At 36.1% G+C, this 144,179-nt stretch overlaps 4 protein-coding genes and 1 non-coding gene across 6 annotated transcripts; 2 read left to right on the top strand and 3 right to left on the bottom strand.

Moving 5' to 3' along the window:
- Positions 1-2,938: 2,938 nt before the first annotated feature.
- LOC108347689 (pentatricopeptide repeat-containing protein At1g12620) lies at positions 2,939-8,851 on the top strand. Of its 2 annotated transcripts, XM_052868320.1 has the most exons (3): positions 2,939-6,952; positions 8,381-8,453; positions 8,548-8,851. In XM_052868320.1, the coding sequence occupies exon 1, from the start codon at positions 2,975-2,977 to the stop codon at positions 4,604-4,606; it is 1,632 nt and encodes a 543-aa protein (XP_052724280.1). In that variant the 5' UTR covers positions 2,939-2,974; the 3' UTR covers positions 4,607-6,952; positions 8,381-8,453; positions 8,548-8,851. The 2 variants fall into 2 exon arrangements, with proteins under 2 accessions (XP_052724280.1, XP_052724279.1); XM_052868319.1 differs by having other exon boundaries at positions 7,930-8,849.
- A 24,349-nt stretch (positions 8,852-33,200) lies between these two features.
- On the bottom strand, positions 33,201-33,307 carry LOC128194165 (small nucleolar RNA R71). The gene has a single exon (XR_008245480.1). It is a non-coding gene; the product is annotated as a small nucleolar RNA R71 (small nucleolar RNA).
- A 12,050-nt stretch (positions 33,308-45,357) lies between these two features.
- LOC108346550 (uncharacterized) lies at positions 45,358-45,846 on the top strand. Its single transcript, XM_017585620.1, has 2 exons — positions 45,358-45,643; positions 45,707-45,846. Exons 1-2 carry the CDS (start codon positions 45,358-45,360, stop codon positions 45,844-45,846), a joined length of 426 nt encoding a protein of 141 aa, XP_017441109.1.
- An 8,067-nt stretch (positions 45,847-53,913) lies between these two features.
- LOC108346863 (exocyst complex component SEC6) lies at positions 53,914-92,424 on the bottom strand. Its single transcript, XM_017585916.2, has 26 exons — positions 92,238-92,424; positions 91,994-92,127; positions 90,029-90,067; positions 82,911-82,999; positions 82,687-82,777; positions 82,197-82,286; positions 81,989-82,068; positions 80,270-80,362; positions 78,815-78,841; positions 78,543-78,650; positions 69,478-69,616; positions 69,306-69,350; positions 68,206-68,261; positions 64,895-65,003; positions 61,803-61,943; positions 61,516-61,695; positions 61,195-61,278; positions 61,016-61,102; positions 58,167-58,211; positions 56,720-56,798; positions 56,234-56,303; positions 55,333-55,420; positions 55,127-55,216; positions 54,886-55,002; positions 54,594-54,656; positions 53,914-54,350 (listed from the first exon to the last, which is right to left on the bottom strand). Exons 2-26 carry the CDS (start codon positions 92,120-92,122, stop codon positions 54,219-54,221), a joined length of 2,271 nt encoding a protein of 756 aa, XP_017441405.2. The 5' UTR covers positions 92,123-92,127; positions 92,238-92,424; the 3' UTR covers positions 53,914-54,218.
- A 38,032-nt stretch (positions 92,425-130,456) lies between these two features.
- LOC108346549 (MDIS1-interacting receptor like kinase 2) lies at positions 130,457-133,575 on the bottom strand. The gene is made up of 3 exons (XM_052868069.1): positions 133,161-133,575; positions 131,856-132,506; positions 130,457-130,914 (listed from the first exon to the last, which is right to left on the bottom strand). Exons 1-3 carry the CDS (start codon positions 133,573-133,575, stop codon positions 130,538-130,540), a joined length of 1,443 nt encoding a protein of 480 aa, XP_052724029.1. The 3' UTR covers positions 130,457-130,537.
- Positions 133,576-144,179: the final 10,604 nt, after the last annotated feature.

The raw sequence follows: 144,179 nt of genomic DNA, 5'->3' as shown, positions 1-144,179 counted from the left end.
GTAAGTATAAAAGTTGCTGAATGTAGGATCTGCATAGATGAGCTGACTGACAAAAACAGTAGATGCTTGATCCTCTCTCAGTGCTACTTACTAGGATGGCAAAGAAGTTTATTCAAATAATCTTGCAAACTTTCAATGACGTTTAACTCAAATTTAAAATAAAATTTCTACTCACGGTCAACAATAACTGGACAAGCAGTGTTCACAACATACATTTTATAGATACTTCAGAATTATAGATAGTAATCATTCAATCCAACTCACTATCAAAATCAGAAATCACATTCCGTTCGAACATATTCTACATCTTCATACTAACATATTACAACTTCAACATTTAAAAGCTAAGCTAAAAAAATATATATATACTTACCTTCAATGGAGGGTCTAATTCAAAAGGGGTTTTGATTGGTGGAGATTGTTCCGAGAAGTTGGGGTTTTTTACAGTGATTGCTTGATTGTAGAAAGCAACGATTGGTCATGCTTGTTCAAGATGTTGGGATCATGGGGGAGTGTTCTCTGCATTTGAGCTTGGGATTTTAGAGATTGAAGTAGGTTTGTGCTTGTAAGAGAATGATCAGGGAAGAAAGTTCGTGAGAGATGTGAAGGAAATGATGCCAGAAGAAGGAGTTGTGAGAGTGCGCGAAAACTATTGTTTGGGGTGAAGGGGCTGACCCGGCCCTAACCCAATATCAATCTCTTTCATAGGGCTTTTGGGGCCGGGGGCTGTGAAAAAGCCCCCTGAAATGTGGGCCAAGAAAATGGGGCTTATTTTAAAGAAGGGTCAGGGTTGGCCTTGGGGTTTCAAATTAAAATGACAGCTCTACCTGCCGTGGCGAATCGAGTTAGTTCACGAATTACAACCTATTTTGACAACACTAATATCTAACATATTACTTCCGACAACACTAATATCTAACATATTACTTCCGAAAATGAGACAAAGAAATTTGAAACATTAATGAATATACACCATCACTAGTGCAGTAAAAGGAAACAACACCGGTTATTTTAGTCTATACGCAGCGGTTCATGAACCAAGGTATATACAGGCGAGGAAAAAAGAGGTAGCCTTCTTGCCTCGGTTCTGAACCGAGGCAGTATGTGGGGCTCTTTTACCTCGATTAGATTCGAACTGAGGCGGTAGATGCTTTTTTTAAAAAAAAAATGGGGACTTTTGCCTATTCAGAAAAAGGGCGATTGACGGTGAAGTCGCCCTGGTAGGTGTCGGGGACGACGGTGGGGAGGGAGATCTGCTGGCTACGGTAGGAGGCGTGGAGGTGGAGTGCATGTTAGTAGACACCGATGCGAGAGTTAGGGTGTTGGGCGGATAGGGTGACCTGCATGGTGAGAGAGAGAGTGTTGGGGATGGGGGAAGAGAGGTTGAAGGTGAAGAGGGTGGCGTCTTGAAGGGTGAAACGGAGCTTGGTAGCGCAGAGGATGACCCATATGAGGAAGACAAGGAAGAGGACTAGGTGGATGAAGGCGACGACGCCGATGAGGATGAAGCGAAGGAGACGACGACCAATGGTGGAGGCAGCAGCGATGACTAGTGGTGGAGGTAGCGGTGGCGGAGCGACAAACTGTTCGGGCGAGATTGGAAGCAGCAGTTTGCGTTCTCTGGCGGAAGAAGAAGAAGAAAGACCGAAAATGTGCTTACTGTGTTTACGCTTCTGGAATTTAACTATCAAAGAGGTTATTTCCTCGGTTATAAAAATAACCGATGTGTAAACCTTCTAGAAAAAATTCAAAATAAAATTGAAAATGAAAAATTTGAAAATATCTACTAACTATAGGCCTCAGTTCGCGCCTAAACCGAGGCATAAAGGGCCTATGACATCGGTTAAAATGGAACCGAGGTAATAGAGGTTGACAAGATGCATTTGAAACGTTCAGAATCAGTTTCTAGCAAGACATACTGCCTCGGTTGGTCAGAGAACCGTGACATTAGGCCTATTTCGAAAAAGCTGTCAGAGTTTTTTGCCTCGGTTGGTCAGAGAACCGAGGCAATAGACCTATCTCAAAAAACTTGTCATATGAAAAGCAGAGTTTTTGGCCTCGATTATTGGTCAGAGAATCGAAACAGTATACCCCTTAAGCATTAGTTCAAATTGAACCGAGGCATATAGTGTCGCCAGAATTACAAAATTTCCACCGCTTTTTTATATGCTTTGGTTTTTTTAAAATCGATGCGTAACACGCGAGTTAAAAAGTCGTTTATTTAATAGTGTTCGAAATCTAATTCAAAAACTCATCAAACTTTAAAATTTGAAACATAATGAATATACACCATATTTACAAAGTTTAATGTAATTTGTGGTTCAATTCTTTAAATTTCTTTTAATTTTAAATATTAAAACACTAATAGATATATACTGGATTTTGAAATCTGGTTAATGATTTAATCTATTCTTACCTTCATCTAAATCATACTAAACGTTTACAAATAAATACAATCAAACAATGATGATTTATTAAAAAAAGTTGAAAAAGAGAGACACAAGATGAAATTAGATACAAGAGTGTGGTAGAAATAGACAAAGACGAAGGAGACAAGAAAAAAAAGATAGTGCTAGGCTTAGGTTAAGAAACGTGAGACTGAAAATGGGTGGTATATGGCTTGGATAATAATTGGAGAGAAATTTATTTTTTCAACACTTATCAGAAATATAATTTTGATATTAAGAGAAAATTGAGAGTCGCATGACTAAACTTTGGAAGTGCATAAACTTTGGAAGTACATGAAAAAGTCCACTCATTGAGAGGACATCACTTAAAATGAGTCTGTAAGTGTTAATAATTATTTCAAATTTAAATAACTTTTTTATCCAAATAAAAATGTAAAATAAAATTAAAATTCATTAAATTTAATTATCTTGTCCAAACAAAAGATTTAAAGCATACAAGTTAAGCTTTTTAAAATGGAAGAAAACTAAATTTGAAGAATTCGATACTATTGTTGTTTGGAGCAAAAATGTGGCTCTCAAGAAGTGTTAGGTTTTCTCTTCTTCCTTCCATTGCCAAGTTTCCTCCTTTTCTTCCAATCCACAATTCCCTCTTTTGCTCTCACTCTCACTCTCAAACTTCCTTACACGACGACGCCGTTTCACAATTCAATCGCTTGCTTCATCAGCGTCATGTTCCTCCCATCTTCGAATTTGGAAAGATTTTGGGATTTCTTGTGAGGATGAAGCGTTACCCTACTGCTATTTCTCTCATTAAGCAAATGGAGCTCAAGGGAATTCACAATGACCTTGCTAATCTCAACCTCCTCATCAATTGTTGCTGTCACTTACACAAATTGTCTTTCGCTTTCTCTGTATTTGCCAAGATTCTCAAACGGGGTTATCATTCAGATGCCATAACATTAACTACACTCGTCAGAGGTCTCTGTGATAAGGGTGAGGTCAAGGAAGCCCTCAACCTTCACGACAAAGTAATAACACTAGGATCTCGGCTCAACCAATTTACTTACGTGACTCTGATTAATGGATTGAGCAAAATAGGAGAAACTAAAGCCGCCATCGAATTGTTCAGAACGATTCAAGGTCAATCAACCGTAATGTACAACATTATTATTGACTCTTTATTAAAAGAGAATCATCCGAAAGAAGCTTATGGTTTGTATTCTGAGATGGTTATCAAGGGAATTTCTCCTGATCTTATTACTTATAATACTCTAATTTATGGCTTTTGCTTAGTAGGACAGGTAGATGTAGCATTTGGTTTCCTAAATAAAATGGTATCAAATAGCATCAGGCCAGATGTTTATACCTATAATATATTGATTGATGCATTTTGTAAGGAAAGAAAGCTAGGAGAAGCCAATAATGTGTTAGGTGTGATGGTGAAAGCTTATGTGAAACCTGATGTTGTTAGCTTTAATGCTCTAATGGATGGATACTATGTAGTTAATAAAGGGAAAAATGCGAAACAAGTATTCAGTGCAATGACTCACATGGGAGTGAGTCCTGATGTTAGGACCTACAATATCATGATAAATGGACTCATAAGGAACGAAATGGTGGATGAGGCCATAAATCTCTTTCACGAAATGCAAAACAGGAATATCTTTCCAAATACTGTGACTTATAATACTCTTATTGATGGTTTATGCAAAACTGGAAGAATCTCTCATGCTTGGGATCTTTTTCATGAGATGCGTGGTAGAAATCCACAAGCAGATGTAATCACTTATAGTTCCATGATTGATGTTTTATGTAAAAATCATCAATTAGACAAGGCAATTGAATTATTGAGGAAAATGAGAGAAAATGGAGTTCAGCCCGATATGTACACTGCAACAATACTTATTGATGGGATGTGTAGAGGGGGGAGACTTAAGAATGCACAAGAGATTTTTCAAGATCTATTTAATAAAGGTCACAATCCCAACATCCGTACTTATACTGTTATGATCAGTGGTCTTTGTAAGGAGGGTTTGCTTGATGAGGCATTGACCTTGTGGTCCAAAATGGAAGACAGTGGTTGTTTATCTAATATTATAACTTTTGAAATAATAATCTCTGCTCTCTTTAAGAATGACGAGACTGAAAAGGCAGAGAAATTTTTTCACGAAATGATCTCTAGAGACTTGTTGAAATGATGAAAGGTGACACTGTATTTGAATAACAATGTGTTTGTCATAGAATGTGCATGAATGGTTTGTAAATTTTGTATTAGATGAGTTGGTTTAGGTTGTAACCTCTGTTGCTGATGTTTTCCTGGTCTAGGGTTGATACATTTTTATTTTCTACTCTGCATTTTGGATTGCTATCAAACTTCTGTTTCCTTTGACATTACATTTCATTTGTAGAATTTGTTTAACTGATTAGTACAAAGGTTGAAATCAATGATTTTATTGTCTTTCAAGACCAAAACTGTGACCTCCCTCCCTATGTCTAAAATCTTGATGATTTTTTTATTTCCAACTGTTTGATATTTTCCATTGATGTTTGCCAGAAACTAAATATGTTTTTTCTTTAGGGCCTTCAGTGTTGCACTTTAGGGAACCATTCCCAAAGAATAAGCACACTTACGAAGCTTAGGGATCTTAACCTTGGCAATAATCATCTTCATGATATGCCTATGCCTAAAGAACTTTTAAGTCTTTCTGAATTCTTTCAATAGCAGAATCTCACGTGTCTATTTCTTACCCTCACTGGATTAATTGCAGGTTCAATATTTAGCACAATTGGATACATTGTCCCTCTATAATATTTGCCTAACTGGTTCAATCCATTCTACATTAGGTCTATTGAAGAATGAGGTCAAATTTCATTTTGATTCAAAACAATATGCAGATATATAACTGGGAATTTTGACACAATTAATGGAATTACATCTATCATATAATTTACTCACAAATTCAATCCCTTATGTATTTGGCCAATAAGAGAAGTAGACTATTTTGTACTTTCAAAACAGCAAAATTTCTGGTCATATACCAGTAGAATTTCGAAATCTGAAAAAGATATTTGCTGGATGAGTGTGCCACTTATTTTTTTTTGTTCATAGAATTTGAATTATTTCTCCATGTTGTTCCGACAAGAGTTATTTGGAAAATTTCCTGGTTTGTTTTTATTTCCCATATACTTTGATTTCTTCCTCCTTAAAACCTTCGCTGTATGAACATTATGCAGCCTATTTTCTCACATCATAACATGGAGATGATCAAGCTGAAGTCTAAAAGAACTAGAGATATACCACTTCTTGTGTGTATGAAGGATGATGGCACAACTTCCTTTCATTCAAGTATGGTTATACATAACCAGCTGATAAAGTTCTTACTTAGTTATACATGTAGAAATTACATAATTACAATGATAAAGTTCTTAGATTAATTACATAGCCATATATAGAACTCAAATATTGTATTCGCTGTTGAGTTAAGGTTGGTGAAGACTAATCTATAGTTTCAACCTCCTTGACAACGGTGGTGGCACCAAGTGCATGGCTGACAGATTTGGAAACCAAAGTAATCAAAAAGTCAAATAGATCAGTGGCAATAACTGTTGAGGTTAAGTCCTCTTTGTGCAAAGTCTTCAACGAAGAGCTAACAAGCCTTGGAGAAAATAATTGGAGCGTTCCCTGATATCATTTTAACATCCTCCCCTGATTTCTTCATGATCTTCTTTATCCTTGCCAAGGGCAGAGAGTGGATGTGGAGCCCTGTCCTTCTAGATATCCATCTACACAGTAACCCTGAATATGCACCAGCTTGTTTCATATCTGTTCTACTTCACTACTGTGTGTTTGAGTTAATTTCAGTTTTAATGGTCTCTGAGATACTCTTAGTTGTAGCATCAGTGTCAAGTTTCAGTGTTATGTATACCATTTTCATTGAATCTTTCAGTTTCATTCTAATAACATTGCTGGCCAAGACTACTTTGGCTGGCTAAGTGGATCTATAATAAATAATTATGAATCTTTAACTCCTAACATTATTATTCTATTTATATATTTGTTGCTTGTGTCTAGAAACATTAGGGATCCAGAAGTGTAAAATCGTTATTTAATGATTTGACTTATTTCTTGGTAAAGCATTAACTATATGACAAGGGTTCTTCTCTACAAGTATTTAGCTATTTGAAAGGATTGCTTAATCTAAGAAATATTTTAGGCACAGATATAGCTTTTGGAGTCATGATCTGCAACAATCAGTTCTGCAAAATTAGACCTATCATTTTATTTTTGGGTCCCAAGGCCAGCCCTGGCCTTTTCTAGACTTAGGCCCATTTTCTTGGCCCCACACACAATGAAATGGATTGCCATTCCACTAGGGCCGGGGCAACCCCCAAATGCACATTTTCTTCTACACAAACATTTCTTCGCTGCTGGAGCTCGACAGCAGTATCGGCGGCAGCACAGTGAAGTTTGACAGCAACACTGACGGCAGCAATGGTGGACCTCGACTGTAGCTCTTGATGGCAGCTCTCGACAGTAGGACACGGTGGGTCTCTTAAGGTCTCAAACATCTTGTGTGCTTTCTTAACCCTTTGATACTCCTCTTTAGCTTCTTTGGATGCTTGAACTTGTATGTCTTTCAACTTGTCTAGAGTCTCTTGGCATGATTTTAGAGCTATGACTGCCATCAAAGTTCTTGCATCGATGTCTTCTATCATTGTCCCAACACCTAAATCATCTTGCAACATTAAGTTAGTGTGGAAAAGGAAAACCAGATTGATGAAATGTGAAGTATATTAAAACTGAGATTACCCTTTTGTGCTCTGACCTTTATGAAACGTGAGATTATACCCAGTTCATACCTATTTCCCTCTTAAGCCAATATCTTTGTTTTAGTTGGTGTAGTTCTTTTAACAATTTTTGTTTTACAATTTCCAGCATATAGTTTTGTTTTTCCTTTAGAATGAGTTAGTATAGGTACCATATTTTGATTCTTCTTAGGACTTAGGTAGGTTAGTTTACATACAACTCTATATTGATGAAATGAATTTGCTTAGTCTAGTTTGATTGTAGTTTTTGTTTCTGTAATTGAATTCTGCTAAGTCCAGTGAATTTTCTTTTAGTTATAGTCTAGTATAGTAGCATAGTTAACTTCTGCAGTTTTAATTTTTAATAACTAGAAAGATATAGTTGTAGATTAGTTCAGTGAATTTGAGTTTCTTTAAATAAATATTAGAGCTAGTTAGAAGTAGGAAGTTAATTTTTAGATTGTTCTGTTTAACTGCAGTACTTTTAGGCTAGTGTAGGGGCATTTTCAGATTTTGGTTTTATAATTCTAGAGAGTAGATAATTTTGAGATGGTTTCTAATGGTAAATTTAGGTTTGTTAACATAGTTATGATGATATTTTGGTAGTTTTATCATTACCATATAGGTTTAGGACAGTTTTAAAATTTTCTGCATATTACAATATCATAACTGAGTCCCATTTGTTTCCTTGTTCTACCAACAAACAAATCTCCAGATTTAATGAATCCTGGAATTCTTCCAGTGATTGTCCAGAATGGTAAATGTGCCACTGCTTCTTTCCTCCCTATTGAAACTATTGCAATTGCTGAATGTGGTTTGAAGTTTCCATCCTACATTCTCTTGCTCCCTGTATTATCATCTTCAGGTTGTTCACAACAACTTCAGCCTGCTGCTGTGCCAATAACCATTGCTTCATTTCCTGTTGTGTGGAGTTCCATTAAAAAACCTCTTATTAGGTGGCTTGTAAGAAGATTAAAATGCCATTGATTTATGGCATTTTAACCAATTTATATGGGACAATCATCAGAAAGTTGTTCAATAGTTTTTGGCGTCTCGAAGGATAAGTGCACAAGTTTGAATGAATAAGCTACTCATGCTTAAGTGTTCAACTGTGCTAGTTTGGCTGATTTCATGGTGTCATCATTGAAAGCTTCTGATCACCGCAGGTATCTCAGATGTTTGCAACAAGTGAAGCAAGAGTACTGCCTTGTCAAGAATAAGCTTGAAACACTGTTCAGGGTATTAACCAGAGGAAAAACTTAAAAAATTGAGTATCCTTCTATTTACATTCTGGATTTGTAATTTATATTTCTTTTATGAATTATTGATGCAGCTTGAGCAACAGATTGTGAGAGTTGGTGGGTCAATCCCTACGAAACTGAGTTTCAGTGGGTGACTGGGTGGGTTTGTAGAGATGCTTGTGTTATGATTTTCATCTTTGTTAAAGATTATCTTTTATCTTATGGCCATGGTGAATGTGCGGTTTTTGTGAAGATATAAGATTCCATCCAATGTACCTTTTCCTTCACCAAAAAGCTCTTCATAATTTATAATCTATTGCATGCTTTAATGAAGGATGATAGCATCATCAAATGATCTTTGCCTCTTGTATTTCTCTTTCGAACAAGGGTTCGATATATTTTTTATTCTTTAGATATGATGTTTTTTGTTTTAGCATTTGATCACTGTGAGAAATGGAGAGGATTAGGAGAAAATATCCCCTTGTGTTTTGAATACACTAAGGGTAGTTTTATTTATAGTGAAACATAAGGGCCAATGCCCTTAATACAGAATGGGCTAAGCCCAACTAACAGAAAATAAATCCTTAACATCTAACACTCCCCCTCAAGCTGGAGTATATAAATCATATGTTCCAAGCTTGTTACAAAGATAATCAATTCTAGGTCCTCGTAAGGACTTAGTGAATATGTCTGCCAACTGGTTGCTTGAGTTAACAAACTCAGTCTTGATGTCTCCGGATATGATCTTTTCTCGAATAAAGTGACAATCAACTTCAATGTGCTTGGTTCTCTCATGAAAGACAGGGTTAGAGCTGATATGGAGAGCAGCTTGATTATCACATATAAGTGTCATTTGAGTGACATCTCCAAATTTCAATTCACTGAGTAATTGTTTAAGCCACACAAGCTCGCAAGTAGCTGATGCCATAGCTCTATATTCTGCTTCTGCGCTGGACCTTGCCACAACACTTTGCTTCTTACTTTTCCATGATATTAGGTTGCCACCAACAGAGACACAATATCCAGAAGTAGATCTCCTATCAGACGGGGAACCAGCCCAGTCAGCATCTGAATAACAAACGATTTTTGTATCGTTGTTAGGACCATATAGCAAACCTTTTCCAGGTGATCCTTTAATATACTTCAGTATGCGAACAACCGCATCCCAATGGTCTTCACATGGGGAGTTTAGGAATTGACTCACAACGCTAACTGCGAAGGAAATGTCAGGACGTGTAACAGTAAGATAGTTTAATTTGCCAACTAGTCTTCTGTACCGTTTAGGATCTGAGAAAGGCTCCCCCTGATTTGGTAGGAGTTTGATGTTAGGATCCATAGGTGTCTCAACAGATTTAGAGTTCATTAACCCTGTTTCCTCCAAGATGTCTAACGCATACTTCCTCTGAGATATGACAATACCGGTGTTGGATTGTGCTACTTCAATACCCAAAAAATACCGGAGTTTGCCAAGATCTTTGGTTTGAAAATGATGGCAAAGGTGTTGTTTCATCTTAGAGATGCCAAGATAGTCACTTCCTGTGAGAACAATATCATCGACATACACTATTAAGTAGATACATCCAGCATTTGAGTGGCGATAGAACACTGAATGATCCGCTTCACTGCGAGACATACCAAATTGTTGAACAACACAGCTAAATTTACCAAACCAGGCCCGAGGAGATTGTTTTAAGCCATATAAGGATTTGCGAAGACGACATACCAATCCAGATGACTCCCCCTGAGCAACAAAGCCAGGCGGTTGCTCCATATAAATTTCTTCATGCAAATCACCATTAAGGAAAGCATTTTTGACATCAAGTTGGTGAAGAGGCCATTGGCGAAGAGCGGCCATGGCAATGAATAGGCGAACAGAGGTCATTTTTGCCACTGGAGAAAAGGTATCACCATAATCCAAACCAAAAATCTGTGTGTAGCCTTTGGCAACCAATCGAGCTTTGAGACGATCAATAGTGCCATCAGGACCAACCTTGATAGCATACACCCACCTGCAACCAACAACAGACTTTCCAGATGGTAATTGGACAAGCTCCCAAGTTCCACTTTTCTGTAAAGCACTTAATTCATCCAGCATAGCTTGACGCCAGCCAGGATGAGTTAAGGCGTCACCCACAGAGTGGGGAATGGACACAGAAGAAATGGATGAGAGACATGTATAAAAAGATGGTGACAATCTGTGGTAACTAAGAACAGTATAATGGGGAGAAGTGTTACGGGTAGAGCGTATACCTTTACGAAGGGCAATGGGCAGGTCAGACTCATTTGCTGGAGCCGGAGGAGACACAGGAACCGGCACTGGAAGTGAGTCATGAGGGAGACGATTGCGACGACTATACACCTGAAGGGGTGGTGGTGAAGGACGATCCTGTGGTGAATGAGAGTCCAAAGAAGGAGGAGACAAAATGGGTGGAGCATCACTAGGAGAATCACAGAAAATAGGAATATCAACAGTAACAGGTGGAGGTTCAAAACTCGAAGATAGATGTGAAAAGTAGAAAGAAGATTCATCAAAAGTAACATCAGCAGAGATAAAATGACGATTGAGGGAAGGGGAAAAACACTTATAGCCCTTTTGTGACCGTGGAAATCCTAAGAAGACACATTTGTGAGACCTAGGAGATAACTTATCAAGACCAGGACTAAAATCATGAACAAAACAAGTAGACCCAAAAACTCTAAGAGGTAAAGGATGTAGAGGATCTTGAGGAAACAAGATAGAATGAGGGATTTTGTTATCTAAGACGGAAGATGGCATGCGGTTTATAAGATAACATGCCGTGAGAACGGCGTCACCCCAAAAACGTGAGGGTACTTGACCATGAATTAGAAGAGTACGAGTTGTCTCAATAAGGTGTCTATTCTTGCGCTCAGCCACCCCATTTTGTTGAGGGGTATAAGCACATGAGGTTTGGTGAAGAATACCATGAGAAGCCATAAAATGTGTAAACGATTGAGAAAGGTATTCACGACCATTATCACTACGTAGAGTTCGAATAGAAACCCCAAACTGTGTTTTTATTTCATTGAAAAATAATTGGAAAATAGGAAACAACTCAGAACGATTCTTCATTAAAAACAACCAAGTACATCTTGAGTAGTCATCAATAAAAGTAACAAAATACTGAAAACCTAAATTGGACTTAACACGACTAGGTCCCCAAATGTCAGAATGAACCAATGAAAAAGGGGACGATGCCCGTTGTGAGACACTACGAGGAAAGGAACTACGAGTATGCTTTCCTAACTGACAAGACTCGCACGACAAACTTGATAATTGTGACAATCTCGGGACAAGTTGTTGTAGTTTGGCAAGACTAGGATGACCTAACTGAGCATGAAGAAGGGATGGTGACTCCATGATTACGCCAACATGTGGAGAAGGGCGGAGATGGTATAGGCCATGAGACTCACATCCTGTGCCAATCATGTGTTTCGAACTCCGGTCCTGCAACCAAACAGAATCTTTAGTAAATGAGATAACACAATTAAGGGTACGAGTTAGACGACTTATGGACAATAAGTTGAAAGGAGACCCGGGAACATAAAGTACATGATCAATGGATATGGACGGAAAAATATCAACAGTACCAACACCATGAGATGAGACTCTAGACCCATCAGCCATTGTTACCGAGGGTAAGTTATCCGGACATGACAAAGAAGAAAATAAGGACTTGTTACCAGTGATATGATCGGTGGCGCCTGAGTCAAGGACCCAAGATCCGAGGGAGTGAAAGTGAGTCAGACCAACAAAAGGTGTACCTGTACGTGCAACAGATGCAGATGTAGTGGAACTAGAGTGCTGACGATCCTCATACCATCTGAGAAATTCGTTAAAGATTGCAGGTTTTTCTACGGTATTAGATGAAGTAGGAGGGTCTCCAGATGGTTCAGAATTGGCCATTGCTACAGGTCGAGGAGGTCGTCCATGAAGTGCATAACATTGATCAATTTTGTGGCCTAACTTGCCACAGTGGTCACATTTTGTAACACGTCCTTTATTTTGCCTGCGAGGCCGACTTCGATCATTACGTTGGATAGCCATAACTGAGGAGTCATCAATATGAGGAGATGTCTCAGTGACTGGTTTGCTCGGTATACGCAGAAGAGCTGAACAAGTAGAAGTAAAGTTGGGTATGACAGGAGAACCCAAAATCTGATCACGGACATGAGAGATATCATCAGAGAGTCCGTATAAAGCCAACAACATGAAGAACTTTGATCGTTGTTCCAGTTCTTCAGCAGGAGTGGGAGCAGGAGGTAATATATCATTAAAATCATGAAGAAGGGCATGAATTTTACCCAAATATTCGGCCATGGGACCATGATTGCGTGGACCAATAACAGTTAATAGGTCCTGACAAACACCATACAGGCGTTGAGTGTCATTTGTGTACAACAACTTCGCCTGTGCCCAAACTTCTGAACATGTTTCATATGATCGAAACATTTGTTTCAACGAGGAGTGAATGGTGGATTTTATGATAATGCATAGCTGAGCATCAATTTTCATCCAGCGGGAAGTGTCATCCGTTGTAGCAGTAGTCACATCTTGAGTAAGGTGATCTAAGTACCCTTGACTCTTCAACCAAAGTTTGATGTCAGACGCCCATGTTGCATGATTTGTGCCATCTAACTTGTCAATAGACAAGTGTACATTCACATAATTGGTGTATATTGAAGGATCAGAAGAAGAGCCACCAACATAAGTGTTCGTAGAAGAGGAAGATGCCATGGAGAAGGAGAAACCCTAAAAATCCAAAGTGCTCCGATTGACGCAACGATCACAGATCCAGAAAGAGGACGAGGAGGCGATCACGGCGGTCCAGATCGGCGACGGAACTCTCCGGCGACGCGCCGTCACGCGCGGTGGGAAGCGGCGGCTCCGGCGATTCTGGCGGCGGCGCGTGGAGGCGCGTGACTGGTCCGTTGGCTGTGATATTTGTACCACGGTGGTCGCCCGGGCGAGACGATGCCGATGATGTGGTCGTCGGTCAATTCTGGAACTCCGGCGGCGGCGGAGGCGGCGGCGGCGGCGGCGGCGGAGGCGGCGACAGCGGCAGCCACAGTGGCGCGGCGGCGACGATGAGTTGTGCCGGAAACTAGAGTTGGCTGGACCTAATCCTATGCTCTGATACCATGTGAGAAATGGAGAGGATTAGGAGAAAATATCCCCTTGTGTTTTGAATACACTAAGGGTAGTTTTATTTATAGTGAAACATAAGGGCCAATGCCCTTAATACAGAATGGGCTAAGCCCAACTAACAGAAAATAAATCCTTAACATCTAACAATCACAAACATAAGCCTTCAATTGCCATATGTTTCTTTGCAGAGGTGTTTTTATTATGCAGTTCAAGTTGGGTTGGGTTTGTTGTTGTAGAAGTGACTATTTGTTGTTTCTACTTTTATTATTATATTTTTTTCATGCTAAAAATGAAGGTTTGTGGGCTGTTCCTGACGCATAGGGCTGCTTCCATTGGTCACTATTATATATGTATTCCAACTAAGAAATCTCATTGCCAATTGCATTATAACAAAAATAACTGATGAGTTATCGAAGGCATTTGAATCTGAACGAATCAAGTATGGCTAACTGTGTTTGCAGTTTATGAGTTATGGTGTTAGGTTCCTGAGTTGGAAACTTAACTTAAGACAATCTAATCACACAAACAAGAATTAACACTATAAAAAGAATGGGTATTAGTATTGATATTCAAAGAAAGTATACAGGTAGCGCTAACGGAGGCCTAATCCCCCCTCTTAGCCCTAATGGAGGCCTAATCCCCCTCACAAGGTTCAAGACCTGTCTGTACTAAGAAAATAACTCTCACAAAATTATTAAAAGGATTATTTATACTCTCTCTCCCTCCTAACAGTCTAACAAACTCTTTTGCTCTTTACTTATATTCTAAACCCATTATCCATTATACCCTACCACCCCATATCCTAACATTACACCCCGTTGTAGAACAACCTTGTCCCCAAGGTTGGAAACGGGAGGCTAGATCTCATGGCTCCTCTTCATCATCGTGTTACCATATGGAGGAAACCTACTAGCTATGCCCTCCAATTTAAATCAGGAGGCTTGGGTGGTGGCAAATCCTCCTCCAATGATTTCCATTCTTCATCACGGGGAGGGTATTGTAATAGATGGAACAGTGAAAGAGACAGTTTCACCGAACGGTAAAGGAAGCTTGAACCGAACGACCGAGGTCCTCTGCACCGAACGATAGAGTAATGATGAACCGACAGGTAAAGGACGCTCACCATAGTTAATTTTCCTCGTCTAGAGTTACTTCGCCTCTTCGTTCTGCTACCGTTCCTCCTATAATGGTCAATACCATTCGGTCCCATATCAGACCGTGCAACTTCATCGTTTTTGGTTGAATAGGGCCTCCAACTATGTCTAATTCTGTCTCAGCTCCTTCACTCTCCTCCTCTTCATCCTCCGCCAACCTAACCATCCGCCGACTCCTTTCTAGGATATAAGGGCCTGGACCGAACGGTCCCCAACACCTGAAACACCTTCCCTCCTTTCTCCGTTTCAGGAATTCTGAGTAAGGCAGATTTCAGGTGTTCCATACTAACCCTACACTCTCGGTGGCTTCCGATCGGCCTGGTTGAAGTCGCACCGCTCGGCCACTCTCGATCGGCATGGGCTATAACAGTTGTCCTTGGACCGCTCGGCAACTCTCGATCTTCCTGGTTTATAGCGATTGGTCTCGGACCGTGTCACCTCATCGCTCGTGCGTCCCTCGGACAACTGGTCTTCTATGGCCTCAGACTGCTCGACCACTCCTGATCGGCATGGGCTATAGCACTTGTCCTCGGACCGCTTGACAACTCTCGATCTGCCTGGTTTATAGCGATTGGTCTCGAACCATGTCACCTCACCGCTCGTGCGTTCCCCGGACAACTGGTCTTCTGTGGCCTCGGACTGCTCGGCCACTCCCGATCGGCATGGGCTATAGCACTTGTCTTCGGACCGCTCGACAACTCTCGATCTGCTTGGTTTATAGCGATTGGTCTCGGATCGTGTCACCTCACCGCTCGTGCGTCCCCCCGGACAACTGGTCTTCTATGGCCTCGGACTGCTCGACCACTCTCGATCGGCATGGGCTATAGCACTTGTCCTCGGATCGTTCCATGACTCTCTAGAACTCCTTAACATCCCTTGTGATCCGCATCGCCACCATCCGTTCCTGCGGTTCTTGCTGCCAGACTTCATTCCGGATGTCCTCTTTCAATCTCGCAAGAAAATATCCTAACAGCTGCTCGTCTGACACCCTCTTCGTTCGACCTGCCAATATCTTGAAGTATTGTACATACTTGTCTAGCGTCCTCGTCTGTCTCAGTGTCGTCAACTGCTTAACAATGGTTCTAAACCTTATCACCAGGGCTTCCATCAAACTATCCCATGAACGATTTTTGCTTTCTCCTTCCAAGCTTTGAACCAGTAGCCAACGCTCCCCTCCATGCTCACATACGCCAATCGTACCTTCTCCTCTTTCGCTACTCCTTGTAATTCGAAGAATATCTCCGCTCGAGCAATCCATCCCATCGGGTCGAGCCCTTCGAAAGTGGGTAATTCTACCCGTTTCACTCGATTAGGTGGTGCGTCTCCCGGGTCGTCCTCCAGTTCTTCCTCCGAGCTCTCTCTTCTCCTCTCCGAACTCTTTCTTCTCCTCTGCCGATTGTTATTATTGGACCCCTGACTTCCTTCCGAATTTCGTGCACACAAGTTTGGAATGGTAAAACAAACTTGCTCAAATGTGAAGAAAGCACTGAAACAGCCAGATTCATCAAATGACAGTAGTAGTTGCCAAAAATGCAGAAATATTCCACCAAAATTGCACTAGAAAAGGCTTCAAAATTGGTGGTTTTAAACCAAAAATTGGTAGGAAGTGATGCAATAGCTATATTGAGTGATCAAACAACTTTGTGTGATGATTTTACAAATGTGCAAACTATTACAGAACTCAGAAACAAATCACAATGCAAAATGATTGGTACACTTCCATTTAATTCACAATTTTGATGGTTTAAAAGGTGATTCTGCATATAGGCATAAAAATGACCATTTGAACAGTGCACACAACTTTAAAATGGCAAACTAAACTTGCTCAAACGTTGTACATGCACAAACACAACAAGATTCAACAAATCATACTTGCTAGAGCCAAATATGCATGAAAATGTCACAAAAACTGCACCAGGATTTAGAATTCAGTGAAATGAAATTAAGACTACAGTTGCAATGACTCTAAGAAGGCCAAATTCACTAGATCTAGCTATAGAATATGAGCTAGCAGAGTTTGAGTGACCTAAAACACATGCAAAGATAGCAAGCACAGTGCAAAACTTGAGAGAAAGTAGCTATTATATTGTAAACCAGATTTTGATTAACTTAAATGCACTTTTTGAAATTCATTGGTTAATACAGATTGCTAGCACTTGAAACATATACAATATCATGAAATAAACTTGTCTCAAGCTTCAGGCACAACAAAACTGAACAAAAACAGTATTGACCATATCAAACCAAAAATAAATCTCTAATGTAGGATTTTAAGACAAAAACACTTTTTTTCTGGATGCTTTAGCTTATATAATCCAGTCTAGACATTGTCTTGTTGCCTTTTTAGATTGATACATTTGCTACACATGCATCTAAACTCAGGTTTATTGAAAAATGAAAGTTGGAACAGAATTAAACCAAATAAACAGTAAAACACTGCAACAATTGCACATGACCGTGATAGAACTGGAATTTGAAATTGAAAGTTGGAATGAACTCAAACAAATGAAATGCACCGATTAAAATGAAGAACAATTACTATGGAACAATGAATGAACACAAACATCCACAACAAACACGAAAAACAAATCAAATAGTGGCAGAACTGGAACAACACATGACAGAAGTGAAAAACGAAGGAAAATGTGACTTATCTCTTGATGCCAAATGATGGAAGCAGCTCCAAGCTCCAAGCTCAAGCGGCTCCACGACTCAAAGTGACGCAGCAGAATAAGTTGATGAATGAAAACGCAAGTGCACACCAGGTGTTCGATGGAAGGTTCAGTGTGTGTTTGGTGTGTGTTTGAAGCCTCACAAGCTCAGAAGGCCTTCCAAGAGGGAAGGAAGCTGGAGGAGAAGGTGTTGAATTAAGCACAATAAGGTTTGAACTCTGAGGATATGACTGGAGCAATCTTAACAACATTTCATAATCTCATCAAAGTTGGATTTTACATGGAGATGCACCTCTCTTTTATAGGTGAAGAGAGAGCTCTAAATCTAACTTTGCAAGCTTCTAAGATCACTAAAGAAGAGTATCTAAGACGCTACTAAGCTTGGGCTGCAAGTTCCATGCCAAAAACATTAAAAATGTGCGTCTTTTTAAAGCTGAAATCTGGTGCAAAATGTCTGAGCGCGGGCTGGCAGTGGCTGAGCATAGAGTTCAATCCAGAATCCATTTTTCAATGCATTTCTAATCTGGAAGCTATCTTCTCTAATCCAGAAAACACCTATTTTCTACTCTTCTTTGATTCCTTTGCTTCCTTTGGCTCACCAAGCTTCTTTAGGTGATTGTCCATGGTCTTCAACCTTTATTTAAGACCTACAAAACAATGCAAATGTTATTTAGCAAAGAGAATTCATCTAAGATTTAGATAAGGAAAGAGCTTTTTGAAAGTCTTTATTCACTTCCCTTTCTTAGTCTTAGTCTAAGTTGATACTTCTTTGGATGAGAAATCTCTAAAGGAGTTACCATCATATTGGTAATATAATACTGCATATCTTTTAAAATAACATATTTATTTAGTGTTTCAAAAATGATACTATGAAAAAAAAATGCGTATATCATATTTGTTATAGATTTTCTTTCATCAATAACGCATTATTGGACATAAGCATATTAAAGAACTTCATTATAAGTTGGTAGGATACTTTTTAAGTAATAAAAAGGCTTAATAGCCTCTTTTGTCCCCAATTGTACTTGGTTGTGTCAATTTGGTCCTTGGTTTTAAAAAAGTGTCTACTTGGTTCTGACTTAATAAAATTTGTGTCAACATTATCCCTTCCGTTAAAAAAAAACAAACGGAGTTAATAATTTGATGATATGGCAGTTTCTTTTCAATTTTTTTTAATCTTTGGGCCACCTATTCCCTCCTGCCACGTCACGTCAGCTTTGCCTTCCCCAAACAGAAGAAACCTTAATTCCTCCACCGTCAGCCAAACCCTATCTGCCACCACCACCTTGTCGCGCCGCAACAGTAAAGTCCAAAACCCTATCCAACTGTGCCGCCACCACCAACACCGTCAATGCCGCAAAGAACCTGCAACCACCACATCGTCTTTCACCATCAATGCCATAACCACCCACACCGTGAAACCCATCCACCACCATGAACCATGCCGCGTTGTCACCACCATGTCGCGTCGTCACCACTATGCCGGAAATCGCACAACCAGGTTCGAACCTACCATCCATCATCAATCTCGCGCAACCCAAATCACCAACAACAACATCATCTTCTTCCTCACGATTAAGACCCAGAAAAACCCAGAAAAATTCCCAAATTTCAAACTCCCAATTCGTGCAAAACAAAAATGAAGGCTTACCATGTGGCAGTCCTTCCCCACCCAAAAATTAGGGTTTCAGATTGGGGAAGAGTGCTTCTACGCCGTTAACTCGCGAGAATTGGGTTTCGGCCTTCCCATCTGCGGTGGCTATTGGTAACATGATGGTGTTTGGCGAATTGGAGGTCTTTTCCTTTTCGCAGGTGGTGAATTCAAGTGGATGGAGGTGCGAAGATGCGAACTCGGATCTCGTAGGATGAGGCTTTTTTTCTGATTTTGAGGTTTGCAGGTTTGCACTTGGAGAAGGTGATGGAGGTGTGGTTGTTGTAGGTTCTCGCGATCCTGCAGGGAGAGGTTCGCTCTACGGCAGCGGCGGCATGGCGATTTAGGGTTTTGCTTGGTGTGGTGATTTCTGGTATGCAGGTTTGGTGATGGTGAAAATTGGTGGCGGAGCTCGCGGGTTTGATGGAGGTGGGAGATGGTGGTCGTGGCAGCTTCCGTGAGATCGTGATGGATGGTGCCTTGTGGCGGCTTTATAGCGCGGGTGGTGGTCTAATGAAGATGTTTCATGGTGGCGGCAGTGCATGATGTTAGTAGCGTCGTAGCTGTTGACGACGACGATTGTGGATGGTTTGGCAGCTAAGGTTTGGTGCTTGATGGAAGTTAGGATTTCTGAAGATGGTGATGACGTGGCAGCCAAGTTTATACTGTAAAATCCAATCTGTAAAATCCACCTCATCTCTCATTGACACGTTACCAATTTATACTACCATATCATCAATTCATTAACACCGTTAGTGTTTTTTAACGGAAGGGACAAGCAGACACAAAATTTCCCAAGTTAGGACCAAGTAGACACTGTCTTAATTAAAACCAATGACCAAATTGACAAAACCGAGCACAACTAGGGACAAAAGAAGCTATTAAGCCTAATAAAAATCAATGGTGCTTATAGTTTAGTCTTCGGATAATCTTATATATATGATTTTTGATTTTGTGTAGCAATTATAATTAATTGAATTTTAATTTAGATATTATGTAGTTGTAGAAAAAGTTATTTGTTAAATGTCAGTAATTATTATTTTAAATAAATATTATAATTTATTGAGTTGTATTTATAATGTTTAGATTTTTTCACTTATAAACTTGAAAATGAAAAAAAGATAAAAGTAATATTAGAAAAAAGACTTAATTGTTTACTTATTCTTCAGAGCGGTTAGTGTTTCATTTGTACTCTTTTTTAAAAACGTCTCTAGTGTGTCTTTATGTGATATAATTTGACTAATCAAATTCCTTTCGTTAAGTAGTTAATTCTGTAGTGACGGCACAAAAACATGTCATTTTCTTTTTCTCTTTTCACATGATTATCTTTGCAACTCATCCATTTCTTTCTCTCTCTTTTGTTTCTCTGAAATTTCTACTCTCTTTCGTTCTTTTTCCTTAATTAGATAAATTTGTCACTAATATTGACTTCAATTATCCAACTTTATTTCTGAAATGATGTTTTCAAAATCCATTATATAATTAAAGTGCTATAGGATATGAAAATGAAATAACGTTACACAATTATAAAATTTATTAAGACTTGTTACATAACAAAAATAAATAAAAAACTAAAAAAACACCTGTTCCCATAAATTTGATTGATTAACAATACATAATAACATTTTAATTTAATAATTAAACCAATTGTATAACGCTAATAGACATGATAACCATGGTGTTAAGGAAGATTTCATATTTCAAACATTTGTTTTTATTTCTCTAAGCCAGTAATATTGAATATTTGAAAAAGTTATAGCATAATATATATATATATATATATATATATATATATATATATATATATAAATATATACTATTCATTTAACTATTATTTTTATTTTTATAATCGTTAAATCACCAAATTTCTTTCACTATTATTGTTCATTTCCTATTTCATTTATGTTTTTAGGTTTTAAACCCACGTATTGGTTCAGTGAAAATATACTTTAACTAGATATTTTTAATCATCGTTTATTTAAAACTTTCAATTTGATAGTTTTTAAAATTTAAACATTCTTTAATTTGATATTTTTATAAAAATTATTTATATTTAATTTGATATTAATAATAATAATAATTTTATTATTTTTAATTATCATAAAAAATTCGAACAGTAATAAATGTGTTTTCACAAATAAATAATAATAAAGATTCAAATTTAAAATATCTCAATGTTATATTATTTTAATTAGATATCTGTTATAAATCTAAACCTATATATATAAATATATAAAGTGCATTTATTTTATTGTCATTAATTTTTTCATTTTATGCTTTAAATACATATATTTTTAAAATAAGTATATACAGAAGAAAATGACTTCTAGGGGTGAACAAATAGAACTGAACTGTACTGCACTACTAAAATCTGTACTGAACTAAAAACTAATTTGTCTAAACTGAACTGTAAAACAGTTCAGACAAACTGAACTGAACTGAACTGTTTTTTGTTTTATCAAACTAGACTGAACTGAACTATACTAAGTTGTACTAAACTACAATATAAACTAAACTGAACTACTAACTATACTAATTTTAAACTGAATTGTACTAGTTTTTAAACTGAATAGTATAACAATACACGTTCTTTTTAATTGAAATTTATTTTAATATTTATTTTATTTTATTCATAAGTGTCTTACAAATTAACTTTTTAATTATTTGATATTATTATTTTCTATTTTATTTATATTTCTTTTATTATTATATGTGTATAGAAATTATTTTATTATTTTATTATTTATTTTATTTTATTTTATTTTTTATTTTTTTATTTATATTTATTTTGTCATGAATATTATTTTACTTTTATATTTATTTTTTTAATTTTTTATTTATATTTTTTTGTTTTATATGTGTATATAATTTATTTTATCTTTTTATCTACTTATTTTATTTTAAAATAATTTTTTATTCATATTTATTTTGTTCTCTCGTAAAATTGTTTTATTAATCAATTATTTATTATTTATATTTTATTATGTAAAAATTAAACTAATATTTATTAATTATTATAATATAATAAGAGATGATACTAGAAAAATTACTCTTAATAAACGTTTGTTAATTTTTTTGTCATTTGATATTTCTATAATATTAATTATTTTTACTACATTACTATTTTTTTATGATATTTCATTATATATTCATTTAATTAAATTTAACGTTAAAAAATATATTTTAGTTTTAGTATGTAAAATACTATCATTTAAAAATAATAATATTGATATTTATTTTAAAGTAAGTTGATTTTTAAAATAAATAGTTATTTTTGTGTGCACTTACACACATTTTAATATCATTAATTGTTTTTTTAACATATTTTTACATATTTAATAATATGTTAAAGAATATAATATATTTAAAGTATTATTTTTTTATAGAGTCTTTTTTTTATGATTTATATTACTTAATCATTTAATAAAATTAAATTTAAAAAATATATTTTACTTTTATTACTTAAAATAATATTATTTAAAAGGTAATATACGTTTATTCATAAAAAAATATAAAAATTTGTGATAAAAAATTTTGTCTTAAAAAATTCATTATTAATTTTTTATTTGAACGGTTTCTTTTATTAATATTAATGTTTTCTTAGCAAAACGGAACAATTGAACGGGAACTAGAGAAAAGAAATGAGTAGATACAGTTCTCACAGTTAACTGAACCGAAACTGTTATAAGTTCAGTTTTTAAAAACTAAACCATAAAATAGTATACTGAACTTTTAGTAAAAGTGGATCAGTTTTTTTAAGTATAATATAGTATAGTTAACTATAGTACAGTACATATCAGTTATTTTTGCCCGGCCCTAATGACTTCTATATCCAAAGTATATTTTCTTATACTAATTATGTCTCCTCTAATGGTATAATTTTACCATATGCCTTATATAAATTAAATTTCGTGTTTAATTTTTATTTTATATGTTATTGATGAGAATGTTAGAATTTTTTATTCTCTATGTTTTCTTTTTTTCCCTAAAAATCATACATGTTGATAAAATAAATTCAAATTGGTCACAAGTTAGACTTGAAATTGGAAATTTTATAAACACGTAGTTATTAGGTTGCTATAACAACTTGCAGGACAAAATTTGTGACTCTCAAAGATTTATCATTATAGTGTGAAACTATTTTATATGTTTTTTTCTCAAAAAATGTAAGTACATCACGTCAGAGGAGCAGAGGAACAGAGGAAAGAGAAAAAAGTGGTAGACTTTTTTACCACATCATCACGTAGATAATTCTGTTTTTGCCAACTTAACGAAAGAAATTTGATTGGTGCAATTATACCACATGGGACACAATAGAGGCGTTTTTAAAAGCGGGTATCAACGAGACACTAACTAGTGAATTTGGAGACCAAGTAAACAATTAAGCCTAGAAAAAAAGTCCACATATTACAGTGTTTATTGTGAAAACATTGATTTCGAACTGTTTTAATTACTACTTGAATCGACATAGATTGGAACATATAAAGTAAAATACTTATAGTTAATTAGCTCCCTTCATGGATGGAATTGAGCTTTCCACGGTTGTAGATACAAAACTGAATTGAAGAATGATTAAGGCAATGAAATGGATGGAAGGTGTTTGAAGGATTGATGAAGAAGAACTCTCGGTGAAATGGAGTGGTACAAATTATGGTGCGAGAATGAAGCCTAGTAGGATTCTTATCTACGAAAGGTGGCTAGAGGAGATAAAACACTCTCTCTAGTCGTGACTTTGAAAGAAATGAATATGGATGATCTCAACATAGGTTCATTGATGAGAGGGTCGCGCCTCTCGCAAAAGTTGTTTATAAAAGAATGCAGTATAGACTAGGAAGTGACTCCTAGGTCGTCTCTCAAGGACCAATATTTGTGGTTCGGTCTCAGATTTAACACGAAGTGGGGGGGGGGGGTTGTTTTTGTGATTTTGGTTGAATGCGGTAAATTTAAAATTGGAAAACACGACTAAAATTAAAAACGTTGAAATAAATTTTAACGACGGTAAAAACTGAACGGTAAAAGATGGTAAAAATAGACAATGAAAAATTACACAGTGTTGGAAATTAAAACACGGAACAGTAAATATGCGGAAGACAAAATAATAGTGTAATTAAAATTTACCAAAAGCTTCAGTAAAAATAAACCGTAAAAACGACTCTTGAAAATAACATGAACAGTAAAACGTAATGACAGAATTTAATGGTGCAGAAAACAGTAAACGATAAAATTCAATAGATAAAATAAAAACACTTAACTAAAATTGAAATTCATTAAAATAAAATTACTCAACAATACAGATAAAATGAAATAAGACAACTGCTCTGTGACACACTACAAGCTTTAGAAATAAAATTCTACATGTGCACTGTTTGAAATGAAAATAACTGAGAGATCTATTGGAAGGGAAGAGGCGAGAGCCTCTTCCAGGCCGTGCACTAAAACTACTCCTAATTCTAATCTAAAATCCACTGATTTTCTTCTCTGCTCTGCTGGCAGCCCGTGACCTTCCAGTTTTGTTTTTGTCCCCCGTAGCATTTGACTTCCTTAACTCCTAGATGTCCAAGGAAATAGGTGGGACCCTTCATTTTGTTGTGTCCGTTTCTGCTTCAATTCCATGCTAGTCGAGAACACCATTCTCCTTGTGCAAAGCTAGACCGTGCTTCCTTCCTTCTCCTTTGTGGCCGTAGCTACTCTTCTTTTCCAGCCAACCATGCTTTGCACTTCTTCTTCAACTCATGGTAGCACCATTCCAGCCTTTGAATCACTTCTTCTCCCTGCTGACCGTGAAGGTGGCTATGTGTGCTGTCATCAACGTGCCTTCTCCTTTCCATTCATCCATGGCTTCTCTTCTTTCTTCCAATGGCTGGACACTCTCTTTATGGATGCTTCACCTTCTTCCAGGGCTGTGACACCACTCCAGCTCCTTGGATGTTAGCTGCTGCCCAACCTTGGACGCTTGGTTGTCTTCTCTTCCGTGTGTGCATCTCCAGGCTTTTGCACCAAAGTAGGCAAATATGCCTTCTTTATTACCAAAATAGGCAAAATTTGATCGAAAGTGAAGTCGTGGGGGGCCAAAACGACTTCAAAAGAAGAAGTCGTGCCCCCCTGCACGACTTCACAATGTTCATAGGTACAGTGTTGAAGTCGTGCACCCCAAAAACGACTTCTGGGTCCTGTAATCGATTACATTGATTTGGTAATCGATTACAGAGTGTTGAAATGGTGACCAGGCAGAAAACGTACTGGTAATCGATTACGACATTTCGGTAATCGATTACCAGCTTGATTGTGTAGCAAGAAGCACTCTGCGCTCTGAGCGAGCAGTGGACGCTCGTCAAGCGAGCAGAAGAGGACGCTCGTCCAGCAAAGACGCGCGCAGTGGACGCTCGTCCTGCAAGCAGAAGTGGACGCTCGTCCAGCGAAGACGCACGAGAGCACGCTCGTCCAGCGAGAAGGGGACGCTCGCCCTGTGGACGCAAGAGAGGACGCTCGTCCAGCTAAAAGAGGGGCGCCCGGGCGCCAGTTTTTGCGAGAAGCTCGCGCCCGGGCGTCGTGTAGGGTGGTCACGATTTCAACACTCTATAATCGATTACCGTCGTCAGAAGTCGTTTTTAGGGTGCACGACTTCAATACTATTCATATCAACCGTTTGAAGTCGTGCAGGGGGGCATGACTTCTTCAATTGAAGTTGTTTGGGCCCCCCACGACTTCCCCATTTTCGTAATATGGTTTGAATTTGCCCATTTTGGTAATATTAGAGGCATATTTGCCTACTTTGGTGCAAAAGCCGCATCTCCAGCTCCAAGCTGCTGTATTTGAGAAGAACGGAGGGGCTGCTGGACTTGGAGATGGCTGGACGGGTTGCTGCATCCTTGCTGCTGGACCGTGAAGGTCTTGTGTTGGGTGTGCTGTTTCTCTTCACTTTGCAGCAATGAAAATCTTGCTGTAACATGCTTTTGTGCTTCATGCCGCAACACTTCCATTTATCAATTGAAAAATCCAACTCTCTTTTGCATGTGGGCCGTGAGCTTTGATTGGAAAAGCACTTCAAAAATTCTGCACCAAGCTAAAAACCGTGAGCTTTGGCAAGAGTGGTGGTCCCTTGTGTTTTTTCTCTTCAAAGGCCAAGAAGCCAATTGAAATATCATGCCAAAATGACTTGTCCACCATGGGGCCATGTGTTTGTTTTAAGAATCAAAAGCATAGAATTATTTTGGAGCTCCTTCATTTGGACGTAGGCTTTCAAAGTGGTGGCCCCTACTCTTTTATGCCAAATGCTAAGCCATTTAAAAAGTAAGAAAGAGGATTCCTTAGCTAGCTAAAAATCTGCCGTGAGTTTAATTCCATGTGTGGCCCCCTCCTCTAATTCCAATTTGCCTTTCCTTGTGTGTATATTGCCGTGGCCTTCCATTCAATATGTGATGCTGGCTGAATTTTCCAATGGGCCAAGGTGGTATGGCCGTGACATTTACTTAGTAAATGTGGCAGTACAATTCTCATCTTCCAAGAGCTATAAACCGTGACACCACCTTTCCAACTTTAAATAAAATTATTCCACCTCAAGTTTCCACGGATCAACACACAGATTAATTCAATGCAGCGCGGCTTCGACTAGATAACACAGTGTGTAAATAAATATTCTTCCAAATGTCCTAAAATATTTACAGAATTTTTCCTGCACTCAATAATGTAAATAATTATTCTCAGATAATTCAAATTAAGTAAAATAAGAATTTCTGATCAAATTAAGCACAACCAGTGAACACGAGAAAATACTGGACAATTATGTACAATTCCCTGATTAATTCTTGTACAGTAAACTAAGTGAAGTGAAGAAAATATTGATTCATCATTCATTACCATAAGCATCAAAGTAAGTACAAATGATGGAGGAGAGGTGAAGTTTTAGCATGATGCATGCCTCTCCACGATGCCTAACTAAGATCCCGATGATCATGCATGATAAATGGATCAAGTCCCAGGTATTAGGCACATTTACAATGCTTAAAACATGAACAAACATGTGCTACACATGCTAAAGAAGCAAGTTGACTCGCATGTGCTGAGCACTTGAGGTTAAGCACTAGGCGAGTCTTCTTTTTTCCAAGTGAACAAGTTCCTTACTTCTCCTTCCTTGGAACAATAAAGGAAAATTTAAGAGGCTGGAGACACTCATCATCTTTTTTGTTATCTATCCCTTTTTTAGTGCTCAAAATATCTAGAGTAACTAACTCCCTTATTCATTGGGGTTGAACGTAATATATCTTTATCCATCGTGATTTTTGCTATTTAATATATTTCCTTTCCATTACTTTTGTGTTATGTTCATATTATTAGTTGCGTTATTATTGATGGCTTATTATATGGTATTTGATTATTGGAAAATAATTTATAATCTTGATTTGGATATAATAACTAATAGATTTTGCTTATATATATATAAAGTTTAATCAAATAGTCATTATAAACATATGAACTTAATTCAAACTTCTAGTAAAAATATCTAAGAGATTAGGTTTTTATCAGTAAAGTTTAAACTTGTCTTCAAGGAATTAGGACTCATTAGATTAAGTGTAAATGCTAGAGTAAAAAAGTTGGAGGTATGTTGTTTAGTGTTTTCATTTTGAATTGGTACATGAACTCAAGCTCGGTGAAGTCTCTACCACATATTTTACATCATAAATTCTATATTACAAATAAATTCATTTCATTATCATAGTTCTTAGTCATAATCAGTAAATAATCATAGTTTCACTTAACAACACTAGTCTCTCGGGAAAACAATATCTAAAATTTTCACTTTATTACTTGTACAATTTGATACACTTTCTAATATCATAACATCTTCTTCCAATAAAATCTAGAAAGAATAACTTATAGTTTAAATCTTTTATTCTTTAGTAGATTATAAACTACTAGCAAATGACACAAATCCCTGTGTCCATAAAGATCTCTTTGCAATGCGTTTGACATTCACTTCTAAGCATTTAATATGTTCACTTTGAACTCAAGTTTCACAAATTAAAATTGAACTTATATTGCAAGCATTTAGTATGTTCACTTTGAACTCAAGTTTCACAAATTAAAATTGAACTTATATTGCAAGCACTCATTGTCCAATTAGAATTGGTAGAACTTGATGTCAAAGTGCACTTTAAATATGCATTAAAAATTTGTTATGAATATAATGTATATGAAGTAGAATTTTAGAAAAATAAACTTTATAAATATAGATTAGAAATTAAAGAAAGAACCTAGAAAAAACAAATATTTATTGAAGTTAAATTTTAGTTAACATATATTTAGCTATTTTCAAAAAGTATGTTACTTGATTGGTTTAGTTTTGTAATGTAAATTTTCGTACGTATTAGTATTAATATTTAGGATGTGGATCACTTATAATTTATATTATCTAATTTTTGAAAGTTTGTAACATCTTATTTTTAAGAAAATATAACTATTAAAATAAAACATAAAATGATTTATATTCAAAGTAGGTGATCCATAGCTTGGGGCTATTACAATTATCCGAAATAATCATAGTAACATGATATATACATACATATACAACTCAAGGAAGCTTATAATACTTATAATATGTTCTACAATGTTTCTTAAAAGATCTTACATACATATATAACTCTAGTCTAAGAACTCAACGACTACATCATTTCCCTCTTGAGACAGATGACCTCCTACTTGCTCATTTGTTTACACTAATCAATGATGATCATTACAAAACCCTAAAAACACAAACTTGACCTACCTCGGAGACCAAGGTGAAAATCTTCTCCATTAGGAGGTGGACATGTGGCCACTACCTTAGGAGAATCCTCTGAAATGAGAGCATGACACATGGCCACACTTATCAAAGGTGGGGTGTCCCACACCAACCTAGGTTAAAAACTTTGACCACATGAGTCAACATACTAAGGAACGTCCACTTAGGTCAACATTAAGTGTTAACTTTTGTTGACCCAAGTTGACAAAAAATTATATACTAAATAAAGGGTCCAAAAAGAAATCCTAGACTACTTGGCCCATAAAATTATACACTACTTTATCACCATGTAGTACACTTACAATAGTCATAAAGAGTTATATCATACAAATAAGGACTCGTCTAGACTCAGTTATCTGGAAAAAATGTATTGATGTCGAACTACATGAAAAGTTTGCAGTGGATAACCTCCACCTACGAGGGTTGTCCTTTTCCTGTCATCTAAGCTCCAAATTTGTTCTATAGACAAGGACCTCTCCTACTACTCTTACCACCTAACTCATCCTCCTCTATGTGAGTTTGAATGGTTAGTAAAGTGTCAAGATAATTTTCAATATGAATCCCTTCTTCAATGCATACCCTAAGAAACTTAAATCAAAAGGATTTCCTCTATAGAATCCCTTACATTCTCATTAGTTCATACCTTATCAACATACATACTTTACACTTCATATCACACTCTCAAGTATAGCACAACTTAATAACACATATACAAACTATTTTAGATTTTTAAAAAAAAATTGAAGCTTCCACAAAACACATAAGTGTTCTTTCATTCGAATTAAATACAATTGAATCAAGAATTCACTACAAAAAGAATCAACTTAATTGGTTAACTATGTAAAATGTTATGCACCAAACAAGCAACAGTCAAAGCTTTCAACAACCTATACTACGAGAATCATACGTGAAAAATTTCTCTAACTACAGATCTCTAATCAAATATCCCAATGATAAAAATTAAGAACCATATGTCTAGGACCTGCTGTCAAAATTTCTGCTCGATTCGACGGTTAACAAAATGGAAAATCCCATTTTTCTCGAGATGACTCGGACTAGGAAAACAAAGTGGCGCTCAGTGTGGCTGATGAGTCAATATTTTATTGACTTTACTTAGCTTATTGTACCAGATTTAATGAAGGAATTGTGCTTGAATATACAGTATTATCCTATTTTCCCTAATTGTGCTTAATTTGATTAGAAATTCTTATTTTAACTAATTTGAAATATCTGAGCTAATTACTTTGCAAGGAAAATTTTGGAAATAGAAATTGAGACATTTGAAAGGATATTCATTCACACACGGTATTATTTGACTGAAATAAGCTACACTGTATTGATTTATTTTGTGTTGAATAAAAGAAAGATGTAGAGATCCTGGAGACTTCAAGAAAAATTGCAGTTTGGTTTGGCTTAAACAAAGCACCTTCAATTCATTTTCTTTTGGAAGAAAACAACTTAATTCTTTGTTGATCTCTTAATTTCTGACGGCTGCAACATGATTTAAATTTTAGAACTCTTGATGGTTGCAAAGAGGTGCACCTTACGGTTGAAGTCAAATCAGCACATGCCTTCACGTGAAAGAGGAAAAGTCCTTCATTTCTTGATTTTTAGGAGGCATTAGATGGCTTAGAGATGCATCTCACGGTTGAAATAAATTGGAGACATAGGCACATGGCTTGACTTGAAATGTGCACTAACAATTGGAAGACCACACATTGTCCACATGTCTCGGCTGAATTGGTAAAATGGAAAGTGGAATTGATATCATAAATGTGTAAGGGTGCTGCACGTGAAAAGCTTCCAGCCACCATCCATTTGAGAGTGAGTACACGCACACTTGCTGTCCAGCAAAGAGTACATGCACATTCCAGAGCAAAGGTGTGTTCACGGTATTTTAGGGAATTGTAGAAATGGAGACAGCTGCATGGTATTTTATATTCTATTCAACCAAGATGCTTCCAACCATCCATTATACACGGACCCAAGTCAGCAGAAGTTGCCACATGAAGAATTAAAATAGCGTGGTGTTCAAAGTGAGAAAGAGGATCCAACCAATGTGAAAGACACTTAATACTAAAAAAATGATAATGCTCCATGTGCTATGTGCTGATATTTATTCATTTCTTCAACCACCACTAGTGCTTCCAACGTGGATAGAGCCAAAGTAGGACATAAGAGACAAAGGCATGGGAATTGAGAAGAAATGGTGTGCAGTCACGGCCCACAATGAATTTGCTGAATGGATGGAAGAGTCTCGGCAGACAGCAGACCACATATCACACAACTCACGCAGCTGCCACAAAAGAAGTCCAGCCATCACACAAGAAATTCTTCACGGCCTTGGTGCAGCAGCAAACCATCCAGCATTCACACTTCACACGGACATGGAAGCAAAGGCAGAAGCACACACAAGAAGCAGTCAAACGTTGAACAGCAAGTAAGTCAGTAGTGGAGGTGGGTCATATAAGTGAGTGCTCCATGCATTAATCCTTAGTGTTACAGCCATTAATCCGGAGGGCTCCATCCACTTAAGAAATAATCATCATCTTGCAAAATGAGTGGAGAGTCCAATTAGCACAGGAAAATGGTGCACGGTTTTATTCAGATTTTTCTCTAAGTGTCCGAGGAGGTTGGTAGGAGGGGGTCGTGAGGTTCAGAGGAGAGGCAGACAGAGATGGAAGGTGTGTGAACGTGAGTAGGTAGTAGACAGATTCCAGTAGCATAGGAGTAAAGTAGGAAGCACCGTTTCTGTTCTGGAGTTCATTTTTCCCCCTCCCCCTTTGGGGAGGTTTTGGGGTTTGTTTTTATTTTACAGTTCATGTATTGAATCTTAATTTTCTAGTCTGCGTTTTTCATGTTAATGTTGTTGTTGTTTGTTTCCAGTGTTGAATGTAATTTACAGTCTGTGATTTTCAGTTGTTGAATTTTATTTTCATCTGCATTATTTCTCATCTACAATCCAGTTTCATTTTACTGTCTGAAATCAAATTGTTGTCATTTTCCAGTTCACTGCAAGTATTGTTCTGTTCAATTTCTGCTAAAATTGTTTCCTCCAGTTTCCAAATGCGAACTTTGATTCTGTCAATTTTCACTTCCAATTTACATTTTCAACTGCAATTTATGATTCTCTGCTTATTTTTACTGCCTGGTGATTTTCGTTTTCCTGTCATGTTTACAAAAGTCAAAATTCGTTTTTACGATTTTCTGAATTTATTGCTTTTAGTTTTTACTGTATTCTATATTTTTCATGATTTACTGTATTTATGTTTTCTGCACACAGTTTTAAATTTCGTTTTTACTTTTACAGTATGTTAATTTTATTGCCTTCAGTTTTTAATTCTGTTTGCTGTTTTTAAATTTCGATTTTAATTTAAATTTAATTTTTCTGCAATAAAAACAAAACAATCAAAACCCTCCCCCACTGCGTGTTAAAGATCTAAAACTGAACCGCAAAATAATTGGTCCTTGAGAGACGACCTAGGAGTCACTTCCTAGTAAAATATACTGCATTATTTTTGTATCAAATTTGACGGGTCGCGATGCTTGTACCAAATTTTGGCGTCGTTGCCGGGGACCAATGGTTCGGTTTGAGGTCTTTTCTGTAAATATGTGTTTGTCGTCTATGTTTGATTTTGTGGATATTTTGTGTGTCGAAAAAAAAAAAATTTTTGCTATCATTTCATGGTTGTAGGGTGTTGTAACTTAGTACATGACTAGGAGTAATCCTAGATTCATTCCACCCTTTGATCCTGAGATTGATAGGACGTTTCATAGGTTAATTAGGCATTCTAGGAATTTGTCTTTAGAGTCTGTTTTTGAGCCTGTTCCTTTAGATATTGTGCATCCTACTGTTGAGTACTTGTTGCATACTGCATCTACTGCATCTGTTGCATCTACACTTGATTCCGATTCTGATTCTATTATTTTTCACACTGAGAGCAATATGGCACAACCTCCACCTCGTGAGAGGACTTTTAGGGAGATGGCTGCACCTGATTTCGATGTTGAAAGCTTGTGCATCCAATATCCTGATGAGGACGTCCCATTTATTCTCAAGACTGGACTGATCCATTTGTTGCACAAGTTTAGTGGTTTTGCAGGTGAGAGTCCACATAAGCATTTGAAGGAATTTCACATTGTCTGTTCCAGTATGAAACCGCATGATGTTCCTGAAGAGCACATCTTCTTGAAGGCATTCCCTCACTCATTGGAAAATGTTGCTAAGGATTGGTTGTATGCTTTGGCGCCTAGATAAGTCACTAGCTGGGATGATCTAAAGAGGCTGTTCTTGGATAAATTTTTCCCAGCAGCCCGGACCACAACTATCAGAAAAGACATAACTGGATTAGACAACTTGCTGGAGAGAACCTGTATGAGTATTGGGAGAGATTCAAGACACATTGTGCTAGCTGCCCCCACCATCAGATACCTGAACTACTCCTTATCCAGTATTTTTATTAGGGTTTGAACAACATGGACCGGGGTATGATCGATGCTGCCAGTGGTGGAGCTCTTGTAGACACCACACCTGCTGAGGCCAGGCAACTGATTGAGAAGATGGCTTCCAACTCCCAACAGTTTAGCGCCAGGAATGATGCCATGGTGGTGAAGGGCGTACATGATGTTGCCCAGTCTTTATCAGCTGTTGAAAGCAAGTTGGAAGGCCAGATTAACTCTCTTGCGAAGTTGGTGACACAATTGACTGCCAACCAGAGATCGACATCTCCATCTACATCTGTCGCACGACTATGTGCTATTTGTCCTTCCAGTGTCCACTATACAGATGCATGTCCTTCTTTGCAGCATCCCGCTGCCTCTAATGTACCTCAGGCTTATGCTACGAACATCTACAACAACAGGCAGCAACAACAGCAAAATCATGACTTGTCCAGTAACAGGTACAACCCAGGGTAGAGGAATCACCCAAATCTTAGATGGAACAATGCGCCACAGCAACAGCAGCAGGCACCACCTTTCCAGAATGCTGGAGCTCCTAACAGATATGTGCCTCCGCCTATGCAACAACACCAAAGGCAACAACAACAACAACAACAAGAGGCACCAGCCCAACCAGTTGCCCAACCTTCCACTTCGTCTGGACCTTCATTGGAAGAGTTAGTAAGACAGATGACTATGCAAAACCTGCAGTTTCAGAAAGATAATATGCAATTTCAGCAAGAGACTAGAGCTTCCATACAGAGTCTCAATAACCAGATGGGTCAGATGGCTACTCAGATAAACCAGGCACAGTCTCAAAATTCTGATAAGTTACCATCCCAGACTGTGTAGAATCCAAGGAACTGTGCAGAATCCAAGGAACGTGAGTGCCATAACCCTCAGATTAGGGAAGCAGGTTGTTGTGCCTTCAGAGCCCGCTTCTACATCGACACCCGTGCCTGCTACTTCGCACAAAAAGGAGGACCAAGCTGGTCCAAGCAGGACAATTGAGGCAGGTAAATCTTCTTCTCCAGCCGGTGGTTCTTCTTCAGGAGGATCTTCTTCTTTTTCCACCACCACCGCAGCCGTACCTTCTCCATTGGTTGACCGACCTATCCCTCTTCCATTCCCTTCACGGGCACTTCCGAGCAAAAAGATGGAAGAGGTGGATAAAGAAATTCTGGAGACCTTCAGGAAGGTGGAGGTGAACATACCTCTACTTGATGCCATCAAGCAGATACCAAAGTATGCAAAATTCTTGAAGGAGCTGTGCACACACAAGAGGAAGATGAAGGGCAATGAGAGGATTAGCATGGGAAGAAATGTATCTACGCTTATTGGTAAGTCGGTCCCGCACATTCCTGAAAAGTGCAAGGACCCAGGTATGTTTTGCATTCCTTGTGTGATTGGAAATAATAAATTTGAGAATGCCATGCTTGATTTGGGTGCTTCTGTTAATGTCATGCCTTTGTCTATATATGAATCTTTATCTCTTGGTCTTTTGCAAACCACAGGCGTGGTCATTCAGTTAGCTAATAGGAGTGTTAGCCACCCAACAGGTTTCATAGAGGATGTCTTGGTTAGGGTTGGTGAATTGATTTTTCCTGCTGATTTTTACGTTCTGGAAATGAAGGAGGGATTCTCTCATGGATCCGCTCCCATTATCTTAGGCAGGCCATTCTTGAAAACCGCCCCAACTAAGATTGATGTATATGCTGGAACTTTGTCTATGGAATTTGCTGATATTGTTGTTCATTTTAATATCTTTGATGCAATGAAATTTCCAGCTGAGGACCATTCTCTGTTTAGGATTGATACATTGGATGACATTATTGATGAATTTGTTGTTGACAACTTTCACTCTGTGCATGGGAAGAAGCATTCTTTTCTATCTTCTTTGCATTCATGCATTGAATCAGGATTTGAGAATGATGTTGATAATGTTGTGGATTTTGATGAGGATTGTGATGTCCAGAATATTGATGCTATGAATGATATTGATGATGTTGTTGACATATCTGAGATGGACATTGATTTGGATTGCGATGAGATGAGTGTTCTGCCTTTACTTGTACACTCTTTAGAGTCAGAATGCATTAACAATGTTGCAGGTAGTACACTTGAATCTGACTTGCAGGCACCCACTCTTGAGCTGAAACAGCTACCAGATAACCTTAAGTATGTGTACTTGGAGGATGATGAGAAGAAACCGGTGATCATTTCTACTTCCCTTGATTCTGTTCAAGAGGAGAAGTTGCTTGGTGTGCTGAGGAAACACAAGAAAGCCATTGGTTGGAGTTTGGCTGACATACCTGGTATTAGCCCATCCACATGCATGCATAGAATTCTTTTGGAAGATGGGGCAAAGCCAGTGAGACAGCCACAAAGAAGGCAAAACCCCGTGATTATGGACGTCATCAAGAAGGAGGTGACCAAGCTTTTGCAAGCTGGGATCATCTACCCTATTTCAGACAGTCAGTGGGTAAGCCCCATCCATGTCGTATCCAAGAAAACTGGCCTCACTGTGGTGAAGAATGAGAGGGATGAGCTTATCCCAACTAGAGTGCAGAACAGTTGGAGAGTCTGCATTGATTATAGGAGGCTTAACCAAGCAACCATAAAAGATCAATTTCCCCTACCATTCATTGATCAGATGTTGGAGCGTTTGGCAGGTAAATCTCATTATTGTTTTCTTGATGGTTTTTCTGGTTACTTTCAAATAAATATTACGCCTGAGGATCAAGAAAAAACCACATTCACCTGCCCCTTTGGCACTTTTGCCTATAGGAGGATGCCCTTTGGTCTATGCAACGCCCCTGGTACCTTCCAACGATGCATGCTTAGCATTTTTAGCGACTTTCTTGAGAGTTGCATATAGGTGTTTATGGATGATTTTACTGTGTATGGATCCTCATTTGATGCATGTTTAGACAGTTTGGAAAAAGTTTTGAAAAGATGCATAGAAACAAACCTTGTTCTCAATTTTGAGAAATGTCACTTCATGGTTGAACAAGGTTTGGTTTTAGGGCATATCATTTCTGAAAAGGGAATAGAGGTAGACCTTGCTAAGATATCTGTGATTTCGCAGTTGCCTTACCCCTCTTGCGTGCGAGAGGTGCGATCTTTCCTTGGACATGCAGGTTTCTACAGGCGCTTCATCAAAGATTTCAGCAAGAAGGCGCTTCCTTTGTCCATACTACTGCAGAAGGATGTTGACTTTGTTTGTGATGACAGATGCAAGCAGGCGTTTGATTGCTTGAAGGAAGCTTTGACCACTACCCCCATCATTCAGGCACCGAATTGGACAACCCCATTTGAGCTCATGTGTGATGCGTCTAATTATGCATTGGGGGCTGTCCTGACACAGAAAATTGACAAGCTGCCGAGAGTGATCTATTATGCTTCACGCACTTTGGATGCTGCCCAAGCAAATTATACCACCACTTGAAAAGAGTTGTTGGCAATTGTCTTTGCCCTTGATAAGTTTAGGTCATATTTGCTTGGATCACCTGTTGTTGTATATACTGACCATGCAGCTCTTAAGTTTCTGTTGAAAAAGGCTGAATCAAAGCCCAGATTGATCAGGTGGATGCTACTGCTCCAAGAGTTTGACTTGCAGATTAAAGACCGGAGTGGAGCACAGAATTTAGTTGCAGACCACCTAAGCCGGATTGAGAGAGTTGGGAATGAAGTTGATGTGTTGCCCATCCAAGATGACTTTCCTGATGAGAGTTTGTTGATGATTTCTTCCTCTCACCCCACCCCTTGGTTTGCACACATTGTAAATTATTTGGTTGCTTTTGTTTTTCCTCCCTTAGCATCACGTGCTCAGACTACTAAAATTAAGAGTGATGCTAAGTATTATGTTTGGGATGACTGATATCTGTGGAAGTTGTGTAGTGACCAGGTTACTAGGAGATGCATTCCAGACCATGAGATTGACTCGGTCCTGCAGTTTTGTCATGCCTCCTCACCTGGTGGTCATTTGGGGATACAGAGAACAGCTCACAAGGTGTTTGACTGTGGTTTCTATTGGGCTGGACAATCTTTTCCAAAATCCTCTTAATCTCCCTGTTTGAGATCTCTGCTTGTCCATTTGTTTGGGGATGGTAAGGTGTAGAAACTCTGTGCATCACCCCATATTTCTTGAGCAAAGCTTGCATGGATCTGTTGCAAAAATGGGTTCCCTGATCACTAACAATTGCTCTATGCACTCCAAACCTGCAAAATAGGTGAGATCTAACAAAGTCTACAACAACCTGAGCATCATTAGTCCTAGTGGCTCTAGCTTCCACCCATTTTGAAACATAATCCACAGCAAGGAGAATATAAGAGAAACCAAAAGAAACAGGAAAAGGACCCATGAAATCTATACCCCAGACATCAAACACCTCACAGAACAGCATAGATTGTTGAGGCATCTCTTGTCTTTGTGAAATTGATCCTCCTGCTTTCTGACAAGGCTCACAGGTGCTGCAAATCCTCTCCGCATCCTTGAAGATGGAAGGCCAATAGAAACCACAGTCAAACACCCTGCGAGCTTGTTCTCTGTATCCCCAGATGACCACCAGGTGAGGAGGCATGACAAAAATGCAGGACCGAGTCAATCTCATGGTCCGAAATGCATCTCCTAGTAACCTGGTCACTACACAACTTCTACAGATATGGGTCATCCCAAACATAATACTTAGCATCACTCTTAATTTTAGCAGTCTGAGCACGTGATGCTAAGGGAGGAAAAACAGAAGCAACCAAATAATTTACAATGTGTGCAAACCAAGGGGTAGGGTGAGAGGAAGAAATCATCAATAAACTCTCATCAGGAAAGTCATCTTGGATGGGCAACACATCAACTTCATTCCCAACTCTCTCAATCCGGCTTAGGTGGTCTGCAACTAAATTCTGTGCTCCACTCCGGTCATTAATCTGCAAGTCAAACTCTTGGAGCAGTAGCATCCACCTGATCAATCTGGGCTTTGATTCAGCCTTTTTCAACAGAAACTTAAGAGTTGCATGGTCAGTATATACAACAACAGGTGATCCAAGCAAATATGACCTAAACTTACCAAGGGCAAAGACAATTGCCAACAACTCTTTTTCAGTGGTGGTATAATTTGCTTGGGCAGCATCCAAAGTGCGTGAAGCATAATAGATCACTCTCGGCAGCTTGTCAATTTTTTGTGTCAGGACAGCCCCCAATGCATAATTAGACGCATCACACATGAGCTCAAATGGGGTTGTCCAATCCGATGCCTAAATGATGGGGGTAGTGGTCAAAGCTTCCTTCAGGCAATCAAATGCCTGCTTGCATCTGTCATCACAAACAAAGTCAACATCCTTCTGCAGTAGTATGGACAAGGGAAGCGCCTTCTTGCTGAAATCTTTGATGAAACGCCTGTAGAAACCTGCATGTCCAAGGAAAGATCGCACCTCTCGCACGCAAGAGGGGTAAGGCAACTGCGAAATCATAGATATCTTAGCAAGGTCTACCTCTATTCCCTTTTCTGAAATGATATGCCCTAAAACCAAACCTTGTTCAACCATGAAGTGACATTTCTCAAAATTGAGAACAAGGTTTGTTTCTATGCATCTTTTCAAAACTTTTTCCAAACTGTCTAAACATGCATCAAATGAGGATCCATACACAGTAAAATCATCCATAAACACCTATATGCAACTCTCAAGAAAGTCGCTAAAAATGCTAAGCATGCATCGTTGGAAGGTACCAGGGGCGTTGCATAGACCAAAGGGCATCATCCTATAGGCAAAAGTGCCAAAGGGGCAGGTGAATGTGGTTTTTTCTTGATCCTCAGGCGCAATATTTATTTGAAAGTAACCAGAAAAACCATCAAGAAAACAATAATGAGATTTACCTGCCAAACGCTCCAACATCTGATCAATGAATGGTAGGGGAAAATGATCTTTTCTGGTTGCTTGGTTAAGCCTCCTATAATCAATGCAGACTCTCCAACTGTTCTGCACTCTAGTTGGGATAAGCTCATCCCTCTCATTCTTCACCACAGTGAGGCCAGTTTTCTTGGGTACGACATGGATGGGGCTTACCCACTGACTGTCTGAAATAGGGTAGATGATCCCAGCTTGCAAAAGCTTGGTCACCTCCTTCTTGATGACGTCCATAATCACGGGGTTTTGCCTTCTTTGTGGCTGTCTCACTGGCTTTGCCCCATCTTCCAAAAGAATTCTATGCATGCATGTGGATGGGCTAATACCAAGTATGTAAGCCAAACTCTAACCAATGGCTTTCTTGTGTTTCCTCAGCACACCAAGCAACTTCTCCTCTTGAACAGAATCAAGGGAAGTAGAAATGATCACCGGTTTCTTCTCATCATCCTCCAAGTACACATACTTGAGGTTATCTGGTAGCTGTTTCAGCTCAAGAGTGGGTGCCTGCAAGTCAGATTCAAGTGTACTACCTGCAACATTGTTAATGCATTCTGACTCTAAAGAGTGTACAGGTAAAGGCAGAACACTCATCTCATCACAATCCAAATCAATGTCCATCTCAGATATGTCAACAACATCATCAATATCATTCATAGCATCAATATTCTGGACATCACAATCTCATCAAAATCCATAACATTATCAACATCATTCTCAAATCCTGATTCAATGCATGAATGTAAAAAGATAGAAAAGAATGCTTCTTCTCATGCACAGAATGAAAGTTGTCAACAACAAATTCATCAATAATGTCATCCAATGTATCAATCCTAAACAGAGAATGGTCCTCAGCTGGAAATTTCATTACATCAAAGATATTAAAATGAACAACAATATCAGCAAATTCCATAGACAAAGTTCCAGCATATACATCAATCTTAGTTCGGGCGGTTTTCAAGAATGGCCTGCCTAAGATAATGGGAGCGGATCCATGAGAGAATCCCTCCTCCATTTCCAGAACATAAAAATCAGCAGGAAAAATCAATTCACCAACCCTAACCAAGACATCCTCTATGAAACCTGTTGGGTGGCTAACACTCCTATTAGCTAACTGAATGACCACGCCTGTGGTTTGCAAAGGACCAAGAGATAAAGATTCATATATAGACAAAGGCATGACATTAACAGAAGCACCCAAATCAAGCATGGCATTCTCAAATTTATTATTTCCAATCACACAAGGAATGCAAAACATACCTGGGTCCTTGCACTTTTCAGGAATGTGCGGGATCGACTTACCAATAAGCGTAGATACATTTCTTCCCATGCTAATCCTCTCATTGCCCTTCATCTTCCTCTTGTGTGTGCACAGCTCCTTCAAGAATTTTGCATACTTTGGTATCTGCTTGATGGCATCAAGTAGAGGTATGTTCACCTCCACCTTCTTAAAGGTCTCCAGAATTTCTTTATCCACCTCTTCCATCTTTTTGCTCGGAAGTGCCCGTGAAGGGAATGGAAGAGGGATAGGTCGGTCAACCAATGGAGAAGGTACGACTGCGGTGGTGGTGGAAAAAGAAGAAGATCCTCCTGAAGAAGAACCACCGGCTGGAGAAGAAGATTTACCTGCCTCAATTGTCCTGCTTGGACCAGCTTGGTCCTCCTTTTTGTGCGAAGTAGCAGGCACGGGTGTCGATGTAGAAGCGGGCTCTGAAGGCACAACAACCTGCTTCCCTGATCTGAGGGTTATGGAACTCACGTTCCTTGGATTCTGCACAGTCTGGGATGGTAACTTATCAGAATTTTGAGACTATGCCTGGTTTATCTGAGTAGCCATCTGACCCATCTGGTTATTGAGACTCTGTATGGAAGCTCTAGTCTCCTGCTGAAATTGCATATTATCTTTCTGAAACTGCAGGTTTTGCATAGTCATCTGTCTTACTAACTCTTCCAATGAAGGTCCAGACGAAGTGGAAGGTTGGGCAACTGGTTGGGCTGGTGCCTCTTGCTGTTGCTGTTGTTGTTGCCTTTGGTGTTGTTGCATAGGCGGAGGCACATATCTATTAGGAGCTCCAGCATTCTGGAAAGGTGGTGCCTGCTGCTGTTGCTGTGGCGCATTGTTCCATCTAAGATTTGGGTGATTCCTCCACCCTGGGTTGTACCTGTTACTGGACAAGTCATGATTTTGCTGTTGTTGCTGCCTGTTGTTGTAGATGTTCGTAGCATAAGCCTGAGGTGCATCAGAGGCAGCAGGATGCTGCAAAGAAGGACATGCATGTGTATAGTGGTCACTGGAAGGACAAATAGGACATAGTCGTGTGACAGATGCAGATGGAGATGTTGATCTCTGGTTGGCAGTCAACTGTGTCACCAACTTCGCAAGAGAGTTAATCTAGCCTTCCAACTTGCTTTCAACAGCTGATAAAGACTGGGCAACATCATGTACACCCTTCACCACAATGGCATCATTCCTGGCGCTAAACTGTTGGGAGTTGGAAGCCATCTTCTCAATCAGTTGCCTGGCCTCAGCAGGTGTGGTGTCTCCAAGAGCTCCACCACTGGCAGCATCGATCATACCCCGGTCCATGTTGTTCAAACCCGCATAAAAATACTGGATAAGGAGTAGTTCAGGTATCTGATGGTGGGGGCAGCTAGCACAAAGTGTCTTGAATCTCTCCCAATACTCATACAGGTTCTCTTCAGCAAGTTGTCTAATCCCAGTTATGTCTTTTTTGATAGCTGTGGTCTGGGCTGCTGGGAAAAATTTATCCAAGAACAACCTCTTCAGATCATCCCAGCTAGTGACGGATCTAGGCGCCAAAGCATACAACCAATCCTTAGCAACATTTTCCAATGAGTGAGGGAATGTCTTCAAGAAGATGTGCTCTTCAGGAACATCATGCGGTTTCATACTGGAACAGACAATGTGAAATTCCTTCAAATGCTTATGTGGACTCTCACCTGCAAAACCACTAAACTTGGGCAACAAATGGATCAGTCCAGTCTTGAGAACAAATGGGACGTCCTCATCAGGATATTGTATGCACAAGCTTTCAACATCGAAATCAGGTGCAGCCATCTCCCTAAAAGTCCTCTCACGAGGTGGAGGTTGTGCCATATTGCTCTCAGTGTGAAAAACAATAGAATCAGAATTGGAATCAAGTGTAGATGCAACAGATGCAGTAGATGCAGTATGCAACAAGTACTCAACAGTAGGATGCACAATATCTAAAGGAATAGGCTCAAAAACAGACTCTAAAGACAAATTCATAGAATGCCTAATTAACCTATGAAACGTCCTATCAATCTCAGGATCAAAGGGTGGAATGAATCTAGGATTACTCCTAGTCATGTACTAAGTTACAACACCCTACAACCATGAAACGATAGCAAAAATATTTTTTTTTAGACACACAAAATATCCACAAAATCAAACATAGACGACAAACACATATTTACAGAAAAGACCTCAAACCGAACCATTGGTCCCCTGCAACAACGCCAAAATTTGGTATGAGCATCGCGACCCGTCAAATTTGATACAAAAATAATGCAGTATATTTTACTAGGAAGTGACTCCTAGGTCGTCTCTCAAGGACCAATTATTTTGCGGTTCAATTTTAGATCTTTAACACGCAGTGGGGGAGGGTTTTGATTGTTTTATTTTTATTGCAGAAAAATTAAATTTAAATTAAAATCGAAATTTAAAAACAGCAAACAGAATTAAAAACTGAAGGCAATAAAATTAACATACTGTAAAAGTAAAAACGAAATTTAAAACAGTGTGCAGAAAACATAAATACAGTAAATCATGAAAAATATAGAATACAGTAAAAACTAAAAGCAATAAATTCAGAAAATCGTAAAAACGAATTTTGACTTTTGTAAACATGACAGGAAAACGAAAATCACCAGGCAGTAAAAATAAGCAGAGAATCATAAATTGCAGTTGAAAATGTAAATTGGAAGTGAAAATTGACAGAATCAAAGTTCGCATTTGGAAACTGGAGGAAACAATTTTAGCAGAAATTGAACAGAACAATACTTGCAGTGAACTGGAAAATGACAACAATTTGATTTCAGACAGTAAAATGAAACTGGATTGTAGATGAGAAATAATGCAGATGAAAATAAAATTCAACAACTGAAAATCACAGACTGTAAATTACATTCAACACTGGAAACAAACAACAACAACATTAACATGAAAAACGCAGACTAGAAAATTAAGATTCAATACATGAACTGTAAAATAAAAACAAACCCCAAAACCTCCCCAAAGGGGGAGGGGGAAAAATGAACTCCAGAACAGAAACGGTGCTTCCTACTTTACTCCTATGCTACTGGAATCTGTCTACTACCTACTCACGTTCACACACCTTCCATCTCTGTCTGCCTCTCCTCTGAACCTCACGACCACCTCCTACCAACCTCCTCGGACACTTGACTCATCAGCCACACTGAGCGCCACTTTGTTTTCCTAGTCCGAGTCATCTCGAGAAAAATGGGATTTTTCATTTTGTTAACCGTCGAATCGAGCAGAAATTTTGAAAGCAGGTCCTAGACATATGGTTCTTAGTTTTTATCATTGGGATATTTGATTAGAGATCTGTAGTTAGAGAAATTTTTCACGTATGATTCTCGTAGTATAGGTTGTTGAAAGCTTTGACTATTGCTTGTTTGGTGCATAACATTTTACATAGTTAACCAATTAAGTTGATTCTTTTTGTAGTGAATTCTTGATTCAATTGTATTTAATTCGAATGAAAGAACACTTATGTGTTTTGTGGAAGCTTCAATTTTTTTTAAAAATCTAAAATAGTTTGTATATGTGTTATTAAGTTGTGCTATACTTGAGAGTGTGATATGAAGTGTAAAGTATGTATGTTGATAAGGTATGAACGAATGAGAATGTAAGGGATTCTATAGGGGAAATCCTTTTGATTTAAGTTTCTTAGGGTATGCATTGAAGAAGGGATTCATATTGAAAATTATCTTGACACTTTACTAACCATTCAAACTCACATAGAGGAGGATGAGTTAGGTGGTAAGAGTAGTAGGAGAGGTCCTTGTCTATAGAACAAATTTGGAGCTTAGATGACAGGAAAAGGACAACCCTCGTAGGTGGAGGTTATCCATCACAATTGCAAACTTTTCATGTAGTTCGACATCAATACATTTTTTCCAGATAACTGAGTCTAGACGAGTCCTTATTTGTATGATATAACTCTCTATGACTATTGTAAGTGTACTACATGGTGATATCCTTTCAAATGTCTCAATTTCTATTTCCAAAATTTTCCTTACAAAGTAATTAGCTTAGATAATTCAAATTAGTTAAAATAAGAATTTCTCATCAAATTAAGCATAATTAGGGAAAATAGGATAATACTGTATATTCAAGCACAATTCCTTCATTAAATCTGGTACAATAAGCTAAGTGAAGTCAATAAAATATTGACTCATCAAAATAGACCACACTTAGTCTTTTGCACTCTTGAGCAAAATCAAGATGCTAATCAAGAAATAGTTCAAAAAGACATCAAGGGAGTGACACAAACTCAACACACAGAAGATAAAAACTCACAAAGAAACAAACTGAATTACACAGTACACCAGAAATCTGGACAAATAAAAGTAGTAGACAATATCTAACACAGAATCAAAGAAAACAGATACTTACAGAATCAACCAAGTAATTCAAAACATGGTAAAATGATTTATCAGCTTAAAGAGGTGAATCAAAAATAACAGAACCTCACTAATGCACTTATAGTGTTTCTCTCAAGTGTCTAAGGTAAAGAATTTTCACTCAATGCACTCATGAAAACAAGCAACAAACAGATTTGGAAATCCTCTAATATCAACACTTAAAATATATATGCATGTTTAATTCATAAGGCCTTTTATGGTTGAAATGGTAACGGACCAGGGAGGATAAATATGGTTGAGAAACTACAAATCAAAAGAAATTAGAGGACCAATGGGGAACAAGTGTAAACACATTAAAATCGCACCCAAACCTCTAATTCAACCCTCTTCTCGTCTCTGTTTTTCAATTTTTGTTAGAAAAGATTGGAGCAAAAGGTTGGACGATGCTCTTTGGGCCCATAGGACTGCTTACAAAGCACCAATAGGGATGTCCCCCTACCGGGTTGTCTTTGGAAAGGCGTGTCATCTGCCAGTTGAGATTGAGCATCGGGCATATTGGGCTGTGAAGACTTGCAACTTGTCCATGGAACAAGCTGGAGAGGAAAGAAAGTTGCAACTGAATGAACTGGATGAGATCCGATTGGAGGCCTATGAGAACTCGAAGTTCTACAAAGAAAGGACAAAGAAGTTCCATGACAGTTCAATTGTTAGAAAGGACTTCAAGATTGGCCAACACGTTTTATTGTATAACTCTAGGCTCGGACTCATGGGAGGTAAGTTGAGATCAAAGTGGACTGGACCTTTCATTGTGACTAATGTTTATCCTTATGGTGCAGTTGAGATCCAAGGCCCATCCACAGCAGAAAGCTTCAAGGTTAATGGGCACAAACTCAAGCCCTTCCTCAACAATCCTTCTTTGGTGAACGCAGTGGTGGAGGAGACTTCTTTGGTCGACCCCACCTCTCTGTCTCTCTGACTTAGGGAGTTCTCTTTTCTCCTTCCCTCCTCACTTTAATTACACTCGTCATTATCATTTGAATGTTCTAATTGTTAATTTCATGATTGTAACACACTGAGGACATTGTGTAATTTAAGTGTGGTCTATTGGGGGGAGATTCTGATTTTTGTTTTGTTAGTTGTTCTCTGTTTTTATTTTCGGTGTGTTTTCTGTAAAAAAAAAAAAGGAAAAAAAAGAAGTTTTTGGTTTGTCTTGAACAGTTTTACATGTTTATTTTGATTTCTGGATTTTATTTAAGTTATAGACTCATCTTTCACTTCATTTAACTGATACTTATGGGATGAAACTCTTGTTTTTCTTTGCGTGGAAAAATGATTATGATGTGTGAGAGGGTGAATTAATTATGACACAAATACCCTGAGTACCCCGAGTGAGAATTTGAGCCACTTATTTTCTTTCTTGTGTGTGATATGTCTCATGATTGCTTGCACAAATGCTTTGGCTTTACTCTTTTTGATAATGCTTGATTTATATGCATGTTTAGAAATGATAAAGGCAATTTTGTTCTTGAGCCTCTCTAGCCAAATAAGCTTACCCTGTTTGAATCCTTTGTTAACCCCCATTGAGCTTATATTTTCCTCCATTTTCGTTTTCAAGCTCATTAATTACCCTTAAGTGAAAAACCATGATCACCTTAACCTTAGGGAATTTTAGAGCTTTGGAAGTGTTTTTGGGAACAAGTGTGGTCTCCCTAGGGATTATAATGAATTGGCTAATTGGTTCCTCTTCATGTTTTGTTTTGTAAATATGTTTTGTATCTGTCTCTTATAGTAAAAAAAAAAAAATATTTTTGCTATCGTTTCATGGTTGTAGGGTGTTGTAACTTAGTACATGACTAGGAGTAATCCTAGATTCATTCCACCCTTTGATCCTGAGATTGATAGGACGTTTCATAGGTTAATTAGGCATTCTAGAAATTTGTCTTTAGAGTCTGTTTTTGAGCCTGTTCCTTTAGATATTGTGCATCCTACTGTTGAGTACTTGTTGCATACTGCATCTACTGCATCTGTTGCATCTACACTTGATTCCGATTCTGATTCTATTGTTTTTCACACTGAGAGCAATATGGCACAACCTCCACCTCGTGAGAGGACTTTTAGGGAGATGGCTGCAGCTGATTTCGATGTTGAAAGCTTGTGCATCCAATATCCTGATGAGGACGTCCCATTTGTTCTCAAGACTGGACTGATCCATTTGTTGCCCAACTGGAATAGCCTTAAAAACACCAAAAATCCTCTAACTCCACAGGATTCTATATCTTTACATAGAAACATCATAAAAATGATCAAGACATACCCTTATGATCACTAATCAACAAAAACTCAAAAAATTAACTCCAAGAGTACATGTACGCAAGTAAAGACTTGCATGCAAAGAGAATGTAAAGAGTCAATTTTACTCCCATTGATGCTTCTGGTGCTTTTTTTCTCCTAAGATTTATTCTAACTGATTTGTTTTCACATTAAGGTTAGTTTTCATTCACCCTAAACCATAAATCCTAATTTTGTAAAATTTAGTAAAAATAATGAGAGAATGATTTTTGACTCAAATTTTATTGAGGAAACTTTTATCAAGTTATATTCAAATGTAGAGTATTCACATATGTTATAGTTGTCATAAATTCAAAGTTGTAAAGATTTGGTGGTCAAAGACTTAAAATAGCCACAACTTTTGTTATGGATCGTGAATGAAGACACTGCAAAAATGAAAGTTGTTGGAAATGGAACAACAAATTTGTTGGCCAATAACCAAAAGGGAGTGTGGGTCTAGAATTTAAAAAATTCCATCATTTCGATATGCTTTTTCTTTTTAGGTTTAATACATCATTTGGTCCCTACTTTTAAGGGTTTGGTTCAAAGTAATCCTACCTTTTAAAAAAGTTCAGTAAGACCCCATATTTCGTTAAAAAATGTTCAATCCGGTCCTTTCCACTCACGCCGTTAAAAATATAACGGTGCAAATGCCACCGTGGCATCTCATAAGCACGTGACACACGTTAATAGGTGGACTTAAATGATTTTTTAATTTAAAAAAAAAAGTCCTTGCCACGCCATCATCACCATCTCTAGACAAACCCTAATTTCTCTCCAAGAAACCCTAGCCGCCGCACCATTTGAATGGTAGGGATATTAGTAAACATGACAGTTTATACTATTTTTTAAAGTTTACTATTTATTTTAACTTCTTCTTTTTTATTTAGTTTATGGAAACTGGACAACTACCTAGTCGTGGAAAACTATACATTGAAACTCATAAAGGAAAGGATGGATCATTTGTAAATGACGCGACAAAAGATATAGCGGTTAGTTCTATTATAATATTATATTTTCAAATATGTTTTTTCTCAATATTTAGACTTTTAATTATAAATTGTTATATGCCTATAGGAACAAATTGAAGTGAGTTTGACTCAAAGTACTACCAATGAATCAGAGGTTTCTCTTAATGATGTTGTTGGTAAAGTGTTCCAGAGCATTCTGGGAGAGTACAATGTATGGGTTTGGGAGCAGCTCCTACTAATGCATTTAGGAATACAAGACTTCGACTTTCAGATTTAAGTCTTGCTTCATCTACCACTGTCCCATCATCATCATCTTCTAATCAGTGGCAACAAAAGTACAACAATTTAGAATAAGCATTTAAAGCATACATGATAATGAAGGAAGGAAATATTCTGATGAATTGATCTCATTCTTTGATCGTCAACCTCAAGTAAGTTACTAAATATAGTTGAAGCATTGTGCCTGATATACTTTAATTATAAGCATTCTTTACTATTAATATTTTTGTTTTAGGGAGTTTATGATGTCCTTTAGGATCAATAGGATCATCTGGTGCTAGCAACATTTAGGGAGTTTATGATGTCCTTTAGGATGAAACTATATTTAGCCTATGGATTTTGGGTAATTATGAATTTAGTTGTAATTACGATTCAATTTAACTTACTTTTATATACTATGGTGTTTTGGAGAATTGAATGTTTTAATGATATATAATTCAAGACTTTGGTAAAAGAAGTTTGTCATGCTTTTTTGTCTTCATTATAGTATTTGAATTTTGTTACAAATAAATATTGTTGACAAAAATATAAGCATCTTAATGGTGATATTTTCATGTAAGATAAGCAAAATAAAGTTGTAAACTCGCAACCTAAATAATACAAATGAGGCGACTTAAAACATTTAAATTATAATTGTCAAATTGAATATGGTATTAATCCAAAATTTTTTGAAAAAAACGGGGTTAATCTTTACAGTAAAATAGTTTAAAATAAAAGAGGTTTCAAACCTCTACAAAATAATAGTCACTAATAGAAGAGGTTAAAACCCTCAATGAAAAGACCTCTGCAATATAAATTGGATACCAGGGGTCATTGAAAACCCTTGCAAATTAATAGCGATGACTCTAATTGCGGGGATTTGAAAAACCCCTGGAAATTAATTTGCGGAGGGTAAAAACCTCCGCAAAATGGAAAATAAACCTCCACTAAATAACAGTTTTTTTGTAGTATAAATCGATTAAAACTCGTGTCTTTGCATAGATCTTTTTCAAATGTGCTGTGATGAGTTTTTGAAGAGAAAAATTTTTCAAAATCGATTTAAGCGCTTAGCTTAATCGATTACACAAGTTATGTAATCAATTAAGTCTGTTATCTTTTGAAAACTGTTTTCAGCTTATTCATAAGTGTTATAACGGTCATATTTTTAAATATGTTTGACTAGCATTAAATGCAAATCGATTACATTAATTGTTCATTCAATTAAGAGTTGTTTTAGTTGTAATTCTTTTACACCTGATTTTTATGTAACTGATTCCATTGCTAACGTAATCAATTACTTTGCATATGATATCATGAAAACTATAAATTGACGCATTAATTGTGGTTCTATGACTTTTTGATCAATTGTACACTTTCATATGTGACATCTTTGATCTGAGAAAGTTTTACAAATTACACATACGCTCCAAGAATCAAGAAGTGAAGATTGTGAAGAAACTTGAAGGATTCTTGAGAGGATTATTGAGAACGTGACTGGTTGATATGATTTGCACTACTGAGGTGTATTTGTTGTGATCATAAAATGTTTCTATAGTTTTTGATTGTGTTGTGTCCCTGTTCGTGTGCGTCAGGAAGAAGAGTGAGAAGCTCTTTGATTTTGAGAAGGGTTTATGCATCAAGAGCGTGTGCGTCAGGAAGAAGAGTGCAGGTGTTTTCTTTTCTATATTTGACTGTGAGTGGGCAAGGTGTTTACACTGTGAGTGTGTGTTCACTATAAAACTTTTGGTGTAATTCTCAAATCATTATAGTGAAATATCCTTCAATCTAAGGTTGATTGCAAGGGTGACTGGATGTAGGAATTGAGGCCAAACCAGGATAAAACATTGTGTTTGTTCTTCTTTCTCAATCTCTTTTACTTTGAATTGCATACGCACTTTACTTACAACGCAAGAAAGTTTTCAAGATCATTCTAATTTTGCAAAAATGATTAGAAAAATGTTAGTTTTTATAACTCACCAATTCAACACCCCCCCCCTCTCGGTGTTGAGAAACAAGGCTCTCTATTTCTAACACTCTTGTTACAATAAGATCTTCATGAATACTTGTTTTATGTGAAAGCTTTTTTAATTTAGTAGATTTATGTACTTTGATTCTATGTACTTTTTTTCTTAGGTTGCGTTAAAATTTGTTTTTAATCAGAAAACCTCATTTTATACTCAAGATAATCAGAAAACCTCATTTTTAAGCAAGTTTTTTTACCGTTGTGCATTCATTAAATGCATAATCAATTACCATAATTGGATAATTGATTATGAGACGTTAATTAGTTGACAATAGATTTTTGGAGGTATCCTTAAGTGAGATCTCTATAAATTAGATTGAGACTCTAATTCTAAAATACGAAATAAGTGTATTTCGAAAAATCTTATCTGTAGTGTGCGGTGATAAGTGTTCTAGGGTTTGCTGAACCCTTGTGTTGTGGCTTTGAGAACAGTGCGTGTTGGCATAGAGTGAGAACTTTCACAAGGAATGTGATTGAGTGCTGTTGTTGTTGACATAGAGCGAGAACTTTCACAGGGAGTGTGATTGAGTGTTGTGTTTGTTGGCATATAACGAGAACTTTCACAAGGAGTGTAATTGAGTGTTGTTGTTGTTGAGTTGAAAGTTTTTCATCCTTCATGAAGCATTCGAAGGAGGTATTCATCCTTTGTGAAGATTTAGAGGAGGTGTTCATCCCTTGTGGGTCACAAGGGAAGTGAGTTTCATCTCTTGGGGTAATAAGAGAGGTGTTATAACCTTAAACTATTTTATTTTCTTTGTGATTGTGACAGTTTGCTGGTTTGTGCTAGTTAAGCTTTAATTCTCAGTTGAGATTAACAACTGGATGTAGGATTTGTTTGATCCGATCCAGGATAAAAATTACCTGTGCAATTTTCTCTCTTCCTTACTCTTTGAATTTGTTTAAATTGTTTTAAGGAATTTATATTTACGTGAGAAAATTATTAAAAGAACGATTTGCGATAAGAAGACAATTCATCCCCTCTTGGTTTGTTGAATGTGTTAATCATTCCGCTGTGCCGCTCGGACAAAATCTCCTCAAGGTTCATGATGCTCATGAAGATTAGAATTCAAGGGACATGAGGATCATGGCTTGGAGAACAATTATATAATAATTTATGCAATTAAAAATATTTGTAATTTTCTTTTAATTACAAACAATTCGTTTTTGTTTTTAAATTTTCAAATTATGTTTGGACCCGATGTCTCTGGGCTTTCTTAGGTGGCTTAAATATTTGTGCCTATATACTGAGAGACCAAATACATATGTAGACACTTTTGAGTCATATTATATGCATTTGCATTCTTTGAGAGATGATTCACTTGGTTCTTGGATTAGAACTTTGATTCTTATCAAAGATTAACCTCTTTGTGGGGTGAATCTTCACTTGACTTATCAATCTGCTAGATTGTGACATCATCATCTGTCTTATTTCACATTCTTCTCTGATGTACTTTGGTTATATCTCTTGAGAATTCAAATTTTGAAAAGATCTTAATCTATCTTAGATAGGATTGTATCACCTCCTCCTTCCATGTATCCCATTTTAGCCATCATTTTTTAACGAAAACCATAGTATGTTCTTCAAATGAACCTATATTAGCATATCTAAAGATACCTCTTTTATAAGTCTCTTCAGCCTCAACAACTATAATCGGTACAGTTTTGGAATGGATCATGCCACTTGATACAAATGAGACAGACTAATTAGGATATGAACCCTTTTATCCACTTCCTCTCTTGTTCTTCACTTTAAGGCTGTCTGAGAACTTGTTATGGGGAGATTGAAGTTCTTACAATCTAATTCTATCTCCTCTCAGATTTCTTCTTTACATTGTGACAGAATAATCAGTATCTCATCATCAATTTCTAACTACGAAATGTTGTATAGCAATGAGTTTGAACTACAAAAAGTTGAAGTATAGATAAATCTGAATATGTAACATCATCATGTATGTAAGTAAAATAATCAGGTTTTAAAAGAAAAATCCAATGATTGAAAAATAAAAGACTTGAAATGTAAAAGTGGGAAAAAAGAGAGTCCAATCCATCCCAAAAACAACATTGTACAGCAGTAGAAATGGGTCACAACGCACACTATGCTACCTCATATTTTTGCATTACAAAAATAGCTGTAAATAGCTAACATTCTTCTAAAATATGATGAGTTGTATAGTGGTTATTTTCTTGTACTATTTTATGATTCCTTTATTCATTCTTATGTATATTTCTTTCATCAATTGATAAACAAATTCATTCCCATATCCTCTCTTTCTTTCCTTTCGGTCTTTCCCTTTTAATTACCTAATGCATAAATAATTTTCAAGATGTCAACCAAGTTACAAATATTTATTTCTATTAGACATTCATACTAATAGACAAATTAGTGTAAAACTATTAGGCACTCTACAATAGACATTTTACAAAACTATCAAACTATCCTTCTAATAGATGACATCTACAACCACCAAATACAATATCTTAGAAACAGTTTAATACATTAAAATCTACAAAATTTCCTTAGACGCAGTTGTTTTCTTTCAAAATTACTATTAACGATCCATGTTCAATCAGTCCAAGCAATGCATGATTGTTTCTGGACTTCCTGAACACATGCAGGATTCACCTTGTTATCAATCTTTTCACTTCAATCATCTATTAATTGGGAAGGAAGTGATATTTAACATCAATATGTTATGTCCTACCATATTGCACATGATTTTTTTTCTCAGGATATCGCATTCAAAGTACTGCACAAGGCAAGTAAAAAACATTCAGGTCAATCTAAATTTTTATTTTAGACATCCTATGTAAAACACAAATTTCCATTTTCAGATTCTCCAATTCACAAAGATACTACAAATCCTGAAAAGAATTTAGAAATTTTTCATAAATTTAAATTACGATTCCAGAAAACATAATCCGATATAACTCAATTGTATAATGAATTAAGTAGTTTTCTATTTGTTAAAAATATTATAAAAATATATGGAGACGCAGCAAGATAATGGGATACAAGATGCAGCGTAAATTGAACCCAAAGAAATAAATATAAATAATCCATACACATCTAGTGTAATAATTTTTTATGGAATCTTTTTAGAATTATACATTTGTTTTTATGTCACCCTGCAGTAAGTATACTTCGATATAATTTTATCCAATAATTTATTTTACTGTTTTTCATGTCTATGATTTTGCCAAGTTTTATTACTTTTTTGTTTTACTTAAGATTTTTTTAATAAAAGAATAAAATTTATTAATAAAACAAGTACTACATCCAAAGAAAATTCCTGTGTTTTCATGATTTGAAGGACAGGACATCCGTCTACGAAAAACATCCCACACGGGGTTGTCATTACATAACACCAATTGTGTAAAAGATGTTATTACGCAATAATCATAATTGAATTTTTTAATCTAATTTCTATAATTTCAGAAAGGAAAATAAAACCAAAACACAGAATTAACTAAAATATTACAGTTTATAAAAAGAAAGACTAAAATATTCCAGGAACACATTCAAACCCTAACGTAGCTTCCATGGGTAAACAAAATTAGCACTTTCGAATACACACGGAGCTGAGAGACATAGGGAATCTTGAAAATGTCATTGTGAATGGTAATAGCTGTAAGGGTATCATGAACTAACTATACTAATAATGAATTTTACAAAACTCGTCTATTGACAGCATAACATTCCGATTTATGAACAAGGAACAAATAATATAACAGCCAAAACAACTCTGAATAACTCAAAGGAATCGTACTTCAAGTGAGTTTACGCCATAGCCCTCCCTTGGATGCTGTTAAGCACTTCACTCGTCGGAAAACGAAACCAACCTTTGGAGGTCTTCCGTCAACAAGTGAATTCTCATATATCTCTTTGCACTCTTGGATGACCTTTTTCAACAAAAGAAACATTTTTTCAATTACAAAATCAATCATTTCACCAGCCTTCATGAAATAATTTTACGTGGATAAAACTTCGATTAATATGTTACGGCATCCTCTTAGAAGTTGGGAATAACTAATAAAATCAGAACACTAACGAACTCCAGCAGTGAACTTGATTACAAAAGAATAAACCAAACCTAATTGTGTGCTTATCTTGAAGATATTTCTTGAGTTTAAAGTAAAATGTACCTCTTTGGCATCTTTCCGAGGAATGCCTTCTCGTAGATTAACAAGTTTCTCAACAACTTCAGGCTGAAACAGTAAAAAAATATGCTTATCCACAGGATAACTCAAGGTAGAAATCTTAATTGGTTTGAAATTCGAAGCATTTAAAGCTTGTAGAAGTTAATTTTCTAAGCAAAAGATAAATTATGTAATAACTTGGAACCCGTCGCAAAGAATATTTCTGACTGCTTAAAGAACTCATACTTCCATTTGAAAAATGCAAATATTGAAATTAGATTAGGCAACATGACTTTACCGGGCAGTCAGGTTGATGTTCAAGTATATTGGTATAGATGAGTGTGAAGGTATCCAGGCTCTCTGCTGAAGCAAGTTCCCTCAAGTCACTAAGTACACTCACTCTATTTTCAACTTTCTAATCCAACATGAAGGAAATTAGAGTAAGAAACTTGGGCTGGAAGTCAAGATTAACAGATGTGGATCTTGCACAATCTCCACGTTAGAAAGCAACAGTAACAAAAGTTATACAAGGAACTTACAGAAACACTGATATGTTCCCTAAAGAAATCCATGATAACCTCCTCATCTAGCCTCATCCGTTCAATAGTTTCTTCCTTAATGTAATTTTTCTGCAATTAAAATATCAGTGAAAATCAAGTCAAATAAATACAAAGCTGTTAAAAAGAAAATCTGGACAACTTTGGTTCATAAAAAAAAACAGCAAGTGATTTATTGACAACAGAACCTGTGTTAAAAGATGATCAACATAAACAATCACTGTTTCTTCCAGACAGGCTTCAACAAATCTCCTAAAAGATCGCTCTTCAATATACCTTGAATATGAGTAGTTGAAAGTTAGTTTTCCTCACAAATAACATATTTAACAATCAAATTTCAAATAAATTCAATAGAAGCCATTCGCACTAGCAACTTATACAAAGAAAATTTTGTAGCTAATCTGCTATGAATAATTTAAGAATATTGGAATAAGATATGACAATAAATGACAATAAATAAAAGTAAACAATAAATACGAGAGAAGAATAAAAAGTATTGCCATTAAAAATAATCCCGAAGAAGGAAACTAAATTCCATCGCATGTATTATGTACTATAAAATATAATATATTTAAATGTGAAATTAATTTCATTTTTATTTTGTTAAAACACTAAAGTGCGTGCAGCACCGAAGTCTAAAGCAAGAAGGCCTTTTATTGTAAGTGAGAATGGAAAAGCTTGACCGCAACTGTATTTGGATAATCAAGATTAAACTTACTTAAAGATTACATGAGCACTTTAAAAATGCACATCACTTTGTTCTAGTCAATCATACATATAAATCAAATCGTCAACACTTTGTGCTTGCTTCTATTACACTGAAAATAAATACAATCTCATTTTTTGTTAGCACACGTGTGGTGGTGGGGATTTTCCATCTCATGCTATGAAATAATATTTTTACGTCTATCTCCAGGATCAACGAGTTTGACAACCCTGCTAAACCTTGGAAGTTTAGCAATCTATAAAAAGTGCCTGTGGAACCCTACCGAACACGTAACAGTTTCTACACAGATACCCGAGAAAGTGCCATAGCACGTATGAAAAATTAAACAAAGTAAAATTACATAGACAAGAAAATATACTCACATTTTAACATCGCCAAAATAATCACCAAATGTTGCGACCAAGTACTCAGTAACCTGCCCCTCACTCCATTCTGATAAATGCAAAGAAATGAAAACTCAAGTTTTGCACTAGACGAGGTGCTAAAGCATTCAACTAATGATGCAAAGGAAACGTAGTAAATTTTACAATGAGGATATTGTACAGGATAATGATTGATAATAGTATAACATTAATCAAAATATGCAACTACTTAGCAGCAAGTATCTAGTACAATACAAGAAGTGTAAACTAGTATTATCACAGGCTTTAAACACTTAACAATAATTTGCAACCTATTATATCTTGAAATTAAAGACAATGTGCATTTCCTGTTTAACTGTATGAATTTATTGCAGGAGTGTATACAGTTCCAAAAACAGGAATACTGCTAAAAGGAAAAAATCCCAGGTAAAAGTTACAAGCATAAACCAGAAAGACCCAGCTAGTTAATTGAAAAAAATATTTTACCTTTCTGGTATAGCTTCACCAGTAACTCCTGGACACCAGGATCTTCAAATATCACACTAACCGTTTGATGCACAGCTTCCTATCACCAAGAAGAAATTCAATGTATGAAAACTGATATGTAAAATTTAGAAATAAAACATCTAATTTTCCACTTTAAGTCATGGCTTCAAATCCTAAAAACAAGCTCTCGTCTTAGAGGGATAAGGTTTTATAGATTTACTCTCCTGAAACCCCACTAATTAGAGACTCGTGCACTGAGTTGCCACCTTTTATTACAAAGATTTGTCACATCCATTTTCCTTTATTTTAGTTGGTTTTTCCTGTTTGCTCTTATGTTTAGGAAAAACCATTATTGTTGCTCTTTTTGTAATCCTTTATCTTAATTAATTCTCCGTTTTATCAGATAATAATTATTATAATCATAGAAATAAGGAGTTGATCCTTTATAATCATGAATATCTATATACATATTATTAGGAACTTTCTATTAGTTAATATAACATATCTTTGTTATTAGAGGATAACTACTCTCCTCAATTTAGTGTATTAATTCCTTTTTCTTAATATAAATAAAACACTTGTGCTGTCTCCGAAACACAGTATCAGCTTACTGTTTCTCTCTTCCCTAAGTTTTCCAATAATAATCAAAATTATAACAAAAATTATCAACAAAATACTTGGTGAAAAGATTATGGCATATATATAGAATTAGCCATATCTGTCATACACAACTCTTGATCATTTCGAAACAACTACACAAATTTGTCATGCACTTGGATAAACAGAAACACCTGCAGCTAAGATTTGGCATTTGGCTTCTATTTTTGTTTTTGAAAGCATGGTCATTTTAAATTAGTGGAATTTTCCAAACATACACACAATACAAGGGAATAATTTTTTTCTCAATTGATTTTTTTTCCTAACGTTGTCCTTTGTTTTTGCTCCAATATCAACTGTCAAGGAAGATTATTTATCCTCCAAACTTCTAGTAATTTCATCTCTTCATCATAATGCAATGATTTATTAAATTATAATTTATGATATATGTGTAAATGGCTGTGATCTACTTTAGACCGATGATCAATTCTGTATGTGATTAAGGATCCTTAACTTCAAGGATTTTGACAAAACATCAATCAATTTAAAACCTTAGTTTATATCACTTTGAATTTCAAAGAATGAGGCATAACTGGTTTCCTATCCACAATCATGCCATCTCATGATTTGTATCACATTAAAACATCTGAGATTATTAAAATAATAAGTGTGAAGAAACAAATACATACAAATATTTTCTATAGAGATGATGTCAGAAAATTCCATGAAGAATAAATGCTTGTTGAAGATCAATGTCAATTAAATGCATCAATATTTCACTGAATAATTCCTTTACAAAAACAACACACCCGAGAAACATGCCAATAAAAAATTGTACTCTCTTCCATACCTTAGCTACCTCAAGGAAACCCTTACAGGTATCTTCAAAATTAACCTGTAGTGAAACAAAACAGAAACACATAAAGTCAAGAAAATGATTGGGTAATTAATCATAAGAATGACAATCAGGCGAGTTTTAGACAATTTCAAAAGAACCAAAATATTAGGAACAGAACAGGAAACAGATGGGTTTCATCATTGGTGATTAACACAATTCAACTTGGTGATACCCAAGTGGAAGAGAAGCAATCAACATCAATCTACAATTCTTTTTAACCAAACTAGGTATGCAAAAACATCTACACAGATTGCAACCCCAACTACGTCGAAACTCCAAACTATATCAATCATTTGCACCATACCTTAAATTTATTAAAAAAATAAAAGAAATACAATCCAAGAGGGGGCCTCCAGTCTCCGAAACAAGGTAGTTGATATTTGCATATCAATAGTAGGAAAGGAGGAGGAAGGAAGGTTATTGTTTTCTATGTGGGTGACAATGTTGGGCATTTCATGGGTGTCTTTAAAGAAAGTTAATAGTGCACTTTGGAGGAGGACGAAGCAGAAGGAGAAATATTAAAAAAGGTTAAATTATGGAACCAAATTCAAATGTTGATCAGGAAAGCACAGTTTCCTTTAAAAACAAAGATGCTCCTCTACTGGGAGTGATGAGTCACCATTCTTCATTATACACTTAGCTTTCCGCACCATACTTTGTTAGTGAAGTGTGTTTAATTCTCCATTTTTATCTCATTTTCACTATTTGGGCTTAATTTCAAGACTAATTCTTATTTTAATTAATTTGAATGATTTGGGATAAATTCTTTCAATTACTATTTTGCAGGACAACCACTCTTTGAGAGAATAAGTGCACATAATAGCTTGACCGAACGGTCTGCGAAAAACCAAGCCACACCAGATCCACTTGACCGAACGGCCTTATAAACTGCACTGAATGGCCGAACGGCCAGAAAGTCTTGACCGAACGACCTTAGAATGCCAATGCTGAACGGACTGGGGTGACTACACAACATGATCCGAGAAAGCCTTGACCGATCGGATATCAACCGAACAGTCTTCTAAAGGCTTGTCTGAATGGTTCATGAATGAGTACTGAACGGCCAGAAAGATTTGACCGAACGGCCTTGCATGCCTGCACTGAATTACTGAGCAGCAAAGCCTGAGGAGTCTTGACCAACGTCTGGGCCGAACAGCCTTGTGAAGAACACACGAACAGTGACCTTAATGGCCGAACAGCCAGAAGCAATGATCAGATGCACAAGCCTATTCTGGACTTCAAGAGTACAGCCTTCTTTGATAGAGCCCACTAGAAGGGCATTTTGGTCTTTTGGGGTCTATAAAAACCCCAAATCAGATTTCACACACACCTCCTCGGCCACTTTACGTTTTTTGCTAGGGTTTAGCTTTTTGGGGGAGTTTCTTCTTCTTCCTCCCCCTTGGGGGAGGTTTAGGTGTTGCTTTCTGTTGAATATAGTGAAGAAGATTAGGAGAAATCTCCCTTATGTGTTTAGCATACACATAGGGTAGTTTATTTATAATGTAAGATAAGGGTTAAACCCTAAATACAAAATGGGCTAAGCCCAATTAACAGAAACACACAACTTAACATCTAACACTTTCTTTACTTTTATGTATTGAACTCATTCTCTTTACAATTCCATGGTGGAATTTGTCGCTGCACTCAAGTTCTTCTTCATTTCTGCCATCATTTCTGCGTGCATTCTGCGTTTTTTTGGTTTCTGCACTGTTATGCGTTGATACCGATCGGTCACTGCATTAAGTTCGTTTACTAAAAATCGTTCGGTCTCTTCGTCAGGACCGTTCGGCCTTGTTGTTAGAACCGTTCGGTCTTGTGAACAATACCGTTCGGTCTTGTGAAGGACCATTCGGTTGTTAATGCTTTCCCCATTTAATTCAATGCTTTCAATTCTACTTACATCTTTATTTAATTTCCAATTTAATTGCATTCACAAACTCTTTCAAACCCCCCCGCCCCCACTGCGTGTTTGACCTAAGTCTTGAACCACATTTGGTCTTTGAGAGACAACCTAGGAATCACTTCCTAGTCTATACTGCATTCGTATTGCACACCAAATTTGTATGGGCCGCAACAGCCCCATCAAGCATTATAGAACTTTCTTATACGGCAATTATTAAAGTAATAATTCTAAATTAGTAACCAAGTAAATAATGTGAATGATGAAGGTGTGCAAGACATGGATCAGCAGGCAGGCTAGCTAAGGGGAGAACTAGTTATACAAGCATAGCTGGTAGTAGACACACACAAGAAACAGAAATAACTAAGGAGGTAGTTATACAAGCTTACCCAGAGGTATGCTAATAGGAGAAGGGGATATGATGGGAACAACTAGCCATTTTTGTGGTAGTTTTGGAAGAAAATTCGTTTTGTCTTAGGACCCTAGGATCTGGGTTTTCCATTTGTAAGAACTTAGACTCATCAAGCAAAACATCTTCCTTATACTATTTTGTTCTATATGAATTATTTAAACGGTTTCAAGAAAATGAAAACTATTGTGGATAACGATGGTTTGGCTAAGGGAGGCTGTGCACATTGCTGAGTCACTACCAATTATCCAAGTCATTCAGTGGAGCATGGACTAAAAACAGAATCCAAAACTTGAGAGCCCATTTGGTTACAATTTTCTTAATAATTTAGTGCAGTGTTGTTATGTTTCTTTTTGAGGATGACAGATTCTCCTCATTCACAACATTCATCAATGAAAGAATATACATAACTTTCCCAAAAAAAATTAAAGAACTTTAGTTCCCAAAGGCCATGTTAATAACCAACAGTTGTCAAGTTAATGAAATTCAAACCTGATCAGCATAGTTCTGTGGAAGGGCTTCTATGGTGCTGTTACTTAACTCCATTGCAAGGTCATAGCAACGCAAATTGTTGTTAATCTAAAAACAACGTTATATTGAATGTCATTTTAACAAAAAGCAATCCTATGATGAAGTAATAAGCAAATACTTGGCAAAAAAATTACACTAACCATAGCACATAAAGGTTCCAGACCAATTTCAGAAGCTGGCTCTTCAAGTCTCTTCTTTTCAGCTGCTTGAAAATCAATCATTACCTGTAAAAACACATAGTATAACCTAGGATACAAAGCTACCGATATAAGCAGTAAGCACTACATATTATGCTGTGAGGACCACTTCATAATTTCTGGTGATATCTTCCCAATAATGATGTTACACTCAAGTCTCAAAAACTAAGTTCTCTCCAGTTTACCTTTATTCGAGTTTAATTTTCGAACAGACAAATGTAAAATAAGCATGTTATGCTACATCTATATCTTATCTTATATTACCTGAATGGTTGCCAGGGCAATTCTGTATAACATGAGATCAGTGCTATTATCCCGAACAATTTGTACTTGTTCACCAAGTATTCTGAAGAGATCAACAGCAGCAGGGGTATATAATTTCCCATCTTCAGTTTTCTTTGGGGGCTGTGTTCTATCTGCCTCTAAAATGTTCAAGTACCATTTCTGAAAACATTAAGAATAAAGCTTAGTCCTTTTCTATGGTAAAGAAATTACCCAAGAAACATCACAGATTACTAAAGCTAAAAGATAAGTAAGATAGTTAGGATTACCCTAGTTGTAGCTTGCATTCTCTCAACATAGGAGTTCATTAGAGGATCCATTGAACCACTCTCAGAACACACTTGGGCTAGAGACTCATCAACTCCAAGCCCAATCAGATTATCTTGGTATTCAACCACCCAACCAGTTACCTGTTTTGTAAAAAAAAAAAAAGAAAGAAAAACATAAGCCTGGGTCTTTTTTTTTCCCACAAAACATTTAGAGCAATAGAGTATACTTATATTGATTTGTATACATATACACATGTATTGCTGAGTCAGCACATAGTCAATATTAGTTAGCCAACCAGCAGTCTGTTATGGTATTGGAATTAAATGGATTATCCAGTTGTCATTCTATTATGACAGCTAGAATTGATCGGGCTTGAGCTTTCAAAGCCCTATCATGGCTATTGATCCTTTTCTCAGTTGAGCTCTGCATCCAAATTCACTTGCGTTCATACCACCAGATCAGCTTTCTCAGGCAAATTCCGGACAGTACTCCACTCACCTATGCCTATCAAATTACATAGAAACTTGAGTAACAATTTTCTTGTATGGAGAAAATAGGTTGAACCTGTTCCCAATGCATGTTGACTTCACCAGTTTGTTGTTATTCCTCAAATCCCACCAGAATTCCTTTCTCAAACAGATTCTGGTGTGAATGTTGAAATTTCAGCACTCCTTTGGGAACATCAAGGACCAGCTGATTTTGTGTTGGCTTCAAACTCCACTCTTTGGAGCTGTTCTTCCAAGGTCATTGGTTGTGTCCACTCATGGCAACTATGTGAGGAGATACACAATCATTTTCAGGAAAGACTAAAGCCAAAACTCGTCATTTGCGAACTGAACATCACATTACAAAGAAAGGTGATAAGCCTATTGTTCAATTCTAAAGTGAATAAAAGCTTTTGTTGATTGGTCAACTTTCAAATGGTGAATGATTTTCTTCTCAAGAACAGCTTGACAAAATTCTTGAGGGCTCACCTATGAATATGAATCTTTGGTCACTCTGATCAATAGTAAATTTGCTGTATTCAACTTTTAAGAGATTGAATCTTTACCGTCATCTCAAGTGCCTTGAGAAAAACAAGGAAAGCAATAAATATCACATTGTCTCTGAATCTCACTCAGACACCTTCAACTCCATAAACGCCTTCAATTTACATAGAAAAACACCTCTAATCAATCTTTCCAACCATATGTTAACAACAGTGCAGGAGGATGATCCTCTAATTTTCACGAAGAGGTTGGCTTGGCAACAAATCAAAAAGTTTGTTATCAGGTTGGGGCCAAGTATGGTCATGAAGCTGCTGTGTTATCAACGTTTTAATCCTACATACATTCCACAACTCCAGAACTGTCAGAATGTGTTGCCTATGTAATGTTGCTCATCAAAGTGTTCAATACACCATACCAGTGACCAATACAGTTATCTTCAGGCTTATTTACCTAATTCAGTACCACCTAAACCGTCTAAGAACTGGTATGTGGACTTGGGTGCCACTCATCACATTACTATGAATCATCAAATCATGAATGAAGTTCCTAACACTAGCAATGAAGATGTATGCCTAGGGCATGGTCCAGGTTTTCCTACTCCCTATATTGCTTATTCAGTGCTTCCTTCCCCTCTTCCCCTTTCTCATCTCATCTCAAACTTCATCTTAATAATGTTTTAATTATTCCTAAGATCAATAAAAAGCTAGTTATTTTTATTCAATTTGCCAAGGATAAATCTGCTTACTTTGAATTTCATCCCACTCAATGGGTCATTAAATCTCAAGTTGATAATCCTGTTCACCTTCTAGGTGTTTTGGGTCAAGAGGGTCTCTATGCTTGTCCTCATATTTGTCAGCCTTTCTCGAGTCTTCAAGGTGTTCATAGCTCTTCTATGACTACTATAAATGCTACTATAGGATAGTGTTTTGCTTGGAGAAAATATTATCTTCAGGAAAAGCAGGAAGCAAAATGTTATTCGATCTTCTGTGAGGATAGAGCAATGGCATCCCTCACCTATGAGCTTATATGAGTAAAATAGTTTCTAAAAGAATTAGGTTTTCGTAACAGGCAGCTGATGAAGATGTATTATGATAATCAAGCCACTCACCACATTGTGTCCAATCCAGTGTTCCATGAGAGACCAAACACATTGAAAGTGATTGCCATTTTATTCGAGAAAAATTGTTGTCCAAGGAAATATGCATTGTGTTTGTTAGATAAAATTATCAACTTGCAAATGTTTTAACAAAATGCTTAAGAGCTCGTTGGATTGAATTTATTTGCTCCAAGTTTTGCACATACAATTTGTAGGCTCCACCTTAAGGCCGTTTTAGGATAAATACTGTTAAATAGGATTTATTGTAAGATATTGTGTGCTTTGTGTTGAACCTAGTACCTTGATGTATCTCTTAGAATTCTCTTCTCTTCCCTCTCATACATTGTATCAGATGTATCCAAAATGATTATAAATATGAAATCTTAAGAGAGAGACACATGCTCTCAAATTCATTCTAGTATTTCTGTGTATCTTTCTCAAGTATCTAAAACCTCCAAGCCTCTACCCTATTGGCATCATGTGTTTGACACAACAGCATACCTCAAAAATGGACTACCTTCTTTCTCATCTCTGATTTTTGCTGAAGCATATTAGCTAAGTTAAAGAGGCAACGCAAGCAAAAGAATAAGGAGAAGAAATTTTCCACTGCCACCGCTGACATGGGTGTTCAAAGCTGCCACTGTGACTCTCAAAAAGAAGCTCTCTAATTACTATGACATCTCACGAAGATGTGCAAGCAACAGCATTTTCACCATTACTATCATGCTCCACACTCCAAGATTCTCCTCTCAATTTGACAAGTACCACAAGTTTACCTCTTCAGAATCTTCTTCCTTTCTCTTCTCCCTCATGACAAAAAATCCATTGAATGTTAACATTACATAAAAAATAGAGTCTAATACAGATGAATTGGATGGATAATAACTTATTTTCTCATATGCCACAGATTTGGAAAGTTTGAGGCCAGCTCTCCTTTATCTAGGAAAAATGACATTCTAAGAAAGTAATAACATGTTATACATAAATAAAAACTCCAGAGAAATACCTTTAAAATCTCAATGTTCGTTAATTCATTTGCTCTGTCGCTGAGCAATCTTAGCATCTGAATAAACCTCTCAGTATAAAGATTTACCATCAGTTGGAATATTTCATATCTGCCAGAATTAAAAAATGAATTAGAACAAATGAAACATGTACATAAAGCATTTTATGTTGTAAATAGCAGGTTACTAAGATAAAAAGTATGCTCAATGTCTCTATATTAATTAGGAAAAATATAATTTAGAATATTCCTATTTATTTTAGCATATTGTTTATTTCCATTTTTTAGGCTTTTGGTTATTAGAATGTAATAGGTGATCAATAAATAATTCTTTATTTTTCAAGTTGGTACAAGAGAGCCCGGTTTCCATTGCCTTGTTAACTACAGTCATTATCATTGAGGTTAGTTGTGGAACAGAAAGGTGTGTCCCACTCACTGCTGCCACAGACAGGGTCGTCAGGACCTCATGCGCACCAAGGGGTGGCATCTTATTCAACTTGGATTTGGTTCCAATGCCAAACAGGTTTTCTTTTTTACGAATCAGAGCGATAACAGTTGAATTGTTATTATCTCTTTGTTAGGGTGTTTTTCAATATGAAAGCTTTTAAAGATGAACTAGATCATTTGAAAACAATGATTGAATCAATGACTAAGTCATCTAGGTTGTATACCATACCCATGAAAAGTAACACTAAATTCAATACATTTGACCCCATTGTCTTACGGTGTTCAGATTCTTCATTCATAAGCAACTGATCACATGACTCCTTTTCCTAAGCTCTTCAATTCGAATGTTAAAATGACCAATGAACAACTCATTATAATTGCAAAAGATGATAGTGTACCCATATTCAAATATGGGAATATCACTTTAGAATGATCTATTGTATTAAAGGATGGATGTCTTACATGTCCCACAACTAACCAATAACCTTATCTCTACACAAACGGTTTGAATTGTTCAGTAAATTTTTTCTCTTCTTGTGTATTTCAGGACCTTGGCACGAGAAAGACAATTTTAATTGGTAAGGAGTAGAGTCAGTTGTACCTATTGGAACTCAAGGACCAAATCAAAAATAAAGGTCATAAGACAACAAGCAACGTTAGAAACAACGGTAAATTCCCAAATATGGCTTCATCAGAAAAGACTTGGGCCCTCTTTCAACCTTATAAGATCTTTGTTCCCACATTTGTTCATTACCTAGTCTATTGAGTCTTTCAAATATGATATTTGTCAACTACCAAAGCATCATCGTGCATCTTATCCCTCATTTGGTAAAAGGAGTATTTTAACCATTTGACAATATTCATTATGATGATTGGGGACCAATTTTAGAATCTATTTCTGAAGCAAAATAGTTTGTTACTATTATTGATAATTAAACTAGTGTAATGTGGACATACCTTATGAAAAGTAAATCTAAGGCCTTCCAATTTTTTGTTAATTTTGTCTATCCTTTTGTTAGGGGTTGGAAGGTATATGAGAGAAAAAGGTATAGGAGAGAAGGAGAAGGCCGAATGGGGGAAGACGGAAGACCAAGCCGAACGGTGGAAAGCGGGGAGAGGCCAGACCGAACGGTGGAAGGCGAGGAGAGGCCAGACCGAACGGTGGAAGGCGGGGAGAGGTTAGGCCAAACGGTGGAAGACGGTGAGGAGTCGAGCCGAACAGGCCGAAGGCAGTGAGAGCTCGAGCAGAGCGATGGGAAGCAACAAAGACCTTGAGCCGATCGGTTGAAGAGTGACTATCCTAACTGGGACAACAGTTAGGATAGGCAGGAAATATTTATTAATAATTATAGTAAATAGAGCTATATCCTAGGAAAATATTCAGTACAAGTTAATTACAGTAATTAGAGTTATATCCTAGGGAAATATTCAGTACAAGTTAATTACAGTAATTAGAGCTATATCCTAGAGAAAAATTCACTATAAGCTGAAAACTATGCGTTGAGATATAGTATAATAATAAGGAATGTGGGGGCTCTGGGCTCAACCAATTAGTTGGTCATAGTGCGTGCAGCGAATATGAAAGGTACAAGAATTGAACCGTTCCAGTATTAAATATGGATAGATTATAATAGGCACATGTTAACATCCGTAAGATAGACATTACACAATATGTATCAATGATTGATTCCCTTTGTACTCTAACATGTAATAAAAATTGAAACAAGTGTTTCTAAGAGCATCCCCAATGGGATTTTCTCTACCCATTCATGCAGTAATAAAAAATCCATTCCATAACATTTTCCATTGGATAGTAACTCTGTAGGACCCATTTAAGTTTTGGGCTCCTCTGCACAAAAATTCTTTCTTTTCTGCATATTGTGGGCACTTAATATAATATTAATTTTAAATATTGAAATATTTAACTTTAGGACAAAAGCTTTCCATTTTAATATGTAGGGAAGTGTCTCAATGTTGGCCCAGTTTTGTTGGAGTGTCTTGGAATCTTTTGGCATGTGTTGGCTCACAGTTTTCTTTCATTTATTATAATTTATATTTTTACTTCTATGTATAAATTAGAAAGGGATGCTCAACTTTGCATGTACTTTAAAAGCTGTTATTAATTTTAATTTATCTTATGTGTACTAAATATTAAAATTAATTTACATTTAATTAAAATGTGCTATGTTTTTTTATTATTTAATAATAATAATTAATTGAATATTAAATTTACATGTGTATAAGTAATGATTTGATTGTATTAATGACTGATTCCCTTTACATTCCATTATGTTATTATGGATAATACACACGTGTACCTCTGAGACACAACATTCGCATATCTTTCGTCTCCATAACATGTATTAGTATAGAGGTAGGAGGTCAAGTTATGACTTTGTTCTCAATGTCTCACATTTTCTGTTATTCCTTTCTTTCTCTCACTTTTTACAATACTCATTTTAGAAAAAAAAAAACATACTCTCCAGAAAAACTAATTTGAATTTTTTTAAGAAACCTTTGATGATATACAAAGCACATGTCAGGGTAGTTTTGAGGGGTTAGCGAAGTAAATACTATTGTTTTGTCAGGAACGTGTTATCCTAATCGGGAGAGGTTAAGCTCTCTGCATTGTATCTCTGATTGTTTTGTGAATAAAGAATCTTTTCAGCATTCTTGTGTTGTGTTTGAGTGAAGAGAAGTGAGTTCCATTAGGTTCTTGATTAAAGAACCTAACATGTCATACCTAAACAGGGAGAAATTATAGTACAAAGCACATCAAAAATCTCAAAATGACATCTTTAATTAGCAGAAAGTTTGTTCAAAAGCTGTGAAGAGTGAAAAGGTAGTATATTCAATGTAGAGCAAACCTTGGAGGAAAGCAAGGGGCAACGTAGTCATAGACATCTCCAAGCTCTTCACCAATCTATATACCATTTAAGTAAAAAGGTCTATAAGTAATAGAGAATAATACTGGACTTCACCTACAGAAATCTGAAAATGATATGATATTTTGAATAATTACATTAACAATTGTACTGTAAATACGAGATCACGACAAATATGGAATTCCTTCATAGCATGAATCAGTTGATATAATTGACTTGGGTGTATCAAATAATTGACAAAAGGAGAGGGGGAAGAGGGTGAGTGAGAAAATTTATTATTAAAAGTGAGATTAAAATTATACAATATAATTTCCAACCAATAACACATCCACTTATGCAAAAATGAATATAATAAGTGAAACAAGATTCTCACATTGCACTTTCACTAATAACAGCTTTAAAATACTTAAGGAGTATACACGACAATTAAAATTTTAAGTGGGATATAGAGAAGATACATCATTGGGATGTGGAAGCCCTTCCTCATTCATTTCCAATTAAATTATAAGCAAGTTTACTCAAATGATAGTTTATATATAACACTTAACAATATGGTTTCATAAGGAATGGTTACATTTTCATAAACTGTTTTTAATGCTGTCCTCCAGCATTCTTTACAGGTGAAGCCGAGTGGCAATCCCAATGTCCAGTCTTTAACAAGCATGCATGAACTTTAAAATGCAATGACTAGCTAAATGTTAGTTATACAAGTCCATCATATAACCAACTCAATCTTACTGAAATATGAGCAGTTATTGATAGTTTTAAATTAGACTTAATTGATTACAGCTAATTGTTTCTACCATATAAACAGGATATCCTCTCATCATGAATATCTAAGATATTCCAACACTTTTCAAGTAAATGTGTATGGATCATTATGCCAAGATTATCAAACATATAGTTGAGCCAGGTATCCGTAAGCCTAATTGAAAATGTCTGGAGGTTGATCACTAGAGTATACAAATGATTTTGCAATCTGCCTAACAGAAAGTCATAAATGTTTATTAGAGTATATAATATGTTATAAATGCTTTTACAGAAAGTAAAAAGATCAGAAGCTAAAAATTAGTCAAACATACCGCTCGTGCTTCCTCTAAAGCTGCTTTCAAGTCCTCAAACACATACTGATTCATAAATGAAATTAACAGTGAGTTGCATAAAGAATAGCAAATTTACATTGGTGTACAAGCAAGTCAGTGTCTGCATATTTTTAGCAGGAAAGGGAACATGCAGAACAGTAATATGACTAACCTCAGTGAGAAGCTTGTTAAACCGTCCTTCTACAGTCTTCCTTATTTGTTCATAGCATTTATCCTTATAGCCTTTCCCCTGAACCTTTAGTTTTTGTTGTGTTAAATTTTTTGAAGAAGCCATTGTGTTTGTCGACTTTCTGTAATTTATCAGTGAACAGAATTTTGAGTGATGAGGGTAGGGGGTTGTGGGGCTTTCCTGACAGATCAGCTTGGTATACAGAGTAAGAAGAGATGAAGATGTTGGGAAAACAGTTAAAAATATGAGCACATGTCTCATGATAAAACAAGCAAGTATAACAGAGAAATAAGACAATTATTTTTATTTCATGGTAATGAATAAGAAAGTTCTAAAGCATGTCATACTAAATTTATATAAGTTTTCTGAATATGTTTCATATGTAACATTGCAATAGGTACTTCAATTGCTATTATTGTCAATGGCAAGTGGCGGCCCATGGCAGAGGCCAAACATCCCCCATCGTATCATAGTAGATTGCACCACAATCAATGCAGTAGAAAGCCGAGCAATGGTATAAAAACGTAAAATTTAATAAAAGTAATCATAAAAATGAAATAAAAATAATGAGTAGCTTAATTGTTGAAATGTAATGTATTTTCTGGTGGGCTTTTTAGGAGCCTTCTGTTTTTCCTTTTTATGTTGATCTACTATCCCTTAAATAGGGTAGTATGTGTATTAGGGTTTAGTGAACAACAATAATAAAAAATTTAGTTTCTCTCCCAACTCTTTAAGTGTGTCTTCATAGGTGACAAGTTGATTTCTAGGAAAAGCAAGAAGCATAATGTAGTAGCAAGGTATAGGGCATAAGTAGTGTATAGAACTATGGCTTTTGCCACTTGTGAGTGACTTTCTTTGACTCAATTGGAGAGATTACACAAAATGACTCAATTGTGATAACCAAACTACCCTTCATATTGCCTAAATTCCAACATTCCATAAGAGAACTAAACATATTGATATAGATTGTCCCTTCATTATGAAAAGATTTCATTTGGATACATTACTACTTAGTTTGTTAACTCCAATGATCATGGCATAAGTCTTCACCAAATCATTGTGGGGTGGTAGAACTAATTATATTTGTAGCAAGCTTAGTGCATATAATTTTTATACACCAACTTGAGGGAGAGTGTTAGGTTTCTTGGGAACAAGAAACCGGATTTTTCAGCTTCAGTAAAGAAATAAGCACTCAAACCTTACTGCACAATGTAAGATAATACTTTAATTAAAGAAAACATGATACAGAAAACATCCAATAGCTTCCAAGGGAAGAAATTCCCTTCAACACAAGTTAAGACCTGGTTTTGAATAAACTACTAAACCACCAGAACTAGAACCCTCCTTAAAAGACAAAAACTGTCTAACTACTAATTAAAACTTCTCCTAACTACGGTTTAAACTCTTCCTAACTACCCCTAACCACTTCATACTAACTTCTATGTTTTATTTTTGCCAAACTATCTAAAAATTGTCAACAAACTATCTAATACATTACATATCCTATCATTACTCACCACTGCAAAACAACCTTGTCCTTAAGGTTGTAATCTAAAAACCGGTCCTTAATCGTTGCGACAACTTCCCATGCAACTGCCTCAAGGATTCCTTTCGGCCGTTGGATTAATCCTTGAATCTGCAAAGATCTAACTTTGACGACATAATCTTTTGCAAATAGATGCTTAATAAGCAGTCTGACTCAGCTTCCAAAATCAACAAGTTTATTAATGGAGTTTACTAGCAATCGATTTTCATAACAAGTAAGTAACCCAAGACAAAAGGGAGATCGTCCAACTTTCTTGTCCTTCTTGGATAGGGCCTACCACTTTGTCAAGAAATACTCCCCCGAATGGTTTTCTAATGTTGGGTTTACTAGAGACACCAATATCTTGAATTCTTGAATGACTTTTTCCCCCCTCCCTATCCTTGTTACTACTGCCATCCTCTCACGTAAAATTTCCACACTCCCAATCTATGTTACTGCTGCCAAACTCTCAAATAACATGTTTCCCTTGTTCCCTTCAACTATCCTTAGTTGAGGTATTGCAAGATCTTCCCAAGAAAGGTTATGGGATTTCTGTTGCCAGGTCTTGAACCCCTTGACTGCATTTTTTCCCATGTTATTGATGGTTAGGTGTATTTCTATTGTTCCTGTGATGTTCTGGACTTCAAAAACGTTTTCTGTCCCACAACGAACTAACTTTGAACCATCTACACTCAAAACAGCCTCATCTTTAACTTTACTCGTAGAAGTAATGGTTACAATGTTCCCACCACATTCCGCCTTCTTTCCTCTATCTTCACCCTCCTTCACTGTTTTGACAAATTCACCAAGACCTACCACACTATCTCCACTAAAACCAACAACTTTTGCAACTTCATTATGAGAAGCAAGAGTCACAACATTCATATCACAGTCTTGGTCTCCACCTTCCTGTTCACTGATATCATTTTCTCTTTTCTTCTCCAATTGATGGAATTGTCTCCTGCATTTGAGGGTTTCTTGGCTTTCTTGATGTCATGAAGAAGTTCCTCTCTCCCTCCCTTTCTTGCTCTGTCAACAGATTTTTCCCTTCCTTTAGAGTCCCTTTTTTGAATCTGGACATCCAGAATCTTATTACATTCCCGTATCATTTCTTCCAAGTTTTGGAAACTTTTTCTCATCTCTTGATGCCCCTTTTCCAGTTTGCTGCTCCCCCTCTACAAAGTATTGAAGCTTCCTCCCATGCTTTCCCTCCTTCTTGATTTGGCAGGTTGAATCAATTTGTTAGGTTTCTTAGGAACAAGAAACCGGATTTTTCAGATTTAGTCAAGAAATAAGCACTCAAATCTTAGTGCACAACGTAAGATAATACTTTAATTAAAGAAAACATAATACAAAAAACATCCAACAACTTCCAAGGGAAGAAATTCCCTTCAACACAGGTTAAGACCTGGTTCTGAATAAACTACTCAACCACCAGAACTAGAACACCCCCTCCTTAAAAGACAAAAACTGCCTAACTACTAATAAAACTTCCCTTAACTGCTGTCTAAACTCCTCCTAACTACTTCATACTAACTTCTATATTTTATTTTTGCCAAATGTTCAACAAACTGTCTAATACATTACATATCCTATCAGAGAGTGTTAGGGAACTAATTGTATATAAGAGGAGGGGAAAAGCCACATAGCCTAACTGCCAAGAAGGCAGTTAGGTAGGAGGAGGTTGGGTTTCTGTTAGTCTATTAGTGGTTTGTATAAAGGGAGGTTAGGAGTTGTATAGGAGGGGGTTTTGGAGTCTTATTCGTGGACAGGAACACTTTGGTCCTGTAGGGGGAGGTTAAGCTCTCTGTTACTCAATTGTATCCAGCATTCTTGATTGGTTGATAATACAAAGAGGTTATACAGTCTATATTGTGAGTCTGTGTGTGTAAACTGGGTTTCCTATAGGTTCTTGAGTAAAGAACGTATCAGAGAGTGTCCAATGTATTTTAATATATAAGTCAAGGCCCATTTCTGTGTAATGCAATGTACATGAATCATGATATATAATATTTTATTTTATTATGTTGGAGATTGTTAGGTTCCTAATTCAAGAACCTAAGGTAAACGCACACTATTCACCAGAAACTTCTGTATAACTCTCGTTGAATTATCCACAAACACGAATACAAGGTCTGGATACAGCTAGAGAGCTTAACCTCCCCCTACAGGAATCACGCTTCCTGTACAACTCACACAACAACCCCATTCTCTATTCAATTATTCCCTCTTTTATACTACCCATCCCGCCTTTCCTAACTGTTATTGCAGTTAGGCTAACTAACTTCTAATTATTTCTCTTTCTCCTCTCATATACACGTAACTTCCTAACATTACCCTCCCCTTCTTCAGCAACCTTGTCCTCAAGGTTGAAATTAAAATCAGGATACTGATCTTGGATAGTCAACACGTCTTCCCACGTAGCTCCTTCGCTGCCACCCTCCTGCCACTGAACCAGGATCTGTTGTATTTTCTCATTCCCTTGTTGTCGTTGCCTCGTCCCCAACACTCTCACTGGCCAATATGTAGGCCCCTCTGCTTGTAGCTCAGTTGGTAGAACCTTCTCAACCTTCTTTGGTCCCACCGCTTTCTTGAGTTGTGACACATGAAAGACTGCATGTATACGTGCATTTTCTGGCAGTTGTAGTTGGAATGCCACTGGGCCCACCTGCTGTAGCACCTGGAAAGGGCCAAAGTATCGAGCTGCTAGTTTAGGATGTAAACGAACTGGTATAGATGCTTGCTTATGGGGTCTAATTTTAAGATAGACCCAATCCCCCACTTTAATGTCCACATCTCTTCTCTTCTTATTCGCTTGATTCACCATTAAATCCTGAGCACGACTTAGGTGAAATTTCAGTTGCCTCAAAGCCTCGTCCCTTGTCATGAGGTCTTGTGCGACTGCCTCTACCACTGACTCCCCCGGTACAAATCTGTTCAAGGATGGAGGAGCTCTTCCATAGACCGTTTCAAACGGTGTGCATCTCGCAGCTCTCTGGTAGCTGGTGTTGTACCAGTACTCAGCCCACGGTAACACTGCATGCCAGTTCTTGGGCTGCTCTGAGCAAAAACATCTCAGATATCCCTCCAAAATCCGATTAATTACCTCGGTCTGTCCATCCGTGGCCGGGTGGTAAGCAGTACTCATATTGAGCTGTGTCCCCTGCATTCTAAAAAGCTCCCTCCACAACGTACTCAAGAACAAAGGATCTCGATCACTCACAATTGAAATAGGGACCCCATGTAGCTTGACAATCTCTCGGATAAACACCTCCGCCACCGTTTTAGCGAATAAGGATGTCTAAGTGCCATAAAGTGTGCGTATTTGCTCAGCCTATCCACCATAACCAATATAGCATCATAACCTTGTGATTTAGGTAGCTTTACAATAAAATCCATGGTGATCTCCTCCCATACTGCTTGCGGTATCGGTAGAGGTTGCAACAACCCTTGGGGGGAAGCTGCCATATACTTGTGCTGCTGACAAATCACGCATCCAGCCACAAAATCGGTGACAGCTTTCTTCATACCCTTCCAATAAAGCGACTGGGCTATCTTCCTATATGTTCTAAATACCCCAGAATGTCCCCCGGTCTTCGTTACGTGAAACTCAGTCAATAGTTTGGGAATCCAGGTAGATGTTTCGGATATTACAAGTCTCCCCTTGTAGTGCAGGCGGTCATTCTCTAGAGTATACGCCGCATGGCATTCGGGATCCCTCTGAATGTCAGCTATTATCTTTTTCAACGTCTCATCTCTTTCCACCTCCTTTAATACCTCCTGAAAATCCTGCCAGTAGGACCTGGACATCACTCGTAACTCTGCCTCCTCCATTTCTCCTGCTTCCTTCCTTGATAAAGCATCAGCCACCGTATTGGAACTCCCCTTCTTATACATGATTTCGAAATCATAGCCCATCAACTTGGCTATCCAGTTTTGTTGGCTATATGTAGTAATCCTTTGCTCCAATAGATACTTTAAACTGCGTTGATCAGTATGCACCACAAACTTCCTCCCTAGTAGATAAGGTCTCCAGTGTTGGATTGCCAACACTAACGCCATTAACTCTTTTTCGTATACCGATTTGTTCATGGAAGTCTCGGACAGTGCTTTGCTAAAAAACGCAAGGGGTTTCTTGCTTTGGGTGAGTACAGCTCCTATTCCCCCTCCTGAGGCATCGCATTCAACGTGGAACTCCTGATTAAAATCAGGCAAAGTTAAAACTGGTGCTGTAGTGACCGCCTTCTTCAGTTCTGCCATGGCGTGACTGGCTTGCTCTGACCATAAAAATTTGCCTTTCTTCAACAACTCAGTCAAAGGCTTAGCTATTTTTCCATATCCCCTCACAAATCTCCTGTAATACCCCGTTAAACCTAGGAATCCCCTTAATGCTTTCAGAGTCTTCGGTTCTTTCCATTCTACCACGGCCTTGACTTTTTCCCCATCCATTTCAACTCCTGCTTCTGAAATTTGATGCCCCAAGTACGCTATTTTCTTTTTCCCAAACTCACATTTCCTTTTGTTAGCTATCCAGTCACTTCCTTCTAATACTTCCAACACCATATTTACATGTCCCAGGTGCTCCTCCCAGCTGGCACTGTAAACTAAAATATCATCGAAGAAGACCAATACAAATTTTCGTAAGTACCTTTGCAACAGTTCATTCATCGCATTCTGGAACGTTGACGGTGCATTCGTGAGACCGAAGGGCATCACGAGGAACTCGTAGTGGCCCTGGTGAGTCCTAAATGCCGTTTTGTGTATGTCCTCTTCCCCCATTCTGACCTGGTGATAGCCGCTTTTAAGGTCGATCTTCGAAAAATAAGCAGCCCCTCTCAACTCGTCCAGGAGCTCTTCGATGACAGGGATGGGAAATTTGTTTGGAATCGTCGCTCGGTTTAACGCTCGATAGTCCACGCAAAAACGCCAGCTTTTATCTTTCTTCTGTACCAGTATCACCGGACTGGAATATGGACTCGAACTGGGTCGTATTATTCCCGCTCGCAACATGTCAGCCACTTGCCTCTCGATCTCGCCTTTTAACAGATGTGGGTAACGATAGGGGCGGACGTTCACTGGGTTTTCTCCTTCTTTTAATGGTATCTGGTGCACCAAGTCTCGAGTCGGTGGTAACCCCTGCACTTCTCGAAAAACACGGTAGTGCTTCTGCAGAAGCGTCCCCATCTCTGCCCTCTGTGCTTCTGTCAAATCCACCTCTTCTTCCCGGTCCAGCTCATTCTCCACTCGGCCCAACTCCCAAATAATCAGCCATGACTCAGCATCTGTCATTTTCAACAAAGCTTGTGGCTCCACCAGCTGTCGGGTTAGAGCAGGATCTCCGTGTATCACCACCCTTTTACCCCCCGTGCAATACCCCATGGTCATTGCCCTCCAATTTAACACTACTTCACCCAATTTTTCTAACCACTCCACCCCCAATATAGCATCGACTCCGCCTAACTCAAAGAGATGAAACTTCTCTTCAATCTCCGCCTCCCCCAGAACAACGACGACTCTCTCACAGCAACCCCTTGTTATCTTTCTCTGTCCATCCCCTAGACTTACAGTATACGGGACCGTATCTGTAATAGTTAGTTCCAACTCCTCCGCCAACCTCCGATTAATAAAATTGTGACTGGCCCCGCTATCAATGAGGACCAACACCTCTCGGTCTTCGATCTTCCCCTTCACCTTCATTGTTCGAGGTTGAGTTAAACCCCCCGCTGAGCATGCGGATAATTCCATCGGTTTGACTTCTTGGTCGGTTTCATCATCGCCGCCGTCCTCCTCATCCTCCGCCAGCAACAAAACTCTCAAGCTCCCTTCGGCACAACGATGGCCCGGCGCAAAAGGACCCCCACACCGGAAACAGTGTCCTTCTTCCCTCCTCTTCAGATATTCGGGGTAAGGTAAGTTGCGCACCGCTCGCGCTCTGTTATCACCACCTCCGACGGTACTTCCCCTTACACTACCACTTGTCGTCCCTCCTTCTCGTCTGTTCGCGCCACTGTTCGCCGTCCCCCCCGGTCGATTCACCGATGACCGATCGGCATCTCCTCGAACGACCGCCGACAAAACCCGCGTACTCGTGGTGTTCGGCCTAAAGCCATTCCACACCCCTCCCCGCGCTTTGAACAGGGCATCCTCCACGTCCCGTGCAATTCTCACCGCCACCATGAATTCTTGGGGGTCTTGGATACGAACCTGTCCCTTAACGTCCTCTCGTAAACTCGCGAGAAAAAACCCCAATACTAACTCTTCCGCCAATCCATGGGTTTGGCCCAGCAAGATTTCGAAATTTCTGACGTATTCTTCTACCGTTCCCTCCTGTCGTAGCGTCGCCATCTGTTCGAATACGGTTCCTCTGAAACCTCCTCCAAACCGATTCAACAATGCCAACTTCAAACCAGTCCACGAACGATCGGTTGCCTTATCTTTCCAGACCTTAAATCAATAACTTGCACTACCTTCCATGCTAATGTAGGCAAGTTCCACCTTGTCCTCCTCCGCTACCTTCTGGAAGTCGAAGAAACGTTCTGCCCGACTAATCCAACTGTGCGGCTCCATTCCCTCAAACGCCGGTAGGTCCACCCGTTTCCGCCAATTCTGTTGGAAGCTACCTTGGTCACGTCTTTCTTGATTATCGTTCACTGAATTACTGCTTCCGTCAGACCTTCCATCTTGATTGTTCGCTCCTCCTCCCATGATCCGCATCATCTGCTGCATATCCCGTCGTATCGCAGCGGTTTCCGCCTTAATCCCTTCTACCGTAATTTCAAGGTTCTCCAACCTTCCCTCCGTTTTGCTCTTCATCTCTGTCAACCCCTCTCTCGATCCGGCAGGTCGGACCAAATGTTAGGTTCCTAATTCAAGAACCTAAGGTAAACGCACACTAATCACCAGAAACTTCTGTATAACTCTCGTTGAATTATCCACAAACACGAATACAAGGTCTGGATACAGCTAGAGAGCTTAACCTCCCCCTACAGGAATCACGCTTCCTGTACAACTCACACAACAACCCCATTCTCTATTCAATTATTCCCTCTTTTATACTACCCATCCCGCCTTTCCTAACTGTTATTGCAGTTAGGCTAACTAACTTCTAATTATTTCTCTTTCTCCTCTCATATACACGTAACTTCCTAACATTTCACAAGGATTCCATGATATGACTCTCGCTTGTCTATACAAAGATTAAATGATTTTTAATATCTTAATCAGAGTAATAGTCTCGAAGTGCTTTTATTGAATAAAAAAAGATACATAGACGGAGGATAACAATATTCTCCTGGAAAAGAAACAAGAAGATAAACCAAACACATCAGTCTTAGAAAATTGAATGCATTCCTATGTTTTCTAGATGATTTCCCAAAACGGTATGTAAAGTAAATGCTCTAAAACTATCAAGAAATCATATAACAAGGTCGTAGCAAGGATTGTTGCTTCCATTGCTATAGATTTTCAAGATCACACAACTGATGTGACATAATGGAAATTAATTAAAAGTATTATAACATACATGCCGCTCTTGCGAGGATTTGCAACTGGTGCAATGTCAACATCCCCTTCAGCCTCTGCTGCTTCTTCTGCAATCTGTTGATCAAGTATCTCTTGCATCTCAACAACCCTGGAATGTTGAAAACAAAGGGAAAATAAGATTACATTGTTTTTGAAAGAGTAAAATCATCCAGAAGCTGATTAGTATTTCCAATCATCCAACCTACCATCTAAAAATGAAGATAATGAACTGACTGGGGAAAAAATAAGTGCAATTGACAATCAACAACATACCGTAAAGCTCGAACTAAAGTCTGTGGGCTGCAAAGGAAAAGAAATAATAATTAAAATAGAGCGTTGCAGATCATACTACAATCAAAGCATAACCTTTATGCTTAAGAGCACAATATATCCAACTTTGCTAAGTAAATGGAATATAGACTGTAGCCACCAAATTTTCATTCCTATATTTTCAATTTCTTACCCAGCACAAACTACTGCTGTAACATCTATCTCTGCTAAAGAGTATACCAAACAACTACAGTGGGTTTAGACTAGCATTCCATTTACACCCAAAAAGTCCCTTTAACACAAGAAAGTTCATAATAGTCATTGCCAATGCTTGTACACCAGCAGTCCCACGCTGTAGCCATAAAAAGGAATTAGGGTTTCAGTACTTATAAGCCATGGCACTGCTTCTGACTTTTCGAATTTTCGCACTTTGGACTTTATTTTGTAATTATAAATATCATCTCTCCAGTCACAAACATATGATGATGTTAGTGTGATTTTCTAACTAAAAAAATATTAATAAGAATATTCTTGAAGCCATATACTAGAGAAATAAAAATTAAAATAATATTCATTTATTAACAAAATATACTTGGAATATTACATACATCTCTATAATATCTTTTAAAAATTGACTATAAATAGCTTCTTAACTGTCTGATAACTATTATATTAGTGTTTCAAAAGTTATGCCAGCACAATGATGGATAGAATAATACTTCAAGATATTAATGAACTAATTTGAAATAATTAAAATTTGAGAAACTATTTTGCTGATCAAACTTTTAAGAGACTGATATAAGGAAATTTTAAGCAAAAGTATTTTAGCAACAAGATTTTACAAGGAATAATGTAATGACTTGTAACTTCACTTGAAAGTTTGCTACAAAAAAAATGTTATATTTTTCTTAAAAATGTAATTAAAAGCTAATACATATTTTAAAGATTTTTTAATGGAATCTTGAAAATGCTTATTGACTTGTACGGCTTTAGGCACTTTATTTCTCTTACTTTTTTGTGAAATCTACTTTATGTTTTGCGTAATGATGGCAGTGAATAAAGTGGGTAAATTTACTCATGCTGAGCATTTACATGTATATACCCTTAATTATTTAAATTATAAAAAAAATAGTGGTCATCCCACTAACTGCTATTCCACTGCCCCACTTTTGAGATCGACCGCTCCATGTTTACAGAGACAACATTTTAATTTTAATATATTTTAAACCAAAATCTGACACTTCATGATTGCAGAAAAGAAGACTGATATCACCAAGCCTTAAAATTCTAATAAGCAATTAAACAAACAATTGACTCAAATCTGAAAACCAAACTCAATAGAAAATGCATTAGTTTCAAATATCACAGGTAGCACTCAATAGAAGTTAAGAGGGATAGCTTGATCCAAACAATAGACCATGTTATTCTAGATGTTAATATTAAAAACAGTGCACAAACCTTTCTTTAGAAAGTTTATAGAAATTGGAAATATGTCCCCATAGCGTTTTCTCAAAGGTCTCCCAGGTTCGATCTACATCTTCAAAATATTCTCTGAGACATACACAAGATGTGGAAAAACAGATACTCAGCCTTAAATTTATAAAATAAATTATCAAAACAATCATTAATACAACTCAAAATACATGTGATCATCTTTCATATACTTAACTAAAGTTCTAAAAGCATGTAAAACATGCCATCTTCACTAGGCAAGCGTTTAACCCTTGATTTTCATGAGTTTGTGTATAACAAAACTAGTTAAATCACCAAATTTGATGTTTAATGGCCATTAAAAGGCTCCATTCGACCAATAAAATAAATAATGACTTTAGCCACAAGTGGATTGGTATTTCAACCCAATGATCCAGTGACCCCTGTAAGCCCAGCATAAAACAAATTAACTAAAGAAACATGCAGAACAGGTAATCTAGTAGATACCTTTACGCAGGTAAGGAGGGGTGACTAGTGCAATAAAAAAAACAGAAATTTGACCTATTGATGATATACTAAATTTTATAGTCGCAAAAAAAGGAACTTTAAATACTGCACTTCCTTTGCAGTTCAATCAAATTGCATGTCCCCCTGATTTTCACAAGCATTTTTCAATAGCTATATTTGTATTTGACCAAGAGTTATCAACATTTGTTCTTGGTGCCAAACCAATGATAGTAATTTTTAGCAAATCTCACATTGTTAATTCATTCTTACCACATTATATTTCATCATGTGAAGGAACATGAGTTGGGTTGAAAATCTATTAAGTAGTTTTGATATAGACTTGACAATGCAAAGCATATATAAATATTGTTGAATATAGTAAAACTAGGTATAGCATTAATCTCTTATGTGTAGAAAATATACATAGGGTAATATATTTATAATAATGAGAATGTAGGCTAAGCCCAAATACAAATGAATATGTAAAAATAACATAATTAACATAGAGACTATGTTTCCCTAATTAACATAAAACAATATATCTAACAAATATGATGTACAATGTACAGAAGGATGTGCCAAGTTCCAGAGGATAAAAAAATTAAGAGATAATCTTCTCAGGTTACCTTCTTTAAAGAGAATATAAAAACTTCCAGGCTGTAGAATGCTCTTTTAAAAACTTCTTAATGCAACATAAAGCATAACTAACATCCCACCTACATATTTCTCAATCCCCTCCAACACCGTGAATTGAACATAGGAAAAACAAAGTCTGCATCAGAAGAGCCAGAAAGAACTTCTGATGATGGAGTTTTGGATCATGCATATATAATGGAGCACAAAATAATACACCTATTTTTTTATAAGAAAGTTGAATAGATACCGTTATGTGATGATTAACTTACTTCAATCAGTTTTCTCAAAACAAGAAATATTCCAAATTTGTCAAAAGAAAACTCAACACTCCAGTACTACAAAATAGAAGATTCATACCAGCCACTACCAAAGTCTCTAAAAATAACCACAAATTGGATGATAAAAGTATCAACTTCAAGATTTAAATGACCAATAAAATAATTTATATGTGAACCACTGACTATGCAAAAATAATTGGTTCATTACATATCGATGAGGGCTTATGCAGATTGAAATGCTCATTCCAAAATCTGTAGCAGCCCCCTCCTGGATTATTGCTTTCCCAAATCATGAATGTGACAGTTCACTAAAAAGGACACACACCTTAGCCTTCCAACCTCTTCCTTGTGAGATGCTGCAGCTGCCAATGCAAACCTTCGTTTTCCATCCAATGCAGTTAACCTCTGCAAAATCCATAAAAGTTATAGAGATAAAATGGAAAATAAAGTTTAAAACGAACCTTAGATTTGAAAAAACATTGTCATTTTATAATAGAGCCAATAGCGTACACTATAAGGAAGACCAGCATTACCTCATAAGTGTTGACAATTTCTTTGTCATCACTCAAAGAATCCCGAGCTTCTGCTGCCTCAACAGAGATAGACATCATACCTTCAACATCCTATCAGAAGACCAAGAAATCAGCCAAAATCATAATGACAGGATATGCACATACCAGTACATGTGTACAACTGAGTTCCAACCATTTAATTTAAATTGGGACAAATGAAATCATAAGTTTGTATCAACCATTCTAAAAATGATAAATTAACTAAGTTAAAAATGTTTGAAACAGTGAAGGCAGCATTTGAGGGAATAACCACAATACATAACTGCATCTGCTAATTTAACAGTGATTATACACGGTATAAAGGGAGAGAAACCCATTTTCTGATAGTTGTAGATAAAAAGCTCAATACTACTGCAGAAAACTTGGAAAGGGAAAGTTCTAAGTAACAACTCTTAACTATGAACCAGTAGAATGAGTATTGGACAATTAGCATTTTAATCTAGAAAACCACCTTCAAGGTTGTGTTTAAGTTATTTCTTGCATTGCTGAGTAACTTTATCTGATCATGGTTGTCAATTAATGTTTGGCATTCCTGACATAACCTGATACAACAAGAAATCAGAGAATCACAGTAAGTTCCAAGTGAAAAATATTGGTGGTAAGCTTACTCTCAAGACCGAGCAAACACCCTCTAATAGGTGAAAATAGTTTCAGTCTGTCACATTTCAAACATACTTCTCAATAGAGACAAAGTTTTCACGAAGCTGATTTATTGTGTTTTCGGATAAGGATAGTGATTTTAGTCCTGCCTGTGACTGCTCAACCTGCAGCAATATTTTGGGCAAAGCACATCAAGATATGAGATTTAGTACCTTGGTTAGGTCAATATCAAGAGCAATAGCAGTTTCAAGGAAACACATGTTTAATGTACTAGATAAACAACGACATGCCATCAACTGAGATCTCAATTAAATTTCAGTTTCCAAGTTCTGAAATAATAAAGTCATAGTGTAAGGAAGTAGAAAGCCTGAAAACATTTTATGTTTAGTGGGGTTTGCAAGGAGGAAGAGGATAAAAATAGAATTATAAAAACTATTTTTTTTTCTCTGAGCCTGTTAAAGTTCAGTCATGAGCTTCTAAAGTTAATTCTAGATGGTCTCTTGCTAACACATAGTGAAGCAAAAAATATGTCTTTTTCTTTTACCCGCACATATTTCGTATCTTCAATAGTTCTTTTAACACACTCATTAATTAACATACGAAAAGAAAAAACCCTGACCTATACTTATCTGGAAAACTGATTATGGCATCTAAACCTAGCCATCTTCACTGAGGCATTTGTATCTATCCCAACCTCCTTCATTGCAGACAACCTGTCCTCTGCCCCTCCATCCCCATTACCAACACAGCTTTCCAGCAACTTTACCTCCAATGCTGCCCAATTCAAAGCCAGAAACTAGTCCGATTGAACTGGTAATCTCATCAACAAAACCACACTCCCCACATTGGCTAGATCCCAAAGACCCATTGACAGAGGAGCCCCTGCTGAACCTCACACACCAGAACTTTGTTGCTATCACATGCACATGTGTAAGCCAGCTGCTACCCTGCTAGCATAAGAACTCAAAAGCACTAGTACTAGCAGACTCGTTCACCCCTACCCTCTTTGTTCACTATGCTGCAGCTTGCACACCCAACAACCACAGCCAATTGAGGACATACCTGTCCATTGCACAGTTGAACTGGAGTGTTTAAGAAGCTTATGGATTCTCTTAGTAAGTCATTTAATACTTTCTCTCTTAACTATTCTAAGCTCCTTAATGTTTCTAGAGATCGCTGGATAATTGGATTAGGTTTGGTGCTGCTGAGTGCTAGCTATATAACAATGCATCCTCATGTGTTCTGACTGTTGTGCCTTGTGTTGTCTAGCAAAAAATACATTACTATTGCCAATAGGTCTCATTGTTGGGTTTATCAAGGGAGGGGGTTTACTAAAGAGACACAACACCAATGAGATCTGAGTCCAACCACATAAGAGATTGACACCACTCTCAACCCAAAACCTTAAGGCAATGGGTTAATGGGTCTTTATCCTTATATGGTGCTTCCCTTTCTCATTTTTACCCAATGTGAGTCTTAGACTCACACTTGGATTCCCAACACTCATTCCCTTTCCTGAAGTGATAATATCTCCCTCCATCCTTCAATACACTAAATAATGTGTTGCATGCTCCACATCTCTTCAATAGTCTTATTTTTATACAAAAATCTCTCTATAGACTAGAAGTGTATGGTGACGTTTTGTCCTTTTCATCATGCCTTTCACGACCTTATCAAAAGAAAAACAATTGAAATTGCTAAGGTACAAAACAGGTTACACTATGAGCAAATGCAAGTCAGTGAATGAAGGGCAGTGCCGTATAAAATGTGACACAGTTTTGCCTCCAAACAAGTTAAAAGTCTACAGCATCTCAAACTAGGCTTCAACAAGAAACTTGTACATCCTTCATTTAGTGCTCCTAGGTCCACATGTCCTTTCTTATTTAATTAAGAGTTTGTTGAGTTGTTTCAAAGTGATATTTGTCAAATTGAAAATTGTTGTAATTAGAGAAAAAATTTCGTAATTAGAGAAAATATCTGTAGAATCTTCTAGTTTATTTTTCAATATATTGTTTTCTTATTTCCCTTTTTTGAAGATTGGATTGTTACAAATAGGTGTAAGGAGAATGTAATACATATGAATGACAATAATAAAATTCATTCGCCATTGTCTGGCCACTACGGCTGTTGTCGTAGCTGTTGGGGTCGTTGATAGGGCAGACAAGTGCGCCCAACTTTGGCAAACACAACGTTGGAAATTGCTCAAGGAAAGACACCACCACGCGCTGCCACACGCCACCACCGTCACTGGCGCGTGTAGCCCATGCGCCTAGTTCTGGCGAGACCCACTTTCCGTCGTCGTCACAGAAAGGATCGTTGGAGCCTCCTGAGTCCGTTCCACAGTTCCTATAGAACAGAATCACAGAATTGGAAGTGAAGAAAGTGCTCTAGTAGAGAAGGCCCAATATCAGAGATTGGTAGGAAAATTGATTTATTTATCACACACAAGACTAAACATTGTTTATGCAGTTAATGTAGTGAGCCAATTCATGCATGATCCAAGAGAGAGACACATGCAAGCAATTGACAAAAATTCTCCAGTGCTTGAAGTCAAGTCCAAGAAAGGGGCTATTATTCAAAAGGGAAGATACATTGACTACGAAAATATATATTGATGTTGACTATCCAGGTTCTATTACTGACAGAAAATCTACTTTTGAGTATTGTGTGTTTCTTGAAGATAGTATGGTAACGTGGAGGAGCAAAAAGCAAGATAGAGTATCTCGTTCTAGTGCAGAAGTTTAATTTCAAGCTCTTCCTCAATCAAGGAATGTGTGAAGAACTCTGGATGAAAATCAATTTGGATAACCTTAAAGTCAAGGTGGACAATCCTGGGCAACTATATTGTGACAATAAGTATGCCATGAGCATTACCCATAATCTAGTACAACATGATAAGACTAGACACATTGAGATTGACAGATATTTCATCAAAGATAATCTAGACAGAGGTTTTGCGATTACAACTCATGTTCCCTACAAAACTTCATATAGCAAATATTTTTACAAAAGGACTCCCTCCGAGTAGATTTTAAGATCTTGTAGGTAAGTTGGGAATGATTGATATTCATTTACCAACGTGAGGGGGAGTGTTGTAATTAAAAGAAAATCTTCTTAATTAGAGAAAATATCTATAGAGTCTTCCTAATTAGAGAAAATATTTGTAGAATCTTCTAGTTTATTTTTCAGTATATTGTTTCCTTATTTCCTTTTTTTGAAAGATTAGATTGTTAAAAATAGGTGTAAGCAAAATGTAATAGATATGAATAATAATAATAAAATTCATTTTCTTTTCAAGTCAAAGCATCATTGTGCAACTTTTCCTTGTAGTAGTAAAAAAACTAGTCAAGCCATTTGATCATGTCCGTTCATATACATAGCAACCTGTTTATGTTTCTAATAATTGTAGAATGAAATGGTTTGCTTCTTTCTGCGATGATTGTGATTGCGTGACATAGAAATTTCTAATTTATAACAAAGAATAAAATTGAGGTTGTGCAACTTTTTCAAAATTCATAAGATTCAAACTTAGTTTGGAAAATCAATAAAACAATTACTCTCCAAAATGGAAGAGAATAGTGGAACCAAAGTTTATTTGAATTGTAGGTATTAATTACAGAACTACCTACTTGAGTTAAACTAGTGACAACTGTTGAACTAACTCTTGATTGGAAATCCCACATCGACTAGAAATAAAGTCAATTTAAAGTATATAAGTTGGTGCAAACCTCACCTTACAAGCCGGTTTTGTGGGGTTGAATTAGGCTTAAAGTTCACTTCTTAACATGCTATCAGAGCCAGGTTAGAGTCTATTTTAGTGAGATTTGTGTGGACATATTTTTCCACCCGCTATCAGGCCACTATCAGACCACCCATTAATGTTTAGTCTCACGTTCGAGATGTATATACCTCGGCGTGAAGGGGGCGTGTTGGAAGTCCTACATCGACTAGAGATAAAGTCAATTTATAGTATATAAGTGGATGCAAACCTCACCTTACAAGTCGGTTTTGTGGGGTTGATTTAGGCTTAAAGTCCACTTCTTAACATGGTATCAGAGCCAGGTTAGAGCCTATCATAGCAATATTTGTTGTTTGTAAGGCAAATTGTTCCACCAGCTATTGGGTCGTTATCAGACCACCCATTAATGTCTAGTCTCACACTCAAGATGTATATATCTTGACGTGAGGGGGGGAGGGTGGGGGGGTTGGAAGTCCCACATCGACTAGAGATAAGGCCGATTTAAAGTGTATAAGCCAGTGCAAACCTCACCTTACAAGCTGGTTTTATGGGTTAAGTTAGGCTTAAAGTCCAGTTCTTAACATGGTAACAGAGCCAGGTTAGAGCATATCTTAGTGAGATTTGTGAGGACATATTGTTCCACCCGCTATCAAGCCACTATCGGACCGCCCATTAATATCTAGTCTCACGCTCGAGATGTATATACCTCGGCGTGAGGGGGGTTGTTGGAAGTCCCACATCGACTAGAGATAAGGCCAATTTATAGTATATAAGTGGGTGCAAACCTCACCTTACAAGCCGATTTTGTAGGGTTAAGTTAGGCTTAAAGTTCATTTCTTAAAAAAACTGACTTACATTACAAGTCTAATAACAAATAGATAGTTGAGATAGGTGATAAGTGTGTTTAATACTTCTCTGATCATACCTTTTTAAGATTTTATTTATACTTCAACAATGATTATTCCTCATTTTTGTGCATTATGATCAGAATATATCCATATCACTAAGGATTACAATTAGAGGGGATACCACTAATTTCTCCATATTTTTTGTAGAGAATTAGAAGCTTGGAGCCATAGTAAAATGAAGTCACTTCTGAAAATACTCACTAAATGAACATATAACTCACTCAGCAAGTGCACATGAAGAAGTAAGAGCAATTGCAACCACTTGAAGTCACTCAGTGACAAGATAGGTCGATGAGCAAGAAGCCTTGTAAAGTACAAAATTTGTCGTATCATTTTTGCTCAGCAAGACATCATGCCTTTGAATGAAAGTTTACTTTATGGACTAAAAACAAAAAGGATGATTGGGCTACAAGGGTGACACCTTTTAGCATTTAGAGAAACATTGGTTGCAGGCTTTAGACTTGGAGAACATGAGAGAGACTTCCACCTTCAATCTTCACAATTTATAGTTCGTTTGTTGTGCTCAAATGTTTTGGAATAGATAATATCCCATTCAGCATAGTTGAATGTAACAAATATTTATATTCACTTTATGCAATTTCCTTTATATTTCAATTATTTTTCTTAACTAATGCGATCTTCCTTTATGCTTCATGTGCATACTTTATTATCTATGCTTTGTTTAGTTTCATTGCATTGGAAAATGTTTTTGAATTTGTAGACCTACAGTTGAACAACAAAGGCATTTCATATTAGACATGGTATTTAATATCTTGGTCATTCTTATAGCCCTTGTTCGTGCAAATCATGTGTGGAAATAACTGAGGGAATAGAATTTCTACAATAAGATTTACGCTCTTTTCACTAAGGAATTAGGATTTGGTTAAAATAATAGTGTGAATGGAAGAGTTATGTTGGAAGTAATATTGAAAGTAGGGAAATTATTGCGTCAAGTTCATGAAATTCAACCCAGCAATATCTTCATATCTTTTTCATTTGGTTTTTATATGCTTTTTAGAAAAATTATAAAATCTTATTTAGTTACCTATTCTAATTGCAGGATAGTAGTTAATCTCATTGCTTCAATAATCAATATTGATTTAAAGTTCTAAAGTCTTATTAATATCCAAATTGCCCCACTAGTGCAAATCCATCTGGAGACGACTAGATTTATCAATATACTACTTCAATTGCTACCCCTCCCAAGAAGTTAACAATAAGTTGATCTAAATGCATCATTCCCAAGGAGTAATAGAAATTTATTCACCAGTTTAAAGGAAGTGCTCCATATGTTTCTTTCTTCTTTCCTTTCTTTGTATACAATTACTTTGACTTCTTCCTTATTAGGATAGATTAGTCAAGGATTTACTTATTTGGTGCAACAGGGTTTGATTTTATGCCCACAATTCTAGCATAGGACTTTATAGCAAGGTTGGATACAGATAGAGACTTCTTGTGAACTGAAAATAAAAAAATAATATTTCAATGCTTTTCCATACATTTTGAGTGTTTATATTTACATGCTAATATCTCCAAAAGAGCATTGTAATTAACAAATATATGTTATAATTGTAGCAAGTTCCAATCACATGTTTTGATTACATTCATGATTGTGCTTTCACTTCTAAACCTACCTCAAAACCAATTTCAGGTGGTGAGGGTTAACCACTACTTATACATTCCATTCAGGCTCTATCTCTAACTAATGTAGGAGATGGGTTTCCTAATACATTATGCCCAAAATTCCAGGATAAGATGACCTAGGCTATACAAATAGAGACTTATTGTACACTGAAAATTAAGAAATAATATTTCAGTGCTTTTTCATACATTTCAAGTGAATTTACATCGTAATAGCTCCCAAGAGCTTTTGTTAAAAAAAATATATTATAATTGTAGCAACTTCCTCATCACATGTTTCTATTACTATCATAGAACTACTTTTGTGTCAAAATCAACCTCACAAGACCAATTTGGTGAAGTGCGAGTTGCCTTCTATTTATATATTCTATTTAGGCAGTAAATGTGGGAGATGGATTTTTCATAGAACAGCACTCACTCAAGTAGATGGATAATATGATGGGTAACCCTTTTTAATGGATCTAGGATAAACTTTGATACCATCTTAGATAGTAGGTTTATGGCTAACTCAATGTTAAAGACCAGCTTGGAAGTTAAGAGCTGTCCCCACTTACATACTTTTTCGGGCTCTATCTCAAGCCAACATGGAACTTGGGTTTTTACCCAGTAAGCTGTAATAAAAAAAACATCACAATCAAAAGCTCCACAGAACAAGTTGGAAATAAAAGGCTTTTCCCACTTATTTGAGTTGGTCATAGGGATCAAACAACATTGTTCTGTCAAAAACTTATCAGAAAACAAAAGAAGCTAACTTAAACACATTTACCGAGCAGGCAGTGTATGACCTTGTATGGGATAAAAGAAACAGTAGTTCAAAGGTTTGGAGCTACTAAAAGGTTTCGTTTTTTTGCAACCTGCATCTAACCTGTTGACATCTAGTTAATTAAGAAAGAAGAAAAGAATACCTGCTCAGCAACCATTGTACTAAGTTGTGCATCATTGGCCTGAAAAATAATGCAAAATATTCACACTTAGAATTTTAGCTGCTTAGATTCTGAATAAAAGCTGCAATACTAATGAATGATGGAGACGCCATACATGATCTAATAATTGTGAATGTTAGTTCAAACAAGACATGATCAGAAATAGGCAATATGCTATACATAGGTCGTTGTTATATAACTCAAACTGGTAACTGACTCAGGAGAGATACAAAGTTTGAGACAATACACCAGTGAGTCATTAATCAAACAACATAGAATTTCAACCGTATTTAAACATTTAATGAAGACCGAGAATTTATAACACAATATTGTCATCATACTTGAAATATAAATCAATTTAGAACTAAACAAAAGTTGTCTCAATTATTTAAAAATAAATCTTAAAAGAGGAGACGAATACTCAAAGCTTCCACTTAGTGGGACTTGAAAGAGTATGCGAGAAAAGAACTTAAGAGATATTAACTTAGATCTCTTTACTAATTCAGATTTATACATGTAAATCAGTGGCTTACAACAAAAGTGTAAGGAAAGACAAAAAAACACAATAGAGTTTACCCCTAGGAGTCTAGGTTACAGATAGATACAACACAAATCAGCTTTTGATCAGAAAATCTATGAAGCTCAGACATGCCTCTATAATGGTGTGTCCCTATGTCAAACACATATCAGATGACAAACACATATCAGACACCAACACTCATACAACACATATCAGAACTCTATTCAAATTTCCAATTTAAAAAAGGTTTTTTTTGAGCCTATGATACACCACTGATACAATGTTAGTGAGGACACATGCGGTGATTTTTTTATTAGAAACTCAAAAACTTATTGTGTAAGCTTCTATTATAACTATAGAAATAAAGAGCAAATCTTATATAATCAGGAAAATTATATTATATATGTACTATTAGGAACATTTTTATTTATTCTCATATCAAATCTTCATATATTATGGAATTCTTTGAATTTTTTAATTTGTCTTAAGATGAATATCAGTTAGAGTGTCTTTTTTCAATGATGATGATCAAGAATGAGTGAAATGTCTTCAATGGGTTAGATCATCGTTTCACTTTTTGGACTTTGGATAGATGGATGGATTAAATTCATTTTTGTATTAGGTAACAATTTGTTCATATTGTTATATTTGACTAAATTTTTTAAAGATGATTTTGAATATATAAATATTGATTGCCAGATTAAATAATTCATAATGATGTTATGCATATTTATAGTAAAAAATTAGAGAAGAAATATTCTTTGGTATATCATTTTTGAAGTCTTTTGGTAACTTATCCAAATTAACTTTTCCTTATTCAAAATGGACAAAAGTTCATAACGATCTTTCGTGAATAAACTCAAACCATCCTACCCATCTTTTTTTCTCTCTCGCACCATAAACTCCATCGAAGGGCAGAAAAGTAGTATGTTGTGGTCAGTATGGGTGGTACTACCCCCAAATACATACCCATAGATTAAAAAAAATGATGTCCGCTCCCATAAATTTAATTGCATGGCATCCTCCTCTACTTGAAGTTTACCAGACTCAAATTCCTACCAAACAAGTGCAAAGTTATTCCTCTTCAAACAATCAACAACTACTGCAGCGTCTAATTATCTATTCCATAAAGTTACTCGGAATTCAACTTACAGGTAAACGTACAACCCATAAATTCCCTTCATAATAAACATCTCAACTGTCACATCTTAACAGTTAATACCGCCCCTATAGCAATCAAATCAAAATCCACTGAGAAAATTTTTTAAAAAATAAAAAAGTTGAAGTTCCAAGTAGCTTAAAACCGAGCTCGAGAATCACACTACCTTAATAAGAAATCCATACACAAACAGCAACAGCAATAATAGGCAAAAAATTTAAAACAAATATTATACAATATACTGAATCAAATCGAATAGAACTGAAACCTGTTGGCGCGAAATGTAATCAGCCTTGATGGATGAGATCGACTGAAGCAGGTCCGGCAGAGGCAACAGCTTCGCGACCTCGCGAACTGCTGCCTCCTTCGCCTCCACACCGAGATCCTCAGCCATCATCGTGCCTACAGAAAAAGGAAGAAGCAAAATGAGCTCAAACCTCCAATGACGCACATATTCCTGAGTTAAATGAACAAATTCACCAGTGATTTCCCGAATGTAGAGAGAATTTGACCTGATTTTGGGAAAATTGAACGCGGATCGCGTCAGAGTGCACGAAATTGCGATGCTGACGAGGTGCGAATTCAAGAAAGAGAAAGTTCTATAGGGAGAGCCGTGCTTGAACGAGCTTCCACGAAGAATAACAAAATGGGAATTGGAAATTGTTGTGACCACGGAGTAAAGGAGAACAAGTGAGAAAAAGGTTTATGAATTGGAAATGGAATGAAAATGACACCACTATTTTTGGTCGAATTATTTAAATTTTTTAAATTAAAAAATATGATGATGAAGAATACGAAAAAGTGTTTATTGAGAAAAAGGTTTATGAGGTGGGAATGGAATGAATATGAAACTACTAATTTCGGTTGAATTATTTAAATTTTTTAAATTAGAAAATGTGATGATGAAGATTACTAAGTGTTTATTGAGAAAAAGGTGTATGAATTGAAAGTCGGATGAAGATGAAACCATTAATTTTGGTCGAATTATTTAAAGTTTTAAAATTAAACCATATGTTCACGAAGATTACGAAAAAGTGTTTGTTATTTTTATTATTATTATTGACCAAAAGGATGTAATAAAGATAGTGACTTATATTTATAACATCACTTAAATTTATACAAAATTTTCTTTTATATTGAAGTTGTTAAAATAAGTGCTTATATTTGTCTTGTAAGATAGTCTTTTTATTATATATATAAGTTTTACGGTAATATAATATTAAAATATAAAAAAATAGTCTTTAAGATTAAAAAAATAAAAAAAAATTATCATGTTTTTATGCTTTCTTTCTATTGGTATAATTTTCATCTTACCAAAACCATAATATAAGGGAAGACAAATAAGTAAATTATATAAAAAAAGTAAATAACAAATACATGGATAAGGCACATGTCAATGTAGGGAGAGAACACATAGTTTCATTATTTTCTGTTCTGGGTCAAGTCCTCAAGAATTTACTTTTGATACCATTTAAAAATACCTATTATTAATGGAGGTATTTTATGTGTATATAAACTCATGTTAATCTCTTATTTTATCTGGAACTTTTTGTTTGTATCATAATAATTCTCCTCTTAAACAAAGGACTATGTTCTCTACCTCTCTTACAGCGAAAGTCTTTTTTTATCCACGAGTACACCATGGTCTCTGTAGTACCATAGTCACACCAATAGGGAAGGCAACGGGTCGGGTTGGACACAGATAGTGCCTACACGCAACTCAACCCGCAAAATAAAAATCTGACTCACAACTCATCCGCTACCTACGTGGGTATTCGCTTAGAAAATACACGCGGGTATTTTAAAACCCGTTCATACCTGCAAAAAATAAAAACAAAATATTTTATATGTTTTAAAATAAAATTTAAATAAAATTACAAAAAAATATATAATATAATATAACTTAAATTAAATATAAATTAAAATTTAATTTTAATTAAATTTAACCTAATAAAATATAATTTACTTTTATTTTTAATTAAATTTAATTAAAAAATATATAAATTAACTTTTTTTGTGGGTAACGGGTACCCACGGGTCGGGCAGTATACTACTTGCATCTGACCCATTTAGAAACGGGTATTAAAATACTCGCTACCCGTTACCCACAAGTAGTAAATATTCGCAAATAGTAACTACCCGCTGCGGATTTTCCCCTCGGATACCCATACCGCAGATTTTTTTGTCATCCCTACACACCACTAAGCATCTCTTGTTTTCCACCTCCCATGATGGTCAATATGACCATTGGAGTATGTTGATGGGTGGAGAATTTTTTGAGCTCCAAGGAATTTTGACAAGTAATTGAATTTGGTGTGCCTAAAGCTAGTGTAGGGCTCACTGATACACAACAAAAAGAGTTGGAGGCCATGAAGTTGAAAGATTTGAAAGCTAAGAACTATCTATTTCAAGTCATTCTCAACAAAGAGACTTTTAAGGATATTAGGAGTTAATAAATTTCCCCTCGGATACCCATACCGCTGATTTTTTTTTCATCCCTACACACCACTAAGCATCTATTGTTTTCCACCTCCCATGATGGTCAATATGACCATTGGAGTATGTTGATGGGTGGAGAATTTTTTGAGCTCCAAGGAATTTTGGCAAGTAATTGAATTTGGTGTGCCTAAAGCTAGTGTAGGGCTCACTGATACACAACAAAAAGAGTTGGAGGCCATGAAGTTGAAAGATTTGAAAGCTAAGAACTATCTATTTCAAGTCATTCTCAACAAAGAGACTTTTAAGGATATTAGGAGTCAATGAAGAAGAAATATCAAGGGTCCTCTAAAGTAAAGAGGCGGCAACTACAAGCTCTACGTGCAGAATTTGAAACAACTCGAATGAAATTAGGTGAATCAATCTCAGATTACTTCTCTCGTGTGATGAATATTGTGAACAAGATGTGCATCAATGGTGACAAAACTGAAGAAGTCATTGTTGTTGAAAAGATACTTCAGTCTTTTTCACCAAATTTTAACTTTGTTGTATGTGCTATTGAAGAGTCCAAAGACATTGATGAGCTCTCACTTAATGAACTACAAAGCTCATTACTAATCCATGAGCAAAAGCTCAAACAATCAGACACTGAGGAGCAACCTTTGAAGGTTTCTACCAATACTTATTCCAATAGCTTTAGAGGAAGAGGTACAGGTAGAAGCAAGGAACGAGGAGGAAACAAAAATTCCAACAGGAATTATAGAGGCCATAATGACCAGTTTCGAGATAAAGGCAGAAGAAAGGAACATGACAAGCCTAAGGTAGAATGCTTTAGATGTCATAACTTTAGGCATTATGTTTCTGAATGTTATACCAAGTTGCCCCGTGACACCAAGGAAAAGGGAGAAAGGTCAAATCTTGTAGAGATAAAAGAAGAAGAGACTTTGTTGATGGTTGTTCAAGAAGCAAAGAATATTGAGTCAAGTATTTGTTATGTGGATACATGCTACAATAATTGTTAGCAAAAATCAAAGATGAAGTTTTGATGATGAATAGATTTGCACAAGTCAAGATCCATAAAGGCAGATTGAAGATCTTTGTAGTTTATAAAGCTTTTATAATAATCAAAGTTGATGTAATAGTGCTCTTATATGTATTAGGGTTGATTCTTGTAATTTATATTTGATTTATTTACTGTTGAGAATCATCCACAAGTTGTTTTAATCGATTAAACCCAGTTTTAATCGATTAAAACGAGGCTGACACTGAAAACCCAATTGCCCCTGTAATAATCGATTAAAGCTAATAATAATCGATTAGTTAATCGATCATTCCTGAGAATAATCAATTAACACTAGCCGTTGGGGGTTTCAGATTTGAAAAACTAGCCGTTGGGGGTTTCAGATTTGAAAAACTAGTCGTTGTACTCATTATTAATCGATTAATATTTATGTTAATCGATTAAATGCGTTAGATGGCCCGTTTTCGAAGAATGGAAGGGTATTAGGCTGAGTCTATAAAATGGCTCACTCTTTATCTCAAAAATAACTCTTCCCTTGTGCTAAAGATCTCTGAACTCTTTGAGAACTCTGTGAGATTGTTGAAGCTAAGGAAACTCTTGTCTGCAAAGTTCTGAAGTGCTATTGCGGTGACAGAGGAATAGCTTATTCATCCTTGGTGTATCCAAGGAAGTGCCTGGAAGAGAATCATCCTTCGTGAAGCATTCGGAGGAGGTGGTCATCCTTTGTGAAGATTCAAAGGAAGTGTAAGTTCATCTCTTGTGGTTTCAAGAGAGGTGGTATTTCTAAACTCTTACAAATTGTTTTTCTTTGTGATTAATATTTGTAATTGTTTTGTGTTAGTGAAAAAGGTTTATCTTGTTTGAGATAAGCGACTGGACGTAGGATCCGAGTAATCTGAACCAGGATAAAATCACCTGTGCAATTTTTCTCTTTCCCTTACTCTGTCATTTATATTTAATTATCTGCTCAGTAAGAAAAATTAAGAGAAAAATAATAAAAGGCAAAATAAAAGTATATAACCAATTCACCCCCCCTCTTGGTTTGTTCCACGCTAATAATTCCGTTGCAGCGATTCTAACAATAACCACATGACGGGTAACAAGTCCTATTTTTCTTATTTAAATGAGAATTTTTGCTCTAGTGTAAGCTTTGGTGATTGCTCTAGTGTGCAAGTGATAAGAAAGGGAAATATTAATATAAGAACCAAAAATGGTTTTGTTGAAAAAGTCTCTCATGTGTTGTATGTTTCTAATTTGAAAAGTAACATATTAAGTGTTGAACAGTTACAAGAAAAGGGTTATGTTATCACCATTGGTAAAGGTTCTTATGAAATTTATGATCTTGTTAAAGGTGATATTTTTATTGTATAAGAAAAGGGTTATGTTATCACCATTGGTAAATGTTTGTTGCATGATGGACTGATTGATTTATATCAGATTTATGTGAGTTATCTGTTTACATAGTTAATTAAATTACACTAGCTTATCCTTATTTTCCTGTCTTGTCATGTGGTCCGTTCGGTCGTCCTTGTCTTTGCAATGATCACCCTATAGGTGTGAGCAGAAGGTGCTGGTGACTCTTTGGAGCAAGTGCCGGAAGAAGCTGAAGGTAGTTTAAGAGCAAGACCGTTCGGTCTTGTAGTCCTTTTGTATTAGTGTAAGACCGTTCGGTCGAAACCCTTCTGGTATGACCGATCGGTAGGTTCTTTTAATGTGTACTTGTATCGTTTTCTATAAAGTTTTAATTTATGGTTATTTTAGGATAACTGTAAGTTAACTTTATTCTCCTTGTAAACTGTTCTATTTTATTGTAAATGTAAGTACTCTTGAATATAGTTTGTAGCTATATTTTTGGGATGTTATAGTCACATAAATTCGGATTGCCCAGAAGTGAAAAACAGGCAGATGGCTAATACCAAGTATCCATAGGACAAGAAGAATAAGTAGAGAAAAACTTATATAGCCTTGGAGAACAATGATGATGATTCATCTAGTGATGATGATTGCAATGTTGGGGAGGAGTCAAATCTATGTTTCATGTAGGCTCTGCACATTCTAATGACAACGATAGTGATTTTGAAAGCGAACCAATTGAGGTTAAGTACAACTTGCTACTGGACGCCTTTCAAGAAATACATGCAGAAGCCATGCGACTTCAGTCCAAGGTAAATCGATTAAGCTCTGAAAGAAAAGACTATGAATATCAAATTGATAACCTTGTAGAGGAAAATGATAATCTGAAAAAGGAATTAGAAACAACTTCACAATCTGTAAAAACTGTTAAAACTGAAATTAAGATTGTAGAGAAAAATTGTGAAAATTGCCTTGTTCATCAAGAGAAAATCGATTAATTAACAAGCACTCTAGCAAAATTCACTAAAGGAAAAGATAATTTAGATGTTGTGTTAAGATCTCAAGGTAGAACAATAAATAGACGAGGCATAGGTTACAAAGCAAAGAGTAATAGGATTAACCATAAGAAGTTTATTGATCTGAGTAAACCTATTACAAATGCTTGTTTCTATTGCAATAATATTGGTCATAATGTCAAAAATTGCTACTACAGAAAGGTTGGAGTTCCTAAAGGGAAATATAAGTGGATTCTTAAGGGACAACCTCCTGCATCTAACCACAAAGGACCCAAGTTTGTATGGGTAGCTACTTCAAAACCATTAAACCATTTTGTAGGAAAGTAAGCTACTGATTGAAGCAGTACAGTGCTCAAGGATGAAGTATCGTGGAATAAATCACAAATTCTTGAAGTATCTTGATGTGGTAACTAAAACTATTATTTTCATGCACTCATACATCGTAAGTATTTGTATGAATGATTGTTATAAGCATGTTTGTTGAATGCCTATCTGGTTGATCTGTCTATATCAAATACTATTTGCACGATTTTTAATCGGTTAGGTTAATAATGGAATTGATTGTGATCTGTGTGTGGTTCTCTATTTTTGAATGAAACAGTGTTAGACAAAAAGTCGATTCTGATAATATTGAAATTGATTAAATTTTTCTGATTTGTCTTCCCTATTTTGAAAGTTCAAACTTGGTGAAATTAATCAATTTTTAAAATAGCGCGAACGTATAAGGTTTTGACTTCCCTCCAAAATATTTTGTGTTAAATAAACCTAATCAGAGAAGTTTGACACCCATACTTTCTCCGTAAACATTGTGATCTTTCCTCTTGGGTATTTTTAAATTTGTTTTCAACGTTCTACATTAATGGCATCCTCATCATCACAAAGGAAGAGAGTGAAAACACTTGGTCACAAAAATATGAGGCGAGCATCAAATCTGGATGGATGGATTAGTGATGATAGTGCTTAATCAAATTTTTTGGATAGTTGGAAGAAGAGAAAACTTATCTCGCACAAGTACTTGAAGCTAAGCTTCTTTCGAAATGAAGGATTTGTCTTTCAAAGTTGGCTAAGCAAACAGGGTCTGAAGATGTTTAATGAAATGACAAACCCATGGTATCTTGAGCTGGTAAGGGTTTTCTATTCGAATCTCAAGATAAGTGATGGAACACTTTGTTCCAGAGTGAAAGGTGTGGACATTAAGCTAACAAATGAGGTATGGACTGATATTGCTGGTTTTCGATTGGAAGGACAAAAATGCCATCTAGGCATGGAAGGTTTCCACAAATTCACTATATATCAAGATAGCTTAAGAAATATTGATGAAGTGAGGGATTACTCTCATTATAAGACTGGTGGTATGAAGAAGGATGACAAGTTGTTTGTCTTTGTCATCTCTTGGATACTCATGTCAAGAGGAAGCAACCACGCACAGGCCACAACAGAGGACCTGTACCTTCTAAAGGCAATCAAAGAAAACATTCAAGTTGACTGGCCTGCTGCCATATCCGAGAACACGCTCAAGGTAACCAGACTTGAGTCAGCAATGCTTTCATATTATGTCTTCATCTCAAAAATATTGATTCACTTTGGGGTGGAGTGTGTGAATGAATCAAGTGAGTGTATGGCAGAAGAAATATGATTGACAAATCTGCCTTACATCGCATGGGACTACAACATGGTCCTGATGGCTGGCAATTCAAGGATGAGCTTGCTGATGATTTCGGTTTAAATCAATTTATGGGAATTATATCTTTGATTGATGACTTATTCTAATTGATATAAATCGATTAACCAGTGTGTATATATGCAATTTGACCAATTTCACTATTACATTCATATCATTGCATATTCATATCTTAACTGTGTTGATCACTATATTGCATTGATACTAAAATGCTTGATCTAATTAAACCTGAAAGGTTATGCAGGAATAGAGCTTGCTGACTAAGCTATAATGGAAGTTCAACATTACTCTACAGCATGAAATCGATTACAATGAAGTTCTAATCGATTGATTTTTGTAACTTGGTTTGAAGATTCCAAACTTCTGATATCTTATATCTTTAAACCTTGTCTAATTATCTGTTAACTGATTATTCTGCTTATATCTCTATATTGATCCGTTGTGAATATGTTTTGATATTATAAGTGATAAATTTGTTTTGTTGATTCAACATGTATCAAATTATTCTAGTATCAAGTGACTTAAAATTACTCTGATACATCTCTATATGCTTGATTATCTGTGTTTCAATTATAGTTTACTCTCAATACCTTTTTTGCTAATGCCCAAAGGGGAAGACTAATTTGATGTAATTGGATAGAATTGTAATTGTGGATAATATGTGATTGTGACTATACAACATGGTTTTATTAACCATGGTTGTGCATCACCAAAAAAGGGGGAGTGGTTGATAGGGAAAGCACAGGATTAATTAAACCCACAATCTTAGTGATATATGTGTTTTTGATGATGACAACACATAGTTAATGAAAACACATGTGTATGTACTATGTTACATGTTACATATGCTTTTATGCTTACTGTGTTATATTTGTATAAGCATAATTGTGAACATATTGTAGTTATTATTGCATACTACTGTATTAGAAATGTGTTTTTATCTGTGTATGCATAATATGAGTTTTCGGAAATGAAAAATCACAAACACCTAGCTTCATATATTTGAAATTTAAAGTGTGACAAAACAATCAGTTTTAAGTCGATTACATTATTGATTAAATCGATTAAAACTCGTATGTTTGCAAAAATATTTTTCAAGTGTGCTGTGATGTATGTTAAGAAGGAAAGTTTTCAAATATATGCTAAGTATTTCTAGTCAATCGATTGCATGCATTTAGTTAACTTTGCACTACTATACACAAGACTTCTTATGACAGGTAAAACAAACTTTTTTGGACAGGTATTCTAGCATCATAGTTGTGAAGTCATAGAAAGTTTGTTCTTTCTATAACGCCGTGAAAACTTGACATAGTAAGTGTGACTTACTATGACAGGTAACCAAGTAACAGTCATAGTAAGTTCAACTTACTATGATAAATTTTTGATCACTTGTCATAGTAAGTGTAGCTTACTATGACAAGTATTTAGAGAGCTACACTAGTATAAAAATGGTTTTTTAATGCTTCCATTAGGTTTCAGTTTTGAAGAAATCAAAGTATAACTTTACACAATGGCATTTTTGAAAATTTAGCGAACTTATGTTTTCGGTTCATGGGGAACTAAAACCAAAAGGGTATATTACCTCGGTTATCTGGGAACCGAGGCAATAAATTCTGCAAAATCCCACTGATCCCTTTGTAAAACTACCTTTTTAGTTGACAACTTTTCGAAAAGAGTCAATAGCCTCGGTTCCCCAAAAAACCGAGGCACTATATACTTTTGGCTTTGCTTTCCTTTGAACCAAGGCCATATACCTTACTCTGAACCAATTTAAATGTTTAAATATACTTCTTTTTCTGGTTTTAGGCAATGGTTTATAGAGAATAAAGGCCATAGGCCTTTTATGCCTCAATTTGGTGGGAAACTCATAAAAAAGTTGAATGAAATTTTAAAATTGTCATTTTAATTTATTTTTTAAATTTTTTCGTGTAACTTTAGGCACTGGTTAAGTGTAAAACTAATGTCGTAGACCCCTACTGCTTCAATTTTAATTTTAACCAAGGCAATATATCTCCTACCAGAGTTTAATTTTCGAGAAAACATACACAGAGTCGTTCTTCTTTTCGAAAGAAATCGTCATTGTTGTGAACTACAAACTGTGAACGTGTTTATTGTACACCACTGTCGTGACTGCTCAGACCGTTCTTCTTCTCCATTCGTTGCGCTTGTACTTTTGCACGTTTTCATCCTTTCATTGTTGGTTTTCTTTTTCGTGGTTAGAGCGATTTTCTTCATCTTTTTTGTGTGGCTTTTCTTATTGTTTTGGTTCTTCATACTAAACATTTTTTTATTTGTGTTTAAGTATTGTATTTTTATGGAAAATTTTTGTTCCATTCCAAAACTCGAGGTAGTTGTATCTTCTCCATTGTTGTTTGCCTTTTCACGCTCTTAAGTTCCTATTACTATGCTTATTCAATTTATTTTTGTTCATTTTTTTTATGTTTGATATGTAATTATGTATGATTGAATATATTTTTGTGTTGACTTAGTCTTAGTTTCCCGTTTGAGATTCAATACCAAAATTATTTACGAGCTCCAAGCTTTTAAAGAAATGTATCATTTTAAAAATGAATATAAGTTGAGACGGTAATAATAATTTGGAAGTATTCGTAGTTTTTTACATATAAATTTTATTATGCATGTCTTAAATTTCATGAATATTTTTAATTGTGAAGTATTTGATCTTCGGGTGCATATTTGATTGTGGTTTATAATTACTTTCCTTATGTGTAACCTGAAGACCAATGCAAAATGCTGCCAAAATTTTGTGAAATTTTAGATATGTTGTTTAAAAATTATATGTTCAATAAACTAAAAAAAGTGAATTTTCTTGAATGGGATATGGTCAAACCTTGAAAACAAAAGCAATCAAGTAATCATTCAAGATTATTGAAATTGTGTGAATAATTTCAGTATATGTATGGATCGAGATTGAATTAATTCATCATACAACATTGTTGAGTATGAGAGAGGAGTAGAAGAATTTATATAATTTGCGCAACGTAATGAGGGTAGAAGTGATGAAGTGAAGTTTACATGTCCTTGTGTCAACTATTTGAATGGGAGAAAGTTGAACACAACCGAAATTACGGAACATCTTATATGTGATTGTTTTAATCAAAGTTATACGACATGCATATGACACTGTAGAGACTCCCTTCTATTTTAGTCCAACTAAGTTCACATGGTTGTTAGCGGTGTTAAGACTCATGAATTTGAAGGCGACCAATGGATGGACTGATAAGAGTTTCACAAAATTTTTGTTGTTGTTGAATGAAATGCTTCCAGATGAAAATACACTACCCACTCGTTTGGAGTATGGAGTATAAAAGGATACATGCATGTCTAAATGATTACATATTATACAGGAAAGAGTTTGAAATTTTGAAAAAATGTCCAAATTATCACGATACAAGTCAAAAATCAACAGTGAAGATAGTGGTCAGATAAAAAAAATGGTTTTGCTTTGAAAGTAGTTTGGTACCTTCCAATTATGGCCAGACTGAAGCGTTTGTTCCTGAAATCAAAAGACGATAAAAACCTTAGATGACATGCAAATGAGAGAACAACTGACGAGCTGCTTCATCATTGAGTTGATTCAAAGTAATGAAAAAATATTCATCAACAATTTCCCCAATTTGGTCAAGAATGTAGAAATCATAGGCTTGGTGATGAGTCAATATTTTCTTGACTTCACTTAACTTATTGTACTACATTTAAGTAGAGAACTGTGCTTGAATGTCCATTATTTCCCCAATTTTGCTAATTGTACTTAATTTGAAAAGTAAGTCTTATTTTAATTAATTTGAATTATCTGAGGCTAATTATTGTCATTATTAATTGCAAGGGAATTTTGGGAGTGTATTTGGGACATCAAGAGGGAGCTGACGTCATTGGCCACATCATTTTCGTTCATCCACATCAGCATTATACTTTAAATTAAAGTGTAATTTCGTTTTTTAGGTATATTTGGGCATATTTAAGTTTTAGGCCATTTTTGGCCATTTAGGATTAGGCCCATGACAATTCTAACACAAGGTTGTGTGCAAAAAAGGGGGCAGACCCCAAAAGACACACATGCTCTCCCTCATTCTACATTTTCACGTTTTTGAGTTTCTTGGAGAGCTCTCATTAGGTTTGTGTTTTCTTTCATTGTAATGACTCTTTTTCATTGAATTGATAGTTGAATTCGTTTCTGCATTTTTTTTTGTCCTTTAATTTCATCTTCTTTATTACCATTGTTCTTCCTTTTCACTTTTGTTCATGAGTGCATTCTATTTCACCATTTTCGGTTTTTGCTTCCACTTTTGAGCTTGCGTTTTTGTGTTTTGTTGGGTTCTTCAATCTGAATTTGTGTTTTTCTAGGGGTTGTTTGATTATGCATTCAATCTCGTTTTAGGTTTTCATTCCAGCATTGGGTTTTAGTTTCATTTTCTGCATTGGTTGTTGTTCAATGATTCGAATTTTGTTTTGCTATTTGAAAGTTGTTTTAATGGAAGCTTAGTTATGTTTTGGTTGGTATTAGCGAGGTTTCAATGGTTCCATGAGGTTTCTGAGTTGTTGATGTAACTGCCTTGCTTTGCACCATGCTGAATCAGTTTTGCACTTGCAATTAGAACACGCTTAGTGGTCTAATTGGGTTTAGTTCTCACTTAGTTAATTAATCCATAATGTGCAAAACCAATTAATCATGTGCAATTCGTTTGCTCAATTCGAATTTAAGACAACCTAATTAGTCTTCGCTTAGTTGATTGATTAGTGTTGGAATAGTGTAAGAGCAATGTTTAATTTATTGATAATCAATTATTTGAAGCCTTGTAACTGAGCTAAGCACCAACCTGTCTTTGAATTGTGTGAATTTCGTGTTTTGATTTGTTAATTCTAGTCACAAAACTATCCATAAAACCCCCCACTACATGTTCAATCTAATTCCTGAACCACATTTGGTCCTTGAGATACGACCTAGGGTTCAATTCTCCTAGTATACTGCACTTTATTTTCACATTAATTTGATTCGGGTACGACCTCAATCACTTGCTTTAGCTACTCATGGAATGAACCCATTTGGTAATTTAAGTACCAATCATAATTGTTGCCCCTTATATTGATAATTTGCAAGTTATCTCCTATATTGTTCTTGAAGAGAAAATACATGATGTTGTCTATGATGATATCTAGTATAAAGCAGCCTAAAAATGACATAGATGTTTATCACAACCCAGTAGTTGAAGACTTGAAGTTGTTGTGGGTTGATGAGGTTGAAATATTTGGCACGTGACAAAATATCTATCCTTACTCTATCTTTCGATCATGTGTCCAAAGTTGATTGAAACATAATATGGCATGATCTATTGGTAAGTTAATTAATATCTTTCCACTTATAGTTTGATTATATTGATAATTTTGTATTGATACAACGTTATTTTCTTTATTGCATATGACATTTGACATTCCAAATGTTGTGACACTTAAAAATAAGTGTTTATTGTCTACCATTGAAAATTTTTGGGGTTTTAGGACAAAATTGACGTCTAGACATATCTTTGGAGCAAAAAAAAAAGTCTCCATGTGCCAAATATAAGGCAACTAACAAAGAGACTTGGCGTGAATTTATTGATATTCGTACATTCGAGGCATGCCAGGTTAGTTTAGTTGAAATCATTCAATTCCTCATTGACAATTTTATATTATAAGAACTAATTATGTGACAGGAAACAAGGTAGGTATAGGAAGCTTGAAGAAAAAATCATCAAGCAAAGGTCAGAAGGTAGGTCCCCACTTTCTAATGGTGGTAGTCCCCAACCTCTTTCACCACCATCTTGGTATGAGAAGTGGAAGTTAGCCCATCTACGATCATCGGGCTTCAACACTTCTGAAAGTGCATGAGAAATATCAGAAAAAATTGTAAGATATCACTTTTCCTATAATAATAATATTTTTATTATATAAATTCAATAGACCTTTCAAAATAAAAATGATGTTTTGTTATGTTATAGGACTCCTTGGTTGAGTAGAGCTCCAAGGTCAATTCACTCCAGAAGGTCATCATGATATTCTTGTTACTGCAATTGGATGACCTAAGCACCCCGGACGAGTGTGTGTTGTTGGATCCGACATAGGCATTAGGCATTATTTTGGGGGCTCCTTGCGTCACAGTTCATACACACATAGTCAAGAGTATGAAGAAAGGTTGAAGTAGGAGATCACGAAGAAGATTAGGATACAATTGTGTGATGAAGTCACTTCAAAAGTGGCTGAAAGGGTTATGTGTCAGTTTCAGCAATAATTGCATAATCTAACATTGACTCTGACAAGTAGAAGCGGTAGAGGTAGTTGTTTAGCTTCAGGCGTCTTAGGGGATGACATGGACGACACTCGTCCATGTCAGCTATATGTTTTAGACGGTACCGGGACTATGCTAGTGGCTCATGGAACATTTTTTTGAGACACTCACTGTAGTTCATGGTATGAAGCTTTCAAATGATGAGGTTAAGGTCATGGTAGACGAGATTGTCATAGTTGATGTTATAGTTCTTGTGCCAACAGATGCAATAGTTTTAGATTGTCCTGACCTAGACAGTTTGTTGGTTTTATTTCTGGCCCCCCCGTTGTGGACTTCTACTTTACACATCTCAATTTTAGACTTTACATGTTATTGATGTCCAAACTTAAATATTTTTCCATGTAATAGCATATGTGTGGAGAGGAAAGTCCTACACCCAAGAAGATTCATTTATCTAAGGACGACACTCTCTGTGCATTAAACCAACTTTCTGCCATCATTGCAGATAAGTTGATGACGATTCCATGGGATTCTACTATATTTGGGAGAGACTCTGAGATCCCATTACTCACATAGGCAAGATGTCTTGGAGCTTGCATTAGGGAAAGAAGAGTTGAATATTACCCTAATTCAGTTATGGATGGTGTAAGTCTATGAGCAATTATTTATATAAAATTGATTTATCAAGTTACTTATATCAAGTCAATTTTTTTATTTCAGGTATATGTTTGGTTTACGTAAGAGTATATGGGTTTATTGACCCGCAACTCACTCACGAAGACAATAAATTTGATGAACTCCAAACATATGTGACCAGCTCCTTTGTAAGGGGGAATGCGTTATTTTTTGTGCCTTTTATAACTGGGTAAGTTATGTTTGTTAACTTGAAAGTTCAATATGTGATTTTAATATATAACAATTAAGTTATTATCAATTTCAAGCACCATTGACAACTACTTGTGATTTTCATACCAGATAACATTGCTGTCTGGTTTTGCTCATTACACAAGTCTCCTCCCAAACATCTCAGACAAGTAGTATATTGGTAAGAACCTCAATGTTTAAACTTTCTTTATTATATAAGTGTCCTAAAGCAATTTTTTTCATAGTTCAATTGTACAACATATGATGTTCTCAGGGAATCAACTACTACGACTAAAAAGCTTGCATGATTGGCCTTCAAGGTTTGGTATTTTGGTCCACACTTTCTTATAATTGTTTTATTATAACGATCTTCATTAACAATTGTTAACACTTCGACAAGTGTACCGAATCATATCAAGTAATAATAAATGGTAAGACCAAGTATCATTTTCCAAGAGACTCACGGCACTAAACAATTATGTGATTTCTTGATTAAATTAGACTTGTAAACGAAATCACCGTGTTTAGATTGCGGAAAATAAACATGAATGCAAGTGTTGATCAATTGGATTGAAAGAGAAAAAGTGATTGATGTAAAATATAGAATGATGATGTTGTTGGGGTTTACGACTTATCCTATCCACTCTCATGTATTTATGAATTCATCTTCTTCATTAATGTTAATGCCACTTTCTAATTTACCTTAAACCCGATGTCTAGGTGAAGAAAGCCTAATCCTAATTACTAGTTCACAATGTCTTGTCTCCCTAGCAATTAATCATGCATTACATTCGCACAAAAGCTTAAAGGCAACCGATCCTCCTATTCCTATGTCTAGGTAATATTGCTTTCGGGAGAATTTCCCCAGTTCTAGATTTACCTATATGTGTCCATATTGATAACATCAATGATCATGCAATTGAATGAATGAATTAACAATTAATGAAGTAAAACATATAAAATCAAGAATCAATTCAATACATGAGAGTTTCAAAGGATTATATCGTTTCCCCAATAACAATGGAGGTTTATTTCACCATAGACATGGTGAAACTAGATGGAAATAATGAAAAGAATGAATGATAAAACCCTAAAAGTTGAAGATCGGAGCTTCCGCATCCAAAATCCGCCTCCAAGGGGTGAAAGGAGTGTGATTTCGCCTCTTTCTGTCCAAAGATATCAACCCTGGGTCGACTAAACCCTTATATAGTTTATTAAAGATACAGAAAATTGGCCCAAGCCCAAGAAGACAACGCTCAGTAGTAGAATTGTGCTCAGCGGTAAGTGCGACACTCAAAATGACGCTCAACGGTGGCGCTTAAGCGTGAGATAGTGTATTCAACATCAACCTTTGCGCTGAGCGGTGAAAATGGCGTTGAGCGGTGGCTGCGATTCTTCTTTTGTGCACTTTTTCTTCCTTTCCTGAGTCCAACTCCTTGCTACTTCAACTTCTTTCATCCAATTCCTCTAAATTCCTGCCAAAATAAGGAAAACCAAGCATAAAACCCATCCAACTCTCTTATTCTCTTAACTTAAGCAAAAACATGATTTCAAGCTAGGTTCTAAGTCATAAAGGGTGTTTTTAATATCCAAATTAAGTATAAAAATAATGGTTTTTCAACCGTTATCACAACCCTAAAGTTAGAACTTTGCTTGTCCTCAAGCAAACAAGATGTAACTCAGTCTTTTACCAATCAATACAATAGTTCAACACATTCTAAAACTCTTTCTTTCAAGACAAGTAATTGCTCAAATCAGCTCATCAAACAGAATTCAGTCAAGATGCTCACATGCCTTGATTCAAAATAACTCATCATGGTGTTCCCATATTACAATATCCAACAAATGCTAATGATCAATGAACTAAGCAGAGATGTAATCATGTTCTCATGGAATTATTCCTCACCAAAGATAAAGTGTTTCTCACTCAATCACACAAGTATATATAGAGGTCACTCATTCACTCTACTATCATAATGTCACATGAATCAACTTTGCCTTTCATTTAACCACAATCAAATATACTCACAAGCAAGCATCATCACAAGGACTTTTCTATGGCTTATAATGTGGCTGGGCTAAAAAGAAAATTGGTTTTTTCTGGATCACAAAATCCTTGAGTTAAGAGAGTTATTCACAACCATTCTTACTTATTCCCAACTTTCCTTTGCATTGAGCTTTTCTTTTCCTTTCTTTTCTTTCCTTTTTCTTTTACTTTTCATTTGCTCAACACTTAGCTCAATGCTTATTTATTTTCCCTTTTCAAAATTCCCAACAACCCCAAACTTGAACCTTTATCAATACCACAAATATTCTCAACTTAAGTAAAGGTAAAGATTTTCACAAAGGGTTTTCAAATCCTGTTTTAAGCTAAAGGTTCAAAGGATAGAACACATTGTGCTCATCTTTAATGTTGGTGTTCCTCTTGCTTTCATCACACCAACTCATCAATTGCTTTTGGTCCACCTTCTTGACTCGTCTTCACAACCCACAACTTGTTCTTAAATCTTACTAGTGAGCCAAGTTTGAATTGTGCATCCATCAAGTCATCATGAACCGTCCTTCCTTTGTCATCTTTTTCTTCTTCCCTAACCTATGATAAAAAACAATTTTTACCTTTGATGACCGCCTTTGCAGCTTTATGATTAGTCTCCTTCTCTTGAATCTGCTGCTCAACTTTGAAAACATTAAAGATCACCTTTTCTTCTTGGTCTTGAAGCACTATCATCCCATCATCCACATTGATGATTACTTTTGCCATTTTCATAAACGGCCTTCCAAGAATAATTGGGATCTTTTTATCTTCCTCCATCTCCATCACCACAAAATTCACCAGGAATTTAAGCTTATCTATACAAACCACAACATCTTCCACTACACCATATGGTTTCTTTGATGACCCATCAGCCATAAGCAAAGTCACCTTTGTTGGCTTGACTTCAAGATCACTAATCCTTTCAAGCATAGATAAGGGCATCAAATTAATGCTTGACCCTAAATCAATTAAGGCCTTCCTTATATTCTCCTTCCCAATGATACAAGGAATAGTAAAACTTCCTGGATCTTTCACTTTTGGAGGAAGTGGTTTCTCCAAAATAGCTCTGCAATCTCCCTGTTCATCCATAGTTTCCTCCTCTAGATATCTCTTCTTTGCAAGGATTTGCTTCATTTACTTTGCATAAGCAGGAATTTGTTGCTGTGCTTCAATCAAAGGTATTTTAATCTCCAATTGCTTGAAGATCTCTTTAAAGCGCTCATATTGTCTCTCTTTATCAATTTTCTCACTCCCCTTAGGATAAGAAAGAACTTTTTCACTTTTCTCAAAATTTTTCTCTCCCTTCTTCTTTTCTTTTTCTCTCGTCTCATCCTCACCTTTTCTCTCTTCTTTTTCTTCTCTCCTATCTAACTCAACTCTCTCTTTTTTTTCATCCACCCTCTCATCATTTATACTCACAATAGCTTTACACTCTTCCTTAGGGTTAACCTCAGTATTAGCCCCAAAACTCATGTTAGGCATATCCTCGAACTTCTTAGCCGATTGGCCAACCTGCATCTTCAAATTTCTAATTGCAGCTTCAGGGCTCTTATGGTTGGAGATAGTCACCTGTATAAATTGTTGAAGAGTTTCTTCTAGCTTTGTTGATCTCTCATTTAACGTAGATACTTGTTTCCATAGTGATGATTGCTGTTGTGGTCTATTAACTTCTTGCTTGTCCAGCTTGTTCATTTTGACCTTGACCCATGCTTGGGTGAGGTTTCCACCCTTGGTTGAAGTTCCCTTGGCGGTATTGGAATTGATTTTGAAATTGATTGCCCATAAAATTTACATCTTCTAGGACCTCCACTGGAAAAGCACATTGACCATTGATATGGTCACCACCACACAATTCACAGAGTTGTTGTTGAACTTGTGAAACGTTCTTCAGCTCCTTTGGCAATTGAGCGAGTTTCTTTGTCAAATTCTCCAACTGTGGAGTTATGATTTTATTTTGTGCAAGCATGGCATCTTGAGATTGCAATTGTAGGACTCCCTTCTGTTGGGTTGAAGCTCCTCTTTCACTATTCATCTCGTTGTCATTAGTAGTCATGTTGTCTATCAATTCAAAAGCTTCCTCTAGAGTCTTGCATTTAATATTATCTCCAGCTGAGGCATCTAGCATCAATTTGGTTTGTGAACCAAGACCTCCAAGGAAAAGAATGACTACTATTGCTTCATCAAAGCCATGAGTGGGCATCTTTCTCAACAAGCTCTTGTATCTATCCCATGCTTGACCTAACGTCTCCTCCATGCCTTGTTTAAAAGAAGAAATTTCTTGCTTCCCTTTGTTGATTTTGGATTGTGGGAAGTACTTGTTTAGAAACTTTGAAACCACGGCTTCCCACTCAGTAAAGCTATCCTCCGAGAAAGAATTCAATCATAGCTTAGCATTGCCTCCCAATGAGAAAGGAAACAAACTTAGCTTTATTGCATCATCCGACACACCATTGATCTTCACAGTGTTGCAAATCTCGTTGAATGTGGTTAGATGTTCATATGGACTTTCATGTGACAGTCCATTAAATTGGTTGCTCTTTACCAATTGTATCAATGCCGGTTTCACCTCCATATTTGCAGCATTGACCCTCGGCCTAGAAATGCTATTAAAGTGATGAGGGCCAACAACAGTGGTGTAATCCGCTAGAGTACCTCTACCATTATTCTCTCCGGCCATCTCTTCAGTACTTTGGTTAGATCTTTGTGGTGAGGGTTGTAGGAGTGTCTCCGGAGAAGGAAATAACTCTCTAGATGTTCAGATTCTCCTTCTCCTTCTACTCTCGTCCAATCCTTCAAGAAGAGGTTCCGAAGTTTTCTTGCTCCTAGTTCGAATTGTATCCTGCATACACAAGAAAACAAAACCCTAGAAACAATTGTTAGCACAAAAAGATAAAAAAAAAGATAAAAAAGATAAAAAAGATAAACTAAAAAGATAAAAGGATAAAAATCAAGTCAAAGCTAATCAATAATCACACAAATAGAATAGTTAAACCACGAGTCCCCGACAACAACGCCAAAAACTTGTTAACACTTCGGCAAGTGTACCGAATCGTATCAAGTGATAATAAATGGTAAGACCAATTATTGTTTCCCAAGAGACTCACGACACTAAATAATTATGTGATTTCTTGATTAAATTAGACTTGTACACGAAATCATCGTGTTTAGATTGTGGAAAATAAACATGAATGCAAGTGTTGATCAATTGGATTGAAAGAGAAAAAGTGATTGATGTAAAATATAGAATGATGATGTTGTTGGGGTATACGACTTATCCTATCCACTCTCATGTATTTATAAATTCATCTTCTTCATTAATGTTAATGCCACTTTCTAATTTACCTTAAACCCGATGTCTAGGTGCAGAAAGCCTAATTCTAATTACTAGTTCACAATGTCTTGTCTCCCTAGCAATTAATCATGCATTACATTCGCATAGAAGCTTAAAGGCAACTGATCCTCCTATTCCTATGTCTAGGTAATATTTCTTTCGGGAGAATTTCCCCAATTCTAGATTTACCTATATGTGTCCATATTTATAAAATCAATGATCATGCAATTGAATGAATTAAACAAAGCATGCATAGAGTATAGAGGAAAAACCCTAACAGTTAATGAAGTAAAGAATATAAAATCAAGAATCAATTCAATACATGAGAGTTTCAAAGGATTACATCGTTTCTCCAACAACAATGGAGGTTTAGTTCACCATAGACATGGTGAAGCTATATGGAAGTAATGAAAAGAATGAATGATAGAACCCTAAAAGTTGAAGATCGGAGCTTCCGCATCCAAAATCCGCCTCCAAGGGGTGAAAGGAGTGTGATATCACCTCTTTCTGTCCAAATATATCAACCCTAGGACGACTAAACCCTTATATAGTTTATTAAAAATACAGAAAATTGGCCCAAGCCCAAGAAGACAACGCTCAGCGGTAGAATTGTGCTCAGCGATAAGTGCGACACTCAGAATGACGTTCAGCGGTGGCGCTTAAGCGTGAGACAGTGTATTCAACATCAAGCATGGCGCTCAACGGTGAAAATGGTGTTGAGCGGTGGCTGCGATTCTTCTTTTCTGCACTTTTTCTTCCTTTCCTGAGTCCAACTCCTTGCTACTTCAACTACTTTCATCCAATTCCTCTAAATTCCTGTCAAAACAAGGAAAACCAAGCATAAAATGCCATCCAACTCTCTTATTCTCTTAACGTAAGAAAAAACATGATTTCAAGCTAGTTTCTAAGTCATAAAGGTTGTTTTTAATATCCAAATTAAGTATAAAAATAACAATTTTTCAACCGTTATCAACAATTTATAATTAAGATGATATATTGTAGTGTAATAGACAAACCGACTCATATGAGTGTGGTTACTATGTATAATGCATTGAATAATGACCACTATTCGTGCTTGATAACGGTTGAATTTATCGTTATCTGTGATGCAATTTGGATATTAAATCAACTCTCTTTGACCTATAAACTTGCTTAAACTCTTGTTTTTAGTATTATTTTGTGAATAAGTGAATAAAGGTTATACTTAATGATTTTATCACTAAATTCCCTCAATTTTGTAGGTTATGGGTATGTTTTGGAAGAGGAGTAAAAGTATCAAGGAGTTGAAACCTAGGAGGGACATCAAAAGCACCAGAAAAGAAGGTTAAAGAAGGCGCAGGGCGCTTGGTTGCCCTTTTCTGGGGCCCTCAGCGCCACTGGTCACAAATGGGCGCTTGCTTGTCCTATAAGGGGCGCTGAGCGCTAGAAGCACCTAACGCAGAGCGCCTGCTTGTCCTCCAAGGGGCGCTGAGCGCCAACAGAATGAAGCACAAATCGCCTGATTGCCCCCACTTAGGGCGCTGAGTGTTAGCGGTTAGGGGTTTGTTGCAAATTTGTTCTACTTAAACCTAAAGCGCGAGGGTTATGGGTATTTGGTTCTTTGGAGGTGCAATTCACATAGTGGAGAGTCTGAAGGGCTGCTAGGGTTGTGGGAACACTCACTTTTTCCTTTTTGGGTTCTTTTTCCTTCTTCCATGGTCATTTTGTAAGCTTTAAGGCTCTCCATGACAATGGAGAGCCAAACCCGTCTTGTTGGGATTAGTTGCAACCTTTGAATTTCATGCATTTGAATACGATTTAAACATTTTATGCTTATTTCATTGAATGTTAGTGATTTTCTCCTTTGCTCAATGTTTGTTATGTTCTGATCATTCATAACATGATGTATGGATTTCTTTGTTATTGGGAAATACCTAGGAACCAGGATCTGGGGAATTTCACTTGAAGGAACTATTTCCTAGACATAGGGATAGAACTTTTGGTTGTCTTAAGCTTCTGTTCGTAATGAAGAATTAGTTATTAGGGATGCTAATGATTGTGGTCTAATAATTAAGGATAGGCTTTTTACGCCGAGACATCAGGTTCTAAGTAATTTAGAAAGTGACATTAACATTCTAATGAAGAAGAAGAATTTTTTATATTCATGAAAGTGAAAGAGGTGAAAACTAATCTTAGCATTGCCATTCCATGCCAATTCTAGTCTTTTTCGCACTTCAGCGTCTCCGGATGCTAAAGACCAATTTTATTTTCTTTGTCAATTTATTTTATTCCACTTATTCTTATGTTCATTAATCTAAATGAGTTGTTAATAGTGCAATTAACTAGTATTACATGAGTCTCTTGGGAAACGATACTCGATCTTACCATTTTATATTACTTGAACGATTCGGTACACTTGTCGATTCATTAATAGTGCCCATATTACAAGTGGCTAGGAAACAATAATATTTGGATTTAATGAATTTTATTTTCTCTATCGTTTGGAATTCATATACACTAATTGAAATCATGTGTCTTGTGTAGAGATTCAAGACTCCTCTTTCAATTCTCGAGAAGTCCATTCTTTACATATGAAAAGCCCTGGCAAAACATGAAATACAACTATATGATAGTGCGTAGTTGATGAATCACTATTTTATACATGATGGACGAACGCCCGAGAAGCTGACGACCGAAGCTGTGCGAGCTCCTCGAAGCTTCCTCCAGAGAGTGAAGACGCAGCGGAATGGAAACGAAGTTCTAGATTGAGATCTGACTCGAAGGAAACTGAGAGAAACGAAATCGATTGCAGAAAACCCTAAAACCATGAACGAATCCTAGAAAAGAGGGAAAACTCAAAATGAACCGATTAATCAGTTCAAACTCAAGATTGAACGGTAGGAAAGCTAGATTGTTCGGTGGAAAGTGGATTAAACGGTAGAAAGGGAAAACAATCGGTGAAATTGAAAGGCAAAGTGAGAATGATGAAGGAACCCTAGCAGATGATGTTGTCAGGGAACGAGCAAAGCTAAAATAGAAGGAAATATGATTCTATGAGGAGAAATGTGACTTACAGTGAGGAGCTTGAGAGCGAGAATGAAGGATGTGGTTTCTGAGATGTGGAATTGTGAAAACCAAATGATATGAGAAGGAGGGTGACGCGTGCTCAAGGCTGAACACGTGGCTAAGGAGCGCTGATGCAAGGAAGCTGGAGACGTACTGGCAGCTGACGCGTGCCAGATGTGGCAGTGAAGGCTCAGCGTGGAAATGAAAGAGAAGCACCGTGAAGTTTGAAGAAATGAAAGAATGAGAGTGTGCTTGGAAGGTGGCTAGAGGGAGTCTTTGGACTCTCTAGCCTGACTTTCAAGAGAGAATTGTTTCTATTTCAGAAAACTTAATTCTCATTAATCTCAAAAGTGCTAATACAAGAGAGGAGTTGGGTATTTATAGTAACCCATGCTCCTTAAGAGCTAAGCTAGGAAAAGTAAAAATACAAAAGGAGGACTACGTCAAGGAGGATTCCATCATGCCCTCCCTCTTAAGAAAAGATTTGTCCTCAAATCTGGCAATCGCCTTATGAAGAAACTACACACAATCTTTGGGAGCATGGCCATCTTGGAGTGGCCTTATTCTTTTAGATCTAGTTTTCTTCCTCCTGGATCAAACACGAATCTGCAATACACATCAAATATATCGTCGGTTAATATCAATCCAAGAAAGAATTTTTCTTTAAAAACAAGAGAATAAGAACTTCTAATACTTTGATTAGTAATCTTTGAAAATTTTAGAAGTCCAAATTCAATTTTATCTTGAGTTAATTGTTTTCTTAAAGATAACAATAACTCAAGATTTGAATTGTCATATTTTGAAAATGTTTTCATGACAATTGGTTTGAAAGAGAAGTCAAAAATTGAAAAGTAATCAATTATTGGAAAAGAAGTAATGATTTGGAAACCTTCCCTTTTAGGTTCCACAGTCTTTGAAAGAATAGGATTTGTCATCAGTAACAATTTCTCCTTTTCTTTCTTCTCTCTTTCTTGCCTTTCTCTCTTTTCTTCTTTTCTCTCTTTTCTTCTTAATTCCTCTCTTCTTCTCTCTTCTCTGTTCTCTATTTGTTCTCTCTCTCTCTTCTCTTCTTCTTTCCTTTCTTCCTTTTCTTTTCTCTCAATCTCTCTTTCTCTTTTCTTATCCTTGATCTCCTTAAGTCTTGCCCCAAATTCTAATTCTCTACGAAGAAACCCATGATCATTTAAACTCTCAAGAAATAATTTTCCATCATCAATGCAATCCCTAATTAGTTCTAGGTTTCTTTTAATGCTTGAAGGCATAAACTTTCTTCTCATGCAAGCTTTTAAATCATGCCAATCACGAATGGAGGACTTTCTACCTTTCCTAACATGATATTGTCTTTCATCCCACCACTCACTTGCATGCTCTTCTAACTTAGAGAGATATATGCTAAGGACATAATATTCACTCTCTTCATAAAACCAAGGATTTATTTTATCAATTTCTTTTTCCCAAGCTAGGTATGTTAATGCTCCTATGTCTTTACCAAAGAATGGAAGATTCCTAGCTTGTTTAAACATTTCATCAACATTATCTAACCTAAAAGACCTATATGAACCATAAGAAGACATCTTTGTTTTTAAAAGTTTTCTTAATCTAAAGGGTTCAAAACTTTCACTTAGACAAGTCCCAGGTAAGAGAGGTGAGCTAAAGAGCTGCTTAAGTACCAAGTCTTGCCTTGCCAGAAATGTCTTAGGCTACTAACTAATTACCCCTTAAATTAAAATCACCTTTAGAAACAAAGTACACAACTCAAACAATTAATCACAATTAAAAGACTAGACTCTCGGACTCTAATGTGATAAGGCTTAGAGTTTAATCCCTTTTAGCCTAAATCACCCCTAAACGTGAAACACAAAATCAAACAAACACAACACTTAAGAATCCAGCGAACTCTAATGACCCCTACGAGAAACACAAATCAAATCACACATTCAATACTAAAGTCTACTCCTATGGTGAGGCTTGTAGCTTTGGCTAACAAGACACACTCACCTGTCTAGCTATGCTAAAATTAAAGCAAGTAAAGTTGCCAAGAGTTTGAAAGAGCACCAAGGACTCTTCCAAAGAACTTGGACTTTATAAAAGGCCTTTTTACAAAACAAAAGCTAAAACCAACAGTGGGCTAAGACAAGCCCATTACAATTCAGATGAATCAAACAAATACAGAGAAAATAAAAAATCAAAACCATGATGCGGTCCTAGACCACTTCTTCATCTTGCACGAAATCTTCCAGAGGCCAAATATTCCTTTCAATTCTCGGCCTAAATCAAGAAACTAGCTTGTCCAATCCTGCAATCACACATGCACAAAACTGCTATGAGTATTCACTTGGTTAGAACAGATTGCAAAAGAGGATATAGGGCAGTAAGAACTTCCCTTTCTCTTGGCTGCACAAGCTTTCCAAGCTTTCCACTAAGAATCTGCTGCTGCTCAATTAATGGTCTCAACTTATACTGCACAAACAATTCCAACTAAATCAGCAGATCAAACAATTCTAATCCTAATGATTGCAGGCCATACTAAAGAATTTAAGCATATCAAAACAATTTGAGATAAAAGAAACTCCCTTTAGTTCAGATGGCTGCTACTGTCTTCACTGAAACAGCTCACAATTTACAATATGCTACAGTACCATCAATATTGCTTTTCCCAAACTACACAGAAAATTCACACTAAATCAGCAGTTCATGCAGTCCACAATGAACAATTTTAAACCAAAGCAATGTAAACAATCAGAAGCAATTAAAGTAAATGACTCCCTTCAGTTCAAAGCTTCCACATGAAGTGTATGAGAAATAAAGAAGATTGGGAGAAAATATCCCCTAATGTGTTTAGACTACACATAGGGTAGTTTATTTATATTGTAAGATATGGGCCAATGCCCTTAATACAGAATAGACTAAGCCCAAATAACAGAAACACACATCTTAACATCTAACAAAGTGCTTAGGTTTTTGTCTTCTCAGTAAATTTCTGCTCAAACTAAACTCTCAAGTATCAGCTCTGCACACACCAAAATCAAACCAGATTTCATTATACACATGCAAATGGTCATTATACCAGAATCAAAAGGATATAAGTCTACGTTGAAACCAAACTAATTAACAACCACCCTAGTCTAATCAAAATCAGATTAATCTAATGCAATGCAGAACAATTCCAATTCAAATTCAGATTCAGATTGGCTAATCCTAGTGTACAAAAATTATCATACCAGATCAACTTCCAAATAATGCTAAGCAATACAAGCTATAATAGGAATAGTTCAACCAAAACAGAAGCAATTTAAGGTGAAAGACTCCCTTTAGTTCAACACTCCCACAAGAAGTGTTTCTATCTTTGGTTGCTTAATCTATACTCTGTTGAGGTGCTATAGTTGTATCAGTGAAGGTTCTGGTCTGCACTCCCAAAGCCCATTCAGTTCAAGTTTCATGAGACTCCTTGTTCAACTTCTTCACTGTTGCAGCTTTTTGTAATTCACTCTTGACACAAAACAACCTATAAATGGCAATCAAAACAAAAACTGCACAAATCTAATTGGTAAGCACAATTCAGATTCAGAACTGAAGTAAGAACACACTCTCAACAAGGATATTTGGCTTTAGATGCAGCCACACAAAGCTCACAAAAAATCAGTCTCTCTTAAAGCTTAAAGCACTCAAAATGGAAAGGTTTGGAAGGGAGATTCTCCCTTGGCAGTTCAAAGCTGGAGAGTCTTTCAGACCACCACCACCTAAGATGCTACCAAGCACACAAACCTTCTTTCAAATTCCAGAAACCAGAGTGTAACAAGCTTCTCAATCAAGAATGGCTAGGCTAAGGTCAAAATCAGAAACCAGAACAGAACAGGACAGCCACAAGACAATGACAGCACAGCAGATAATGAAACTGACTCAAGATCAACTCTAGATCAGATTATGAAAACAAACAAAGCTCAAATTAGAACAGCATATCAGATTTTACACGTGCAAGACAAAACCAAGACAGCCAACAATTGACAAACAAGAAACAAAGCTTGTGATCAAAGTGAGCACTCAAATTGAACCTAATAATAGCTCTAGAAAAGATTTTAAAAGCAAATAAAAACCAAACAAGAAGCTGCTGAAATGTTTAAGAGAAATCTAGTTTCTAACAACAATTTCTGATTTTGGTATTTCAAAAAATTACACACTAGGCTGCACTGACCTAATTGGTTTTTAAAATTGTTCAATGACTATTTTTATTGATTGTTCTCAATTTTTTTTTATATGGTCAAACCTGTTGCTACAGTCCAGATACAAGATTCCAGAAATCAGATTTTAGCACACAAAAATTATGCAGCAACTTGTGAAGGAAAATGGTCAAAACTTGGTGGTCTCAAGAGTGTAAATATGTATGGCAGCTAGAACTCATAATACTTTTGCATCAACAAGTTTAGAGCATGAATTAAAACTAGTTTAAACAATTTAAAGATGCACAAACAAAGTCTTTCAAAAATTGCAATTGTTCAGCTACCAACTCACTCAAAATAAGCAACTCAACCAACCAAAATTTGACTCAAATGTTGAAACAACATGTGAACAAGTCACAGGACTCAAAAACAGCAAACAAAAGTTGAAAAAAAAATTACTATGAAATGAATGGAAGATGTTCAGCCATGATCTAAATGCCAAACAGATTTAAAAACAGAAAAGGACTCAAGCAAAGAATTGTGCAGATCGGTCAACTGCAGAATTGGTGCAACGAGAGTCTTCCAATGATGCTACCAAGCTTTTTGCAGAAGCATTTCATTGCTTATATGGTATGCATCAAGGACTAGCTCTTCTTAGACATTAAATCACAGATTCAAATCACCACTTGCTTGCAAATGAACACAACAAAATTTAAACTACTGCTCAACATTCTGAAATTGAAATTGGTGTCACCATTCATGCACTTGAGCTCTCATTGAATTTGTCATAGCTCAATGTAATGTGCAGATAGTGCTCACACATTCAGTTTACACAGATGCAGTGATAAACTAGTTTAAACCAGATTTGAAAACAGTAGAAGCAAATTCACATGACAGAACAATACAGGAAAAGATGCTTAAACAAAAATGACTCAAACAAGACAATTGGACCGAATAAAATGAAATAATACTCAATATAATGACTCAAAGCACAGATTAGACTCAACACAAAATTGAAACCTAAACGAATATGAAGAGATTGAATCAAAGCAAGACAGTGAAGGAAAAACGATGAACAACGTAGAAATTAACGAAACAAAACGCAAAGAATCAAAACCAAACCGAGAAAAACAAGATGAAGCACCAAGACATTATCGAAACAACGCAAGAACAGTAGAATCGAAACAGAGACGCGAAACACTTAACTCAGAATTAAACCGAACAACTCAGAATAGAGACGAACCGAGATACTTACCTTCGAAGCGTGTTCGACCTTGCTCTGAATACCACTTGATGGACGAACGCCCGAGAAGCTGACGACCGAAGCTGCGTCTTCACTCTCTGGAGGAAGCTTCGAGGAGCTCGCACAGCTTCGGTCGTCAGCTTCTCGGGCGTTCGTCCATCAATACTATTCACTTAGTTTTCCGCATCGAATTGTGTTAGTGAATTATGCTTAATTCTTCATTATTGTCTTATTTTCACTATTTGGGCTTAATTAGATTGTTAATTCTTATTTTGGCCTAATTATTCCAATTATTATTTGCAGGACAATCATTGTTAGAAAGGTAGAGAAAAAAAATCTGAACCTATTGCACAACACCGAACGATCTGTGAAGGACTATGCCGAACGGTCTGTGAACGCCTATGCCGAACGGTCTTGTAATGCCTGCACTGGATGCTTGAACCGAGCGGTCTAAGCATTGTTGAATCGAACGGTTAGAGAGCGAACCTACAGAGCATTGTTGAACCGAATGGTCAAACAACGAACCTACAAAGCATTGCTGAACCGAACAGTCTTAGCTTTGTTGCACCGAATGGTCTGAGAACGAACGACAGAACACTATTGAACCGAACGGTTAGATGAAGTGACCAGAGAAAGAAAATAGGACAGTGTTGGAAACATTATAGTTCAAGAGGATAGCCACGTCAATATTATAGTTTAATTTCATTTTATAATGTAATTAGGTCAAACTTTATGACTTTGGGCCCATTTTTGGTCTACTTCTAGGAGAAGCCCATGAGGAAGGGCATTTTGGTCTTTTGGTTTTATAAAACCCCAAATCAGATTTAGGGTTTACCTCTCCTCCCCCTCATTCACATTTCTTCTCTCTTAGGTTAGGAGCTTGATGCATTTTCCAACCTTTCCATTTTAATTGCAATTCTGTTTCGTGTTCTTGCTTTTATGTTTTGTAGCACTTTCATTTAATGTTGTTGAATCTTCAATTTCATTCACGCACTGGCATTTCATTTCCAATCTCATTTTCATATCTCGTTTGCCATTTTGATTTCACCAGCGTTTTCTGTTCACGTCTAGATTTGCGTTTTTTGGTCTGCATTTCGTTTCTGCATTCTACAACGTTTTTTGAGTTTCTGCATTTTAATATCGTTCGGTCATATACCCATGTGTAGCACCGTTCAGCTTGTTCTTGTTTGTTTACTGTTGCTGCATTTACTATTTACCATTCGGTTTTCTTAACAATATCGTTCGGTCTCTAATACACTTCATTGTTAGAGACCGTTCGGCTTGTTTGTGTTCGTTCTTCTGATTAGTAATACTGTTCGGCTTATGCTTGTTTAGTTTCCCATTTTTGTTTTCATTAGCTAGTTTGTCTTCATACCGTTCAGTCGTTGTTTGTACTGTTCGGCCTCACTATTAGGACCGTTCGGTCACCTTCAATACCAATCGGCCTCACTGTTAGGACCGTTCAATCACCTTTAATACCATTCAACTTTAATGTTTTCTCCATTTTCACTTCAATGTTTTCAACTCTGATTAGTTGTGTTAACTTTCTTTTAATGTTAGCTTAAGTGTGTTTGGTTGGTCATTAGCGAAATTGCATTGTTTCCTTGAGATTTCTAAGCTGGAAGTGTATAATTTGCTACTCTGCTAAACATTCTATTAAATATGATTGTGTTCTTGCAAAGGGTATACACTTAGTTGCCCAATTAGTGTTTAATCTTCGCTTAGTTTATTGGGCTGTATGGTACAAACATGATTGGATTTGTGCATTGCATTTGCTTAGTTTGCAATTTTGAAGACCAGATTAGCCTTCGCTTAGTTGGGTAATTTGTGTTGGATTTGGGTTAGAGTAGTGGGTAATTGTTGTTAATCTGTGATTGAAAGCATGTAATTGAGCTGGTGACCAACTATTATAGATATGTGTTTACCAACTATTTTATCTCTTGGGGTGTTCATCCCTTGTGGGTTACAAGGGAAGTGACTTATATCTCTTGGGGTAACAAGAGAAGTGTTATAACCTTCAACTTGTTCATTTTTTTTGTGATTGTAACAGTTTGTTGCTTTGTGCTAGTGAAGTGTTAATTCTTAGTTGATATTAACAACTAGATGTAGGATCTCTGTGATCCGAACCAGGATAAAAATTACCTGTACAATTTTCTCTCTTCCTCACTCTTTTAATTTGTTTAAATTGTTTTAAGGAATTTATATTTACGTGATAAAATTATTAAAAGAACGATTTGTGATAAGAAACAAATTCACCCACCTCTTGGTTTGTTGAACGCTTTAACCATTCCGCTGTGCCGGTTTGACAAAAGCAGAAACCCACCCTTTTTTACCTCGATTCCTAATCGAGACCAAAAACTCACCATTTTTTACCTCGCCTGAATATACCCCGGTTTTAAAACTGCTGTCAATTGTAAAAAATAATCGTTGTTTTTTCCTTTCGCTGCAGTAGTGCTATCATAGTAAGTCTAAATTACTATGACAAGTATTTGGAGACCTGTCATAGTAAGTGAGATTTTCGTTTTTTCAAATTCATTTCGCTTTACCATTTTTTTGTCCATTTAATTTACCTACAAATCCCAGAATATTCATATCACTAAACCAAACAATTCCTAATCAAATCAATTCAAACATTAAGTTGTCCATCAAACTTTAAAACATGAAATTGTATATACATAAACCTACAACCTTTATAACTTTTACAAATACTCTCCAAAAGATTGTAAAGTACTATAAACCTAAGATATTTACAAGTTATCACTAACACAAGAAAGGAAGCCCACTTGCTTCTAATTTCTTCCATCTCTCTACCTTCCAATGGGGATGAATCGTTAAGTATCTACAAAAAAAGCAAAATGAAGTTAAACAATAATGTAATTCACAATACATTCAATGTGATCATTCTAACAATGCCAATACACCTGAGATTTGAACGATTGATATTTACGCAAATTAGGTACTTATAAGACCAAAAATTTCAATTTGACACTCAAATAAACTAGCATTTGAAGTAACTACCAATTGAGAAATGAAAATCTCACCAAAGGCTACTTTTGCAACCCAAAATTCTTGCACCATTTTTTCTAGTTTATGAAGAGTTTCTTCATCATTTCATTTAAAGCACGATCATCCAAAATAAGTATGTAAAAAAATGAGGAAAAGTATGTTCATATCATATAATAAAGCCAAAAGCCATAATAATAGATAAAATCAAACCTTAGGTTGTTGATCACATTTTGGAAGTTCTCGTATATGTACATTCGCAAGCAAAAGAATCAAGTGCTCTCTTTGATTTTTCACATTGTCCTTCTACACAAACACAAGAAAGATAACCTTTAAGTGATATATAACAAATTAAACACCAAATGATAGACATAAATCAGTTCAGTCACTACTTAGAAACCAAACATCAACGAAGCCAGTCCAAAATGTTATCATTTACTTTGTTAGCATGACCCTTTGTCCAATGCAAACCCCTTATATACAGAGTGCCCAAACGAAACCTTGAATTTGTAAAAGCAAATAAGCACATGCAACCTAATAAACCATTTAAAAGCAAATGTTGGCAGAGGTTATTCCACAACTAAAAGTAGTAATAATAAGTAGGTTCAGACATGAAAAGGAATGAGAAAACTTTTCACCATATATTGTTTAATTACCTAATATTTAAGATTCTTTAATCTAATCTTTCTATGTTTGTATCACAGGCAATGCTAACCAACTAAAAGAATTGAAGTTTTTAGGTAATTAGCCTTTGTTTCAATGATTCCACAAATGTAATTTCTTATGTTCCTCAATCTTAGTATGAGCTTGCATAATATGCAATTAAATATAAAAAAACAAAACGTAATCATCAAAATAAAACAATCAATGAAGAATCAACACTACACAGAGCTCCATTTACCTCATCATTCACCATTAGAGCACCTCATATTTCAACATGTTTGCATAAGCAGTTTAAGCCTCCTTCATCAACAACATAAAACTACCACCTATTACCTTATTTCCATCTCTTCCAAAAGTTTTATATCCATCCATTTTTCATCTTCATCCAACACCCAAACCGATACAAAGACCACACCTAGAGTCATTCCAATCTCCCTCTTAACTTACAATCACCTCTGCACACCTTCACCCGAGGAGCTCCCCTTCATCTATTTGGCCATCACCATTTTGAATATTCCTCCCCTTTTGATACTCATCATCACAATACTAAAAACTCATTCACAACATAATAAAATTAGAAAAACTAAAATCCTTGCAAACAAAGAAAAGGAAAGAATAGAAAAATCATAATGCAAGGAAGCATAGTGAAGCCAAGGTATTTCTGGTAACGTTTCAATCGTGATGTCGTCGGCGAGTCAGAGTTTGAAACAAAGCCTGAGGTGAACTGGTGGCCTTGGGTAACACTGTTGAGTTATGCGCGAGAGGGTGAACAAAAGAGGATGAGTCATCACAGAAGTTGATGACACTTTTACAATTGGCCCATGAACGGTGCCAACGGTGCGTCTGGCTATCCATGAGATGAGCAGCAGCTGATGAACCATGGAAGGAAGGTAAGCCGGGGATAAGAGGAGAACTCATGCGTTCCTCGTTCATGCTAATGACGATGTCGATATCGCTAATGGCGACAGCGGGGCAAATAGTGGCTCCAAGAGGCACGACAACGTTTGGCTATCAGAGATGTGACGGAGGTTCCAACAACGACTAGCTCAATCGTGATAGTGAAGCCTTTGGAAGGAGATCTGATTGGAAAACTAAGTTCAATCCCTTAGGGTTTCTGATTTGGAAAGTGTTCTGGTCGTTGTTGAGCCCACCTTTTAGTCTCACTCGAGATGATTGGTTTAGCTCCAATGGTCAAAAAATGAGGTTGAGTGTGGGAGAGAGATGTGGGCAATAGAGAACGCAAAGATCATTGTGTCGACAGTTGTGGGAGACGACAACTGTAGGAAACGACGACGTCTTCCATCGAAGGCATAAGGAAGCAACAAGGTCTTATGTTTGACGATGTGGGGAGGCAATAACCTGTGAGACTATGTATGAGGACTTTGTGAAAATGATTCATGGATTCTGAAACAAATTAGGGATTTAGACATACTATGACAAGTGATGAACCAGCAGACATACTATGACAAGTGATGAACTAGCAGTCATAGTAAAGTGTTACTGTGACAGGTTTTCCTAAACTTGTCATAATAAGTTTTCAATATAATTTTAATTTTACCACCACGTTCAACTTACTATGACAGATTTGCAACACCTGTCATATTAAGTTTTCCCTTTTCACTTATTATGACAAGTCTCATTTTATCCTTCAAAATCAATGTTATTTTTATTACGAAAATTTTACCAGACAACTTATTATCATATATCTCCTTTTATCAATCATAATAATATCATAATAACAATTATTGTTATTAACAAAATGTCATGAGTCGACTTACTACGAATTCATAATAAGTCGTCATAGATTCCACTTTTTTCACGTTTATCATGTATATGAGTAGAAGTTTTTGTGTTTCACCATTTATAGGTATTACATGTTACATATACATATAAACACCAACATATATGAAATAATATAAATTTATTCCATATGGAAAGTTTAATAGGAAGAATATTCATGACTTGTGTAGTTAAATTTTTACAATTTTTTTTTTTGTCTAACTCACCTTCATTCTAACATAACTTGTGTGCGGTTGTACCCACTTAGGTACGGGAGGCATGAATAGAGAAAATTACACCTAAAATTCAACCATATGGTGTGACTGTATCCAAAGGGCTATGGATGATGCATTCGCATAATTGCACCAAAAGTTAAGCAATGGTTGAGTTCATATTAATGTAAGAGACACGCTCATCATCGAAATTTCACCAAAGGTTCAACCTTTGAGATGCGTTTACGTATACGTTAGTGTTGGAGACACTATAAAAAAATTGCACTAGACGGTAGACCATAGGATGTGACTATATATTCGTGTGGGAGGAGCTTTCATATAGAAATTTGTACTCATTAGAAGGATCTGGTTCCATTTACATGAATGTCATTCATACACAAAATTATATCAAATGTTCAACCATAAGGATGTGATTATATCTACATGATTTAGGAAACATGCTCAATTAGAAAAATGACACAAGATACTACAAATGTGTGATTTCATTCACATGAATGTGAGAAGAGTGCTCGTATAGGAAACACTCCATAGTTAATTAAAAAAAGGTTTAATCCTTTTCGACATCCCTATTTATGTACGAATGTCTCAATTGGGTCCTCGTTTTTTAAAGTGTATCAAAATGGTCCCTAATTTTGAAAATTGATATCAATTGAGTCCTTTCCGTTAAGTTGGCTGGACGACGTTAAAAAAATTGATGAGTGGATGCTGAGATGACGAACGAACGCTCGTCCACCAGCGAACGAACGCTCGTCCACCAGCGAACGAACGCTCGTCCACCAGCGAACGAACGCTCGTCCACCAACGAACGAACGCTCGTCCACCAGAGAACGAACGCTCGTCGACCTCTTACTGTTGGACGACCGTTCGTTCCACACTGGACGACTGTTCGTTCGGTGGTCGACGAGCGTTCGTTCGCTGATGGACGAGCGTTCGTTCGCTGGTGGACGAGCGTTCGTTCGTCATCTCAGTATCCACTCATCAATATTTTTAACGCCGTCCAGCCAACTTAACGGAAAGGACTCAATTGATATCAATTTTCAAAATTAGGGACCATTTTGATACACTTTAGAAAACGAGGACCCAATTGGGACATTCGTACATAAATAGGGATGTCGAAAAGGATTAAACCTTAAAAAAATGAATGATCTTCTTGATAAATGATTTAGAAAATGGTGAGAACTTATTTATTTATGTGTTTGAAAAATGTTTTTTTTGAAACCCCATTATCCATAATCTTCATATAGAAATTGTTCTTATAGTTAATAAAAATTGAATATTCAACTTAATAAATCATTTAAAATAGAGAAAAGATTCTTTTATTTTAGATGAAAAATGTTTTTATTATAATTTGATTATCTATTATCACGTATTCCATGAGGTGGAATCTTTGAGTAGTTCAAGTTTTAGATTTTGTTGAGGTTAAAGTGCTTTCAATTAAGTACGAATGAGCAACAAATAATGTCCCCTCTAAAATCAAATTTCGACGTTTAGGTTACTGAAAGAATAATTAAAGCAAAAATTATAATAAAGAAAAATGAATATGACTTTAAATGATAGTCCTCATGTTAAGATATGATGTAATTATCTCTTAAGAAATAGTTCAAAGTAAATAAGAAAACAATTGAGAGAATAAATTTTATATATTATGCCCACTATAATTGATTTATTAATAAAAAGTATTTAAACAATAAATTAGTTTCCACGTCTCTTCATAAAGATTTTCTTGTGCATAAGAGTTTTCAATATCAGTTTTCCATTCAAGAAATACAATTATCGTCTTCAAAGTCAAATTATCTATCAGTTGCTATCTAAACAAAATATAGTATAATACTAGCATTCCAAGTTAAAAGAAGGATTTCAAGAAGAAGAATTTAACAAAGAAATAAATATTGCAATATCTTTTATGTTTAATGATTAGTGTTAGATATCTTATCTTTTATTTTTTATATTATGTTATTTTATTATTATTATTATTATTTTTTTATTTTGAACTTAGTTCATATTTTTTTTATTATAAATATAATATCATGTATGTAATTTTTTAAATTAATTTTATATCTAGTTTTTTATTATATTCAATATGATATTTAGAGCTTAAGATTTTTATTGTAAATTTGTTATTATTCTTGCTATCGCAACTATTTTGCCATTGTCGAAGTTTCCATTCAGATGACAACACACAGTTTGGCTCGTCTTGGCTAGGCGACTACCGTGCCACAATATCGCCGCCATCAGAGTACAGACACTCTCCCACGGGCTGGTCAAAGATTCGACCTATAGACTTTTTTCCAGTCACATGTGGCAGCACGTGAGTCTTCGTTTCTGTCATCAATCACCATCGTTGGACTCACCATGGCGTCTTCTTTCTGGATCTGGCCTTGTTGCCTTGACCAAACCTCTTAAGACTTTTAGGGTTTTTTTTCTCTCTTCCTCCATGACTTCTTTTGTTGCCTCTCCTAAAATCTCTTCTCTCACCAAAGTGTATGACTAGTTAATCTATACTAACCATGTCAATGTGCACTTGTCTATTGATAAGTTAGATGACACTAATTATGCGACTTGAGTATCAGACATTAAACTTTGGCTTGAGAGTTATGGGTATGTTGATCATCTTACTCAAAGAGTGACTGCTATTGCTCCCGATGAAATTTCCCGTTGGAAGAAAATTGATGCTCAGTTTTGCATCGATCTTAAGTTTACCATTCGTCTCTTCTTTAAGAAATTTGTTCATGCCTGTGAATTTTGGGATCAGCAAAATTATTAAACATCAATGATACTTAACGTCTTTATGGAGTTTGTCACGATCTTTTTCAATGTTGTTGCTCCTCGATGTCATGGTTCTATGGTTGATTATTTAGGTAAGCTTCATGCTTTTTTTCATGAATTTAATGAGTTATTACCTCCTGCCTCCACTCCTACCAAAGAGCAACGATCAAAGTTCTTCATGGTGTTAGCATTACATGGACTTGCTGATGAATATTCCCATGTCCGTGATCATATTTTGGGTTCCCTTGTTGTACCCAATTTTACGTTTACTTGTTCCATCCTTCTGCCTATGCTAAGTACACTCATAAATGATACACTTCCTTTCTACCGAGGATTCCTTACTTTGGCATTTCAACATGATGACCGCAATCACTCTCGCAAGCCATGAAAAGGGTGTCACAAGTATGACCATTGTCACAAACTAGGCCACAAGGTGTTACTATATATTGTTGTTCAAACTTATCCTCGCTCACAATCATCTATTGTGGATCCTCCTCCATTTGATACTACAGAAAAAAAATGTTATTTTCAATGAATTTTTGAAATGGTATAAGGATCATCATCCCTCTGGTTCCACTACTTCTATTGCACGCATAGGTATATCTTTTGTTGGTCTAACTCAATCTTCTTCTTATGGTACTTGCATTACTAGTAACAAATCTTTATTTTTTTTATTTATCCACTTCTAATAATTTACCTTCTATTGCAATGGTTGACGGATTTAGGGTTTTAACTCATGGTATTGGTACTATTAATTTTTGTTCCTTTTTTTATCTATTAATAATGTCTTTTATGTCCCTAGGTCTCCTTTTAATCTATTATTCATTAGTCATCTAATAAGTTTTCTAGATTGTGTTATTTCTTTTATCAAAAGATTTTGTTTGTTTAAAAGATCAAAGTTTAAGACTTATAATTGGCATCAAATGTGAGTCGCATGGTCTTTGTCATATCTCCCTTCTACACATGTTCCTAATTCTAGAATTCACATCTCTTAGAAGATTCACTTTTCTCATACTGTACTTGATGGTCACTTGTTGCTAATGACTCAATGATTACATTGACTTCTTTAACACTCTTCAATATTATGGTCTCTCATGAAGAGACATCAAGTAGAACTTTGTTTGAGGTTTGAGCCCACTGTAAACCATGTTAAGTTGTCAAATTCATTTTGAACATTTTTTTTAGTAATACCTTATATTTTTTTCATTCATCACTTCCTTCAGAAAAGATTACAATGGCAGTTTTTGCACTGATATATTTAAAAGGGGAAAAAAAATCTTACTAGGAACTTTTTCTCCACATCCTCCTTTAGCTAGAAGTATATCATCTGAAGTTGAAATTATTACGTAACTTTAACATGATTTTCTAAGCAAATTTTATCTGGAGATACATTTGGTGAACAAGAAAAAATTATGTTCAAGAATCATGAATCATTTAAACATGTTTACACGCAATGTTAATTAAAATTTCCATAAAAAGTTAATGGTTTATTACATTATATTATCTAACAAACATAAAATGTTATTCTTTTCATTAAAACTTTTTTACACCGGCAACGTTCCCTTCTTCCTAAACTTTTAATAAACAAAAAAGTAAGTAAAAAATATAATTAAATACTTTTTTTACTACTATATATTTTTTCAATTTCATTTTAGTTTTTGAAAATTTTCAATTTAGTCTCAATGAAACGAATTATGTTGACTTTCTTTTCATAAAAGGGATATTGAAAATGATACTAAATTGAAATAATTTAAAATGGTGGGATAAAAATTGAAAAAAAAAAAGGTATTGTAACATCGAGACAAAAAGACTACTACCCAGAACAATATTCTTATAAGCAAAGAAAAAATTACATCAATGAGTCATATAATACAATCACATCATAAATAACTATGAGAGTTTCCTAACTTCTACCAATTATATATACTTTTTGCTTCATGAGTTGGTGGATGGAAATGCTATCAAAATGCCAAAGCAATGGTGGCTTGGAAGCTAAAAGCTCATTAGCTATTTCCTGCATTGATGGTCTGGATTTTGGGTGGGGACTCAAACATGCTAATGCCAATGTTACAACAAGCACAATATCTTGCATATCTTTTCTAAAATATGGTAGTGGAATACGTGAGTCCAATATATCTTTCAGCTTCTTCTTCTGAATGGATGGTTCTGATAAACAAGAAATCAATTCAGCTGGATGTCTACCCATCATTGCTTCCAATACCACCACTCCAAAGCTATAAACATCACATTTGGTGGTCACACTCAAGGTGTAAGCCAATTCTACATCAACCAAACAAACATTGTAAGTAAAAGGGTTATCAAATCATGATTTGAATTTCTGTTTTTCGAATTATGAATCATAGAATTCAGATACATTGGGAAGGCAGTTCCAATATATCAAAGATAATATATACTGTTAAGTATAAATACTTTAAACCAGAAATGGAAAAAATAACTTCAGCTAGTGATAAAACTAATAATTATATTTTGTAGCCTTTATTTTAGAGGTAGATTGGTGAGAATATAAATAGTAAGTTTATGTCTCACATTGAATAGAAAAAAATAGGTTGAGTAACGTATATGAAAGAAAACTTATAAATTCATTGTTTAAAGGTTTTGAATTGATGGTGATGTCAATCTCATTGGTATTGTGTCTTTTTGATGAATCATTCCTTGAAAGATTCACTAGTGTATCAAAGTTGCTAGTTAGTTTTGGTGACTGACTGGTTGGAAATCCAAGTATAATTCTAAGTCTCATGTATTGAGTATAAATAAGAAAGTTGAGTAACATCGGTTTGTTAGGAATCCAAGTGACTTTAAATCCCACATACTGAAAATAAATGAAAAAGTTAAATAACAAGAAAAAATGTTCATAAACTCATTATCTTAAGATACCATATTTAGAAATCCTCTCTCGAAGATCCATCATAGACGAACGTGTGATGGATAAAGGTGGATAACTAAATACAATAAGTTTGCAAAGTGCTTTTTCAAATTACTTTCCATTTGAAATTACACCTCACATGACTTTTTTTAAGTGAAAAAATTTGAACATCATGTGAGTACATATTCATGCATTGTGAGATACAGAGTTATTTAAAGTTCATCTTATGATATGAATAAATACATAGCAAAAATGTATATGATTCTATTACTTTCATGCAAAAGGTTATCCGTACAGATATTGAATTTGTGGTTCCATAACAACAATAAAACTTTACCTGGAGCAACATATCCATAAGTACCAGCAGGAAGAGTCTGATTTGATGAATGCAAATCAAGAAGTCTTGCAGTGCCAAAGTCTGAGATGAAAGCCTGCAACTCTGAGTTTAACAAAATGTTGTTACTGCTTATGTCTCTATGAACAATGGGTGGGGTACAATCATGGTGCATGTGAGCCAAGCCATAGGCTATTCCTTTTACAACATTTATCCTCTTGCTCCAATTCAGCTCTTGAGCTTCAACATCATAAGACAAGTTGCAAAATAAGCTTCCTCTTTCCATATACTCATACACTAAAAACATACACTTGTTATGCAAACAAAAACCATAAAGCTTGATGATGTTACGATGGCGAATTTCTGTCAAGATTTTGGTCTCATTGCAAAAGCTCTTGTAAGAGGATGGATTTTCAGATTCTGCTTTGTGAAGTTTTTTCAGTGCAACAATTCTGCCACTGGGAAGTTGTGCTTTGTACACACTCCCATAAGCACCCGTTCCTATGCAATACTTTATATCAAAGTCTTCTGTGGCCTTAATTATGTCTTCAAATGCAATCTTACCATCATAGTTCCAAATTGAAAGCATGTCTCCATTCTTTCTTCTTTGCTCATTTCCAAACTCATTATGGAGGGGACAGAAAACATGAATTCCTCAACAGACAAGGACCATTGAGAAAATCATGCCATTGAAGATAGAGAAGACAAGTATCATTACAAGAGAAATATCAGCATCAGAAACATCAACATCAAAAGAGCAAGAATCTTTCATATCCTTGTTACCAATTAAAGAGTCTTTTGGAAAACCACAAAAACTGTGATCTGAAGCATTAAAGGAATTGTATGACAAATTAAGGTGAGAAACAGAATGAAGGGCCTCAGGTATGTTGCCTGTGAGGTCATTATAACTAAGATCTAGATATGAAATATTTCCTACTTGAGAAGGAATGCTCCCATTTAAAGAGTTATTCCTTAACTGCAGATACTGACAATGCTTCAAAACATCATCTGGGATAGGTCCCTTAAGATGATTGTTGGAAATATCTAAACTTTGAAGTCTTAGGATTTTCCCAATCCCAGATGGAAGGGAACCAGTTATTTGATTCCAAGATAGTTAAACACTAGTTAGTTCTGTCAGTGCAGATATCCCCTCTGGTATAACACCAGAAATCTTATTATGAGAAATATCCAAAACTTTGAGATGGATCAAGTACTGTAAAGTAGAAGGGATCTCACCAGTAAGAAAATTGTTAGAAATATTTAGTGTCTGAAGTTGATTGAGACTTGAAAGAGAACTAGGCAACTCACCTTGAAGACAATTAGAAGACAGATCAAGATGGACAAGCTTTTTAAGAGAGCTAATTTCTGAAGGAATATTTCCTTTGAGTCCTGATCCACTAAGCTCTAGACTGATTAAATCAGGGAATGCAGCCACATTGAAATGCTGAATATGAGCTTGTGTTGAAGGAATATAAAAATTGTTCTTAGTTGAAATCTGTATAACACTTTGAGCTTCATTGCACACAATACCATTCCATTTACAGTATTCTGAGATATTTTGAGCTCCCCATCCACTCTGATAAAAAGCTTTTTGTTCCTCATTAGTGGATGAGGAATTGGAAGCTGCTATAATGTCAGCAATGACACCTTGTAGGAACAATGCATAAAAGAAGATAACAGATACAAGATCCAGTAATGGTAAACTGCTATATGAGTTTTCCATGCTCAATTCAAATTTGAATGATTGAATTTTCTAATGAGAAGCTTGGTTATAACTTATACTGGCCCTTGGATTAATTATGTGTGTGTGATACTAGCCTAAGCAATGTCCACCAGGACTATGTGGAAATTTAGGATTAAATTTTGAAGTTTCCTTGCAATTTTCAGTTACATATGAGAACAGCTGATAAGATATGGTTTTGCAGAAAAGACTTTTCAAATTGTGGTTGATGATAGAATGAGACATTTAAGGTTAGTTTGGAGGAAATTTCTTCTTAAATACTTTAGAAAAAAATAGAAAAATAAAAATAAAATTAGTTTAAACATGAGTTATACATAATAATTCATATAAAAACGAATGAAATTGTGTATAAGATAATTTTAGTTTAAAAAGATGGATTTTGTTATGTCTTATTTTTAGTGTTTATAAAGAATTTTCCATGGTACATACAAAATTTGAATGACTTGTTGAACGCAGTAATGAATGCCCTTGGTCCCAGAACTTTGAACATATGATACTGGCATGAGATTATGGTTTCAATTTGGAATTTTCTTTCAAATTTTAGAAAGAAAAAAAAGAAGCTGTTGAATGGGACTAAGTCTATAGCCGTGCAAAATACTTCTACACATTGGAATTCTAAGATTATTGGTTGCTGATAGTTTCTGCAAAAGTCAAGGTCATGCAAACAAATATTGGTTCAAGTTGTCACTATTGAGTTGAATTTGAATTATGCTTTAAATACTTTAAATAATTAACATAAACAACTTAAAAACATTGCTTCCAGTTTTATATTAATAAAATAAAAAATAATAATATCTGTTTCTACATTTTATCGAATAGTTTTTTGAGATGGAATCTGATTGTTAAATTTTAACTTGATATGACAAATATATTAAAACTTAAAAATTACAAGTGTTATTTTATATTTATATTTTTAAAAATTATAAATTTTAAATAGGAGTTTTTTTATCAAAATTAAACATGTAAAAAATAAAATTAATTTAGATATTTAGATTGAGTGGTTGGGTGGATAAATTTTAAAAAATTATTTTAAAATGTATATTGTAATTAAATTTAATTATTAATTTAGTATGAAAGAAAAACACATTATTTCATTTTTAAAAAAAAATAAATTTATATTAAGTTAAAATTTTAAATATAAAAATTGAATTGAACATGTAATATTTTCACACGACAATAATTTTACACGTGAAAAAGAATTTTAAAAAACTAAAAAGAAATAAAAATATTACAAACTGTCGCAATATATATGAAAACAATATTAATTACAATCAAACAAAAATAACCTAATTAAATTATATAATCATATTGGACATTAAACGTCGAGACGTGTGACACTCATTACTTTCACAAAACATTGAAAATAAAAGTGAGTTTGATGATTGCAATTAGAACATTTGACTCAGGCAGAAAAAAAAAAACAAACGCTTTTCATACGTACATCATATGTTTGCCATTAAAAAATCTTTTGGATCGAAACCTTTTTCTTATATGAAAAGTTATCGAATCTTTCTTTTCCAAAAATATAAAGGGAATAACATTCTGGTTTTCTTTTTCAAGTCATACTATTTCTTGTTCATCATGTTTTTCTCTCATTTTGGGGTTTTAGCAACCTCATCTTTACACCTTGTTTACTGCTTTTAAGTGAGGGTTTCAACACTCTACCATAATCTTTACACATTGTTTCTCCTCTCCTCATATCAAGACCCTCTCTTTGGGAATGGTCACTAATGTCTTTTCAAATATCAAATTTCTTTCAAAAATTACAAAAAACATTTCACAAAACTACAAGTTTTGATGGAAACCCATTTAGGACAGTCCATTCAAAGGAGTATCAACTTAAGCTAAGGCTAAGAAAGGGAAGTGAAGAAGGACTGTTAAAGACTCTTTCTTAATTTTCTTTCTCTAAGTCTTAGTAGATTCTCTTTAATATGTTTATATGTGTTTTGTAGGGTCTAATAAAGCTAGGAGATCATGGATCAACTAGCCAAGAAACTTGATAAATCAAGAAGCAAGGAAACATCAAGAATGAAGAAGCAAGCCAAATCTTCACTTAGAGGAATGTTGGAATCTTCACTTGGATGCATAGTAAGCTGCTTTGGAAGCTCACATGAGTCATATTCCAACTAGCAGCTTGGTTGAAGTTAAAGAAAGCCTAGTGCTCAGCAGATGAGGGTTTGCACCCAGCGTCAACAAATGCATCAGTTGCCACTCACGTTTCTTCACCAGCTTCTTGTTTGATAGGCCACGTAGCCACTCACGTTTTCTTTCCATTGCACAGCTGGCCCTTGCATCATAGCTAACATAGCTAAGTGTAGGCGTGAACCAGGAGCTTTGTTTCTCCTTTAAATACCCTTCTCCATTGCTTGTAACCGACACCTTTGATTTGAATGAAGAATTGTTTTCTGTTGATGATGTCCATAACTTTCTTCTTATTGAAGGTCACCGAGAGAGAGCTTGAGAGTTTCCTTTAGCCTCTCTCCCTAGCTAGGCTTCCATTCCTAACATTCCTCTACACCATCTGCATCATATTTCAGCACCTAAACCTCTGCCTTCATTCTATTTTCTCCATCACCACTTCATCTATTTCTCATTACCGAACCACTGTTCAATTCAATCTTCCTCTGCTTCAACCTTATCTTCATCACCGAATCATCCATTCTCCTTCAATCCATCCACCGAACACCGTTGGAAGAGTGGGTTCCAAAGTTTATGCATTCTCCGGTCATCATCATAATTCATCTTCTTCCACTGCAACAAAATGATGCTTATCCTCCTTTCCAAATCAGATTCCAGAAGTTCCTAGAAGAAGTTCCAATGATTCCATCTCCCACCAGAATCAGCTGGATCCTTCTTCCATCAAGTGGTATCAGAGCTTAGGTCGTCCACGCACCAAGAGCTAAGCTATTCCTCCATCTTTGCACTCCATTTCTGCATTCTCTTGTGCTTTCTGTTTCAGTTTTCCAGTTTCTGTTTTGAGTATTTTTGTTGCTTCTGTTTTACTTTTTCCAGTCATTCAATTTTAGTTTCCTTTGTGTGCTTATATTGTCCTTTCATTTTAATCGGTGAAACCTTCTTGTTTGGGTCATTTCCAGCTTTACATTTCAATTCTGTATTGTTTTAAGTCTTGTGCAATTTACTGTTGCAGTATTATTTCTGTCTCTGTTCAGTTTTCTTTTCTGCTGGATTATTTCGTTTTAATTGATTTGCAAGTGCTAAACAAGCTGTATATATATACCAAATAAGGCAATGAGGACTTGATCTAGCCTGGGTTATACAAGCTGAAGCATCAAAATGCAAATCTGATTTGTTTTCCATTGTGAATTCTGATACAGAATTTAAATCTGGTGCTAAATTTCTAAAACTGTTTCAGTGGTTTTCTTTTGATTATGGAGCTTGGTACAACATTGTGTGATGTTGTTGAATGTGTCTTAAGGTATAGCAAACCAAAACAAGCACTAAAATGCAATATGCATAGTGTGGTTGCTCAAAATCCTTAACCATTCACCATTTCAGCTTGAACTTCTAGCTTTTCACCGTGCTAATATACTTGATTTGGTCTAATCTGAGTTTGGTCATGCTAAGTATATTAAATATAGCTTAGATATGTGTTTTTACACTTCTTAGAGTCATTTCCTTTGCTGTCCAGTTTTTGAATCCATGAAAAACTAAAATTGGTTGGTTAATTGATGGTTTTTGCTGCATAATTTGGCCATAACAAGGGTGATTTTCGAATCCTGTTGTTTCTGTGCTTTTGGAAAGCTTGAGCAAGTCTAAATGGATGTTTGAAAGTTGTTAATACTGCTCATTTGGTCAAAAATGAATTTATATGCAGATTGGATATTTAAACCATCATTTTTGAGTTAAAAATGGAAGTGGATCAGTGATTCTGAATATTAATCATTGTTTCAGCTGTTTAAGAGTTTAAACATGTTTAATATCACCAAGAAAAGTTGTTTGAACATTCATCAAAGTTGCTGAATCACTGCCACTCATTTTGGGTTTCAAAACCACCATTTTAGTTCATTTTTCTAGTGCAATTTCTGTTTTTCCAGCCACTGTTTTGGTAATTTTAGTCTAAAATTCATTGCTGGATTGTGAAAAAGCTGGTTCAATGTTTAAAAATGAAAATACATGATCAAAAGAAGAAGTATCAAGTGTTAAAAAGCTGTTAGAACCAACCAATCCAGATTACAGGCCCTGAAAAATCAAAAACACAAAATCTAAAATTCATTGGGGCATTTTATCAAACACTTCTGAAAATTATCAAACAGTTTGCATTTGGAATAATTTCTGAACTGTGCTTGTGTTTTTCTTGCTTTATTAATCTACTCTAGAGCTTTGTTAGGATCTATTTGCAGTGCCTCCCTTATTAATAGCCTTAATTGCTTGTTTGTCTTTAAATTGAAAATCTGGTTTTGTCCATAATAAGTCAGTTTTATTCCAGCCTTACTTTCTGATTTCTGGTGCTGTTTAGATGCTTATTGGTACAGATTTTGTGCTAGGGTGATTGCTCATGCTAGTGGTAGCATCTTGAGGGGTGGAAACTCATATAGCTCTTGATCCAAGTGCCTCCACAACAAGGAAAAATATCTTCCTGAAACACCATTCTGTAGTGAGAAAAAGAGTGAAAATTTGGCAACTCCACTAGCCAAATTTTGAGACACAAGCCAAACAGTTGAGTGATGGTGAGATTGAGTGTATATCATCCAAAAGAAATTTGTCAGTGGAGTGAAAATACCCTGAAACAGTTTAGAATGTGAGATTTGAGTGGATGCACATGAAGCCAAAATACTTTTGGCCGAGAGGAAAATCCTGTTTTAGCTTCCAATGCTGTAAAGTCCAATTTCTTAAATCTGATTTGTGCTATTCAATATGTCTACACAGTTTTTGTTTCGGAAAGGCAATGCCAATGATAAAAAAGATTTTTGAAACACCTTTTTGAACTGGTTTTTCCAATTGAAGGTGCAAATTTCAGTATATCCAAACTGCTCAAAATAGATTTCATCACACTTGACCAATTGGGTTTTCTGGTTTTACTGGTGCTACTATATATTTTGACCAGCTTGGTTCATTATTGGTGATCAATTAGAACAAACAATTTTCTCATTTCAAGTTGATTGACACTAATGAACTAAGTCTTTTGCTGCTTGAGTAAACTTGATTTTGGAAAGCTGTAGTATATTTGCTGGTTATGGTGTGTAACAGTGCAGGTTTCTTTGAACTGAAAGGAGAAAGCAGAACAGATTGAACCTTCAGCACCTGGAACAGTTGAACAACGTCTGCTTAAAGTGCAGTTTCATATGACCATTGAACTAGGCAATGTACAGGTCATCAAGCCTCCCTTTGGGTGCCTTCCAGTAGCATAATACAGTTGTTCAGACGCAGAATACAGTTGTCCAAAAGCCTCAATGTGATCACGTTAATAATTTTCTGCAGAAGTGGACCAAATTAGCATAGTGGCAGCAACACTTTTATTTCTTTTGTAGTTACTTTGAGTCATTTGATTTGTAATGTTCCTGTTTTAGATTTCTTTCAACTTTCATTGTAAAAGGCCAATTAAGACCAAGTACTTGGAAGGGTCCTTAGTGCTCTATCCAATCTTGGCAATTTTTTATTTGCTTGCATTGATAGTAGACGGTGAGTGTGTCTTGTTAGCTAAAGCGACAAGCCTCACCTAGGATTTTCCTTTACTTTATTTCCTTATTTCCACGCTCTAGGATTTTGTTACATTAAAAGTCAAGGTGTTTTAACTCTTTCATTTTGATTGTTTGAGTCCATTTTTAAATTCAATAGTGAATCTTACTTTGAAAATGGTCAAGTAAGTAACCTTAGACATTCTGGCTAGGTAAGACTTGGTATTTAAGCAGCCTTTGACTCACTTCTCTTACTTGGGAATTGTCTCTAGGTAAAATCTTACACCTTTTCAAACTAAGAATCCACTTTTGAAATTAAAAAGATGTATGAGGAAATCATGATCACCAAGGGAGGAATAAAAATGATTGAGCTTAGGAACTTGTTTGCCCAACACATGAACAATCAAAATGAGTGTGAACAAAAAGAAAGAAGGAAGGATGAAAGGTACAGTCAAGCTAGGAAAGATATTTCATTTTTTGGTAAAGACATTAGTGCTTTAACATACTTAGCTTGGGAAAGAAAAATTGATAAAATACATCCTTTTCTTGCTAGAGATAGTGAATCCTTTGCTCTTAACATATATCTTTCTAGATTAGAAGAACATGCAAGTGAGTGGTGGAGTCATAGGCAATATAATGTCAAGAAAGGTAGAAAATCATCCATTCATGATTGGTATGAGCTAAGAGCTTGCATGAGAAGAAACTTTGTTCCTCCTTCAGCCAAGAGAGACCTAGAATTAATGGGACACCTCATTCAAGAGGGAAAAACATTTATGAAAGGTCTAGATGGTTTCTCTAGAAGGGAAATTGAATTTAAAGAAAAACTTGAGAAACTCTTGGATAAGAGAAGAAAGAAAGAGACTAGAAGGAGAGAAGAGGAATTGAGAGAAAAGATAGAAGAAGAAAAGAGAAAGAGAGAAGAAGAGAAGAGAGCAGAAGATGAGAGAAGAGAAAAAGAAAAGAGAGAAAAGGAGCATTTGCTACTGATGGCAAATTCTACTCCTACAATTCAAAGGGAACCAAAAAGCGAAGGTTTCCAATCCTTAAATTCTTCTTCAATTATCTTTAAGTCTTTGCATGATAACTTCTCTTTTGAACCAATTGCCACACCAATTATCATTACACTACCTTCTTCAAAATATGGCAATTTAAATCTTGAGTTATTGTTACCCTTAGGGATACAAGAAACTCAAGATAAAAGAAAAGTGACTTGTGAAATAGGACTTTCGGATTTCTTTAAAACTATAAAACAAAGTCCTTATTCTAAAGTTACTTCCATAAAAAAATTCTTTCTTGGATTGATACTAATTGGAGATATATTTGATGCTTATTGTAGATATATTTTTGATCCAGGAGGAAAGTAACAAACCAAAGTTGTGCTTCTTTATATCTTCCCGATTTGAGGACAAATCGTTTTTCAAGAGGGAGGGTATGATGGAAACCCATTTAGGGCAGTCCATTCAAAGGAGTATCAACTTAAGCTAAGGCTAAGAAAAGGAAGTGAAGAAGGACTGTTAAAGACTCTTTCTTAATTTTCTTTCTCTAAGTCTTAGTAGGATTCTCTTTAATATGTTTATATGTGTTTTGTAGGGTCTAATAAAGCTAGGAGATCATGGATCAACTAGCCAAGAAACTTGATAAATCAAGAAGCAAGGAAACATCAAGAATGAAGAAGCAAGCCGAATCTTCACTTAGAGGAATGTTGGAATCTTCACTTGGTTGCATAGTAAGCTGCTTTGGAAGCCCACATGAGTCATATTCCAACCAGCAGCTTGGTTGAAGTTGAAGAAAGCCTAGTGCTCAGCAGATGAGGGTTTGCACCCAACGTCAACAAATGCACCAGTTGCCACTCACGTTTCTTCACCAGCTTCTTGTTTGATAGGCCATGTAGCCACTCACGTTTTCTTTCCATTGCACAGCTGGCCCTTGCATCATAGCTAACGTAGCTAAGTGTAAGCGTGAACCAGGAGCTTTGTTTCTCCTTTAAATACCCTTCTCCATTGCTTGTAACCGACACCTTTGATTTGAATGAAGAATTGTTTTCTATTGATGATGTCCAGAACTTTCTTCTTATTGAAGGTCACCGAGAGAGAGCTTGAGAGTTTCCTTTGGCCTCTCTCCCTAGCTAGGCTTCCATTCCTAGCATTCCTCTACACCATCCGCATCATATTTTAGCACCTAAACCTCTGCCTTCATTCTATTTTCTCCATCACCACTTCATCTATTTCTCATTATCGAACCACTATTCAATTCAATCTTCCTCTGCTTCAACTTTATCTTCATCACCGAATCATCCATTCTCCTTCAATCCAGCCACCGAACACCGTTGGAAGAGTGGGTTCAAGAGTTTATGCTTTCTCCGGTCATCATCATAATTCATCTTCTTCCGCTGCAACAAAATGATGCTTATCCTCCTTTCCAAATCAGATTCCAGAAGTTCCTAGAAGAAGTTCCATTGATTCCATCTCCCACCAGAATCAGCTGGATCCTTCTTCCATCAAGTTTCAAGAATTTCGAAATTTGAAAGCCTAGTTTTGTCTGGCTCCCAAAGCCCAATTTTGGTTGGCCCACAAAGTGCAATTCGCCTAGCCCCCTAAGCCCAGTTTCATCTGGCGCAGAAAGCCCAACTCGCCTGGCCCCTAAAGGCCAGTTTTGTTTGGCCTCCAAAGCCTAGCTCGCTTGGCCCCCAAAGCCCAGTTTTGTTTGGCCCCCAAAGCCCAGCTCGTCTGGCCTCCGTAGCCCAGTTTTGTCTGGCCCCCAAAGCCCAGCTCGCTTGGCCCCTAAAGCCCAGTTTCATTTGGCCCCCAAAGCCCAGCTCGCTTGGCCCCTAAAGCCTAGTTTTTTTATGGCCCTGAAAGCCTAGTTTTGTTTGGCCCACAAAGCCTAGCTCATTGATAACGGTTGAATTTATCGTTATTTGATACTTAATTTTGATACTAAAAATACCCTTTTTGACTTAGAAACTAGCTTGGAATCATAGTTTTGATGAATAAGAGATTTGAAGGTGAATTTAATGGCTTTGTGCTAGATTTCAGTGTTTTTCAACAGGAATTGAGATGATTTGGAAGAAGAGTGAAGTAGTAAGGAGTTGGAACTCAGGAAGAGATGGAAAAGCAGTAGAAAGGAGGATTGCAATAACATTGAACACCACTTTAGGGGCCCTCAACGCCAAAGTACACTGTCTCACGCTTGGCTGCCCTTTTCTGGAGCCCTCAGCGCCAAAGTTCACTGTCGCACACCGTTGAGCGCCCACTTTAGGGGCGCTGAGCGCAACTTCATTGAGTCGCACCATGCTTGCTTACCTTCTGAGCTGACCTTAAGCGCAACTTTTGACCCGCACACCGCTGAGCGCCATAAGTGGGGCGTTGAGCGCAAGTCTTGTGGGCTTGGACTCGTTTTCTATTATTTTTATGTTCTATTTAAGGACTTGGACGTCCTAGGGTTCACATCTTTGGATGGAATAGGCTCAGAAACACACTCCTTGCTCCCTTGAAGGCGGATTTGGATGCGGAAGCTCCTATCTTCAATTTCTAGGGTTCTATCTTTCATTCTTTTTCCATTGTTCATCTAGTTTCACCATGTCAATGGTGAACTAAACTCTATTTGTTGTTGGGGATGATGTAACCTTTGTAAACTCTCATGTATTGAATTGATTCTTGATTATATATGCTTCTTTCATTAATTGTTAGAGTAATTCTTCTTTACGTAATGCTTGCTTCGTTTAACTCATTCTTTAGCATGATGTTTGATTTGCATGAGTACCGGAAGGTATCATAAAATTCATGATCCGGAGAATTATTCCCAGAAGTAGTATTGCTCAGGAATGGGGGTATGAGTTCTGGTTGTCTTAAGCTTCTGTTATTCAGAATTAACTATTAGGAATACTAGTTAAGGATATGCTTTCTTCGCCGAGGAATCAGGTTTTAAGTGTTTTAGAGAGTGACAATGACATTAATGAAGAAATAGAATTCGTATATACATGAGAGTAAACTAGGTGAAATCTAACCCTAACAACATAATCATCTAATAATATCAAAACCGTTCATCTTTGCACTTTTGTCCAATTGATCAAATTGCATGCATATTTACTTTTCAATATTTGCATTTTAAACCCAAAAGAGTTTGTTTTCAAGTCCTAATTAATCAAGAAATCATATAAGTGTTTAGGTCGTGAGTCCTTTGGGATACGATACTTGGTCTTACCATTTTATATTACTTGATACGATTCGGTACACTTGCCGGAGTCTTAACAAGTTTTTGGCGCCATTGCCGGTGACTCGTGGTTTAACTATTCTATTTGTATGATTATTGATTAGCTTTGACTTGATTTTTTTAAATTTTGTTTTTGTTTGGTTCTAACAAAGTTTTCTAGGGTTTTGTTTTCTTGTGTATGCAGATACAATTAGAACTAGAAGTAACAAAACCTCGGAACCTCTTCTTGAAGGATTGGACGAGAGTAGAAGGAGAAGGAGAATTCGAACATCTAGAGAATTATTCCCTTCTCCAGAGACACTTTTACAACCTTCACTGCAAGGACCTGACCAGAGAGATGAAGAGATGGCCGGAGAAAATAATGGTAGACGAACTCTGGCAAATTACGCAACAGTTGTTGGCCCTCATAGTTTTAATAGCATTGCAAGGCCGAGGGTCAATGCTTCAAATATGGAGGTAAAACCTACACTGATACAATTGGTGAAGAGCAACCAATTTAATGGACTGTCTCATGAAAGTCCATATGAGCATCTGACAACTTTCAATGACATTTGCAACATTGTAAAGATCAATGGAGTGTTGGATGACGCTATAAAGTTTAGTTTGTTTCCCTTCTCATTGGGAGGCAATGCTAAGTTATGGTTGAATTCTTTTCCGGAAGATAGCTTTACTGAATGGGAAGAAGTGGTTGCAAAGTTCTTCAACAAATACTTCCCGCAGTCGAAAATCAACAAAGGT

This window comes from Vigna angularis, chromosome 9, assembly GCF_016808095.1.
Source record: "Vigna angularis cultivar LongXiaoDou No.4 chromosome 9, ASM1680809v1, whole genome shotgun sequence".
In the NCBI taxonomy this organism is placed as follows: domain Eukaryota; kingdom Viridiplantae; phylum Streptophyta; class Magnoliopsida; order Fabales; family Fabaceae; genus Vigna; species Vigna angularis.
The sequence above is the reverse complement of the archived record's forward strand: the minus strand, read 5'-3'. Positions and strand labels throughout refer to the sequence as shown.

Coding starts and splice junctions, on each gene's coding strand:
- LOC108346549 (XM_052868069.1), bottom strand. CDS start 133,575: ATGGAAAACTCATATAGCAGTTTACCATTACTGGATCTTGTATCTGTT. Junction 132,507..133,160: donor GTCTTCTAATTGTCTTCAAG/GTGAGTTGCCTA, acceptor TTGTCTGTTGAG/GAATTCATGTTTTCTGTCCC. Junction 130,915..131,855: donor TTATGGATATGTTGCTCCAG/GTAAAGTTTTAT, acceptor TGGTTGATGTAG/AATTGGCTTACACCTTGAGT.
- LOC108347689 (XM_052868320.1), top strand. CDS start 2,975: ATGTGGCTCTCAAGAAGTGTTAGGTTTTCTCTTCTTCCTTCCATTGCC.
- LOC108346863 (XM_017585916.2), bottom strand. CDS start 92,122: ATGATGGCTGAGGATCTCGGTGTGGAGGCGAAGGAGGCAGCAGTTCGC. Junction 82,287..82,686: donor ACTTAAACACAACCTTGAAG/GTGGTTTTCTAG, acceptor GTCTTCTGATAG/GATGTTGAAGGTATGATGTC. Junction 54,657..54,885: donor AACATCAACCTGACTGCCCG/GTAAAGTCATGT, acceptor TTACTGTTTCAG/CCTGAAGTTGTTGAGAAACT.
- LOC108346550 (XM_017585620.1), top strand. CDS start 45,358: ATGTCCCCCTACCGGGTTGTCTTTGGAAAGGCGTGTCATCTGCCAGTT. Junction 45,644..45,706: donor TAGGCTCGGACTCATGGGAG/GTAAGTTGAGAT, acceptor CTTATGGTGCAG/TTGAGATCCAAGGCCCATCC.